The 144,179-nt window shown below is 46.9% G+C and overlaps 2 protein-coding genes across 3 annotated transcripts; both read left to right on the top strand.

The window, feature by feature from the left end:
• The first annotated feature begins 32,524 nt into the window (after window positions 1-32,524).
• LOC1280327 (uncharacterized) lies at window positions 32,525-34,558 on the top strand. 2 transcript variants are annotated; one of them, XM_061655128.1, is made up of 3 exons: window positions 32,624-33,368; window positions 33,433-34,071; window positions 34,148-34,558. In XM_061655128.1, the coding sequence occupies exons 1-3, from the start codon at window positions 32,784-32,786 to the stop codon at window positions 34,484-34,486; spliced, it is 1,563 nt and encodes a 520-aa protein (XP_061511112.1). In that variant the 5' UTR covers window positions 32,624-32,783; the 3' UTR covers window positions 34,487-34,558. The 2 variants fall into 2 exon arrangements, with proteins under 2 accessions (XP_061511113.1, XP_061511112.1); XM_061655129.1 differs by having other exon boundaries at window positions 32,525-33,368; window positions 33,433-34,558.
• A 5,313-nt stretch (window positions 34,559-39,871) lies between these two features.
• Window positions 39,872-88,825, top strand: LOC1280328 (toll-like receptor 6). Its single transcript, XM_320172.3, has 2 exons — window positions 39,872-41,247; window positions 80,602-88,825. Exon 2 carries the CDS (start codon window positions 81,880-81,882, stop codon window positions 86,257-86,259), a length of 4,380 nt encoding a protein of 1,459 aa, XP_320172.2. The 5' UTR covers window positions 39,872-41,247; window positions 80,602-81,879; the 3' UTR covers window positions 86,260-88,825.
• Window positions 88,826-144,179: the final 55,354 nt, after the last annotated feature.

The following is a 144,179-nucleotide window of genomic DNA, read 5'->3' as shown; positions in this document are numbered from 1 at the left end:
CGGGGCGAGGCTGTATGGGCGACGATGGGGAATCATCGCTTTTCCTCGCAAATGAAACTGAAGCCATCCACAAACACACACAAATGGGGAGTTTGAAATATTGTTTTGCACGTTGGCGGGGAAGCCTCAAAACAAAACAAACCAGAAAAAAACACACACACAAACACATACATTGTACGAAATTTGGTTCTAGAAAACTGCCCTATTTATTGATACAGTCTCAAAAAGGGTCGGAAAGAGAGCGGATAAAAGGATGCAGGAGGAAAAGATAAGGCGTCATGCTAAAATGTCATGCTAAGAAGTCAGCCTGAAGTGGATGAATTTTGAAGAAGCAACCGTATTATTGTTTATGTTACGGAATAATGTAGAATATGCTAACAGAAAGGAAGGTTCTGAAAATGGATGGCGATAAGATGGTGGGCGAGAACGAGTGGAAGGTGTAAGCAGCTCTTCAGCTTCAAGCAGAGTGTGTGTATCAAATTATGCGATTTTATTGTTTTCAATTTCGGGGATTTCTGCGTGCATGTCGCTTGTCAACGTGCATTAGCGTACGCTCAGGGCGTGTCGGTTTTCCTCCGCCAGCGATAAGAAATTGACATCCGAGGGAGAAAACTTTGGCTCGCGTGTGTAGCTGACTGCTGTGGAGGTTCCGTGCAGCACTATTCATCCCACCGAGATGTCCTGGCAAAGATTGATGCTCTTGTCAAAGTGACACTTTTAGCGCCAATCGCTAGATTCACTTTCACGGAACGGTCGGCCACCCGTTCAGTCTCGGTGGAATGTACGCCGGAATGGTGGCGCAAACAGCAAAAGGGTTGGCCCGTTTTTGGGTGGTGCGAAAGAAGCCAACCGGGAGACACACGGAGAGAAAAATGGGACCTGCTAGTCTGGCAGCGTGTGTCGCCGAGGAGCCGTATATCAATCGATGGGATGGGGTGGTTTGTGAGTGCGCGAGATAGAGACGGCGTAAAGGTGAGCTTGGGATAACCTTGCCTTGGTGACGGAGGTGCTTGGAACGGTTCCAAGCTCTAAGTTGAGGACGCTCGTTGTCAACCGAAAATCTGTCGTACGGAAGTGCTGCCAACATCGAGTATTGTTGATGCAGGGATTGCAGGGGGAGGGGGGGGGGGGGGTGGATACTCGTGGCACAATGCATCCTGATGCTGGGAAATCGTAGACGATGTAATAAAATAAGCGCAAAATTTTATCACGCTCCTGGGTTGGGTTGAATCGGAGCATAAATAATAAATCTTTGCAGTTCAGGGATCGGCGTCCAACTGCAGCGGGCGTGTTTCGTTATGGTTAATGTTACACTCAATGTCTCTTCATTACTCGTGCGCGCCGTGGATATATTGTGTTCGTGACGAGGCTACAGACACTCATACACACACACACACACACACACACACACATGCTGCATGAGTACTGGCGCATGGTCCTGCCAATTGTGTCTCATACGGGTCCGCGCTTGGTAGGCCGTAGCACAATGCTTGCCACCTCGAACACAGCAGCCACGGCAGCTTGACTGTTTAGCTAACGATGGCAAACAAAGGAGCAGAATACGACCCCCGTAATATGTTCCGTCTACGGCTCGTTCCACCTTTGCGTATTCACCAGCGCGGCGCTTACCCCGAGGAACAGACGAAGAGGGCCCATGCCTTTATTCTCCAGCTTATGCTCCGGCGGCGTCATCTTTCAACATCTTTCCAAAGCGCGCTTTTATTAGTTTCAGTACCCGTTCCAGCGGCTCCTCTTAAGGAACGCAGGGAAGGGACGGGGGCTTTTCCGTTTAGTGGAAAATAACTTTTTCCTGTTTCGTAGCCGTTTGCCATGGCGTTTCACCTGCTACTTTCACGGGGAAAATAAAAACCGTGCAAACCACAGGAACTGGCACGGGAAAAATCCCATCCCATGTGGAAATCGCCCCAATGCCAGAAGAGCCAGTCCTTGGCGGGGGAAAGGGAGGCCATGGCAGGGTTTTCAAGCATCGTATCGTTTTGCATTCTTCTGCAGGCGCACTCCCCACATTATGATTGGCGACAATGGCCAACGGTGAAAACGATGCTTCCTGTTGGGGACGCTGGCGCACGAGCATGGAACGGAATGGTACGGATATAAAAGTTGCTCTTTGCGCCTTGTTGTTGTTGTTGTGTGGCCGAGCCTTAATGTGAGGGGGAAAGCGCGCGCAGTGGTCACGGGGCTAAATCTTTAGGGAAACACCATGATCCTCAGGTGAGGATGATTTCTTTACCTTGCCTTTGTTGGGCGGTAATTCGAATAATAAATAACCTGCAACGTACTAAAATCTGTTACAGTCACGGTCGTAAAAAAGCTGTTTATTCGGAGAACAAATTATACACTTTTTTGCTGCAGATACATGTGGTTGGCGTCGCTTGGAGCTGGGCAGCAGGACGAGCAAAATAAGGAATGAAAAGCGAAAGGACCCTTTTCCAGTCCTATCAAGCGGATATTGATTAATTCATTGCTGAGCTTATCTGAGTCGGGTCTGATTGCTAGCTTGTGCTTTGGAGATGATAAAAGTACAGTGAGCGTGATTTCATCCATTCTCGGAAGACGCGTATTGCAGGGGGACACACTGTGTCAGACGGCAAATAATTTGTCAGCCATTGAACACAGCAATGCGCTGGGAAGTAACGAGAAGGATTAACTTGTCTTGAAATGAATACTTCTTCGTTATATTTATGAATTGGCCCGTCGTCGTCGGCTTGATAATAGCTGGGTGATTAAGTGGTATTAATTGGATTTCCCGATGTAAGATGCTACAAAATCAACTTAATAACTTTTAACCGTCGTGGACCGCCGATCCATGGAAAGCCGAGCGCTTTTGGGGCTGACTCGCGGACGCAGGAACGCTCTGAGGCCAAGAAGTCACAACGGGACGGGGATGAAAACCCATCAACTTCCCATTAAGACTTTGTTCTGCCGTTTTCGGCGAAAGCGGGCGAAAAAAGTAAGTTGTAGCAAACTTACCGACAAACCGGGGACGAGCGCCCACCTGCCCATCCAGGGAACCGATTGTGTCACAATACTTTCGCGGGCAGGTGCTTCAAAGGTTGATCATCCGCGCGCATCCGCTCCGTTACCTCCTGCCAGTGTGGGAGAAAGGTATTGAAAATGAAAAGTTTTCGGTCGCGATTTACGACTGTGCCGGAGCGTTCCGCTCGTCCTGAAGTCGTCCTGAAGTCGACGGTTTCCATGGGGAAGTCCTCGTGATTCGGTCGGTTTTTCGATGAGTGGTTGGGATTGCGAGCGCAGAAAGTTGCTGTTGCTGGTTGTGGGAAAGTTGCGAGTGCCAGTGGTAAAACTCGTGGAAATAATTCAATTACGCTGAATCAAAGTGACTTTTGCTCCATGGCTACCTTAAAAAAGGACTAGGCGGGGCGGCCTAGAACGATGGGGCGTACATCGGGGGAAAATCCATCATTTTCAAATATTTGTACTCGAAAAGTCGTTAGCCATTTGCGAGTGCTTATGTTGCTTTCTTTGGAGCTACAGTTTTTATGAGTTTCTGGGATGAGTGTTTTTTCTTCGCCGGAGCTTTTCGTATGGATGCGTGCGCGCGCGCCCGTGTGTGTAGGATGTACTTATTCAACCGTTAATCGTATTAAATCCTTTAAACTGAGTTTTGAGAAAGTTCAAAAGAAGTTAATTCCTTACACGAAAGTGCGAGCAACAGGAACACAGGTGTTTTCGCAGTGCAAGCGATAGACGGCAACGGTACTTTGGGGACAGCAGTGAGGGAAAAAGAAACATTTGTTTTTGAAGGCTTAAGTGTGTGCAAATAACACGAATGCTTTTAAGCTCGTAAATTGTGCCGAAACACGGCAATGGTAAGTGGCAGACAGTGAAAATATTTCTTAGCCAAATTATGCACAATTTCTAACTTTTCTCTTAGTGACAATTTGCGAAACAATGTGAGCAAGTGTGAGAAAGGCAGAGTAGCACCCATTTATCAGTCACAGGAGAACAGTCTCTGCTCAATCACACTTAAGCTTGTTTACTTTACAATGATTGCCATTGATCAAATCAAAGTCAAGCGAGCTTTCCACAAGATGACAGTTTTTCTTTTCGCACTTTTGCAGCGACCCATCCGCGACGTTGGCGCAGTTCTCGCCGCGCGGGTGATTGGATGCGATCGACGCGAGAAATGCTTTGAATATGTTTCGTTGCGGGCAAAACCCACGGACCTGGTTTCACCCAGTAATGGCACGCTCGATGGCATACAATTTACTCTGAATTTGTTAACATTTCAATTCGTTCTCGTACGTTTTCGAACGTCAGAGCCGTTTGATTGATCAGTTGATTGATGGAACGTGACAAGCCCGCTCGAGGGAAACCACGTGACATGCACTCTCACGGATGGGAACGGGCTGACGTGATTCACTGCCTGTCCCCGCAAGCTGAGGGGAGAGTGTAGGAGCGGAATCATAGATAAGGTAGGGGAAAACATCGCATATGGATGAAGAATGAAAAATGCAACGGATAGCAACGACAGTCTTAACAGTCGTTGGAATCCGCATCTGCACGAAGAAAAGCGCATTCAGATGTGGATGCCTGTAAGTGGGTGCTTATTTTAAAGAATATGTGCCACTGATTTCGTCACCATTGCTAATGACAAATGAATGTTCGTGGCAATGAACGGTGGCACTTTGGTGTAAAAAGAAAGTCGGTAGTGAGGTAAAGCAGTCCTTCTTCTGCGAAGAACAGATGGATCTGAGCATGTTTTGGAATATGTTTAAGCTTACACGAAAGAACACATCCACACACAGTTTACAGCTCGTCCTTTGGGAGTCCTTTTGGGGATGGTTGGGGATTTGATGGGCACACGGAACGGACATCGATCGGATGGATGTTATCTCGCTTGTACAACATAAACTCGCTGTTTGGAAGGATAGACTGGCTGGCAAGGAAGTTGGAGGTTGAAAGGTTTGGACAGCAGCATGGGTAACTTTATCCTTTGAACTGCATCACCTCTCGGCCCGACCTCTAGCCATGGCTGCTTGGCCGGCACTTCTGCTGGGGCCCTGATTACCCTAAACGGGTGGACGATGATTGACTGAGAACTTCCGGCTGCTGACGGTGTCTGGTGCGTTCTGTCGAGATGGATGGATAAGACGGATAAGACACACTGGATGTCAGATCAAATGGACGCCAAGAGGGAGAGCAGGAAGATGCGGGGGCCGTGCTACAAGGCGAAAGACAAACTTTACCGACGATGAAACTTTCAATGATGGGCTGAAAGGAAGGTAAAGTGCATTTACTGTTTACCATCTTGTGTGAGTGTGTATGTGCCATTACTGAATCGAAGAAAGAACGTTGTAGCTTTTGAAGGAAGTGCTGGAGGTGCTACTGGCGATGATGGAGACGACGTTGGCGATGATGTTGATGCTGCCGATGATGGTAGAGTGGCAGAGAAGAAGTTAGGGTTTGGTAATCTACTTTGATTTTATGCACGACTGGTCCGGGAGCCATCGGAAGGGATATCCGAGAGCGAGCAGGAGCGAGCAAATAATGAGAGCGTGTGTATGTGTGTACTGTGTAAGCCAAGGTACTGTGGTCGGTGTAGCTTAATCCAGGTTACAGGTAGGTGTGTCAATTCCGGGTGGAATATTTTGGGCGAAAGTTGCAATTTGCGGAGTCGTCAGCTCGTTCCAAGTCGTACGTAATATTAATGACATTAGCTTCTGCAGGATCATACATATTAGATGCGGCTATTAGATGCTCAATGTTGAGGGTTCAATTGAATAAAAGTGGATGCTGCTGGGACCATGCATCCTGTTGGTTGGTATGATATTTTGCATGCCGAGATGCTTTCCCAACCATACACCGCATATCGGTGTTGCACCTGTGTTTGTGTAGTGTGCTCCGACGAAGGGCATTTAATTTCCCAATGATAACAGATCCGCATCCATTTCATGCCGTCGCCCTGTTGTCGCCTTCGGTTCGGCCATAAACCGGTTCGGGGTGAGTATTTTAAGGGATTTCATAATTATACTATCGTTTGGTGTTTCGTGCCTGCGGTGGATGGTGTATGGCGGGTGCTTTATGGGCTCACGCCGTGCCGCGTGGCTGGGGTGCGCTGCCATCACGCACGGCCGTTTAAAGCGGTAGGGACTATTCAAAACGTGAGCAAAATGAGGGAAAACAGAAAAAAACTCTACAAGAGTGGCAAGAACATTCTTTTCAAGTGGCCCTCACCTTGAAAGCTAACCACGAGCAAAAGGAAGCCGCCCTACTTGTGTGTACCATCCTTCCATCTGGATGGCGCCTCCGAAGCGACGTAAAGGATATCACGAAGGGTTTGGCTATGCTGCTGCGCCGTTTGTCTCAAAAAAGGCAGTTGTTTTTGACGTGGGAGAAGAAAGTCATCAAAGACGGTGGCGAAACGAAACAGATATGAGCGAAAGAGAGAGAAAGAGAGTGAGAGAGATATGGGAAAGTCAGAGAGCGAGAACGAGAAAAGGGAGAAGTCAAGTTCGCAGGAATTGTTTATGGTTGTGTAACTCGTTAAGTGGCCGTAAAGAGAGCATCATTTCGTTCCGTTTTTCGGTGTCGTGGCAAAAGTGGCCACTTGAAAAATGTGATAATTATTCATATAATTTTACACCGGGCGACGATAAAGCCTCGGCTCGGGGCTGTCGGCTTTTGGGCAAACTCCCGTGCACGAGTACGAGCACTGTCGTTTAATGTAACGACCGCCGAGGGACAGCGCGGTGTGCAGATCTATTCCTTGGGCAAAGAACACAACCGTTTTCAATCAGACTTCAAGTGGGCCGGCAGCCGCTGTTTGATCGTGGGCTGGCATGTTTCTGGCATTGTTGAAGTGTGCGCGTTTGGCGCGTTTGATCCGATTTCGAGTTGACGAACGACAAACCGGCGTCAATTGAAGATAGATTGAATTTTAAATGATTTCGAATGTGTTACTTGGAATTGATTTGCGTTGGCAGTGTAGTAGATTTGTTTGACCAGTGAATAATAGATGTCTTAATTTAAATTTCCTTCCAGAGCCGAGCAAACTTACACATGATGTTGCGCACCAAATGCGCCGTACTTGGGCACAAGTGTAGATCAAAAACCTGGATGAAACCTGATGAGTTGTCGAGTGGGGCTTCACTGCTTAATTGTGCTAGCTGATGGGCAACTAATGATGGTGAAAATGGTTCCACAATCCGGCAAGGCATAGGCAGCTCAAAACTTTCTCAATTTTCCGAATCATTTGAACAGGCAAAGCTGGTGTTAGTGATTGATTGCTTTACTAATTAATAAAAATAACCAACAACATTAATCTGGGACTGGAAGCTGATAGAAAGTCATTCAGGAATTGATGAGACAATTCGATCAGGGAATCGGGAACCTGCGGGTTTATTGATAAATGAAAAGCTATTTCAAAAGTCTATTCGAATACGAGCTTTACAGAAGCAGTTGAGATTGAGTTTGAAATTGTTCTAAATGTTATTGTGTTAGTTACATGAATTGAGGGGATTTTTTTTAAGATTGAGGAGTAGTCGAAAGTTGCCCACAGCATGCAAGCGGATGAGAAAAGAACTATAAAAAATGGAAACAATTGGATGCAGTGTTTCCCTCCGTAATTTGTTGTCTTATTGTTTTCCATGCAATGTTGGCTGAGCAGTGGGCCAATGGTGAAGCAAACTGTTTCCATTTTCGAAGAAGTGCCGTCGTCTAAATATAAGACCAGTTGGGAAAATGGAAATTTCGCAGTAAAATGTATAACGTTTTTATATTCGCACCATTACTCGCTCGTCTTTCAGCCCGCCTTTTGGTAATCTTTCGGATGGCCCAATGTCTTCTGGTAGGATCAAACAGCAAAATTGCTTTCGCAATATTGGCCTTCCCTCCCTCGTGGATGCCGGATGACCAACGAGCAGTGGATGGTCAGATGTGGTAAACCGGGCATCAGGCAGCAGCCCGTGGGTGAAGCGTAGTAGTATTGCACAGGCTTTCATCCTTTTCATAAATTAAATATTAATTCAATTTTTGTGCTCACCGAGCTCATTTTATGCACAGCCAGAAAGGAAAAGCATGCGACAAGGACAACAATTCTTAATTGTTTCTAGAAAAGCTGTCTACATCTGTGTTTTGATTTGCAGTGGGGAGCAAAAATAAAAAAAATACCCAAACCACGGCGCTTGAAGCCGTGTCTAATTTGATGATATTAATTTTTGTCGTCTTTTTATGATAGCTGTTTATTGCTTTTCGGTGTGCTCGGCAGGACGAATGCGTTGATGGTTTAGTGTGAAAAAGTGCTTCCCTCATTAATTAACGATTAATTTATGGCATAAATACAAAGCCGGCACAGCGATGCGTGCAAATTGGTACACTTGGCAGCACAAGCAAGGCGCTTTGTTTATTTTGTTTTGTGCCTTTTTTGAAGTGCCCAACAGATGCTTGTAATGTTGAAAAAGCCAAATATTTTTTCTCTGTTTTATGTACAACATTGAATTAAATGTACCATTAAATGTCGATAAAAATCAATGAAATGTGGGAAAACAAAAACCTAAATGAGTTAACGTAACACTGTTTGTGTATGTAGGGAAATCACGCTTTCAGCATCAACATTCCAGCTAGTTTTGTCCTGTGTTGCTGTATCACAACGTCCACAGTGCGCACTGTTTACCATCTGCTGCATCGGGGGAAGAAGCATTGTCTTCGGCCGTATGGTTTGTTTTTACTTCAATTTATATGCACAAACTTGGGGAGCATGAGGAAATTTGTCACATAAATGTATAATTTATGATGTTTTTCTGGACACTAGCAATGGCAAGCGTGCATTCGGGCTGATAACCGGCCATGCGTCACTAAAGCGAACGGACGGTGGCGGGATCTTTATTTGCCGGCCCTGCTATGACGAATGTTCTCATTGTCACTCGGCCTTGTCTTCTGTAGAGCGACAATTTGTACACATGCCATTTTGGGATGCTGATTCAAGCGAGCGAGTCGTACATTTACAGCTGTGTGTGGTGGTTAAGAGGGCAAGAGTAATAGACAGTAGGGCTGGTCTGTGGTTCGTTTTTTTGCCCGTTTCATTCAAAGGCAGCAAAAATCTAATTTGGGGACACACGCCTGTGCCATGCACATCTCATTGCTTGTAGCAAGAAAGGGCGTTGTTTGTAGAGGACCACAGGAAAAAATCGATTTGTCGTAAAAAGAAAGCTTGCTGGGTATAATTGAATGCAGCATGCGTTGGAGTGGCTTTAGGCTTGCCCGACCCGCTCTGTGGTCAGTGTTCTGTTTATTTGTTTTTTTTTGTTGCTATTCTGGTTAGAACCGGTGAGAATGTATTATTAAATATCTCATTAGTTTTGTCATTTTATGGAACACCCAGCAGCTTGGTCTTGCCCGGGGCCAGTGTATTTCCGTAGTAAAGAATCCATTAAATATGGATCGTGTGCAGACTTTATGTGGGACTATAAATTTTGAACAAAGCTTCGCGCTGTTACGCGCTTTTCATTGGCGAAGGGCACTCGGTACAGTGTGGGCACGGACCAATTTTGAACTTTTTTTGCAGCCTTGCTCGTGAGAGAGCACCTTATCCCAAAGCAAACCTATCAACACGACAACAAAGGATCTGTTACGGTGATGGGAAATGAGTTGAGCTTAAGAGCAAGAGAAGAAAAAACAACCTTGAATTGTGTGGTCGTTTTATGCCACAAAATGCCTCAGTGCGTTGTCTTAGGATGAAGATGAAGGTAGATGTAGCGATAGTAGCGAAGAAGCGTAACGCTTTTTGTTGAGCATTTGGTGCAATCCTTGCGAAGCCATTGAAGCCACCTAAACCGTCCAATCGTAAACCATGTGGGGTAATAAACTAAAAATGAAAGCATTTCCTTCTCACTGACTTCTCAACCTGACGGCAGAGGCCGTCTTCTCTTCTTGCCGGGCTCTGTGGCAGCAATGAAAGGTTTTTCGGGTGTCGCATGATTACTTTTACAGCAGGGTTGCCGCGTGAGCCGGGAGAATGTTTTAATTTGAGCTCGTTTATTTCTGCTTTTTGTGGGGCCACGGAGTCGCTTGCGGAAAAACTCGCCCGTTCTTGCAGGCTGATGCAAGCTGAAAGAAATGGACTCAAAAACAGCATTGCGGAAATATTTTATTTATTCATGCATGACTGCCTTTGAGCTTGGTCATGACCGGTACGGCAAAACACTGGAAGTCATTTTTATTAGTTTCACTGCAAATAAAGCATACACGAAGAGCACCATGAGTGAGTCGGCTGCGGGAGTAGGCCCAACCGGCTGCACCTGAATTGCTTGCTTAAGCGACAAATTAAATGAACTAGCGTTGTGATTGATATGGACGATAAATAAGACGAAAAAGTGTATAGGACGTGGACATGTGGTGAAGCACAATTGATTGTACGTAAGTTAGTGGTGTGTCGTTTGTAATGTTTGAGATTTTCGGCCCATTGGACGGCATTGATGTAGAAGATTTAGATTTATATATTTTAATCAACATACACCTTCATCCGACATTTGTCGTTTTCGTTTAGTGAACGACCCTTATTTTTAATACAAGTTTTTTTAACTGTGTTCCGGCAATAAAACTGGTCGGGAAAAAGTTCCCCGCTGTGTTTTAAAATTCCACCCACCGTAGCTAGCGTAGGAATTGCCGCACGGAGGAAGTGTGAGTTCGCTCAGTCATCCCTGAAATAACTTCCTTCCCGTGAAGCATAAATCGCCCTCCAGCTCACGGGAACACACGGGGTTGTATGTGTGTGAGTGTGTGCGGTACGGCGGAAGAATTTAAATGGAAAATTTTCACTTTCATCCTTGCTAGCGCAAAGGCATTGGCGCACCCTTTTTACTGGTTGTGGGCCGACCATATTTGTATCTGATTAGTTACAGTGTGTTGTAGTTTTATTATCGACAGCTAAACGAATCGGATAAAAGTAATCTTTGCAACGTTTTTCATCACGCGTCTGTTTGGTGGCGATTTGTTCTTTTCCGGACGACCGGTTGCCGGATGGTTGATGGTTTGTTAAAATTAAAGCAGCCATTAATCACATAGCAGGGAGGCGACCGTTTGCCAGGGGCAAAAATGCAAAGTCGAGCCCGGGGCCAGGGGAACATGCAGGACGTGTGCAATGCAATTTTAAAAAGGTACATCCTGAAGGAAGATGGAAAACCAATTCAAACCAGGCTATTCCCGTAAGAGAAGAAATCTCAATTTGTCAAACAAGACCCGTGTTGACATTTTCGGTCAATTGAATACACTGTCAGAGGAGACGATTTATTCGGGCAGGAGAAAAGAGAAATGGGCGAACGGACGACCTGAAGGTGGTCTGAAGCTATCTACTTAGAGGTTACTGCGGAGGTCGGGCTTTGGTCGAGATGCAGCCAGTCACCTTTACGACATAAGGTGTAAAAGTGTCACATCATGACCATCGCAACCATCATCACCACCATCATCATCATCATCATCAACACTGTTCGGAGAGTGTTGGTAGAAGTGAAACCACTATTGAACAGTGTCGGACAATGGTTGTTGTGGTTCCGGTGAAATGAAATGTCATTCGATCCCGGAAGTGTCGTTTGGTTTTGTTCTCGCATTCCATCCAGCCGGGCAGTGCTGGATTTCTTTCTTTTACCGGAGCCTGAAGTGCAGAAATTATTGTTCCGGACAGATGTCGCCAGGCAAACAATTGAAAATTGTTCTTTACCGCTCGTTGGCTAGCTAGTGGCCGGGTTTTCTTCTTGTGCTTCTTCCCGCTGCCTCTTGGGGACTGTTGGTATTGAAGTGCCATTTTGTCTGCCTTGACATCGTCATCTCATCGCTTCGAAGTGAAAGCTGTTCGTGAAGGCGCGCTGGATTGGATATTGGTGCGGGGATCGTATTTGGACGATTGAGTGAAAAGACATAGCGCAGGATGAAATATTACTTGTGTTTACTTTGCTTTTACACAAATCAATACGAGCTGTTGTTCATCACTCATACACTCGAGATCGAATCAATATACAGACACAACTCTACACACACACATGCATTCGTACATTGTAGTGAGTGTTTGCGCTAGAGCAAAGTCCTGAAGCTGTGTGTGAAGGAACAGACTCTGACAAGCACATTGGAACCTATTTTGGACATTACCACGCTGGGCTGTGGAGTGGGCTGGGGAGTCTGGTAGAAAAATCTGGTCAACGCGCTCGTTTGTTTTGCAATTTCGATGCACCTTGTCTGTTTGGAGCCTGTGTCGTCTCGTAGTAAGAATGTTTGTGCTGTTTGCTGTGTTTTGTTGTTGTTTTTTTGCCATATTTGCTCTTGTGTGAGAAAGAAAGTCTGCTGTTTGCTTGCATAAACACACTTCCCCACACTTGCTTACGGTTGGTCCTGAAGCTTGCAGCTCGAAATGGAGCACAATGGTTGTGAGATACGTTGTGTAGAACAACAGCTTACGGACGTGAAAGTGCTTGTAAACATAAATGGTGGAAGCTGGAACGAGTAACTGGGAGGTCTGACATATCATTCATCAGCCCGGAAAGGATGGGGTACGAGCCGGGGCCCTGGTAACCGGAAATCATATTGTCCACCAATCGGTAAGGTTGACCTCCGGTGTACTATTCGAGGATCCGTTTTCTTGCGAACTCAATCTAAACATCTCTTTCTCGCCGATCGGATGAAGCTCAATCTTCCAAGCTCTAATTGAATGGATTGTTATATTTCCCGAGAGGTTTTTGGATTGATTTGAGACGGAGGAAGACCCCGGGTGTGGTCGGTGGTCGAGACCAAACCCAGACCAGCCGGGATGGCAGGAAGCATTCGAACGAAGGTAAACAAATAAGATTGTCTTTTTCCGGTCCATCCATCTTTGCTGCTTTCTTTTGCTGAAATGGAATCGGTCCGGAGATCCTTCATCCGTGGCTATCAGTAGGGAGAGGCGCATAAGGTTAGAGGACAAAAGTGAGGTTAATAAATTTACTCGCATACAGTTGAGCTGGCACAAAGGTTGCATGACTTTAGGAAAATGGATTGAAGAGCCAAATAATGGTTTGAGGTTTCCAAATCCCCACGACAGGAATGGAATTAATCATTTAAGGATGCTTGTTTATCAATTTAAGGAAAATAATCGTACTTTTAATGCCAGTAAACATTGAAGTAAGGCTATGGAATATTTCACTAAAGTATTAACAATCCACCCTGTAGGTTATATAAATGATTATAATTTGATTTCGGTAGCAAAAACTGTACTGGAAATAAAAAAAAACGGTCAAACTTGTTTCTTTCTTCAAAAAACCGGTGCAAAATGTCTTTCCGATAGCATCACGGTCGCCTGTAAGACCACACCTTGTCAATTCAATTGATCACTTTGGGCCGCACCCAATGTACCAAAACAAAACCGAACGAAGAACGGGAATGGCAAATCAATTGAAAAAGTTACCTCTGTCACCGTGTATGGACAACTTCCGTTTGGAATCTATTCTTTTGGACTCTTTTTGTTCAGCACAGCAATGAGCTCGAGAATGAAAAGAAAACTGTAACTAAATCTTAATTTAATAAATGAAGGATGTGAGAAATGTCAACTGAACCTATCGTGCTTCGTGAGCGAAGGGAACGGTGGTAAAGGTAATGTACAACAGAGTATAGGGCTTTTTTGTGGGTTTGGCGTTCATTATCCTTCAAAATCGTTTCCTCCCGTCCTCTTCCGGGACAACGCTTACCTGATGGGTTGAGCCCATAACCGGATCAAATTTCTGAAGGTGACAGAATTGTCCCAACTTTTCTTTCTCCCGCTGGGAAGTATTCTATCGTACGGTACAGGTTAGCGTAATGTTGATTGCTTTCAATTATGAAGTGATCGAGTGAAATAGCAAAAGGGAAACGAAATCCGGAAGTCCCTGTGAGCAAAGTTATATCGTTAGTATGTTTCAATTTGTTGATTTATAATCGTCTTATTTCACATCTGGACGAGATTAGCAAGGTGTGTTGAGTAATCATACAAGATGCAGTTAATACCAATAGGATTTGTGCTTAGGTTTAACGATCATTCGATTTAGATATGTGTATCACAGTGAAAGCTAATAGAATATTATTTGTTGATTTTCTTTATCTACAGAATGTCCACCTCGTTTCAAAGAAATATTTATGTTATTTTGTCTCTGAGGTTATAAAATATGAATGTTTAAGCTGAAGTAGTGTGCACTCTCTAGCAAGCAATTGAAAATCTAAAACAGAAATGGTCGATGGCTCGTGACAGTACAGTGTTTCACAGTGATTCAAGAATAATATTTTTCTTCAGAAATCGATTCAAAATGATGATCTCACTGGAGCAATGAAAAGGAGTAAGCTCGACCCCAGAATAAACGGTGCGCTGTTGCGAACATTCCATTTTCGAACCCAATTTACGTTGAGAGCGAATTTCATTGCGAGTTCGCACAATATCATTCCACTGTGAAACACAATTTCACCAAGTGCTCTTTGGGTTGGCATGGAAAATAATGGCACACCAAGATGACGTCGTTCTATGTTGTGCGTGATTCGCGGCTTGGTACGTTTTGTGTGTGTGTGTGTGTGTGTGTGTGTGTGCGCGTGGTACGCATGTTCACATTGTCCAGCATTCGTAGCAGAAATGGCATTCGGAATAATCATCGTTGAATTGACTGCCCTGATTCCAATGCCCCTGATAGGACTGTCAGTGGGACCGCTGTCGCTGCTGCTATGGGCACTGAGTGCTCAGCCGCACCGCCGAGCTTTTGACTCCAGTGACAGGTTGGAGGAGGGTCAGTCGCATGCTTTGTAACACCTTGCCACGGGTCGTTCAGGCGTGGCTTTCTATCGCCTGATTGGGAGTAAATCCTCGACAAATTTGTCTTTAACGTCGCTTCCCGGGTGAGGCGTCGGTGGACACGTTTCGGCTCGATGGGTTCAATTTCGAGGCGATTCATTTTCATCTACCGACCGAAATGGTGTGGCAAGCACCGTCCTGAAAGATATCAATTAAGATAAACCAGAAACGTGTCTAATCGATTGCGGTCTCCATGTTTTGTTACAAGAATGTAAGCGTCGGCCGAAGAAACGGCGAAGAAAAAAATGCGACTAGTGAGAGCACGCAGGACGTAACCGTTTGAATAGTCTAAGAATTCGGCGATGGGGAGCCACTGCCACGGCGCACGAATGTCTGTGAAGAGAAGCGAACGAACAGGCAGACGGATGGGGCAGAACGTTGCCGCGAGCAAATGAATAGAGAAAAAGAGCTGGAAGTCATTGAATGTGGGCTTTCGTTGGTTTGATGGATTGATCGGAGAAGATTTTCGAGGGATTAATTGAATTCTTATGTGTGATTGCGTCTCGGGTTTCAACGCGACGCATCGTGGGCGAACACAAACACACACAAACAGACACTCACACATACACACATACTAAATGGCGTATAGGCTGGCAAAGTGCCAACGTGCGAAAGACTGGCCTGTGCGTCGTCTTAAGTACAAATCTTGGGTGAAAATCTATCGTGTAATCAAGGATTGGTTGGGAGCCTTTCAGCTTGTCATAAGGAAAGGTAAGAAGTGCTGCTCTACACGGACAGTACATGAATAGGGTGAAGCTCACGAGCGGGCATAATCAGCGCCCGGTGGAGGGCATTTCGAGGCACTCAATTCCAATAAAGAACGTCTGATGTGAACCTAGAACCTTGTTCGACAATCGAACGCAGGCAGTGCACGGAATCGGGGGCTTATAATTATAATCCATCTTCGTCATCATCACACCTTGCGAATGATCTGGAAAGAAAGGGATCATGTCAGATTTGAACCCGTTGGGAGAGCTTCCTGACTCGGAGGGATTCCATGTATCGGTCTCTTTAATTTCGTTCGTTCACCTTTTGATAAGACTTTCAATCAATTAGAGACATACCAGGGAGCTGGAGCACACGCGAACGTACCTCCACCATCTCCGCCGATTGCTTCTACGCTACAAGCCGGAGTAGCTTTTACATGGTCATGTTCTTTCGGTCGATTTCCTCCCGGAGGAGTTTATTGGTGCCAGCATGTGGTACGGAGAGAGCCCGGCGCACGGATTCTGAGGGCGGACAGTGTCCAGCAGATTGACTGGCAGGTAGCTCGAGAGGATGACTAGGTGAATCATTTTCTATGGTCGCCGGGCTGATCGTTCCAGCGAGCCATTAAATTGAATATTTCAGCAGGGATTTTGGGGTGGCCGTGGTTGCTCTCCGGAGCAGCGCGCATCGGGGGTGTCAATATGCAAAGTGGGGTTCTAGATCAACCGGCGGGTGGGATCAACTAATTGACAGTAATTGCTCCGTGCACGGGTCCGCTAGCTGGCCCGGCCAAGAGCCCGCCTCGAGCTGTGCCTTTTAATCCCTTTAGTAATTAAATTCTATTGGTGGTCCGCTACAAAGAGCGGCATATTTGGTGAATTCCAGCGCTGAAAAATCTCGGCACATTCGAAGAAAGGATCGAAGAATGTGGGATACACAGGGTTCCTTTTTGGAAGGACACGAGATGGGACGCTGTAATTGATACTTTTGTTGATACGCGAAAGCAATAAGTTAACCTCGAGCTACAAAGGTGAACAACAAATAGGTCCAGATGAGTTCTTAAGTTGGTGGGACAGCGTGAAATAGAGCTTCCGGTCGATGGGGAAGAGACAGCTCGAAGGATGGCTAAATTAATTTCTCAAATTTGTTTAGAATAGTAGCAAACAAAGTGATGAACTTTCGTTTTTTGCATTGCAGCCTGCCTTCGTGCTAAGTGAGTATTGCCATCCTTTTCCTTGCTTCATCAGCAAACACACTACAGAGTGCCGGCAAATATTTGTTTAAGGCTTGGGCGGTAGGTTCCGTGGCAGACACGCGGACGGTGGTGGATTCGCACGGTTTGATGAATCTTCCACCCAAGGATAGTTGTTGCTTCGGGAGGTTCTGGAATGGCGGGAACATATTGATTATCCTTCTATCGACCTTCCACTCGGGCGAGCGAACAGTGGCAAAAGAATGGTGATACAGGGCCCACGACGACGTGGAAGATAATAACCCGTGACCATCCGGAGTATTTCCGCCCGAGCCTGCTAGGCAGGCTTGCACCACAGGCCCGATGTGCAAACAATTGCTTTCGAATTTAATTTCACGACAAATATCGCATCCACTGGAGCGTCTCGAGCAGCCTCGACCGTGGCCTGAAAGGAAATGGGCTTTGGTTGTGCTAGTTCCGAGATTGCTTGTAACACAGGAAGCGTTCGTCGGCAGCGCACGGCTGGCCGGTGTTTAGCTGTTTGCTTAGGAACGGAAAAGAGGTGTGTATTAATAAGCTTCGACGGAACGGTGCGGTGTACGTGTGGCAAACGGGTGCAGCGATGGAAGCCAGTCTGAAAGCTCTTCAGGCGACTGATATATGTTTACTTTGTCCGTTCGGCTGGTTACCTTCGCCGCTACTGCTTGCTGTTGGCTGTGTCTGCTCGTTTGTGTATTTTTTCATCTTGTTGTTGTTCTTGAAATGTTCAAGCTCAATCCAAAGACGGCCCTGGGCATGTGGTGCTTCAGCGAGGAAAGAATTCGTACTACGGTTGTTTGTTTGCCGGGCTCGTCTTCCGGCAGTGAAGGGATTTTGTTTGAGTTCTAAGAGTTCCAATCCCCCGAACGGAGGTCGGCCCGTTCTAGCCGCGTCGAGGTCCAGGTGTGCGGAGAGCCATCGGCACGCGGTAGCAGGTACTCGGATGCAGGAATGGTGAATAATTTGTTAAAGTAATAAGATCCTTGAAAATGCAACTGGTCGGTGCTCGGGTGGGCGAGAGAACAATTTGGAATTCCATTTCCACTCTGCCTTTCGTGGACTTTGTTGTGCTGCGAGGACAATCGTCTCGGTGGGCTCGGTGGGAAACCACCGTAAGAGGTGATAAGTGGATTGAGAACTGTTTCAGCAGTTTATTAAATTTCTCCTTGAAGGGTGGCATTCAAGGAGCTGTCCGTTGCCGGGGAATGGCACAACTACAGGCTGTCCATTTGCAGCCATTGAGCGTTGCAGTAGGTGACCAAGCGGTGGACAGTTCATAAAAGTGCCTCAAGATGTTTACTATTTAGAAAGGTTTCGGAAAACGGATGACGGGTCACTCGAGATGACAATTATCTTGTTCAACAAGCAGAACACGGGCTGGGTTTTGTCAGCAGAGGCGCAACTTCAAGCGAGCGGCGTTGTGCTGGAAGCAAAGCTTACTTTAGTGAGTGTATCAATTTACCGTAGGAATTTGTCTCGATGATAAATAAATTACTGAAGCGTCACATAAATTGTGACATTAAATAAGGGACATACAAGTCCTTCTTGTCAGCAATACGACTTCCGATCAGTTGGTGTACTATCCAATACTCGAGATGGTAGTGCTGAACGGATGAGTTATATTACTCTACGCGGCCATGATGTCAAAGGTCACATTTGGGTTATTATGGCTTCTTGCTGGTCATACCAAACCAAGTTGTGACTGTGTGTTCTTTCTTCACTTTTCTTTCAGGATTTCTTTCAGCTTCACTCGGTGCGTGTTGTCGATAAATCGGATTAATTACCCACCCTACCAGAGTGTCCGTTTGGGCATGACTGAACAGAACCGTTCAACCGGAACTAATGGAATTTCTATTGTCCTCCGGAAGATGTCAATCGAACCTTCTTCTCGGGTCTCGTGTGGCTTTGTGTGGACAACAAATAATCCTTCTTTCCTGTTTGAAAATTAAAACGTTACGACAGCAAAAACCGGAAAGACTATGACCGTCTTTAAACGGGCTGACATGTAGGTCCGAGCACTGTCAGTGGGCAAGAGCCCGTGCACCGGAAAGTTGAATCAGAGGCTTTAGCAGACAGTTTGCGTTGTGACGAACAAATTTCATTAAAATAGTTTTCGTGTTGGATATTAGCAGCTCGCCCGTCCAACACACGCAAAAGGCACACCGGCGATAATTCGAGGGAATTGCTTAATGTTTCTGCCGTTCCGAATGGAGCGCTTCGATTTACAAACAAATTACGCGCTGACGGGGTTGGATAATTTACCGTATCGAGTCGCAATCGAAAGATTGATCTTTCGTTCTAAAACAGTAGAGCGATCCGTTCCAGGTGATTCTTTTCTTTTTATTTTGAATTTCACGGTACGTGAGTACACACATAGCCTGGAGTGCCTGCCTGGAGAAATGTAGCCGACGACGGGTGTAGGTGTGTATGGATAGAACGATCTGTAATCATGACAAAGCGCTTTACAATGCGTAAGATCGAGCAGCTTTCTTGACGGCTACGGGGTCCATTTCATGCAGTGGTGGTTTTCCTCGAAATGACACATCACATAAAAGTATGTAAAAAATAGCTTCCTGCTCGGCATTTCACACGTTTGTTTCTGTTACATTATCATTTTATCACTTAATTAAATCGTCCGACGCCTAACAAGAGCAAAGCATAGTTAGATTAGGCTGTAGCTCGGTGTGAATAGTTTTAATTTTTTTCTGGGGGATGCAAAAAAGACAGACACCACATGAATGGCGAGCAAGAGAAGCAAGAGGTTAGACCAGTTGGTGATTATAGCGCCCGTGCTTCACTCTCGACCATAATATTAGCAGCAGCAGCAGTCACGAGTGGACTACAATTATACCCTCAAAGCAGCCAAAGCGAGATCGTTCGCCTTTTGCGCCAGCCAAAAACGATGCGGCGTTCGCCCGGCGGACGCAAGCAGGTGTGATATCGGGTTCGTGGTTTGCGGCCGCAGCAAGTCTTTTGTCTCGGTGGCGCGTAGGCTCTGTTTCGATCCTCGGGTTTTTGTTCCGTCATGTAGCTCTTCTGTGCCATCATTCGGCGGTAATTTAGATGCCACAAATTTGATTATGTTTCGGGCATGGTTTCAGTTGGATGTTTTTTTTCCTCGTTGTTAAACCATCTTGTGGAAGACGGGTGTGCCTAAGGTCAGGCAGGGAAAAGGCGTCTATATTCGTGCGCGATCGTTAAGGACCATTGTGGAGCAGAATGGCGCCGTTGTTTTCCGTATCGTGAACGTTAGGTGATGATGGGTGTAAATTATACCTTTTTTATTATTCGTAAGGGTATATTTTGCTGTCTTCGTTTGCGGTGAAAAATTTGTTATTTTGCTTTGTTCCGTTTTTGATATACTTCGTGGCAGGAATCCTAGCGTTCCTTCCCGAAAATTCGACCACAATGTGATCTCATTAATCAGGCCCAAACCGAACCGATGCTTTGCAGGTTAAAAATGCATCAACGAATGACCGGGCGGTAGCAGCTTCTGGCACGCCTAGTAAGGTCATTTTTCATTCGCATCCTTGCATATTTAACACCTTTTCGATAATGAGCACTCGTTACCTCGGCAGGGCCAGAGATCCTGTGATTTGCCAGCTGAAGTGAAACTGATGCATTCCAAAAATCGTTTTCAGCTGCCCGGTTCGCTGATGAAAAAAACCTGTGTTTGGACATGTGTGTGATACAAATGAGGATCGATGAAATATTGAGCAACAGAGCTACGTTGGAAAAAGGTTTCATGATGTGTAACATAGCCTGTCGGTTTTCGTTTCGGCAGCGTTGGCGCGTCGGTTGAATGCGATGGGGTAGTAAACGACGCTGATTTAAATGCGACAAGAGTGGCGTTATAGCACCATGTCACATCGAAGCGTAGTCAATTGCAGGATGAAAACAACGGTCGGTAACAAGGGTTTAATTTATTCATTAACTGGAACCGTATGCGTCGTTTTCCTTAGCTGTTGTCTAACAACAAGATAAAAAAGGTGGCCTTCGTCCCACTCTCGTCCGTAGAAAAATACCGCATCCAATTACGAATGCATCCGAATGCTAACTTTCCCGCTTGGAAAGTGTCTTCTAATTTTCAATGTTTCCATTTCGAGCAATCTGAGCCATGGCGGAGAGGATCGTACAAAAGACGCTTTTTTATGGCGTGCACGTTTTTCCCCGGGATGGTTGGTACGGCACAGCAGCGTCGCAAACCGTTGCCACTGAACGAACTTTTCATTATCTCTCAATTAACAACGTTTGACACATTCCTTCTTTCGTATTCATGAGTTTTTGTGAGTGTGCTTGTGTGTGCGAGTGAGTATGTGTCGGTATGTGTCGCAATGACACTTCGACGTTCTCCGGTGGGAAGATGCTCTGACCAGGCAATGCAGCGACAGAATAGAACGCAGGGCGAGAAAAGTCTTGTAGGAGTGTAATTGTTAACATATGTTCCCGTTCCTCCTTGCGCTCGCCTGTCGTCCGGGGAAAAGACGAATCGGCATCGGGATTCACTTGGAGAATGGCGTTTCAGGTTACACACCTTCATGAATAATTTGCCCCGGAGACGGTTCGGAGAAGGATGGAATTCCTTTGCACTGTTTTTTTTCCTGTGAAGTGAAAAAAGGATTAGAGCCCAACTGCAAGACACGAAAGGAGTCACAGATAAAGCATTAGTGTAGATGGGAAATTTGTAGCAGGCAAGTCCTAGATAAACACGGGCTAAAATTTACGGGACGGTCTCGGTACGCTTGCCGGACGCCGCTGTACGCAGCAGTACGGTACGGCCGCGCGGGTACAGTACGGGATCTCATTCAAATTCATGTAAACACGACGCCGAAACCATCGACATTAGATTTTAATTGGATGCCCACCCTGCACTACGTACGGCTAGCGCCATCACACGGCTTAATTTATTTTTCCTCGTCCTTTGAATTATTTATGAAGCACCGAGCGGTCATGGAACGCGGGGCGAGGTGTCCCCGAAAAAATAAAACTTGGGTTACCGAAATGTAGGAAAAAAATTGTACAGTTCCAGCTACAAAAAGTGTCCGTAAATATGCTACGTGTTTTCCCGAAAGAGCCACAGAAAGGGAAGAAAAAGAGAAGATCTAACCAAAGTGTGAGAGTGAAGGCCTTGCAGAGAGACAGAGGAAGCACCAAAAAAACGATGCCAGAATCAACTCTCCAGTGGACATTGGGACAGGGCCACCATGCTTCGCTCATCGAATCCTTTTTTTCGCTGGATCGTTGCGGATCGCCGTCCGCAGAAAACCAGAAACACAAAGGAAGAAGAAGAAGAGGAAAAAAGCCCAATTGCCCGACACTGCCCTTGTGTGTCCCCTTTTGTAGTGGAGATCATTTTCAGGGTAAATTTAATCCCTCCGTTTCGGTATCAAATTTCCACTTGGCATCCCAATCCGGCGAGGGCTAAAACCTGAGCCATGGGTCACGGTGTTTTGTGTATGGGGGTGTAGGTATAAATTTTTAAATTTCCAAAACCTTCCTGTGCCGGCTCGCAGGTACCGTTCGGCACCGAGAACGGATTGTCCTTGCCGGCGAGGAACCGCGGTCGGGAGGGATGAGCGTTTCGTTATCCATCCGGGAAGACAGCTTATCCACACGAAGATCCTTCAAACACTTGTTGTTGAGCCAGAATTTCAATCGAGCCTCTGTGCAATCGGGCGAACATCCAGTCGCTTATAGGATTCGTTCGACAAAGAGTTCCAATCGACGACGATGGCGACGACACCAACATGCCTGATCGGCTTCAGGAGATAGTGGTTTCGTGCAGCACCACCGCTGTTGCTGCTTCTGCTGCGCCTCTCTTTGGGCATAATTTGATACTTTTTTCCCGTCCGTTCGCGTTCTGAGGACACTTTAGATCGTCGAATGCCCTACCGTTGCTGGTGGAAGTTTGCTGCACCTTTTATTATGTTGTCACTTTTTTCTTCCATGAAGGTTTTCTGTTGCAAATGGTGATGCCAACCTGCTGGGAAGAGGTTTTCCAATCATGTTTACGACACACGGAAGCTGAGAAGAATGCCGAACAGGCCAGGGCAGCATCTCGAGTCATGTTCGTGGACGGTTTTGTCGGTGAAACATATTGACTAACTTTAAAAAATAATAATAATAAAAACGTATACACTACATGAGCAAACACGCTGTGAACTTGTGAAATGCAATCAGCGCTCCTAGTTGTGTACAGTACAGCTGTAGCGAAATGTAGAAAGTTTTGTAAATTTTTTGGCTTAAATAATAGAATATTGGATCTTTTCGTGAAATTGATAATCAATTAGAAATTCGGAGCCATTAAGAATTCTTTATACAAAACAACAAATATTTTACAAATCAAATTCGATGCAAAGCTACAACTGTGTTATCTCGCTTGAGAATAGATGTTTTTTGCGCATGGAAATGAAACAAGAAACGTGACTCGTCACACAGTCGCCAGTGTCGATGGCGCAGTCGGAGCGCTTCCCCGAAACACTCGGTAGTGCACCGACACCCGGAGTGGCTTCTAATTAAAACGGCAAATTGTTGTTTACGGTGTTAAATTATCAACGCAATTTGAATGCTAATTTAGCTCAACAACCCGAAAAGCGCAGTCCTGTTGCGGGTCGTCCTGTCGACACCGGGGGCCCCAGCACTGCCGGGGGTCTCTTCACCACTCGATGCCGATGGTCTTTTGTAACCCGAAAGCTGGTTGCTGGATGCTGGAGGGGTTTCCCAAACAGACAGGTTCCGAAACACAACCAAGAGAAGATGGTGCGCAGGTTACCCTTTTTACAGTAATATGTTCAGCGTAGCGAACACCTTGCCACGAGCATGTTATTTTGCATATTTTCATGTGCGCACTTTGAGGTCACGCTGAATTTCCATGCCAGACATGTTGGCTTGTGCTTGAGATGAAATGAAAGAGATTCGTTTGCTTGCGTCTAGAGTGGTTGCAGTAAAATCTTTGGCAGTACATCGAAAGGGTGAAAGAGAGATAAAGAGAGAGAGAGAGATAGAAGCTACCAAGCGATATGTTCATAAATTACGAGCAGGCCATGCGAACATCATTAAGTTCACCTCTAGCCAGAAGCGCCACGAGAAACCCCGCCGGCAGCAAAGAGCACAACCCGTACCGCTAAGATCCAGATGAGAAAGTGCAACGTTTTTAGTCCACAAACGTGGTTACCTCGTTTTCCTCCACTTTGCTTTGAGCGTGGTGTAATAAACTGTCGTGAAATGATTAAAAGAATAAGCTAGCTAGGAGACATGTTACCCATTACCCGAAAAGAGGTAGAGAGAGTGTATGAGTAAGGCGTCCAGAAGAGTGCATCCCGTTGTCGGTGGGACTGTTTCGAATGTCAGCTGTGATCACGGCTGGTCGACGGGTCGATGGTGTCAAGTTCACCATGGAAACGAGCGGAGGACTGCACCCGCTGCTGCTGGCTGTGTGATTGAGGCAACTGGATGGACGGAATATATGGTGGTAATCAGATACTTATCAGACTTTGTTTTACAGCGATAGGGAATGATGGTAAGGACTTGCTGGTGCAGTAAGGTAGCACCAAACACTAGCGTCGCAGCATATGGTGGGCGCCTGGGAAACACCACCGCACGGTGGGAATCGTTTACGTCAAGAATGTACCTCTAGCACGTTGACGTCGCAGCGTCGGAGAACATTTCTCTGCGAGCACAAAGAAATCAGTGAGACGGAATGTGCGGTGAAAAGGATTTAGTGTCCCAGCGTAATAACTCCATTGAAAAGCGTCACCAACCAAAGTGGAGGTTCCTTTGGCGGCTGGCAGAAAAGAATGTTGACCAAACTGGCTCGCGGTGCAGGTGGGTCGCGCGCGTTGTACGTAATCCCATCGCAGGGGATTATAAAGTCGATAAACAGTCAAAGAAGAATCTCGGCCCTGCATTTGACACCGGGTTTGGCAGGAAGGCTAGCAGGCAGGTCGTCAAGCCCGGCTAAAGCTCGCCCGGGTGAAGCCGATTATGGCTCTTAAGCGCTCTCGTGCACGCAGCGCAAGCAGCTTACCCAATTTTTAGTGCTGTTACCGAACGGAAACAGCTGATTCGAACAACGTACCTAATTTAGCGTAAAAGTTGTACATCTCACCCCGAAAAACCCCCTGGTCCGTAGCCGGCAGAGGCAGCGAGTTTGAAGCGGCTTGAGCGGCGATTTCAGCTCGTAATCTTTCAATTTCGTACGATGAGTCGGTTGCTCGTTCCGTTTGTGACCTACCTCAAGCACGACCGGGGCGGTCGAAAGGTTTCTTTCGATTTTCTTCGCTCTATGTTTCCGCCATTGTTGTAGGCGGCGGTCGGGCCACCGGTAGGGCGAATGCCATTATTCTTCGTTCAATTTCCCGACCGCTTTGCATATTGTTACAAATTTCACGCTCAAATTGGACTCCTTGCTGTCTGGTGCGGCAGCGGCGGTCACTGAGAAAAAAAGGTAAACCTTTTCTTTCTCGCAGCGGCAAGTCCGCTTTTCATGTTGCATCGGCCGCGTGCAGACGGGTCGGAACCTGCACAGTGGGTGTGCAATGAATGCATGTTGCAGCAATGCAGCAGCAGCAGCAGCAGAGGGAACGTAATTTGCTTTTTGTTCGAACGTATTGAAGCGTAGAGTGACCTCCGGTGGCTTCGAGGTGCGGAATGCGGTCTCAAGCTCAGTCGATCGATCACGATTCGTTCTCGCCCGGCAGCTGAGCCGCACAGGGACAAGTTTTGTTGAAAAAAGACCGACAAAAAAGAGAGTACTCTGTGGTCAAATACACCTACACCACCCATTCCCATTCTATCGCAGTAACGATACCCAAACGATACTTGAGTGTAACACAGCTAAGTGGAGGAGGGAAACTAGTGACATAAACTAAACGAAGCAAACTAGGTCTTGATGAAGAAGCATCGATGCGCAAGAGCGAAACAAAAAAGGCATTCTCTTGACACTTTAGCATAATGGATAAGATTACTTGTTTCGCCACCACGACGCGTTGTGGGTGATGAAAGCGAGAAGGGCCAAAGTTGCATCATCTTTCTCTTCTTGCAGTTGTTGTACGTCGGTTTCTTCTGAATCGCCGGAAACAGTTGCTAAACCCGGCACAGATGTGATATGCTGTTGCAATCTGTTTCTAATTGTATTAAAACTTGTACTCGAACTTGTCATCGCTGACGATGGTCTTGTTGTTGGGTGGTTTGGTTCGGTTCGGTGGGTGTGATGTGTTTCCATTTCCTCTCCAAGACTTCCGATATTGAATAAATCTGTCGGCAGAAGGTCGGTTTTGAAGCCGGCACTCTTGTGACGAGATCTCCTGCTGCTGCTGCTGCTGCTGCTAGCATCATCAGTTTCAGAAGTACCAGGAAGCATCTTCCCAGCCCCGCGGATATGTTTGATACCGATGGTGTAACATGCTGATACATATCCGCAACAGCAGGCCCATGATTGCAGCGGCAAAAGTGCAATTTTCAATTAAAACTACCCCGGCACTGGTCCCGCATACGTCACGTCAGTGACTGGGATATATGGCAACGGAGATGGATGGTAAATGCTTGGAGGTTGGTGCTCTTTGGAGTGGATATGAGATTCTGTCCCGTCCGGTAAGATGCTATCGCCGATTCCTACGACGACGACGACGACGACGACGACGACGACGACGGTGGTGATGATGGTAACATGTGGGTTAGGTTGGTTGTGACAAGCTGAGAGTATCCCTTACCCGTGTTGCGGAACGATGTCTCAAGATTGTGCATCAACAAAGCAAAGCTGAACCGTTGCTGCGTTCGCTGCGCTGCAAAAGTAAGTGCCCACACAACCACGCTGAGCTTTGATACATTTGACGGTTAAGATAATAGTGATGGCAAGCGCTTTTTAAAAGTGTACAATTTTAATGTACAAGTATCACATTCTGGCATGTGTGTTCATGGCTGTATCATCCTCCGGCCTGGGAAATGAGATACGGGAAACCAGTACGACGATGCTATGAAACCTTGTGACAGGAAGCAAACATATCAAAATAATTACATTTTCTGTCGATATCCAGAGTAGGGTAAAGAGCGTAAAAGGAAAAAAAGGAAGAAAGCACTTCACTAGCTGAGACAGGGAGCCAAGAGGACGGCTAAGTCCTCTTCATGTCCAGGCAATGACTGGATTTGATGAAGAGGATTAGTGCTTTGCTTGTGTCTTGGTGTCCCTGATTTAGCTCTTCTGGTCTGGGTGGTTTCCTCTTCCTTGGGCGGTGGTGATGGTTTACTTTTTCGTGTAACATTGTTACCGAACCTCATCTTCCCCACTCTCCCCATTATCAGATTCCGTTGGGCAACGGTCGAAAGGGAATAAAACTTAGCTCTCTTAACACCATGTAGGTAAATGCGTATGAGGGGTTGGCTGCACAAAGATAGCAGGTCGTAGGGGCGGCCCGGATAACTATGGGGAAAGCAGTGGACAAATTACACCCCATGTGGACGCCGATCTTGTCCGCTAGGTTTGAATTTAGTGTGCAACGCGTTCCCAACAAGCCGCATTTTGTTGTAGAGACCGAATTAAAGTACCATCTTTACGTACGGACGGCTGCAAATGGCATCACCCCACGGCCGCCCATGATAGATGCTTTGCTGGTGTTGGCCGTTTTCGCTCCCCTGGGTGTGTCTTTTACGGTGGCTGGTAAATACAAAAATTTACTATTGCCACGTGCCATCGATCCAGCAGGAGCTTATCTGCTGGTAGGACTGTAATCTGTGCCAGGATTCCACCAGCCGGCTGCAAAAGAAGGGTAACAAAATTAAGCTCCCCATTCGTAAATTACAAACATGAAAGGCGTTTGATGTTGGACCAGGGCATAGTGTGTGTGTGTGTGTGTGTTGGAAATTGTTGCAGCAAATGCCCGAAAAGCCGAGACATTTTGATTCACTGTACACAAAAATGGCGAGATACAGCAAACGATAAGATTATCTCCTTCGTTGTTGCTCATTGTTGCTGTGGTTGTTTTAAGAGCGTTAGGGCACGGTTTCTTCTTTCGCATTCTTTGCACGGTGTTGGTGTCGGTGTGGTACCGTGTGGGAGAGTGGAATGCAATAAATTCTCCAAATGGTAACAGCCAACCAGCCAGCAATTGCCTAATTGAAGATTTATTTGTTGGTTTTTCGGATTGTACTCCGTACGGTTTGTTTCTCCGCCCTCGCCACCGGGTCACAGCTTGATGGGTTGCACTAAATTATGCAACATTCGGTTCGACTGTCAGTCAGCAGCCGGCAGCACAGCTAGTCAAGTGTCCGCTCACTGGGTGCGCCCGTTCCCGATGCGTCGGTAGCAGCGTTTCACCGGAAAATGCAATCATGCGTAGAGCTTAATCGAATTTAAATTTACCTACATTTGTTTATCTTTGAGCCTGACTGGTTGAGCCGCTTTCGGAGTGTTTCGGGCTGCATGGTTGGCTGGTTGGTTGGGCGCCGTAAGTCAGATTTTCGGGAGAAGAGGAAACTCTAGTGCTCAGTTGCCGCATCCGCTGTGTCGGTTTGTTTGTTGGACCAAATGGATCCCGGCAACGGTGGCTGACGATAGGGGTGGGTGGGTTAGAGCTTGCAAAGCGGAAAGATGTGTTGAGTTTGGAACATCCTCCTGAGGTTTCAGTTTCTCTTCCGGAGTACCGATCCGGGGTGGCCGTTAGCACCATTTTCGACGCGGAAGCTCGGCAACGGGAAGGCGAGCGTCCGGGAATGGACGGATTGGGCTCGGAAAGCAGCAAACGCTACATCACTCTCTCTAATGGTAGGGTACGTGTTGTTGTTTTGCTGATTACTGAACCAAGGGTTTGCACAGACTTTCGCCCGGGCCGAGTCTTTACCAAAAACAGGGAAAGGGCAAGGTGTTTGGGAATTATTTTAGAATGCAGCTTCCGCTCTTTGGCGGGCAAGGATAGGCTAGATTTTCGTGGCAGATGGTGGGAGCACCTTTGGCCTCGGCCTCGGGTCCGCCGGAAACTGGGAGCTGACGAAAAATGTACCTACACGAGCAAAGATTTCCCGCAAAACGGGGCTTTGGATGTGTGTTGCAGCGACCCATACGGGAAAATCTGCAAACACTTTGAAACTGTGAAATTAAATAAGGACACCCTCCCGCCCGTCGAGAGTTTCAGTTGGCCGAAGGTGGGTCGAGGCGTCGGCGAAAGGGATGTTCCCTCAACTGCAGCGTACCGGCGGAGCGGATCAGGAAATTGGCCTCAGCCGCAGGCCTGTCCCGGGTGTTTGGCTTGCTGGAAAATGAAAGTTTTTCTTTCTAGTCTGTTTGAGGATGTCGGACGTAGGATGGCGCCTTCTTGCGAGGAGTGCAACCGTACTGACTGTTGTTTCTAGCGCACATGAGCATCGTCCGTCCATCCGTTCGTGCGCGTGTGTGTGTTTGTGTAGTCTTCGTGTACTTACGTGCAGCAGGCCACGAGTGTCCGCTCCTGTACGACCGTCAACTGAGGCCGGCGCGAGGTGGCCCGGGTGGCGAAGGGTGTGTACATATGGCGTACGTGCCTCTTTGAGTGTTCATAAACTGTGAAATTATCTTCCTTCGCTCGGAATGTCGGTAATGTTGGTGGTGAAAGAAAAGAAATCTCTCCACAAATCACCCTGGCACGGAAGCGCCGAGGCAGGACACCCAAGCACCACTGCAGCAAGGGTACTGGAGGTCAAAGGTACGGGGCTCGAGACTGAGATTGCTTGCTCGCATGGTTTTTGGTCAGGATTTCCGTTCGCACCGGGAATCAAATTAGCTGGTCCCAGGAACTTCTCCATCAAGCAGTCCGCTTGCCGTGTGCGGTGGGTTGACCTGAGCCGCTGGAGTCGTCTCGCCCGGCGGGAACTGGCCGGATATCCGAAGGATCAGTTCACTGGCTGCTTACAAAAACTCATATTGCTGCATACCCGCAGGCATTTAGAAAAGCTCAGTTTGAGCTGAGCTTAACTTTGAACTCGGACGGGGCTGCACGGCCATTGGCTCGTTTTTATTCTGGAATATTTTCGGAGCGGGTAAGTTTTGGGGAGATAGCCCGGCAAAAGGCATCCAGTTACGCTAATACCAGTGCCCCGCCGGAGCCATTGCAAAGCAGTGCAGAAACGTGGTTTCCGTGGTATGTGCATCGAGGTAGGAGTGGATCGTTGGTTTGTTTTATTTTATTTTTTTGTTTTCGTTTTCACCGGTACTAGCCTACTATCCCCAGCCGCTTTGGACAAGCTTTGGAATATTTTTGTGCATACCGAAGAAGCCTAGCACGCCTCAACTTGTACACCGCAACACTAAACCACGGGTCCAAGTAAGTAGATATCCGAAGCGTTAGCTTCCACACTTTCATTAGTTTGCACTGGTCAATATCTGATGGGACCGGGTCGGGCCTGGGAGCGACTTCTGACTGGCTCTGGCGTTCACAGTTGTGTCCAGCAGCAGAGCCGTGGTTGTCGGTTTGAAAGTCAACCGAATAAAGTAACTGGTGTTGGTTGGGGGTAGAGGTATTATCGTTTGGAGCAGGGGAGAAAAACACGTATAAAACGGAACGTTATGTAGCTGCAGGGCTGCAGGGTGTTGCTGTGACCAGTGCAATGTGGCCCAAACTTTTTGACTGCACCCATTCAGCGCGACGGCCTGCGGGGCTGTGTATGAATCGTGGCTACAGGAGTAGCTGCTGTTATTGCAGTGGACCGTGAGATAAATGCAGCAAACAACCTGTAATACATGCATTTAGCGGGCAGGTTTTAGGCCACGAAGCTATTGTTGGTGCGCATGAAATCGCTGGAACGGTTTTAGAGGATATTGTCGTTGTTCGGTGTGAACTATATATATATTTTTGTATAATGTAGACAGCTTGTATAACAACAAATGGTGTTAGATTTACATTAAATATTGTACGGAAACTTTGGAATAGTATGGCAGTCTAGAACTTTGCATTTACTGCAAGTATGTTCAGATAGTATAGTGTATAAAATAGGAAATTGAAAGTATGTACGGTTTCGGCTTGTATATGAAAACAGAGCCTGGTAACAGATCAGGCAAAAGTAATTAACACTATCACTTCTGCTTTGAAGAGCCCTCGTTGTTAGTAATACTTGCAAGGGGATAGCCAAAGAAGAAGCGTTCTAATAAATCATCCACATTCCACGTTCGGTGCACGGTATACATGTAAAAGCGATCCACTTCTTTCGGTACCGCTTTATGACTCTTATCTATTTTTATTAAACTCACATTCCATACAATGGCCCTAACAAGGTATATCTCGCATGGAGCACTTTGGGGGAAGACCTTTCCGAAAGATCCAACGGAGTCGGGCGAGAAGAAAGGACGGCCTCACCGAAATCTCCATCAGCAACAGACGCAGCGTGTGTCCGGCTCTGGCAGTGATAGGCTCACGGGAAGGTTGGGCTCACGACTAGGTCTGCGTTGTTGCGTAGGCCTTCCGGACCTCGATAAGTCCCAGGGTAGGCAAAGAGCTTTTGTGCACTTGAGAGTTTTACATATTTTTGCTTGAGTGGTATCGCTTGCTTTCTGGGTCTGGCCACACAAACACCACTGCATGCACAACACACGGACACTTACGTACGAAGGCGATGGAAATTGTTTGCTAGACCCAAACAGGGCTGCACTGGTAGGTATTACTGTCCCAGGTCAGTTATTTTGTAGGGGTTTTGCGAGTGTGTGTGTGTGTTCAGGCATAGGCTACAACCGGCCACCGTCCGACTGCTCGAAGTTTGCTGGTCGCAATCCGGTAGTCAAACGAAGGGATTCGTTTAATCTGGTTTTATTATATTTTTATTTTTCCCCCTTCACGCTCGATTAGCTTTCCTTTCATGGCACTTATTGCTTTTCGGATGGAGAGTATACCATGCCCTGGTTGCCTGTTTTTTGGTGAGTACGTGTGAGGGCAATATTTGGTCGAAGAAGAGAATCTTCCTGACCAAAGGATGAGAATGCAATGGCGCGTGATTCTTATCTGACCTGCAAAACCCATGCACCCATGGTTTTGGGTAGCTTAAGGGCAAAGTGGACAATTGCGATAAGCGAATGTTACGTTCAGTGGTAGAACGTAGCGTAAAACCACACAGAATTCGTGGTAGGCGGCAACTGTTTGGTTGTTGTTTTTCAAACACACAACGGTAGCATAAAAGAACTGTAGCTGTTCAAAAGGATACAAAATGATTGAATGTATTCATACAGTTAGAATTAAATATCCAGTCATTGGAGTCCTTTTTTCATTTTATTGTTTCGAAGAACAGAAAACCGCTTTACTCTATTATATTACTAAAGTCACAACATCATTCCACCACAAAGCGTTCTCTGTATCTTGGAACAAGACAGTTAGGCGATGCCGAAATGATTCTATGCTATTCTTTCTATACATGCCGCTTTCACGAGCAGATTTGCACTGCAACAATATAATGTTGCTGGTGGAGGTGGTGGTGTTGGTTGGTGTACCTTCCAGGAAATAATCAGCATGATTGGACAGAAATTATTGGAATGTGCTGCACAAAGGATGGAGCACAGCATGTCGTTAGAAAATGCTTTCATTTTGTGACAAATTCTACACACAATGGCACCACAATACCACGGTTTATGAAGCATCATTGTAGGCATTTGTTACTCTACGTAGTTGATGTATTTATTAGTTGTGAACAGTTTTAGCGTCACATCGCAAAAAGTGCTGATTTCTGTCAGTAAACCACTTCATCATTATCTGTCCCAGCAGAATGCTTCGTCATGCTAACTGGTATTTACTGCTCACCGTTTAATACGACACTTGGACAGAGCTGCATTCACCAACACCAAATGTTCGTTTGTGACCTGGCCTAACAAACACTTCCTAGTTGCACATCGTTATCTGCCGCATTTTACAGGGTATTTTTGGCGCATATAATGGAACTGTGATAAGAAGGTTGATTCCTCTGCTGGTTGTTGATAACGGAGCACGGGTTTTGGTTTAGCATTGCATCAGTCGTTTACAAGCGTCCTTTGAATGCAGACTGTAATTGATTAATTATTGACTAGCGGGAGTGGATTTGTGTACGATGAAACACTCTAAACGGATTGTTTCACTTTTGACGAACACAGTGCTGCTGGTTGGGATTATATTGGCTTTACCTGTGATAATAGCAATCTTGGTGTTGTTTCAAGTGCATCGACAAATAGTGGCGCAATTGCTGGCGATTAAATATGGCTCATCGTTCCGAGGGCTGCTGCAAGGATCGGATGTGGTGTGGGCAGGGCAGGAACGATCATCCAAGGCAGTGGCAAGCGTGTTGCTTCTGTTTGAGAAACCTGTGCATGTGTCAGACGACAGCGTGCATTTGCTGGAGCTGTTTCGTGATCGATTCAAACGTCTTCACACAGTTGATGCGTATCAGAAATTGTTCTGGCAAAGGCGCATTCAGTGGGGTTACTATTTTTGGATCAAACAGGAACTTCCGCTTTGGAGCGATCGTTACGTCAAACAGCTCGACGTGATTCCCTCCAGCAGCAGCTGCCTTTCCAAAAGGCAACTCTGTGCACTAATTGGCTCAATCAGCAATCGGGATTGCAATGGTACGAGCTGGGAGTTGCTCGTTGGAAGACAACCATTATGCCACGACGACAGCACTGTAATGCTGTACCCGGTGAGTGCGCAACAGTCTCGTTGTTTCGTTCGCAATTGTACTTGTGCTAATGTTTGCTTTAAAGGTCCTTTTCAGGTACCATCATTCAATCGCTGATGGAATTGCAATATTTCGAACGTTCTGCAAAGAATTCCTCGACAGTACGGCCACGGCGGAGGAACACGTGTGGAATCCAAATGCGGCCAATCAGACCTCGGTGAATGGTTTTTTCACTTGGCGCAATCTCTTCCGTATGGCTTACCGTGGGCCGAGATTTTTGGCACACGAAATATTACTCAAACGGGAATGCAATCCGTTCTACGGTCCGGAACCAAGCAATAATAAAATCGTCTGTTGGGCAGGCGACCATGCAGGGCGACCAGCAAATCACGCGACTCCTGTGATAAGCGCAATCAAGACAGTCAAGCATTTGGTAAATGATTGCAGCTTTACAGACATCTTGCTGACGGCATTTGCCACGAGTCTTGGGGCGTACTGCAGGCGGAAGAGCTTACCCGTGCCAACGGCCGTCACTATCGGTCAGATGCGACGGTTCCATCGCGAGTCCGAAGTAATTCAGCTGCGTAATCGCTCAACGGCTGTATTTAAAACGTTGCCAATAGGCAGTCTGCCATGCGGATCGAGCACAATCGACCAGCTCATATGCCAGATAAATGCTGTAAAAGGTCCAGACGACGCATTTCAGGCCAGTACAGATGCTTTAGTAAGTATTTATTGACCGTTACTTAACATTACAACCCTATTAAACGAAGGGAAATGGTGTTCTTGCTCTATTCTAGATTACTCACCTGAGCGTGTCGTACCTTCCAGAGCTACTGCCGGCTGCAGTTGTACGGGCATTATTTGCTAGAAGCAAGTTTTCGATTGCTCTGTCCAACATTCCTGCCTTCGTCGGCACTGTCTCTCTGGAAAGGTACATTCTCCGAGAGGCCACATTCTGGGTACCCAACATTGAGCGCAATCTGTTCGGGTTGACCTTACTGACAACGGACGGCCGCCTACAGATAGGTTCAATCGCTGATAGGACAATAATTAAGGATGAAGAAGAACTCGAACAAATACTTAACGAAACATTGCAGGAGCTAAGCAATATGGCGTGCATGATAAAATGCAACTAAATATCTTTTACGTGAAACAGACCTTATGTAAGTGTGAACTGACTGGGATAAAATACAATGAAACGAAAAACACTTCATACTTTACATTTGAGGTCTTGGTAAGGCGAAACCCCATTTGGATCATGATGTGAACGATTCGCGCTAGCAATAGCTGCAATCGCCACAGACTCACGTACGTGACAGTTTCCGTATTCGGCCAATTTGATTGTTCGTAGTTAAAAAGAAACCAGACACCATTTTTTCAGTCCCCAGTTGTCTGAACGTAAGGAGCATGTTTCTGGTGATAAACAAAAAAGAAGAACATATTTTTCAATTGCTCCTATTTGATGATTTGCTGTGCAGTTCCTATCTACACGTACTTACAGAGCCGTACAACACATACCATAAGCTTACCGGTTGTTATTGATCCGTACTGTACATGGTACCACTCTCCGCTGGAAATCAATGTGAAAGCTTTTGGAAACAGAATGCGAAAGAGACTGCCTGTGTCAGTTTCTGTCGAGCGGCGGCAGAAGGCTGTAAGCATCATCATAAAAAGCTTCTAAGTGGCCTAATGTGGAGAAGTGCACGATGATTGAACCCCCCTCCAAACAGGAGCAGCATATGTAAAGCTGGTTTCACGATTTCCCTACCACTTCGTGCGAGAGGGGCCACAGGGCTGCGGTAATCGGCAAGCGGGTGGACGGCTTTTCCTTGCGAGCAGGATCGCACACGCACATACTTACGCATTGTTAATGATGTCTTCGTCGGAAAACCTTTCAACCACTTTGCGCAAAGCGGAAGACAAAACGAGGGCCAGAGGGTGGTGCTGGCGGTGGCGATGTTTTTAGAATGATGGAAGAATTTCTTCTGTAAATGTTTTGCCTTTCCTGCAGCTCGCGCTTTCTTTGTCTCTTCCTCTCGTCCATCGCAGGCAGAAGGAAAGGAATCGCAATAAATTGTATATCATTTCGGAAATTTGCTCATCGTCACCCGTTGTGCTGCTCGCGCTTAGAAAGGGCACAAGCAGCGGAGAAGAGATGGTTTTTGTTTGGGCTTGGCTCAAAGAACCCGAGGCTTTCCATCATTAACGGCTGAGGCATGCGGGCGGTCGGTCGGTTGGGGTGCGCCTATGGAGGGGTAACTTTTTTTCGTCTTTTCTTTCACAGTACCATTGCTACCATTCCGATTTTTGTCGATTTCCTGTGTGATTCCCTCGGTACGGAACGAAGGGGAACGGGAGTGGTAGTAGCAGGATAAGCACTTTCTGTTTCCGAACACGCATTTTTTCGTTGGACAGCCGGGTGAGCGAGCGAGCGAGCGAGCAAGAGAAGTGAAATCTTTGAAAAGCGACTAAAGAAGATCTCTCAATTTAAGCACGGAATCGGAAAATAAACATTCCGCGCGCAAGAACGAGATTAAAGATAAACAGCAGCTGTGGCTGGGTGCGGCACTGTCAGCGGCAAAGGAATTGGCATGGGGAGGACGATGAGGCCGGGCGGACTCCATTTCCCATTCCGATGAGTGGCAGAAGCTCGTCAGCTTTTCCCTATCACGGTTCGTTTGGAGCCACTTTGGGAAGACAGTCGGATGTCCTACGTTTTCCGGATAAGATACTTGTGAACTTGTGGACATTTCTCGCTTTTCATTTAGTCCGTATTTAGGTATTACAATCTACGTTGGCCATACGTTTTTCGATGGTGCAATTGTGAGCGTTTCTTAAGCGTCTGCACAGAACAGCTTCCATTATTTTGTGGACGTGCGTCGGTGCTGAGTGAGGAAAATTAAAACCAGGCGAGATCATACACTGTGGTGGAAATCGTTCTGACACTTCGAGGAATTTTTGGGTCCGAGATTTCTTGGGTACTTTAGATTATGACACGACTTTAAGGAAACTAAAACGGCCGGATTATGCACAGATACATGCTTGGTAGGATAAGCATAACAAGCAATGAAAAGATTGTCTGCTCAATAATCCTGTCATTTTGCATGGAGCGGGTAAGCCGAAAAACGTTCGATTTCGCCAGCCTCTAACCGCTGGGAGGGGGAAATGTTTTGGGGGAAAATTGTCGTTTTTCCTCCATCAAACATTTGCCTGCAATGAAAGCTGGTGAAACGCAGAACCAGGGCCACATTCGGTTTATTTGTATTTGAAGCTTAGGATTTCCCACGAGGTTTTAGAAGGTAGCGTAACGAAAGCTCCAATGTACGTGGATGAATGAAGCGTTCACGGTACAAAGGGCAATCTCGTGTGAAAAGGAAAGTAAGCGCGTTGTGGCGCATGTTCGTGAATTAAAAAACCTCCACACACACATCTATTCGCATACAAACGCTCTTGATCTGTGCAGGAAATGTGAAAGTGAAAGCTGTGGTTTTCAGAATTTTCTGAGTCCTCCACAAGCTATGAAACATATAGAGCCTTTTCCCAGCGCCCAGACGAACTTTCTGGGGAAGCTGGCTTTGAGTCATCCGTTGGGTCGCTTTGTAGGTAATTTGTGCGAAGCGGAAAAAGAAAAAGCGATTTAAGGAATTATTTTACAATTTTTCATCCCGACGGTCGAATCTGCCAACAGCAAAAAGTTTCCCAAACACAACGTCAATGGGTATTAATTAAGAAAACGGCCTCTTAATCGGTGAGTGCCTGGAGAGCGCAGCACGGGTTCGAGCTTAAAAATCACCCACATTAGAGAGCAGCGCTCGTGTTGCAAAGGAAAGGTGCGAAAGGAAATTGTTCAATTAAATGAGAAAGTTAAAATTGCCCCGCCGGTACCGCACCGAGCCGGCGCCGGTGCTATCAGCACAGCGTCTGGGCGAGGAAGGAACCGCAGTCAAACGGGTGCACGCCAGCAAACGCGGGAACATCAATTAAATTGATGACCCACCAACATTCGGATCCTTGACCCGAAACTTTCGCTTTTTTCATTTGCGTCCCTTCCGTCCGCCGGTGTTGCCGGTTGGAAAGCTGTTTCCATGGCTTTCCCCCATGAGTGGTATGGCTGGTATGGGTCCCAGCTCCCCGTTGGATGATCAAACGCAGAACTACGCGAAAGTTTTCCATCGCTCGTCTCCTCTCCACCCTTGGACGATCCTCGAGGGAAACTCAAAGGCAAACCCGGCAAAGACAAGAGAGAACAAACGGCAAAAGGATGCAAAACAAGATGAATTTTGACGAATTAATTCACGGATCAATGGTTGCAATAAATTAGACAAACGGATGCAAGAAAATGAGAGCTTTCCAGTCGGGTGGGTTTTTCTTCTTTTGCATTATTATTTTTAGGGTCAGGCGCGGGGCAGTTGGGGACTCTTTTTTTTGTGTTCACCCATTTGCCAAACGAGCCCCAAACGTCCGTGCTTTCCATCCACCAAACTGCCCACCCGAATGCTTCGCAGCAACGCAACAAGACGCCTTCAGGAATGTAGGCCGCCGGTTGGGCGAGCCGCTGTTTGGCCTTAGCTTGGCGTTTGGGGTTTTGTTTTGGCGTTTTGGGCGCACGTTTCTTTTTGTCCGCAAGAAGTGTTTGTGTGTTGATGAACGACCTTAACCGGAACTTTTTCCGCTAGAATAAAATTCATAACGGTCAGCATGATGGGAGATATGTTAAAGGGAATTAATTGAACGGGTGGAGGAGCACAACGTCACGTGCAGAATGTGACAGATTTCAATTCAGCATCGCTGGCGGAGCGCAATGATGCTCGCTCAACCATCACGGAACGGACTGAACCGATCGGGCCGTCGAATGGTTCGATTGAAATCATATTTTGCAGAGAAATGAATAGTAGAACTGGGTGAAGGGGGTAGGGGGGTGATGAGAGGTCTGTCCGATTAGAAAGGGCGAGTGGGCGAGATCTGGAGAAAGCATCAATCGGATTGAAATTGAAGGGTCAATGAGTCGGAATGAACTGAAGGCATTCTGAATTGGCAGGCATATCAATGGTGGGAGTGTGATTAGCGATGCATGAGATTTGTATTATTCAAAGCGTGAAGAGTTGAAAGAGTTCGAAAGGGGAAATAAAGATTAATGATGAATGCGTAGAATGCTGTTATGCAAATAATTTGTACTTAAAAAATCGTTTCCCATTTCTTTGAATAGCGTCCGTTCCGAAATGACCCGAAAGTGGTTAGACAATTTAAATCGGTCGTTTATCATACAGTCGAGCCATGGGAAAGAATGCACTGTGCTGCCGTATCGTAGCAACGTAATACATCTGTTGAGTACACCCTGTTATATCTAGCCCCTTGCAGACTTTCGACTTTGGCTTAGCTTGGTCCGTCTTGCCTCGTATCTTGATGCGTCTTTTCCGATGTCGGAAAATGCTTCTCACATCGTTTTCTGGGTAGGTGGTTCATCCCCTTTACCCCTTTCACTGTATCAGCACAATTTCGCACGTCATTCTTGTGTTTCTTGCCGGGGAAAACGGCAGTGAAGATGAAATTCTTTACACTCCCGACCGGAGACCGAAGACGGATGGACAATAAATGCAAATTCTTTCGATACATTCACATTAGACGATCGTCGTCGCAACACCCTTCGTTGGCAGTTCGTTTTTATGCCATAAATAAGACACCATGTCGCCCCTCCGACCGGTGGCCTTGCCGATTTTGCATGGGCGTTTGTGACTGTATGTGTGCACTTGATATGGAGAAAGAAATGTGTCACATGTGAAAGAGTGTACAACTGGTTGTGTGTGTGTGTGTGTGTGTGTGTGTGTGTGTGAGTGTGTGTGTGTGCGTTTTTTGGCGTGTCCGTTACGAGCCAGCGCACGAACGAGCGACCGAACGAACGTTGTCATAATTGAATCACTGTTGGAAAATTGAAACTCAACATCAAAGACGCTTTTTGTATACGTGTGCTAACGCATGTGTGTACGTGTGTTGTGAGGGTAGAAAACAGTGCGATGGGGCGAACTGTTCGAGGCGAAAAGGCTGGAGGATGCTGCTGGGCGCACTATGGCGGAAAAGCGCTCGTCAGATGGTTTCACCGAGGTCGATGTCGACTGCAATGTCGACCAAGGGCAGTGTTCGATTGTGGTAAAAAAAAAACCCGTGCTTTGTGTTAGTGACACGAGCTGGCCGATTTTCGCCCGTGTTTGCAGATTTCGCTTTCTTCTAGTCGGCCGTAAATCGGTACCGGTAGTTTGCACACGATTGGGGCGGTATATTCATCCGCCCGAAGACGGACCATGTCGGAGAGCCATGCTGTTTTCGCGAGGCAAAATGAACAGTGTCACGTCGGGTTGTGTTTTGGTGGCGCTTGCGCCCTGCTCGCGTCACTCACTGATGAACGCTTTCCCATTGATCCGGCCGTAGCCATAGGAAACACGAAGCAAGGTTACAGCTGTAGCAGGGTCTGCTGAAGGACTGTATTCGTTGGAATGTATCGCGGTTCTTAAGCCAGAGAGTTCTCGTTTCCAGCCGTCAGTCGTTCACTGATGTCCGTTAGACAACTAGATCACGGTACACGGAAAGCTCGCTACTACCGCTCGAGGATGGGCGTCGAAACGTATGCAGATGAGCGTAGCAGAGGGTAGCAAAGTTGAATCGCGTTGAATTGAAACGGGCTGCAAAGTGTCCGTCACATGTCGCTGCATCTTTCAACCGAAGTGTGCGGGTGTGCGTGTGCTTGTGTGTGACACTGTGTCAAGTGAGGTGTTTGACGAGTTGTGCTGGGTGTAGAGATAAAAGTCGTCACGCCAAGATGAATGTTTTGCCTGGTCAGCTGCGTTGCCACTCAGGAGAGCGGGCTTGTTAAAAGTTTGCCCCAAAAAGTGCTGGGCGTAAAATCAGCTTCCTTAAGACACGTTCCGGAAAACTCACGAATGTAGCATCCAAGGAAGACTCGATGCGGTAACAACGAACGGTTGGGGCGTACGTTTCATACTCTAGGCCTGCGTTGGTCATATAATTTGTAATTCAACTGCGCTACGCAAGTACGTGTTCGTGTGTTCTGTGCGCGTGTTTTCGATTCCGCTGTCGGTTGTGCTATCTGTTGGTGGGTATAGTGAACGATGTTTCGTTTTCACGCTTGGCAGCCAAAGCTACAATGGTGTGATTAATCGAAGAAATGCTGTCAAGTGCAGACAAGCAACGCAACGGAAACGAAAACATTTATCTGCAACGCTGAAGAAAAGAAAATTTCCACCGAAGGTTAAGGTAAACCACGGTACGGTATTTCGTTTCGTGTAAGAAAACCGTGTGTCAGTACCGACCGAAGGACTGAAGGACTCGTTCCGTTAAAGCTTCCAGAAGAGTTGGCTTGTTATCATCTTATCGCAACCGACCCAGCAGTGGGATATAACGAGTTCCATCAATTGAACAGATTGTTTACCAATCGCTGTGAAGAAGTGAAGCGCCATGCTTGAAAGCGACCATGCGTCTCCATGAAGGCATGAAGAGTGCTTGATTGTTATTGCAGTTGAGTGAAAATCTAAAAATAACTTCACTCCTTGATTTGGCGTAGCCTTGTGTAGATTATCAGTGCGTTTAAAGTGTGGTTATAACAGCATCAAATTTGTTCTTTAGTTTGTCTCCCGGTGCATGTGTGTTGCGATTGTTGAACAAGGTGAGTGTGAAGTGGATAAAAGCAAACTAAAGCATCAGGAATAAAGTGAAAAATATGACGCACTAGCCCTATACGGTGTACCCACCAGTGGAAGTGGTATCTGCAGTGTTAAGACGAAAAATAAAAGCAGAGAAGGATTGTGAATGCCTGCGGCGCTACACGAAAATATTTAGCCGCAAAAGCTGTCCGCACTACTCGGCTAGGCGGTTCGCTGCTGAAAAGGTACTTGGTTCGTTTCCCCCAGCTGAACACTTTGATGATATCTCTTTTATAGCGCCTCGTTTTTGCCTGCCTTAGTTTCGCTGAAATTGGATGTAGGGAACGGCACAGCAGCCAAAACGATGAGGTCGTTCCCGGTTGATGGTCTCTCGAGTTTCGATGGAAAATCGAACGATTATCGGACAGGGCTGGCAGCAGTGAAAAATGTTTATGTACGAATGGCTGGTTTGATGTTGCATTCCACGGCGTAAAAGTTGCCCCTTGAAAGCCCGTTTTATGTGTCCACATCACTGGAAATGAGAAACAAATGCTATAAAACAGCCCGATACGACTAACGGGGCTAAAGAGCTTTAAAGTAGCCACATTGTTGGGTATCGGTCCGGTTGGTCTGGTGGGTGGTGGTGGTGTTGGTGGTGAAGAAAAGCAAAATGCCGTCGGCCGTCAGTGTTGTGGAGAAAAGAAAAATGTGAAATTCGGTGCGACATGCTGGCATGCTTTTTGGTAGTTTTCTCTGAAACTTAAGCCGAGGCCATATTTTGCGCGGTTGTTGTTTTTTCTTCGCCTCTTCTTTCCCTCTTTCGTGTTTCAGAATTCAACGCAAGCGGCCGCGAAGCATCTTTTCACAAAATCCGTGCGTCACGGTGACAGCTTTCATCTATTCGTTTAGAGGGCTCTGAGCATGGGGACGGTTTTTTTATTCGTTTTTCCGAACTTTATACCACGTCCACAAACGCGAGAGCGAAGCTGCACAGCAGCGAGCACATACACACACACACACACACACACACACAAACATACACATGCTGTTATGCTGCAGCGAAAAGCTCTTAATCCCTTTTTTTGGAATCTGTTTTGCGGACGGTCGTAGCTTATCGAGCGGTCACGATTTTGCAGCCCCACTTCTAAGCGTGGGCTTCCGAGCGGGCTCGTAACAGATCCGCGCACTGCTTTTGACAGTTTGCTGTGTAAATATGTGCACCCGTGTGTGTGTGTGTGTGTATGTGCACGTGCGTAAGGGAGTGTAAAAACGACTCAAACAAGAACGGCGACGACGACGAGCTGGCATCAGCCTTCGCATCGCATTTGGATGTGACTGCCAGAGGTGTGCGTGGTAAGAATTTTTGGGATAAGGCCGGAAATTGGGATCCGACGAAGAACAGACACATTTCCGGACGTACAGATCTGGTGGCAGACGGAGAAAAATAGCCTTCTCGAAGGAAGATTGGCTCGAAATGGGACGAGCTTGGTTATCTTTCCATTTCTTGGGCTCTGGCTCTGGTTGCGATTTTAATGATTATTCTACTACTCCGACACGGGACCCAAAGCGAGCCGGTGGGTGGGCTATAGATGGTGAGAGTAGATACTGGAGACGGAAGTGGATAAGAAATATGAAAGTATCAGGAGTTGTCGAGACATGGGTTTGCCCGGAAGATGGTAACTGGAATCCGGAATCTGAAACGTAGCTTCCAAACGACGGTGAAAGAGGTAGGAAGGAGTGCGGGCAAAGGCTGTACCGTTTGGTGGTGCGTTGGTTTATTGTAGGTCCTTTCTTGCGAAATCCGGTCAGCAAAGAACGCAAATGCCTGTTTGGCAATTCCAGTTGCCACAAGCAGCAAGCTTAGGCACCACGTGTCTGAAGGGATTAAAGTTGGTTCTTTGTTTCGTACGACCGAACGGGGAGCGGGAGGAAAACTTTAACCACTCAACTCGCTGGAGTACGGTCCAAGGTGGTAATTTTTTTCCTGCTTCCTCATTACCACGCTTCGAGCGAAGTGCCCAGCTAAATGATGGGGACCACAATTTCCAACCATCCGGGCAAGCGGACGGTTTGCTGGTTGGGTTAATTAACCCGATTGCGAAATGTGACCGTTGGGAAAATGAGAAGTGTTTGTTCTGCGGCGGTAGTGTCGGCCAGGGACCATGGGATTCGCTTTTTTCGCCTGACTTGATGCGTAATGATCGAAAAAGAAATACGGTTGAGCAGGATCGTACAGCTCGGGTTCGTGGCAAACTGGGTGCCGTGTGTCCGTGTGCTTTTGTGGGTGTGTGTGTATGTGCGTCAAGGGGCTGGAATCGACCTACACAACCACAAAACAAATGCCACCGATGTTGTGTTTCCGTCGATTCTGTGGCTGTGGTTTTCCACAGTTGGGTTCTGTGCCACAAGTGGCACCGGCTGCTGCGGCTGAGTCCCGTGGGAGGAGCGGAGCGCACATCTCGTGCTGTCTTGGCACTTTCCCCAAGGAGCGTGAGGTTTCTTTGATGTTTTTCGATTACAAAGCTTTTGCGGCACGCTGACTACACTAGTCCAGCTTCCTCCCAGTAGCCCCACTACTCCCGCAGGAGGACGCACGAAGGAAATGGTGCTTGCGGTGCGGCTTTTTTGTGCTCGCTTCACTAAACGGATTGTTTTGTCGGATCGAAAAGGATAACGAAGGTAGCGACAAAATAGCGCCAGAAAATTATCCTTTCTTAGGCAAGAAGTGTGCTCGTGGGAATGGATACATGGGTGAAGAATGTATGTGCGCTGTATTGGTGTGCGTGTGTGTCTTTATTGGATTAACGGACTAACCTTTGTCAAGGGCGGTAGCATCGACCCCCGCCGGAGAGTTTGAAGCAGTGACTCTTCAAAGGAAATGCTCCTAAGCTTCGGTGGAGTTTTTCTTGGGACTAATGCCTGCAAGCCTGTACAGTGGGAGGTTGTTCCTTTTTTCGTGCTGCTCTGCACAATAATCAACAATGTGCTGCCGTGGTGGAATGGTTTGCGCTCTAAAAAAGCCGCCTAAAATGATACAAAAGCAGACATTAGAGAGTTTTGTCACCCGCATGGAGCATGGAAAGCTAGGATCGAATATGTCGTGAAAGCGCACGCTAACGACTAACGAGACTATAAAGCAGTCACGTTCCAATCGCAATTTTGGCCAATAGGCTTTACGGGCTTCATTTGACAGTGCCGCCTGTGCCGCAGACAACCGTGGGCCGATTCTCGAATGCAAGTGAGCACGTAAACGAATGCATCGACAACAGATGATATGGGACGTGTTCTGTTTGCGTCCGGCGTATGTGCATTCCGTGACTGGTGATCGTTCGAGCCTCACTTGCCGAGAGGTTTTTCCCGAATGGCACACTTTGGCTCAGCATGGATGGCAATCGAAGAGACTCTCCAGTGGACTGCCACAGCAACAGCAACGACAAAAAAGAGAGAAAGAAACTAACACGCAACCTAAAACGAAAGGACAATATGAAGCCACCTCGAACAAAACCCCCAACGCTGTGGCGTTGACCATGGACGGATAGTCTGTCGTTTGTCGGTGGCCTAGTTTTGAGCGAAAGCGATTTCACAAAGCTCAAGTGTGCTCCACATACGGTAAGCGTTTGTGTGTTCTGCACATCTTCTTTCCATGCTCGCCCCATCGCACCCGTGTCGGGCTTCTCTTAAAGCACGCGGTGCGGTACGATGGACGAGAGTAGGCAGAAGTTTGGCCATAGCCGTAGAATCGAAGTGAGCGACCACAACACGCTTCGCTACTTCAAACTCATGTTGCCGCCGCCGCTAATAGCGTTGACAGTTTTATGTTAAAGTGGATTTAGCAAAGGAGATTAGGGCCACGGGGCCGCCCGGACGCATTGTGCGAAGAGTTCAAGGTAATGTTCGCGTCACCCGGTGCCGTGTGGCTGTTGTTATGCCGAGACGGGTGGGTCTCCTCTTTGCAGCTACCGCATTTCGACACGAGTGCTACACGAGTGTGTGTTTGGTAAGCTGAGCGAGGTGGCACTGGTATGTGTCGTGTCCTTCAGATTCCTAATTTGGGGAATCAGTTGACCATGTCCGGTGGAAAGAGTCTGACAATGAGGACACGCCGGGGACACTTATGGCCCCGGAGTTGTCCCTCGTTGACGATTCCATTGAAGATCGAGATTCATTATCATTCACTCGGTCGCAGAACGGTGGTGGCCATGTCTCCATACCGATCCGGCGCAATAACAATTGCAAACATGGGTGAGTTTAATTTGAACACGAACGCTAATTAAACTTAATTACCGCTTGAATTTTTAGCACCGGTGCCATCACCTTTGGGGGCTGAAATTGGCGTCAGGTTCTGCAAACTGTCGTTTATTCGGGCCGCCCGTTCGTGCTCGTGCCCATGTTCTCGGCACCGTAACCGCCGTAGCACGGGAGCTAAATGAGCACCATAAAACGTCATAACACGCCATTTGCCGGGGCGGTTTGTTCCCACCTAGTCGTGACGGATGTTACGATTTGGATTCGGTTAATTTTCTGGTACCTCGTAATGCCACATCAAATGGTGTATCTCAAGAAAATGGCGCTCCCCGGTACGGGATGGAACCGTGTATTCGCTTTTCATTTGAAGCATTAACGAGCCAGGATATCGCTCTCCGCATAACGTGGCGGGCGAACGCGCGATGCTTCCTGATGGTCAGCCATAAAACATCGTTACGCGGCGGCGAAACCGCGTCGAAATGCTTAGCAATAATCCGAAACCGACACGGCTACACGCGGGACCGTCGCGGGTGTGAGCTGTTTAAGTTGCCTTCGGGGAGAATGAACGTAGCTTAAAGTTAACGTGTCGCTTCGTTGATGGCGCGTTTATCGATTCGCCCAGTGAGTGTGAAAATGCGAGCCCTTACCGGGCTTAGACTTTCCACCTCCGGGAAACTGCTCAGACACTTTCATAATTCAATCATTTACATAACAACTCGGAGGCAAAGTTGTGCGAGTTGATAAACATTTTTATGGAAGAATGTTTGTCACCCACTGGTCCTGCTGCCTTTGGTGCGTTGAGAGCGTTTGGGTCTTTAATTGAATGAAAGCTTTAAAGAAAATGTGACGAAACGAGCTTCGGAAGTCATCAGAAGATTTTTGATTTCTATCAAATTGAGAGGACCTTCGAAAGTCGCGGTTTAGATTATCTCCTGTTGTCCACGCTGTAACAGTGCAGGTGCAAGAATTAGTCATCAATGTGTTCGATGGAAACGATAAACGTCTTTTGCATTTCGTTTGTAACTAATTTCAAACAAAAGTTCAAAAGAATGGATCAGGTATCGGAATTACCTGAGCGAAATATATGTCGTCTAAATATGTCATCTTTAAACGGCAAAACGTCAAAAACGGTCTTATGCACCAGTGAACCGGCGGATGTCCGGTCGTAAATTATTCCAATTAAAGTTGTCCCATCTCGAAGGCCGAAGGCTATTTGGTCAAGCCAAATAACGTCCTAGCTGGGTGCTGGGAAAAGTGATTACATTAAACCTATCAATGCATGGATCTGAAAAACGTGTACGAGCGAGAGAGACAGAGTCATAGTTACGAAACTATCATAACCAGTGCCTAATCACTTTGAGGGGGTGTCAAATTTGTGATGGTACATGCGAGGGGGAGAGGTTAACGCGAGAGAAAGTTTAGATTTGGCAGATTTGTTTATTTATTGCCGTTGGTCAGTTGGAAACCGGAAATTTATCGATGTATCCTAATGTCACCTTCCGGATGTGCTCTGACCGACACAGACACAGAGAGGGAAAGGAAATTGGCCGATGAGCTAGTGGTCAAAAGTTTATGGCTTTAGTTTTGTGGGGTTTATGAGCCGGCAAACGGGTCATCCAGGCAAATGTGGAGCTTGGGCTTTTAATGGACTGGAAGTTAAGGCACATTAGGGAATACATTGTGGCCCCTTTTTGAATGTGGGCCCTGTCTGATTCTTGGTAGCCGGCGGAATCGGGTTTCATTACATAACTCGTAATTTGTAAGGACCGGCGATTCATTTTTTGGTCGGCAAGTTTGAAAGATGTGTCCACAAAGAAACCATGCAATGTACCATTGGATGGTATGTAGCCATCGGGCTTAACGGTTCACTGGTGTGACCGAGTTTTAGCTGTGGCTTAATCCAATTTCGGCCAAGCGTAGGGATACCACACAGGGCAAGGTTTTCCAGTGCGTCAATTTACAAGACCGTCCATTTTGATGAAATATTTCTACAAAAAGAAAAATGCAGTGTTCCATCGATACAAAAGCATTTCATAGTGGAGAGAAATTGGAAATAGCAATCGAGTTGGCAAATAGAGAACTAAATGACATTCCGAATAGTGGTCCAGTTCGACTGGTATACGATACGATGTGTGTAGCGAGGGGTGAAAGCCCATGTCCACAACACGTGCTCAACATTCACGTGGATCACTCGGGCACTATAATCAACTCTTCCGGCCAATGATCGACCACGCATTGTGGGTTTGTCGGATTTGGTTGTGCAATGGTTGTCGTTTCCCGTTCCGGAGATGAATTGGGTCACATTTCCCACCCGGGCCGTCCAGCAGCAGGATATCATTGTAGCGTGCGAATGGGAAGGTAAAAGAACGAGCGTTCGTTCGACCGCCGCCCTGTTTGTCCAGCCTGGTCGGTCAGTCGATAATTCAATATTAATTTTTGCTCTCCGTCCAAATCGGTCGAAGACACCACGAAATCGATGCGCACATTTCCGGACACGGCACTCTCGTCCGGCCACCATCATCGTCCTTGCTTTCCATTCGCATCGCGAGGATAAGTGATGGGCGTAGGAGGGGGTGGTACCAAAGGTGTTCGGAGTCCCGTGCAGTCGTTGACTGCAGCGTTGTGGTGGATGGCCACGTAATCACACTCACGTTCCGTCATCTGTCGGGCGCAGTTTGATGGTGCGAGGAGCATCCTAGACACGGCTGACAAGCCTTCCTTTCGTGTTGTCCCTTCCACACCGCCCGAGTGAGCTAGTGAACGTGACTGAAACGCTCCAATTTCTCTGGCAAAACTCAACCATAATCAGCCGAACGCGATGCGGCCGTCATGATGATTGTTTAATTTTCGCTCGATCGTGCTGTGGCCGATTGACCACCATGCTCCGATGGGTTGCGTTTCGTCGCGGATGCTGGACGGGTGGACGAGCGGGAAAATATCGAACAAGATAACCGATTTTCCGCAGAACTTGTCACGTTCGTGGTCTCCCGTACTTGGAAGCCGCTGGTGGCGGCACCGATAACGATGATGGAGAGATCGTTTGTGGTTTGTGGGCAGGATGGTCAAAGCGGGTGGCGCTGTAGCACTCGTAACTCGTAACACGGTCGAAGCTGATGTGCACGTGTAAGAAACCCGGCGCGCAGTAAACGTCATCCGCAATAAGATGGCATTTAGGCGGTTATGTTTCACTTCTCCCTAGGTTTAGAAGTCGGTCGATTGTAGTGAAATCAAACAATCGGCAGCAAATTGAATGGCCACAAGAGGACTCGAATAGAAGCCGCGGCAGGAATGCGGTTCCGAGTGCCGGAACAACCGAAGGTTCGTCTAATTTGTATATTCAAAAGCGCTTCCACCGAAAATATAAAAAATAAGAACGCAACAACAAAGCGCCAGGATAACGAATGCGTAAAAAGTTGCAAAGCGAAATGTAAAGCGGCGTGCTGAATGCGGCTGGTCCGAGAGCAGCGAGGAAGCAATGTAACAACAAAGAACGGTCCCGGTGGTTTTTGGTTGGATGGTGAAAGAAAGCAGAAATCTTTTCACCAAAAGTCGAGGAAAAAGGAAGCCGAGCCAAAAGATGAAGAAATAATTGAATTTCACCGGGAGCATCTTGGGATATAAATTATTTATTCGGTTCATTTTTCGACTGGCTTTCGGCGGGGCGAAAGTTAGAATACTTCAGCTCCAGTGCTTTCACCTACGATCCCACTCGCTGTTTCTCTCTATGAGGGGATGGATGGAGGGACACACGCAGGCCTGGGCCTGTGCGGGAAGCGACAGGAAGGGCTGGCAAAGTTTACTGAAGGCCGCCAAATTTCGCCGACCTTACTATCGGGTGAGGATTTTTAAAGCTTTCGAGCTGTGCCAGTGTGTACCCGTGCATACCAAGCATTTGCACAGGGGTCTTGTGAGGTTGGGCGAGCAGTAAAACCCCGAAAGCCCGCCCCGGTAGCTGCGCCGGGCTGGGCTGCTCCGCGAATCCGCTTTGGATGAGCTCCGAGCGAGACTCTTGAGTTATGAGTTTCGGTGCAAGCTTTTCCAATCTTTTCCACCATCGAAGCAGGCGGGGTGTGCTGCGGCATAGCTGATTGTTTCCTCACAATACTCCAGAGGACTACACAGACTCACAAACACACAAAGAGAGAAAGAGTGAGAGAGTGAGTAAGTAAGCAAACTCACCGGGATGGGCAGGCGAAGTGGTAAGGGCTTTTTTGGCAGCTTGAGTTAAACATTAACAGAGGGATCATCGTGAGTTACTTTAATCTTTCCGCCTTGGGCTGAAAAATGACGCTAATAAACGTGGGGTCGATGTGAATAAATCTGTTCGATGGATGCGAGACGCGGGAGCGTTCAAGATGGCGGAAGTGTAGGAATTTGTGAGTAAAGAAAGCTATCTTATCTGCGAGTGAGCTAAGTTTTAGCACGGTTGGCGCGATTTTGTAGCCGTTTTTATGTTCGACTATGGAAACAAGGGTTTGATTCGCAGGGTCCTTTCACTTTCGATATCGATCCTTCGTTCCCTTCGTTCTGTTTACGCTCCTTCGTTTGGAAAGAACATCCTTGGAGGAGTTTCGAGAAAGCATTACAAAAAGAGCAACATAACCAGCATACTGATCAGTGTGGTAATTGGGGTTTTTTTTTATAGAACACAAATACCCCATTCTAAGAAAACACTCAATCAGATTCGTTGTAAATTAAAAGAAAGGAAACAATCGCTCGGCAACGGTGTTCGGCGGTACGCCTGCACAGTCATGCTGTGTGTGTGCGTTTAGCATAGAAACATAATTGCAATAATATGGATGGTTTCATGCAGTCAAGGCCATTCTAGCGAGCGGTACACCACTGGGATGTAGGGCCAGCAGCCATCATGCCATCAATTAACGTGGAGTGTTTTTGGGAGCTTCAAATTAATCTTCTTTTTATTCAATATTTCATCAACATCCTCCTTCGGCCGGTGGGCTCTTGTTAGCAGGACGTGGAAGCGTCGTTTCTTTAATGCTTCTGCAGTAAAGTGCGTTTGATGGAGTTTTCAAACCGTCTGGGTACCTATCATTATCGGTAATTTTGTTGTTTATTTATGGAAAGGGTATGACGGAAGAAGTTGTGCTTCGAGCCTAGGATCATGATGAGATAATTTCGTTGCTATGAGCGAACGAACGAAGCTTCTTTTTTGGTAGCTTTCGGGGCAACCGTTGCGTTGTAGTTTGATTGTGGGCGCAATTCTCCGATCCCCGGTATTGGGTGTGCATTATTTTATGTGCCTCTGTAACCCATTCTCTGTTTCTCGCAAACTGCTTCAGTAAAAGTAATGATTAATGTTATAGTTATGACAACAGCAAACAGGAGCCCTGAACAAATGCTCTGCCGTGGGTCTAGTTTTGGAATGAACAAATTTAATGTGTGCCCCAAACGGAACTTAATATGGAGCGGACGGTTTTATGTTCTACCATTGTCAATGCTCCGCTCCGCGATGGTGCGAAATCATTTGACCCATTTATTTCCGTTTTTTTGTCCTTTCTCTCGTGGCATCATCAGCGCGCCAAGTTGATGCATTTCACTGTACACTGGCGCACACTCGGTCGCCGGCCCAGAAAGTATTCCAATTTTTATGCTCTTGAAGTGACAATAAAGTTCATTGCTCAGCCGGTGCTCGGGATGGGTGGGAATGCCACCTCCAACACTCGCCCAGAAAGAGCGCCCGTCAATCCATTTGATGTTTCGTGACCCTTTTTCCCTTTCAGCCCCCTCGGTCTGGCGGTGGGGGAAGGGGATGAAAATTTATGCACTGCCGATGATAAATGGTGTTCATTTTCATCGTTTTCCTCACCATTGAAACAAGGATTGGGGGTCATTTTTTGTGTAATGCCATTGGGTATTTCGCCCGGCGCTCGGTTGTCTTCGCCGTCGTCGACAGTGGCTCTCATATCGTTATCGGTAGCACCGGCGTGCGGATCCCTTGTCGCCCGCTTTGCTCCTCCAGCTCGGCACTTGAGCAAATTTTCCGTCCAGTGAGCACAATGTTCGTATCGTGCTTGCAACTGGCAGCCGTACCCGATGACAGTACCCGTGAGAAAATGTGTTACGGTTGCTGTACGACACATCGCCTCGACACTCATGAACGGTATCGTTTCGCTTTTAAGTCACAGGGAAGAGCGTGGCCTGCGTGAGGAGACGGGGCAAAGGAAGCCTTTTCCCCTAGCATAACTGCCGGCTGAATGTAACCACTTTCGAATGATCAACTTTACACAAAAGGCCTCAAATGACCATTGTAGACAGGGCGGATACGCTCCCATCTGATTCCACGTTAATTATGCCTGAAGAGAAAATTCATTCTAGCACACCACCCAGTACGTGAATGTCGAATGTGATATGATAGCTGCTTCCAAACATTTTCGTTTGCAACCACAGCCGCTTTTCTTTCTGATTGAATCCTGTGTCTAGTGGATGTGTGATGGTTTAAAAAAAAAGGAAAAAGAAATAATTGCAAACGATTGTACGAGTGTTGGATTCAATGCCGTATCACTCGGGATAAGTTATGGTCGATGGAATTCCTATATTGCATGATCGATTTTCCTGCGCACCCTTGCCCCTCTAAACTGGCCATGCTTAACAACCGTGACAGCATTCCGGCATGAATGTCACATTCTGGTGTTGGAGGACCACAAACGAACATGGCAAAACGACAAAAACAATAGAAGAATCAAAAAGTTTATCCTGCTCAGCCTGCTCCACCGTTCAAGCTATCACCACCGGTCGACTTACAAGCTCCATCGTCGTCCAAGTCGCATAAAGTGTCCTTTCGGATATGTTACCCGGGGTGCCTCGGGCTCGCTATGCTACCCAAAACCTGTCCAAAGCAGATACTCGTTCGCACTTTTCACTTTGATTAACACCCAGAGACATAAGGTCACACATCTTTCGTGGCCGGTGGGTGAGTGCGGGAGAAAATGGAAAAAGGGAGAAGAAAAAAAGGGAATGAAAGCGTTTTCCACATCCGTTTTCCATCATGCGATGCGGAAAGGAAATTTACACTCGCCGAAAGGTCCGATGTGACCGGTGTGCTTGAGTATCGAAGCCTTTACGCCTCTTGATTTTTTGTGTGTCCCAAACACGTTATGAAAAGGAAGAACAGTCTGGTGTTCTCCGGGAGTTTAGGCCATCGATCCCTGCCCAGTCAGGGATTGCGTTGGGGGGTGTATTTGTAATTCTACATTTCATCATAAAAAAATGTAGTCCACAGGGACAAAATACCGACTGTTCGAATCGGCCCAAGGCACTCGAGACTTGCCTCGAGGACTATTTTTAGCAGGGATAAAATCGAAATACCATAGCACAGGATTGTTAGAGAGCGCACAGGAGTGGATGGGTCATGCTGGGGGACTGATTTAAGAATAACGTTACCATAGTTTTCTGCTTGATGGTTCATTCTATAATGGGTCGTTTGGATAGATTGAAAAGCGATGCTCAAAAATGCAATATCTGGACGATGTCAAAATATGTATCAACATAATTTATTGCATGGAAAAATGCTGATGTCGACTTCGTTTCACTGCAGAGTGATGTTGGTGGCAGGTTTTTTTTTAATATCTGCCGAAATACATCCTTTTAATTAAATCAACAATTTGCAATGCTAGGGAGAGAATAAATTTAAGCGATTCCCAGTTAGAAGCAAGTTTTTCATGCGAACAGCATCGTTTATAAATGCACAAAAACAACAGCCCGGATGGCCAGAATATGTTCTATTCCATTTTCTACTCATGCTACTGCTTGAATAAATTGATGTGATGATAGAATCATCACTCTCGTAGAATATTTACGATCACGTGCATTATCCCAACGCGATGCGGTGCCGATTTCGTTTCGCGGGGGTTAGAGCGGGCGAGTGATGAAGCTAGTTGAGATTTAATTCAGCCAGATTTACTGTTTCTTGCTGCTGGAAATAAAATAAATAAAAAAGGCATGCTGTGCGAGGCGTGGTGAAAATCAAAATGATTCCTTTTGCACTCGCTTTTCAACGGAGTACGGTCCGGTCGGGTTTCTTTGTTCACTTCGGCTGGAAGGGAATGCTTGTGAACAAATGGTGCTTGCAGCTCGGTACTCCCTATTTTTCATATCGCAAGCTGCGATCTAACACAAGCAATTCTTTTTCATTATTGCCCCAACACAGAAAGGCGGCGTAGAGAGTTAGCGAACTATTATGCACTGTGAAGTTGTACTTCTATAAGCCGGCGGAGGAAACTGTGCCATAATGAAAAGGCACTCCAGTGGTATCGCAAGGAATGTGACTTTTTAAATGTCTTTCAGTTTCGTACACTAACGAGTCCAAGTGGTGCAAGTGCGCTCATGCAAACTGATGGTGAGAGTGTTTAGTACGGAGCTACTGGAGCAGTAAAACGCGTGGAAATAAACAATGCAGATGACGAGTGTGATGGGGAGATGTTTTTGTTTCGAGCAAGACAGATAAAAGAGAGCATCAAAATCTTCTTTTTTTATGAGTGAGTGTCGAGTTTGACGAGTTACAAATTTGCGACAATAATGTTCCGAATACAAAAAATGCCACACTGATTAAAACTCACTTCACTGAATGCATTTGAAGCAGTTTTTACAAGAGATTCTACAAAGTATAGCATTCTGTAAAAAGCCGAACAAGCAGATGTTCAGCACACATTTCCGAACTTTTACACGACCTCACAGAGAGACTGGAAAAAAGACAACCAACCAAGCAAGCAAAAAAATGTCAAATTCATTAAAGTCAGGATCGCGTGAATAATCGCGGATACAGCTCAATAGAAGTCATTTCTTTTCTGTACGGCTTGTGTCTTTCTTTCACACTTAATTCACTCCGAGCGGAACAGAGTATCCTTAAAAGGATCCTGGACTCATCTGCCACCCAAGTCCATGCTGATGGGTCTATTCATCGCGGATCCATGGCGGATTCGTTCGCCGTTCGAGAAATCAATTCGTTCCGAATTATCGCCGTGTCGGTCCGTAAGGCTCTTGCTCTTCGTCTTCAGCCGCTCCTAGACACTTGGCCACCTTGGAAGATCGGGCGACGGGCGGAGCAGTTGCTCAAAAAACACTGCCAAAGCTATTCAGCTTCTTCTACCTGATCGGAGGAATCCGTTTCACTGTCAGTTTCCGGCCGCTCGCTGTTGGGCCATGTGGCCCGAGGAGGTCGAAAACGAGCTGGATGATTTTTTGTTCGTTTACGTTTTCAACACTGTTTCTCTTTTCTCGTGGGATGAAGAGCAGCGGTATCAGTCAGTCGTCGATCAGTGTGGCAGTGTGTCGAAAAACGATATTCATCCCTTTGCAGTACTGCTGCAGAGGTTTCGTTTGGGTCGAGAAAAAGGACTAAGCATGCATGGGTCGTCCTGCTGTGTAAAAGCATGCTGCCGATGTGTCGATGTGCAGGCGAGCTGTGAAAAATGTAGGACACTTTCTAAGAAAGGGAACGGAAGGGAACGCCGCAGAGTGGCTCATTTGGAAACGACGTGTCAAGCGACACATCCACGCGGGAGTGTGGAGGAAGCGTGCGGCTGTGGACTGTGTACGTCCGATGAACTCCCTTTAAGGCGTCCCGTCGAGTCTCTTTATAGTTTATTTTCTATCCCTCGATTTGCTTCTTGAGGACGCTATAATCGAACAACTTAGAAGAAACACGACCGAATGAGGTTGTAAAAAATGGTTGGGTTTTTGGAAGGAAAATTTAGTTGCTACGATGCGTTTTTTGGGTCTGCACAGATGCGTCTGTGTTTAAGTCTGACTCGCTGAATCTAAGGATTGCGCGAAGGACTGGAGTCACGGTGAGAACTCGTTAAAGTTGTAGCAGACGATTGGACTCATAAAAAAAGGATCTCCTAGATCGTTCGGTAGATGCATCGATGCTGGTGCGTCTTGTATTACACCCCCGGGGGACGACTTTGGCCAGCACGGGACAATATAACCACCCTACCAGCGCCACACTTCACCCAGTCTGCACTGGCGGAGGTTAACAAACGCATAATGGTTTGAATTTTTGCGACGAAATTCAGCGCCCAAACCGTCAACGGAACGTCCGCTCGTCGGCACCGTTCACTGTGTTGGATGTCCCCGAAAGGCGCAAAATTAATGAAGTGTGAATCGAAGACGGTACACGGTTGCGTTACGCTTGTGCGCTGGTAGCTGGAGTTGTCGCACTCCTGCCGGGCATTTGGGAGATTGACTTCTCATGTAATTTACCACCATTTGCTACAGTTCCTTCCATTCCCTTCCCTGCTGCTGCTGTCGAATGATGGGTTGTGCGCCTCGACTCGTGTTACGCTGCAAGCTGCCTGGTTTGCTTCCGGGCAAAAACTCCAAGGCATCGTCGGCCTCTGCAGGCATGCAGAGTGAGCTCGTGTTGTACCACCCGCTGGGTAAAGGGAAGTGACACTCAACCGAAATCGATCGACAATTGCTTCATGATTCTTTCACGCCGTTGGATGCAAAAAAAACCCCGAGCCTATCCCAGGGGAGTAACTTTAACTCAAAAACACACATTTTGGGCCCTAGTTTTTCGGTCGAGGCAAAGCTGCGAGATTACACTTTATGCATATGGTTGGCATGAATGGTGACGGGTTTTCATTACCATAACGTCAGTCAGATGGTAGTAGTTTTCCCAGTCATGAAGGAATTAACTTTACAACACTCATGGTAAGCATTGAGAACGACATAATCCAATTGATACGATTCACTTGCAAACTATGTCCGTACATTTACATAATAAACAAAGCGAATAGTCAGATGTGCCTCAATTCAGACTCTATTATCGATATCATTTGATGGATTGTTTGATCCAGCATGACGGCTGATGAAACTGCCGATTTCAATAGTGTTTTATTCACTCGCTTCTATTCACTCTTTGACCTGCGAGATATCAATCATGGTCAATATAGCCGCTAATCAGTCCTCATGCAGTGGACTGATTTTGCTGGCGGTGGTGGGAATTATGCCGAATTGGATCACTTCGGAATCATTTTACCCCGATACCGTTGCTGAATCGCACTTTGACTAGGATTCGGGGAACCGCGCCCGGTCCAAGGGCGATCCGATGTGTGGCGTATTTGTGGTAAGTAAATCCATTGAACGATTCAAAGATATTATATGGACAGACAACCTCCATACCACATTACCGGCCCCGTTCGAAAAATGCTGAAGTCATGCCAAACCGATCAGCATGCGGACGGCTGACGGTGGGGAGCCGGCCCGTGTAATGAAGCAGAAACGAAACGTGCATGATTGGGATGTGTGTAGGTCTGTTTCGGAACGAGAAATCAATCCACCGAAGAAGGTATCACCACACTCCTCACGACCAGACCAAGAACCAAGCCTATAAGAACCAATTCTGAGGCTTTCCTGCCTTCGCAAGCCTATTTGAATGGTGGATTACTTTTGATTCGCTTCTCGTTCGTTATCCGTAGTCGGCGAGCCCCTCGTTCGACCGCCCGGTACGGCCGGTCTATCGTAAAAATGATGTTCAGCATCATTTAAATCGTAAACATTATGCAGCATGTTAATAAATCATATTTTCAACCCCCTCGGCCCATCTCCGGCGTGCGCGAGCTATTCGCTACAATTGGATTATATGTAAATCGAGCCTGTTACGGTGAAGATTCTCCCTTGCCGCTTGTTCTCCTGCCTGCCTGCCACCGCGGATGTGTAAGGGTTTGACGCGCAATTTAGACACTAGGAGCGAATCCTACTAAATCACAGTAATGCTGTCTGGTCTAGTTACTGCGTGTCTGTGTCTGTTGGTGCGCACTCGTACGCGTATGCTTATGGGTAAGCTACCGTTTACTGTGCCACAAAATGGACCTATTAAACGGAACGACCCAGCATAACCCTTTCTATCCCCCCTCGGGACCGGAACCGGTATCACCCAGGGTGCACTGAACCACTCCAATCTCGAGCTATTCCATCTATTGGCAAGGGGCAGGCGACGAACGGGCAAAACATAAAGCGCGAAAATAAAAATCATACCGAAACCTCTTTGCGCCACGAATCGACCCAACTACGAGACTGGAATGAGTGTGTTTGGGAGGGAGCGTTGTTTCGAGAGACGGGCATGGATTTGAATGTTGTTGAAAGCGCGAATTTGCAATGCCTGCTGCCGTAACATAAAAACAACATCCGTCATGGTTGCACACAGCACTCGCACTCGACTCGGGTTGTGATTTGCCCAGTTCTACCAGCCTGTGCTGAGTGGGGGCGTAGATGGATCATAAAAATAATAAAACTGACATTGAAATGAATTTTTATAGTTAATAAATCAATCAATTTTATAAATAATTCAGCGCCACTAGCAGCCCATCGGTGAGTGACTGTTGAGTTGTTGTTTTTGTTGTTTCGGGATAATGGTGCGTCTCTTCCTCTCTCTCTCTCTCTTACCATTTTATCATGCGCATCAGCTGCGAAGATACGTGAGGAATGGAATGGAATGGGAGGCAGTGAATGAATTTTGTGCCATTTTTTGAAAGCTGATAAGGCAGGATAACACCTTTTGCTTCGCTTTTTCTTGCGGCAACTGGGTGTTCCAGCGTCGCCGGATGCAAGGACAGCGGACTCCTTCGTTTCGGCCGTCAGATCAGATAACAGGTACGTGACGTGGCAACAGACCGGTGCCTCCGGACACCGACGGACGGACTGGGTGCAGTGAAATGTAATTTAATTTGTTAGAATACTTCATCGCAGCTCGCAGGAAGCCACCGCGAAAAGGGTTGACCAATGAGTTTCAGTTCGTTTCATTTTTTTCACGCCGGCGCCTTTTTTCGGCGCCCCGCGGGACAGCATATTTTATGAAAGTGTGGTGCGGTAACACTCCGGTGGGTTTATTTTTTGTTGATGCTGCTTCAGTCGGTCGTCCTAGCGACAGCGGTCTGTGCGTCTTTTCTTTCTACAGCATTCGTGTGGCTCTACGGGGCCCGATTTACCAACGGATTCTGTCGCACATTCCTCTGACAGGAGCAGTGGCAGCCTGTCCGTTGTTTTTCTATCTCTCTTTCTTGCATTCATGTCCCTTAATGGTCAGCAATGCGAAAGAAGAGTGAAGATTAAATTGTAAGGCTTGCACAGCGACACAGGGTGGGAGTGGCATGCCTGTTTGAGGGCACGCTTTCCCCCCAGGGGCTCCCAGCGCGAAGTGGATGTTGCTTGCCTGGGCACGATTTGCCGGTTAGTGGGCTCTCGAGGACTAGCGACGCGTTAATGCTCCCGCGACTGCATGCGCCGAAGGGGGTTGACTAATAAAACGTCATGTCGTAAAATGGCCAGCACATCCTGCAGCACAGCATCGTTTCATCAACACGACAAAACACGGCTTTCGGAGCACTCGGTGACAGTTTGCGCTTAATAGTGGCAGTGGACAAGGAAACGGCGGCGAGTGAGAAAATTTATGGATTTTTCGCTTCTACTGTGGCGGTCAGTAGGTCCTGCGCTTGTGCTGTGCCCCGTCAGATGGATCACTCGCGTAACTCGGTTAGGTAAAGTGGAACAAATGCTCATCTGCATTAGGGAAAGGGTTTCTTCTGACAGACTGGCAAAGGGAACTAATCGGTTTTTAAGACTAATTTGCTGGCTTTATCATGACATGTGTTTAACAGAACAAGGCGAACGTATTGTTCTTTGCCAAATAATCGCCCCCTTTCATCGGGTAAGCCCGTACATCATTAATCAATCGAGCAAAAAGGGGTCAGACCGGTAGTAAATAAAATGGGAGCTCCAGCTCCCGGGCCTGGACGATTGTCTCTAGACATGTAGCTACCGACAGCTGACTTTTCAATTATCGAATTTTCTCCCCCGTGGTCAGAGTGAAATGCCAACAAAATGAGAACTAAAATATTTTTATTGCATTTTTTCGTCCCAAGCCTGTCCCGTCCCGTTTAACTTTTGCTCCCCGCGCTGCCTGATGATTGAGCGGAGCGTTTGGAAACGGACGTTCTGCTAGCGAAAGCGAACGTCGATGAAAAGCTTTGTTCACGCTTTACTGATTTAGCTGTCGACGATGTTTGACTTGGCCCTGCAAACTTCTGGCGAACCGGTCCTCATGCATCCTTCTGCCCGCGAATGGCATTTCGATCCATCATCCGGTTTTAGCGACCGGCGGGCCTGGTTACGCCAACGGGGTAGCAAAGTGAGCTCGTGTTTATTTTGGCAGTTGCTCAAATCACTCGTTAAAATCAATAGGTTTATTCGTTCATTCCTTTAGTTTAGTTAGTGAAACGAAATCGAACGGTGGGGGATGTAGTCTGCAGTGGTCATGTGAAACCAGCGGGAGTTTGGGTGGTGGGATGCAACGCTACGGCAGGATAGGACAAAATGCACATAGCAACGCCGCTGGCACGGACTGCTGTTCCGATGCTGTTCCGTTTGCCTGTATGGTCGGAGTGTGTGCATTTGAACATTTCCTATTTCACGTGCAGCTTCCACAGCAGCTTCCGCTGCAGCTTCACCATTCGCGATATTTTTATAGGGCTGGCGGTATTTGAGTTTCGCTTCGTTTTGTTTTACTTTCTGTACATAAAAATAGCGTTGCTCAACAAAATGAAAGCGTTCCTTCGGCTGAAAGCTTTTAATTGAAGCTTGTTCAACGAAGGGGTTTAATTTGTAAATAGATTTTAATGGAGCTGGTCATTTAAAGCCTTCTTTAAATCCCTTTCCCAGTTGAAAAGGGCTGATAGGGCATCGGGTGCATCCTAATCGTGCTGTGTAAATTGATTCCATAAATTATTTACTTTTGACAGCAATGCACGATTGAAACTCTGTACTGTGTGAGAGATGAAAGCGGTCCTTTGCCACCCGTGGGCAATGCCGAACTACTGACACACGGTGATCCCGCGGAAAGCTAATAAATCGCCGGAAGAAAATATATTAGCCATCGGATAGTGAAAAAGTGCATGACTCGAAACCGGTAGCAAAATTTCGGTGCACATCCGTGGGCTCAAAAATGGCCCACCATCGAATGTTGTCCAAGCGGAAATGGCATCTGACCGAGGTTGACCAGCAATATATTCGTTTTCGCCAAAGCGCCCAAACAGTCGGGCGTTGTTTGTCGTTTGGCAGCGAACACACAGGGCCGATCAATGCACAATGGGCATTTGCCGGGATGAAATTCAAAAAATCAACTTTGTAATAACGCAATTCCAAATAATAGGTTTTAATACTTAGGGTTGAACTAAGAAAAATACCAAATTTGAGCTCTTTATCTTTTCTGGTTCTCTAGAAAAGACCTCTCAAAGTCGAGACTTGATAAAAAAACGCAGAAAAATTTTCACTTTTTTGGAAAACTTTGAACCTTTGTAACTTTTTCAAATATGAACCGATTTTGATAAATTTAGACATTTTAAAAAGGATATTTAGTCAGCTTTATAAATACATTTTAGATTTTGAGTTAAATAAATTTTGTGCAAAAATATACGATAATAACTGAAAACACTTCCTTAAAATTTTCATCATTTTAATTTTTGACTTGATGCCATTATGGAAGTGGCGTAGAGTGGCGTTGTCTCATATATGTCACATAATAGTGTAATATATATACTATCAATTTGTGAAGAAATATTCTGCGAAAGTTTGCGAACGCGGATTTTATTGAAGTTTTTTTACATCAACTTTTTCTAAAAACAGACACATGCGTAACTAGGCGGCTCCATAGGTGCCTAGTGTAGCGTATTTAGTGAATTCTACAAAAATATATTCTACGTGCTTTTGATCACTTTTAATTTCCATTACGAAGCTGTGTATCTTGGTTTCAGCTCATGTACTTATCTAATTTGTAAATTTCTATTCTAACCTAACTTTATTATTAGATATAATGAAGCAAATCACAAAATACCTTTCGGTCCTACTCCAGATTATAGACGGATGTAAGGAAAGTAATTCTAAAATTATACGCATAACAGGAAAACGTTATGAATGTGGGAAAAGGAAATCCCAAAAGTCATGACAAACTAAATATAAGGATAGAGGGGAGTATGCTACAAAGAATATTTTGCAAGAAAGAAAATGCATCCAGAAGGACATTTTCTATAATGAGCTGTATTCCTCTGATTCGTTAACCAGTTCAATATCAGTAGGTACACGCACTAAAACAAAGACAGCGTTCAACTTTACAAATGAAGTAAATACTTTGTTTGTAGCTATCGTTGAATTTTGATTTTTTCGGATAGTTGTAAAACCAAGAACATCAGATTTTTATTTTTATTACCCCTTCTGAAGGCAGTACAGGACTTGGAAAAGTATTGGATGCATATTCAAAGACAAACAATATGGGCTGCTTTTCATTACAAATTTGAGAACTACTTTATTTCAATGTACCTGCTCTATCTAATTATTTTAATGCATTTATTCATGTCTTTAGAAATGTGAACTAGACATCAGAAGCTTGTAATAGCATCCACCTAAGTTATGTATGTAAATTTTTAATATTCGTACTACCTGTGAGTAAAACTGATGAGAATTAGCTACAATTGTCCTATACAAAGCAGAAAATATTATCTTATTCAAAATTATTATGTTTTGTTCATATATTATGGAACATTATAGTATATTTTAAAATAGTTTATACTATTAGAAACAACAAATTCTTGTATTTGTTCTTGTAAATTCTTGTAAAACACACAAAATTCAAATACAAAAGCAAAGATCCCTTAAAACACTATTTTATGAAGCGCCACCTGGTGGTATGGATGCGAACTACATATAAAATGTTATTTACTATCATAACACTTTACTACAAACGATAAAAACAAAAAAATTCTGCAAAAATAATTTTATCCCGAAATTTGTTCTAAACTGCCCATTGTGCAATGGGCCAGGTTGCATAGTAGGGTGGTAAAAGGTGCAAGCCCGCGAACAGAGCATTCTTTGCCAGCTTCTGTTCACCTCCCTGCGACACAGTGGACACGAGGATAAATACACGTCAACAAACAATTGAAACTCAGCGGATGGCGTTTTTGCACCGGACCGGGACTTTGCCTCTGGTTGTCTTCGAACCGACATCGCCCTTCTCTCTCTCCCTCTCAACCCTCTCTCTCTCTCTCTCTCTGCACCTATATCACAAGCAAGGGTTTGTTTTGCGATATTATTAGTTTTTGTTTCCGCCCGAATGAAGATATCGACCTGGAAAACATGAAACACTGCCACTGCTGCTGCTGCTGCTGCTGTTAAAGTGTGTCGCTTTTGCGTACACGTATCGACTGTTTCCAAGCCAAACGAGTATCGAGAACACTGGAGGAAAGGAAACCCCCACCGTGCTGCCAATACCTACACTGTCCTCCCAGCGAACTCCGCTTGACCGTGCGGAATAGTTGCGAATTAAATTTGCACAATTCACAGTCATTTGACGAAACGTTCGACTGTGTGCGCAGTGGGTTCCTGCTATGATTGCTGCAAGGACTAGGCCAGCTAGGAAAGGAACTAGCTTTTCCACTGGCTATCATGTTGCAGCATGCCAGCGGCTACCGGACCGTTTGCAACGTTTGTTGCAAAACACTCGAGCGAACTTTATTGGTCGTTTTTGTTTGGGAGTTTTTCAGGCTGCGGCGGACGCAGGGTAGTTTAATTGAATCAAAGTGGTTGATTAATTATTACTAACTAAATGAACTCGGCCACCCGCCCGGGTGCCACGGATACAACACTTGAAGGGGGATAGTATGATGCGGTTGGATTTATGAAGGGAAAAGTTGTAACACAAATTGTGTTTTAGACAAGAATGTGATTAGGAAAGCATGCAAAGGTGAAATGGTAATAAGAGACGGGGATGGATAATAGTTTTGTAATTTAGCTAAATGAAGCATTTGCCAGAAAAGTGTGCTTAAAAATGTATGAGAACCTAGTGCTTTCTGTTCGTTTCTCCTTTTGATCAAATCCCTTTAGCTACTTAAATCTCTTCAGCAAACCCGGGACATATCATTGGTTTAAGCACTGATGAAAAGAATGACCCTTCCTTAAAGTGGCTACTGCAATGTAGAACGCTTCTTGCGCTAAATAGTGATAATAACTTATTCTCTTTTACCATCCCTACCCGTGTCCGTGTTCAAAAAGGTTTCAGTATAATCCACTTCATTTATTGCAGTTGAATGCTGAGGAACTGAACTGAAAGGAGGCCTCTCATCATTAACGGATTTAATATTCCCTGTCAGGCCACTCGGCGGCGGTGGGAGTATCTCCCGTTCTTTTTTTTCTGCAAATTCTTTCCCGCTGCATCACACGGCGCTAAACTCTGCCGGCAATCAGTGGAATTAAATCCTTGTCCTCGTAGCTCCTGCATCGCTGCTTTTGCTTCCTTCCACCCAGAATACCCCATCCCCTCCCCCCTATCTTGCGGTTCCAGATTCCAGGGTGACTTATTTTCTCCTTGCCATGGCCGATGATGCTGCGAGCGGCTTGATCTCATTCTACATTAACGTTGCCGTCCTGTCTCTGTGCATGGATGTGTGTGTGTGTGTGTGTGTGTGTGTGTGTGTGTGTGAGTGACTTTTTTCCGTCCACTGGCCCGCCACATCCTGTGCCACAGAGATTGACCGTACGAACGTATCTGTGTGCTTCATCCGTGCCTGTGCGCCCCAATGAGGAGGGGTCATTTGCGGCCAACTATTGCATCCATCGCCATCCACTCGGGTCGTCATGCGGAAGCGCAGAAAGTTGGATCGCTTTATTTATTAGGTCGACCGGCGCAATTTATAGGACAGGCAGATTAACGGAAAATCATGTCAACAGAGCACGCGGCCAACGGCTATCTCTATCTAGCTTTCTCTCTCCATCTCTCTCTCTCTCTATCGCACTTTCCTTTTGAAAGGAAAATGTAGGATATGTGACGGAGACGGCAGCGAGCTTGTGCATAAAGTATATCAAATATTTGCACTATCACTTTTTTCTCGCACTCCACTACCGTCGGCTTAAAGCGAAACCTTTGACAGTCGCTAGGAACTACAGCGATGGGGCTGCATCCTCGCGCGAGGACGATACGGCCCGGTGACGTTATTTATCTTTGCTATTTTTCCTTCTTTCAAGTCGCCCGATGCACATAGGCGATGCTGCCGTCATGCTGCAGCAGCTTTCGACTGATCTCGAGGAATGTCCTGCTCGTTGATACTGCTACGTTACGGCCGATGGCGGGAAGAACTATCCCGGGCTTAGAGAGCTGTGTAGTCGTTTGAGCGTGTCAGCGTGTTGCCGCTAGGGGTCGTATCATGCCGGCAGGATTCGCTATGCATTAGAGTGTCGGAGCAAATCTTGTTATGAATTGGGTTAAATTATGTGAATGAAGTGTGGAATCGATCCGGAACGAGGACGAGAGTGCTTATTATCGATGCGCTTACCATGTATAGCTGCTCTTTTCGATTCAGAACTTATGTAAACATACATTTGCGTTTATTAATTTTATGGTTAAGGGGAAACTTTGGATCAATTTTATCATCACTCTCCCTTTCTCTCCAATCGCTCACTCTCTCTTTCTCTTTCTTTCTCTCTTTCTCTTTCTCGATTTTCGTTGTTAGAGGGACTTTTTTGAAGGACGATCAAGCAAATTGCCAAGTGCCAAAACTAAGCCAATTGAACGCAAAACAAAATTTGCAAAATATCTCGCTTCATTTCCGCTGGGACTTGGCCCGGGAGTCAGGATGGTTGAGCGCACTGATTGTGCGAAAAATGTTTTTCCATTCCCATCGCGAATCACGCCAATAGGCGACAGCATGGCGAACGGTGGTATGCCGCTGTTCAAGGAGCTACTTACTTACACCTCAGACGCCCCATTGGTGCACGCTCAATAAGCTTACTTTGACGACCGCGAAAAGCGACACATTCCGTGGATCAGGTTTGGCGAGAGTTTGCTGAGCCGCGCGGATCGAAATCGATTTATCGTCAAAGTCAACAAAAACAACCGCACCGTCGACGGTGCCTGTGTGAGTCAAAAGTTGTCCTGGCTGTGCCTGGCTGTGCATTGTGTGTGTTTGTGTGTTTTCGAGTGGGGAAGGGCGGATGGAAATCTTTCACTCCCATCGTGCACAAAGCGTTAGCGATGCCTCATTTTTCGGATTTTCTTTCTGCGGCAGTATTCAATCTTTCATCGAGACCTCTCGAATCGCGCAAATCTTGTGGGCGATGCATAAGATGACGACACCTTGCAGGTCGCGCGTCAAGGCTGCCGGGGGAGCGTAAGCAATGAATCGTAACGCGTACGACAGTACGCTATTCGGCGCCGGCATTGGGCGGTCACGATGGGTGAAAATTGAATCTGAATTGACAGAGTTTTTATGTCGCGAATTTTTTCTTCTCCTTCGTTTGTGGCTGAATTTGTGGTGATGCTGTAGATTAGCTATTTCTACCTCTTGTTACATTTGAGCGCTCGAGCGGCATGATGCTGGAAGAATTTTTCCACCACCAAACGTGCGTGTGTCGCGGTTTTCTGCAATTTTCCCGATACGTAAAGAGAGCAACCTTATTCAGCTTTCCCTGTATCTCATTTCCTAGATTTCGCAAGAATGTGTTGTAGCATAGTTGGAGTTTGAATTGCTGCGTAATTTCCCGCAGTGACGGCCGAGGGGTGTCCGTGTGGATTTGTGCACGGATTTCGCGGATTCAATTTATGGGACGCTATTTAGAGATTGAAATTTATGTTGATGTTTATTAAATTCAAACCCGGCTTTCCTTCGTTAGACGAGAGCGATGCAAACCGATATCGATCGATCGCTTCAATCGATCGTCGCTCGTGCGTATTTTTGCGCAAAGAGTGTTGCAGTGCCAGAGGTATCTCTCTTAAGCGCAACAAAATTCAGACGAACGTTGTAAGCGAATCTGGATGGTGTGAAGAATTCGATTCGATTAGACCGTGCTATAATTGTATTTGCTGCGCGTTGCAGCATGCACGGTGGATAAAAAAGGAGGAAAACACATGTACCACTCGCCGCTGGAAAGTCCCATTCAGTACCGTCGCTCAGTGTTGTTTGGTTAGAAAATAGAGGCAAAACACAACTCTACCACTCCGACTGTGGGCGATAAACGGAATCGGGCTAACCTTCAGCGCAGGCACAAATCAGCATAAATCAAATATTAATTTTTATCGATAAATCGCAATCAAATAATAACAGTCGGTGTTCGGTTGGTGTTTGCGGCACATTGGATTTGCGCCGAGTTTAGCTAGCAGTAGGGTGAGGGACACTGGAGTGCGCACACAAGCAGAGAGTGCGAACACATTAACGGAGGGTCCGCCCGGAGGGAACGTGTCGGATGCTGTCCTGCCTATTATGACACCCCTCGATGGCGCGCTTGGTGCGGTGTGTGCGGAATGGCGATCGCATTGATTGGCACTAATTATGTGTCCGGTATGGGCAGGGACCGAGTTTTTGCATCTGGGTGGTGCAGTCCACGTGTGCCGAGCTGGTAATGACAGTTGTTCAAACAAGAGCGGTTGTCAGACGGGTCACAGACCGATGGCGGGCCGGTGCGCGAGGAAGCGGGCGAAAGTGATTGAGAGCTTGTAAATTGTTTGTGCAACGGTGCACAAAAACTGTTCTAGGCGTCATGTGACGAGGGAAAGGGGAACGGGCGATGCGTTTTGCCATGATTGAGGCAGGAGTCTTTTTTTGCTCTCCGCTTGCTTGACTTGCTATTGAAAACTCATCATCATCGGCGAAGCGGGAGTGTAATGTGCATGCATCATGCTGCCTGACAAAGGGTGTGACATTATTCTGACCATCGTTAATCAATATGTTGACTGCACTTGTGCACGGTGCAGTGCGCTGAGTGCTGCGGAGTACACGAAATCATGGAATGGAAGCGAAATTTAATGTTACTTTTTTGCACCACATCACACGCCTATCGGTACGGGCCTTTCATTCCCTTTAAGATGGTCCGGCTAATTAGCCATTTTACAGCATTGCGTGACCTTCTCAAACCCCACACTAATGACTATTGGTGGAAAATTAAGGCCGAAAGCCACACGGTGCCATTCGGTGCCCTTGCCCACTCCGCCAGCTCTACGATGTGAAATTTCCTGACATTTCCTTTTTTGTTTCCTCCTCTGCCTGATTTGCTGACCATCTGGTGCGTTGACCCTCGGTGCTATCTCGCTGCTATTATTCGCTGCCCCGACACCCACACACACACACACGGTCCGGGCTGGCGGTACATATTTATCTTACCGCTGACGCCGAAAAGAGCCGCAGTTGAGAGGAAATTTTTATCTCATACGGCAACTGGAGTGCCATTAAGTTGTCATCCCGCTGCAAAGCATAAATTCCCTACCAGCAGCGGCGGCAGCCTGGACTGTGCCAGTGCCAGTGGACGCAGTTTTCCAAGTGCGGCATTGCAATGGTGGTCTGCAGGGTCACATACACACACACTGTGTGCCATGGCATGCAGACGGCAGGTCGCGGTGGCAAAAATTTATCGCAAGTTTGGGAAATCCGAGAGTCATCCACAACCACCAGCAGCCAGGCCCTCGTTGCGTCACCAATTGCTTCCCGCTCACTCCGACACGATACCGATCCGATGATTTCGCTGGCCTGAGCTCGGTGAAAGTTTTATCGCCACAATGAATTTTCATTTGGTTTGAATATTGATTTTGCCTTGAATTTCGGGCGACACGCTGAACGGGCGGCGGAACGTGCCATGACGGAAGGATGAAAATAATGTTGAAAAGGAATGAATGAGCCGAACCAGAAGAGAAGCAAAAAAAAAACACGAAGCAAACTCAAAAGCTTCTTCTTAATTCGCTTGGAAAATTATCCTCCACCATTTGCTCCCGCAAAGGGGGAAGGGCAGGCAGAAAAGTTCACAATTTTCTCAACAGGAGCAGCAGTTTGCTCGATTTTGCTTTTTTATCGCTCGGTGCTTTGCGGCGGGAGTAAAGTTTCGAATCGTATCATTTCGAGTTGAAAAGAGATGAAACGGTCTCATGATGACGATGGTGATGATGGTGGTGGTTCGCAATGAGAAGTGTGGGTCGTACGCGACCTGATCGCCTTGATCGTCTCTCGCGTGCCCGAAGCAAATGATACAAATAAGGATGGCTTCAATAAAGAGCCCATGATAATAATAATAACAATAATAATTTTTGGCATCTTTATAATTTTATCAAACTTTTGCTCGCTGCTGGTTGCGCTCGGCCGAAGTGTCTTGTAGCGAAACGGTAAAGGTAAAGTTTGGCCCTTTTCCCCCATACGTCTTCGCGTACGAGTGCGCGACATTCAGTTCACATACGCAAGGGCGTGTGATGCGCAAAAGTGCAGGGTGGAAAGTTGGACCGAGTCAAACAGGGACAGACAGAGAGAGAGAGATACATAAAAGAACAGGGCAGAAAGCAAGAAAGACTTTTGACTTTTTGACGGCACCGAGTCGAAGCCAGCGACAGGCACAAACCGTCAAAAGTGCTGTGTATGTCTGTGTGTGTGTGTGTGTGTGTGTGTGTGTGTATGTGAGAGAGAGAAAAAGAGATAGGAAGAGAGAGTAAGAGAGTAGAACAGGGAAAACAAACGGGACGAGTTGGATGGGATTCTTATCAGCGGCACGTTGTCAAAGATACGAATTTTCCAGACACCGCCACTGGGTGGTTCGCGTTTCTAGAGGGTGTGTGCGCTTGCAAGCGATGGAGTGGAACGCGGAGAGGGAGAGTGGCAAGTGCGGCGATGCTGCGAGTGTCGGAAAAGTGAGATAACTTTCCCAAGCATCGGCGTCCAATGTGTAGGCGGCGCATGCTGGGTAGCCGGGAGCGTGGCGTCACCCCGGCTGGTCGTTGTTTGAAAACATGCTGACTAACAATAATAACACTCGAGATGAGATGAAATGTTTGGCCTGCTCGCTAGTATTTTGCCAACCACTGCCACATACCTTCACACACAAAGGCACAGCGTACAAACACGCAAAAATGGTTCGTTTCATGTGACAGCGCGTGTGGGGGCAATTCGGAGAAAAGAGAGAAGGCCGGAGCAAGCGAGGGTACTGCCAGTGCAAGATCGTACACGAAACTCTGGCAATTTGTTCGGAAGTTTACTAACAAACTGCCAGTGCACATATTTTCGGTAAAACAAGCCGTCGTTGGTCAGGAGTTGCCCGTGCCGAGGGCCGTGGACCGTACCGTACCCAGAAAGAAATGAACATTCCACAGCACTTCATTTCCGTGGGCCAATAGGGACGTAGTAGTTGAGCTGGTGCTGAGTCGTTGGGATCGCGTTTGCACTACCATTTGCGAGTGGAAATAATGCAAACTGTCGGAACAAACTAGTATCTGTGTACAAAGTGCATTTCAAACGGGTTGCCTTGGTGGTGGAATTGTATGTGCGAAGTGTACAGTAAGTTACACAAACTCAGGATATCTTTAAAATTTCTTCTGAAATCATTGCCCCCGAACGTCCTCGGTACCGCGGAGCGAGAGCGGCACATTTGCAGCAGCGATATTTGCACTCATGAATATGATGTGTAAAACTTGAGGCAATAATTTCTAAGCATATTAGACCCTCTAATTGTGCGACAGTGCACGACCCGTTGCCGAAAACTTTTCCTGCCCTGAAAGTAGACAGTTTTTCGGATGTTGTGGCTTTTGCATAACATGCTGCACGTTTGGCGGCGCAGCAACTGTGGGCCCACCGTTGAGGTGAGTTCTTGCATGCCTGCTGCTCCCTTCGACTCGGTCGCCCTTCACCACGGTTTGTTTGTTGTGCAGAAGAGCAAATTTTATGACATCCTAAGGTGTCGTTGAGTGTACTAAGTTTGTTGGTTTGGCTACCAAAACCTCCGGCGAGGCTCTCCGGCAGCTCTCTGGCAACGGTGGCTCCTAATTCGGTTAGGCTATTAGTCCACGCCCGTCCCGCTCAGTACGCCGAGCAGAGGGAAGCGGGAAAAGCTACACACTGCCAAGGATGGCGGGAAACGTGCAGTGGGCACGTGTGGGTGCGTGAAGAGCTGTGTGTGGGTGTGTGTGTCTTAATTGGAACACTTTTGACTCAACATCAATGACGTGTCTGAAATTCTAATATCTGCTGGGAGACGGAAAACTTTCGACATTAAAATATTCAGCCACTGCTCTCGAGAGCCTAGCGAGAAATGCCTGGGACATTGGCAGTATGTGTGTGTGTGTGCATGTGTGTACGTGTGTGTATTTTGCTTCTGCCAACGCCAGGAGACGCGCCTTCGTTTTTTTTTTGGTTTTCGGCGGAATGTCGGCATGGAGTCAGTATATTTGCGAAGAATTTCGCCTGTCGGTTGCTCCATGCGGCTCGCTCACTCTCTCGCACCGTTGTTGTTTTTTTACTTTCTCTCTGTTGATTCTGGCAGCGAAGAAACCGAGCATGACACAATTTCTGACACGCCGTGCCATGCCCAAGCGCGCGCGGTGGAAGCGCATCAATGCCAGCATTATGCTAAACACGCTAAGCTGGTTATGCAATCGCTTGTACGCCGACCGACCGGCAAGTGGCGCGTTGCTCTCGGGTAAGAACGTTGCGAGCGTTCGTAAACAACGGCCAGCATACGGCCTCGGCAGGCCCCGTCGTTTATGCTGCCTCTGCCACACACTGTTGCTGGCAGTGTGTGTGTGTGTGTTGTCAGCAATCAAATGTCATGTTTTCACCACCACACTGACAGGCGCTGTGGTGAGCATGTGAGTAGTGAGCAATGAACATAAAATTCACCACTGGTGAGCATGAGGGTGAGCAGCAATGTCTTTCACAGTACGGGGCAGGGATCGTCAACTTGCCAGCGGGCTCATCAGGCAGCACTTTAATTTAGCACAAGAACGGTTTGTAGCAAATTACGTTGCCTAGCCTACTGTGGTGTTAAATATAAAAATGCACGATTCTCCTCTTTTAAGCCAAGGAAACCATCGATACGCAGTAGCGTTTAAAGATGTATGTAATGCTGCGAGCACTCAACCCTTTTGCAAAGTTGAGATAAAAAAAAAACATAGAACCCAAAAATAATCAACCTCATCAAATAGCTGCTTTAATTTGAAAGCACCGAGGAGAAGCTCCCCCCGATAAGAACTTCACGGAAGCCAAGAAGTAAGCGCAAAAGTCGGGTGGCGTTGGTTTTTCTCCGTTGTTTGCTTGCTCGTTCGCTCGTTCGGCCGTACGGTCGTTCGTTTTATGGGCGCATACACACAGAGAGTGAAGAGGGTTCGGTTAGACTAAATGTAGGACAAACAAGTACAACACCGCCTCGACTGCTGCTGGAATTGGTTTTCGTGCCATCAGACATAGCCGCACGCTATACCGGTTGCTTCGCAGCGCTGTCTTCGTTCGTTCATCCTTTGGGTCCAACCCCCAACCGCTTGGGCTCCACGGCAAGCGTGGAAAGCGTGCTAGCACCGACGCCTGCGTGACTTCTCTGGCAAATGCTTACGTCGTTCTCAGTACACCCTAGTCCCCCTTTCCCTCAGTGTGATTACTCGCTTTCGTTGTCTTTCGTGCCCTTTCCCCCAAAAGCCCCCCCCCCCCCCCCCGAAGCAAGCATTCCTCCTCCGGGACGACGGTCTGTGTCCTGCGAACGGCCTTCGCCAATACCCATATAAGCCCATCAGCGAGCGAGGAGCCAGCGAGAATAGGTCGGTTGGAAAACAATAAACATAATGAAATATTCGGTCAACTTTCCTTTTTCGATGGGCAGGCTTCGCCGGTCAGCAGCGAGGGAAAGGCGTAAGCGGGCACGTTTCGGTTTGGGAAAATCGTTTTCCCTCTGTTCTGCATCCCGGACTGCGTGGGTTCGAGCAAGGGCACCAAGGACAGTAAGGGCACGCAACGCGAGATCGGTCGAGGCAATAGAACTCCCCCCCCCCTCCCTCCTCAACCCCATTGTTCTTCCTCGCCGCAGCTAGTACAACGATGTCACCCACAACTAAGCGCGCTGGCCCTGTACTGGATGGAGCTCAAGCGCATAACTCGCTTGGTGGCGTATTTCGGTGAAATTATTTTTCACTGTCCATAAATTCCTACACTTCCGGCACACCAACGCGTACGTGTGTGGGTGTGGGCGAGTCTGAGCGGTTCTGTTTCTCCTGTTTTTCTCTGCGGAAAAGCCCGAGCCGAGCGAGCGAGGCAGACGACTTCGATGTGAATTCGCCAAGTTTTTGGAGTGGTTAGTAGTAAATCATGCCACATTGCAACTTTTAGCCAGCTAGTCAGCTTGAGGGAGCATGCAACGGGCGTGGACGTGACGGAGGTGGATGGATAAACTTTTATGCTCCACAAAGCGCTCCAGAACGGCTGCGGCTACAAATTCCATTCCATCGATTCTTCTCATTGCAATCTCCCTTTCTTCCGTTTGCACTCCCGGGTGCAGATGCATGCGCGTCGTCTGCCAGCCCCTGCTAACTATGCCAGATCCGGTAAAGTGGTTCACAAATAAGCATATGCAATTTAGGGTGCATTACTGGTTGCAGCTGCTTACATCGTATCGTACCGGGGCGGTGGGTTGGTAAAGCGGCTTACGAAATTCTACAGCACACCCCGCAGGCACTACTCCGGCTGTGGTTTGTCTTTCGACTGTTGGGTCTAGGTTGGGAGCATCATGAACATTTGGGGAAATTTGTAAGTTAAATTTACTGAAGCACAAGCTCAAATGCAAGTGCTGGAAGTTCTGCCGCCTGCCGCTTGGACCATTCGGTAAACCCTACAACCCAAGCCGGTAGAAGAATCCGTTCCCGTTCCATCCCACCCTACCAGCAGCGCTATCATATTTCGGTTTCGGCACTTGGCGCACTGATAATGCTTTTGGGAAATCTTTAACGAAGTCTCGAATTATTTTACCCCATTTTTCGTAGGAACTTTAATTAAGGACCCAATTAACACGCACCACACTTGGTTGGTGTAATCAGTAGTTTTTAACCGTGCGTCCTTCGGTTCTAGCACATCCACACGCCAGCGAAGTGGGTCGTGTGTGGGCTATCACCATTGGCCTTACTTAATTACAGCGGGGTATTAATATTTTAAAGTGCCTATGATTGCTTTAACACCTGTACCAGTGGGCCTGTGTACTGTGAATCGCAGTCAGCATCGCCGTACTCAACGCCGCTATAAAACCGGCTATTAAAGGTTGATTTCCCGGCGAACCCTCGAGGGCGTCGTCCCGTGTTCCCGGGTTTGTTTGACAAGTCCTACCGAGACCTGTCGGGTTGCGGTCCGCATAGTATCGCAATTCGTGGCCCCGTACCACCGATTACAAACCAATCCATGCCTTGCGGGCGGCATTCAGCGGCAAGCGAGTTGATGAGAATTCCATGAAGCCTTCCGTTGCCGCAAAATATTGCCGATGTCAACAATCGACAAACTTTAATCGATGTCGTTCGCTCTCTTACACCGCCCGATATCAAGTTTCCCATACGCCTGCGGGAGTGGGAGCTGAAGAGAACGGAAACTTTTCCGCACGATGTATCGTTAGGCAAAGAAGGGAGGCTTGCTGTCGGTTTGCTCGCAGCACAAACCACAGAACGTGGAAAACGATTGTATAGTTGCCGGTTGGTTTCCACCCACTGCAATTCGTGCTGGTGCGGCTCTGCTCCGACGCAGATCTGGTCTTGGATAATTAACTCAATTACAGGTAGGGAAATTAATTAAATGGAAAGTGTAGTTTTCACATCAATGTTAAACTGATAACGATGCAAAGACATTCTCTCTTGCTGGCTTGAGATGGGCACGTCGATACGTGATGAATGTAGGTGAGGGGAAGCGAAAGATCACATGCCAAGGAAGTTATTTCTTTAGTATTTGTTTCTAAGCGTTCTAGTTCAATCCAGCATAATTTGGTTTTCCAAACATAAAATCAACTGTTTGTGAAATTCAGAGAAAAAAGCTCTTTTATTTTATATTCTTGTCCAAGATTTAATATTTTCCCTTCTTGACCGGTGTAATTTATACATCCGTACCATGAAGGAGCAAAAGCATGTAAAAAACCCCTGCGAGAGAATGAAAGTGTCTCCCAGTGTCCCCGAGATGGAGTTGATTTATGATTAATGTTGGCCAAATTTTGCATTCCAACACGGTACGGGCACTTAAGGAGCCTTTTCGGATGCCGACTATCCTTACCTCGGAACTGGTTCACTAAACAACCCAGCATCGTCACGCCGCCGATGTAACAGGAGACAAATAAATTTGACTTATCGTTCTTTGATTATGAGTTATTGTCATTACCGTAGCGAAGCGAAAGATGCGAAAAGAGAAGACATCAAACAGGAACGACAACGACAAGGACGATGGGCGGAAGAGTCGGGACACTGTTTTTAAGAATGAGCAAAATGATTCGCCCACCCCAGGGGCTCCTTCTATGCCGGTGGCAGAAGCTTCACGTCAAAAGCTCCAATTTCGTCAGCCGAAGGGATGGTTTCGGATTTCAGTTTTGTTTTGTTTTGTCATCCCCATTTTTTTTTGGCCGAAGCCTCCCAATGGAAAAAGGCCCGCAACGGTCACGGATTTTCGCAGAAGATGGAACGTAACGGTGCGGCGCCGCGCATCGCACACAAAAATTGTCGTTGTTGTCGTTTGGAATCAAAAATTTATCGTTTAATTGCTTTAACATTGATTGAATGTACGCGCCGGCACAAGGAGAGAGCTGCGCGTGTCGTGGAGATGGTGGAAAATAAATTGATTTTCCCACCGCCAACACTGTCCCACTCGCTTCGCGGTACCTTGCGAATGTTTTATTGCGCTTTCCGGACGACAAACGAGGCTGTGGTCATTAATTTTTAAAACGGAACATTTTCCAACATGCCCCGCACGGCGCGATGGCGAATGTGGTGAGGGCGCGGACAGTTGCATGCTCGGGCAGGAGATATAAACGGTACATGACAGTGTGATTTCGTGAAATTTTACAAAATATTTTACATGCAAAATTAATACGAACCATTTTGACAGTTTACGCGGGGTCGAGAGAATGGGAGAATTCGGCCACAGTTGCAACATGCTGCGCGCCATAAAGGGCACAAAAGATAGGATAGCGCATCTACCGGTGGTGGGTGGTGAAGCCATAGCGGAGGAGGGGACTGGAGCACGCTAGGTTCGTGATTGTTACCGAGCTTTGTGCTGGGCAGTGCAGAAGTGCATTTAAGCGTCTATGTATTGTTTTTGCAAGCGTCGCTCCATTTGTGTGTTGTTCACTATCTAGAGCCCGCCGGCACGGAGAGGGGGGACAGGGCGGGCAGTCATGTAGATTGGCCCGCGGGTCCGCAGCGTTGCTTTTATTTCTTTGGCACCAGCACATTTTTTGTGTTGTTGCACGCTCCCGTTTCGTTTGCACTGTTTTATCAGTGAATTTTTATTTCATTTTCCGCGGTCATTATCCAATGCAATGTGTGCTGTATGTGTGTGTGTGTGTGTAAGCGCGCGCGACCGGGTAGCTAGAGGTTGAGGTCACGCGAACGGGGATAGCGGCGTCCCTTGTGCACGCCTGGGAAGAGATGAATGCTGGCCAACGTGAGCCAGTTTGTTGCTTTCGCTGTTCGGTGGTGTGTTTTGCAGCGTTTCATTTAACACTGAGTTTCAATTTTATTCGCATTCTGTACAGCATCCCAAGGCAGGGGACACAGGAGCCAACTCGGCGGTCCGGTGCCGGTCCTCTTTTGCACATTTAAAATTGAACGTAATGCAAATGAATTTGGCGTTTGGCGGTGTTGGCAACATACCCGTGCCCGGGATTGTTGGGCTGGCGCGAATGGAGCGAAAACGAAAAAAAAAGTACATCACGTGTAGCAGGGAACACAATGGAGTTAAACATAAATTAAATAAAATGCCCGAACAGGCACAAGCAAAGATAGTGGTGAATAATGGAATATGACGCGGGAGAGCCGATGGCAAACTGGGGGAGGCGCACGGGCTAAAATAGTGAAACATGCTGATGCGAAAGCAAACATCGACGCGCAATGCAATCTCATAAGTAACCTTATCATGCTTTCTTTGTGCGCTATGGTCCAAAAATGTGCAATCCACCGATAAATGAATGTGCGAGGCGCGGCGAATGCCTTTCAAAGACCGTCCCGGCGTGCGGCATCAATCAGGTTGCGGCGGTGTGCATTAAATCTGTTTCGGGATGGGTTCACCTTTCAGCGTTTATGGAGTGAGAATTGATCTATGAATTTAATGAACGAAAGCGCGTGCCCGGGGATTCCTCTAACCGTATCACCATATCAAAGAGATTCCAGCGAATTGCTGAAGCCGTTCTGCTGGTGCCGTAGCTGCATCGTCGTCGTCACGCCGGCAATCGAGAAGTGCTCTCGATTATGATTCCTCATGAGCTGGCAGGAGCGAGGAAAGAGAAAACCGCTCCTTCTCGTGAAGCAATAAGCGATTGATAGTAATGTCTTCATTAAATCACCTACTCATCGGTTATGGCACTCTGGTTATCTGGCAATGGCATTAGGGACTGCTACACTCAAGACGAGAGGGCTCAAGAGAGGACTCGAGAGAAACGAGACGCGCGTCGGAATCGTGGGATGAAAATGGAATCGTCCAAAAATAAATTCCACGCGCTAGGTGAACGCTGCCGCATGCCGAAGGTAAACGCTGGCAGAAGGTAATTTATGCAAATTGCAGATAAATATGATATTTTCGAACACATTTCGAGGAAATGTACAATTTTTTGTTGGTGCACATGGGACGGGGTTTTCTCCAAACGCGGCACACCATTCGTACGCACGCGTCCGGCGAAGCGCCAGCGCCTGGTCGAGAAAGAAGTACAACATACGGGGTAGCAACAAAAAATGGTCCAAATTATGATTATGAAAGAAATCTCTGTGACACACCGCAAGCACACGCCCGCTCACGCTGACGCTAGTGTGACACGATTCCATCCGCTGCAAATGATGCATGAGCTGGAGGAGGTTCTCGGGCAAGTAATGGGCACCACCGCTAGCACGAGGTCGGAAAATGGTAAAGCATTCCTGGTGATAAATGGCAGCAAATAACGATAAAACACCAACAAGCGTGTCGTTACCGTATCGTGCCAGACACCCGGGCAGGACAGCGACAGTATCGCAAGGAGGCGAAATCATGCGTGTGCTCATTACGCTTAATGGCAACGACAAACGTCCGTGGCGCTGTGCATGATCGTGCAATCTTTGACCGCTTGATTATGCTTTTAATGATGGCACTGCAGTGCTGCTCTCGTGTGGGGGGAAAAAAACATACACACTGACTGTTACCTTTTTGTGACGTAATCTTCGCCTACTTGTCCCGGTTCGGTTTCCGTTTCCGATAAACTGGTAATCCGCACTCCGCGCTCTGATTAATTGCCATAACCTTCCGCAGCACGAAAGGGTTGGGCAATCGGGGTGGCCAGTAAATTTACATGCTCATTCAGTTGCGGGTCAGTAACCATAATGGAGTTTGTTTGCTTTTTTGATTTGCTCTCTTTAGCACACACAAACACACACATACGTTCACTTTGTCTAACACCACGATCTGCTTCCAGTTGATTGAGCTTAACAAGGTTAGAATGAAACTATGCGGGTAGCTGTCGGTTATTAAATTAGTTACAGCAACGGTGATCCCCGGGACCCTTGAACGGCAACCGAAATGTATGTTGGTTGAGCTAGGGTGTCAAAATCTCATCTTTAAGAGTGCAAATTTCCTCCAATCATGGCCACAAACGATGGGCCGCTGGCAGTGGTAGTGCGGTTTGAAAATCGTCCCCATAATGTATGACTCCGAGGGGTAAAGGGTCCTAGGGTTTCGTCCCGTCCCGTCCCGTCCAGCTCGGAGTAGCCGAACGAAAACAAAACTAAATCCCAAGTGATTGACACTTTACGTGATCGCTCGGGTCGGGGACCACTTTCGGGGCAGTTTGCTTTCCCTCTCACTGTTGCTGGTGGTGATGGTGGATTCTACACTGCTCATAAATGGATGATTTAACGTCCACAAAGCGATACGGCAAACTCAAACCGTTCTCGGGCATTATGTTCTGGTTTGACGCAAAAACAAAACTTAACGGGAGGATGAAGGAAGAAGGAGCAGCAGCAACAACAGACAGACAGAAAAAAAAACTCCCCGTGATGTTCTATTAAGCTTTCCAATCTGTTAGATGAAGTTTTTCCTGCTTGATGCCACACTGGGAGAATCTTTCGACGACATGACGCAAGGTGGGCGGACGAAGGTTTGTACAGAATGGCTGATTGATTTGGGGTATTTGAGTGTCAATCACCGGGAGGACCCTTTTTCCACGAGAATTTGTTCGGAGTAATGTGGAGAAAGTTTTTACAATCTAGCCGAAGGTTGCGCACCATGACTCAACCGTGGTATGTCGGTGCGAGTTTTCGGGCGTTTCCCACATGTTTTGTGATAATCGTTCAAATTAAATCGCATATGTGTTGGGTAGAGCTCCTAGCCTAGAGTATCTTTCACATATTTCCACACCATGTGTTTCGATAGAAATTCAAACCAAAAATTTAAAATATTCATAGGATGAGTAGATTTTTTTTTGTAGTAGCTAAAATTAGGAAGTGGAAATGAATTATGCAAAAAGTGATTGATTCTCTCGACCCTCTCGTGCTGTTAGCAATGTATAATAGATCGATCAAATTCAAAAGCCTCTTCAATAATGCGACACGAACGGTCTAGCTACGCCTCACAACAGGTCATACTGACTGGCTGCTGTGCTAAAGCTTTCAAAAAAGGACATTCAAGCTCGTCTATCTACCGCCACACACGCTCCAACTCGGGACGGCCGGATTGTATTGAATCGTTTTCGGCGACCAATTGAATCGAGCCAGCAAGGGCTCTTTGGGGAGCAAATGCCCGTACTCCCTAACAATCGTGTCACGCAACAACGTACCGCCGATGTGACCCAGACCGACACCGGTGGGGAATGGGAATGGCTAGCTGGGGCTGGGTCGGGCTGGGTCTCCCTTTATGATTATGATGATGTTTATTATGGCCGGGGGGCAAATTGTTTGTGATGCGTAAAATTTGAGCGTCATCGGCGTGTGGGTCAACGCGTTTCTAGACACGTTTTTGTTTTCCCTCCCAAACAACGTTCGCGGTCCGGTGTACGCGACGCGGCTTGACTGCAGTGAGTTGGTCGTATTTATTTTACTCATCAAACATTACGACCACCCCTAGACCCCCCTAGAGAGGCCGTAGAGGACAATGTCAAAGTTGCCGACTGAAAATCAATTGATTGCAATGGTCCACCGGGTCGGCCGTACCAGATGCGACGAAAGCGACGGATCGCTCGTCATTTCAGGGCGAGTCGGCGAATTACATCGATTTGAGGTTATGTTTTTCGCATGATGATGAGGATGGCAAGGAGCATCCGGAAATCCGGATGCTGAGTGCGCTGTGCAGCTGGTCAGTTTGCGAATGCGATTGGACAATTAATGTAATTTTAATGAGATTTTGATTTAAGTGCACTTTATCGGTGGAAAAGCGAACACACACCCGTCGCTTATTTCGGTTTCGATCTGATCCGGATTCAGGTGACGCAAACAGAGTGCAGGGGCCGGATTATGGGCACCAGGTATGCAACCTGGGTGATGAATTGTCCGCCGATACGCCGGGACAATCGGGTGGTGAGCTGATTAAGAATTTTAAATTACACTCGCTTCGCCACTATCGCCCTATCGCCCTATCGCCGGTGCCCCGGTGGTACGGCGAATGCATCGAACCGAACGGTCATCGGTCTGGTGTGACCAAGCGACAGGATAAGCCGTGCTTCCCTGTTCCGCGGTCGTATGCGTTGCAGGTGAATTAATTCGAGATGCTCACGTGTAACGTTCATTTCACAAATGATTGTGGCGTGGAACAGCGCCGAATGTGGTCTCTTTATGCGGATGGTGTGTCACCGTTCACTGGAATGAATGCAAATTTGCATTCGATGCTGGGATATTTCTGCTGTTTTTTTTCTCTCCATCGCCTCATCGCCGATCGCAACGGAAGGAACCCTTTTGCAAAATAGGAAAGCAGCAAAAGCAAACGGAGGGAAGAGACAGAGAGCAAACTCAAACGGAAATCATTTGACTGCAAAAGTATGCTCGATTTAAGATGCAGTTTCTACCACAATACCTTTCGGTACGCTCGTTCAAGTGCCCTCGGGGACGGAAAGCAGTATCAATCGGCACCGGATAATTTAAAAACCGTTTCTCTTTCGTTTGTGTGAAATGAGTATGAATGGTGATGGTTGTTGTTTTTTTTTCTGCTGCGCACGTACACTTGTGTGCTACAGGAAAAAAAATCCCCCATCCGCAATACTTTCAGGCAGTTTTCGTCTCGCTAGAATGGAAACTATAGTTAAGCCCATCCCCGGCAATCGTTCCCGAGTGATTCCCCCGTACCGATGAAAACACAAAAAAAAAACAAAATATTCCCAGTGTTGCGTTCTGATGCGTTGGATTTACCTTTTCCCTTACTTTTCATTCCTTGCAGGACTTCTTCCGTTGCAGTAATTAAAATTAGAGCGCAAGGAGCGTGTGCCCCAGATGAGGATTATTGCGAGGAGCGGAAAGCAATAGGACCTTGAAAAAAAAGCCATTTCAACCGTCCGGCAACTGATGCTGCTACTGCAGAGCAGTGGTGGGATTCCTATGACCGAAACACTCCCATAGGACATCATTAGAAGCGGTGTAAACGGTGGCGGAAAATATTGCACTTCTCTTTCACACGACCCGCAAAGTGCGCACAAGTTGAAGCGAGAAGACACCAGTGGATGGCTGTGTGCTGGTGTGCGAGTGTGGTGAATATGCTACGACCCAAGAGCAGCATAACAGCAAAAGCATAACCATCTGAGGTGAGCTGGAGCGTTCGGAACCGTTCGGGTGCCGGTCGGCTCTGCAGGCGTTCACAGCCGAATGGTACGCGCGTACGGCGTGGCCAGCATAGTCGGTGAGAAAACGGTGAGCATAGCCGCAACCGCTGTGAACATAGTTCGTCAGTACAAACAGAGCAAGCAACGCGTGCGGACGTACGACTAGAACCGCGAGTACGCGCGCTCGAACACGCAAGAATTGAATCAATATCGAGAACACGGAGCTAGAGGACTGTCGAGCGAGCGAGAGTGTTTGTGGCGTGAATTGAAACGAATCGGCCAGTTCCACAGATTGACGTGCACGGTGTGAAAAGTTAGGCGCATTATCGAAAGTTCCACCCGAAGTGAGTGCAGATGAGGCTGGAAAGGATGTAGATAGAGTTTCGAACAAGAAGTGATTGCCGTGTGCGCGTGTGTGTTTGAGAGTTTGTGAGTGTATGCTCGATGTAAACGAAGAGCGTTGTTATGAATTTTAAGTTTCCCCAGCAGTGCTCGTTTGGCGATGGTTAGCGTTTCGGTGTGCGTTTATGTTACCACGGTTTAGTAGCGAGGAGGAATTGTTGTTGATTCGTGCTTAGCTTTACCCTCCGCATTCATCGGCAAATCCGCACCTAAGGCTGCTGAGAAGATTTCCCGCGGGCAAGTTGGCCGACGACGGTAGCTGAGCTGTGCGCCAGCCAATGTGTTCAACAGTGTGTGCCGAATAGAAAAAAAAGAAGAAAAAAATCCTTTTGCGGATTACAGTTGCAAAGAAGCGAACGGTGTGTGTGTGAGTGTCCGTGTGTGTGAGTGCGCGCGCGTTTGGAAGAGAAAAATTGCGTTTTTATGTGTACAAAAGTACGTGGCAGCTTGTGCGAGCGTTGTATTGCGTGACGACCAGCAGCAACGAAAGCGGCAGCATGAGTCGTTGCGAGCTACTGCTGCCGGCCCTGCTACTGCTGGTGTCGGTGCAGGTGAACTACAGTTTGCAGTACGATTCGGCCGAGTCGTCCCGGTACTACCATCCGGCGGGTGCGGGCAGCGAACCCGGCAGCAACCTGCGCTACGATGCGCCGGACGACTGCAAGTACCGCATCCTGCCCGGCAACGAGGTCGACCTGGCGTGCAATCTGCGCACGGTGAATAGTGAATTTGACAACACGAACTTCAGTGTGATTCCGGCCGAGCATACGGCCGCCCTCTCGATCCTCTGCAATGAGGCGATCATGGCGCGGAGTAAGCTGCTGCCCAACTCGTTCGTCCATCTGGCGCGGCTAAAGGCGCTCTCGCTCGAGTTTTGTAAGATCGCCAAGTTCTCTAGCACGGTGCTGGCCGGGTTGGGCGATCTGCGCAACTTTACGCTGCGCACGCACAACATCGCCTGGCCCGAGCTGAACCTGGAGATTGAGGCGGACGCTTTCGGGCAAACGCGCAACCTGGAGGTGCTCGATCTGAGCACGAACAACATTTGGTCGCTTCCGGATCATTTGTTCTGCTCGCTCAGTGGTTTGCGATCGCTGAACATCAGCTCGAACCGGTTGCAGGACGTGAACGATCTGGGCTTCCGTGAAAAGGGAGTGAAGGACGAGGTGGAGTCGGAGGGGCACAAAACGAACAGCTCCGGCTCGGTTGCTCCTCCGGTGAGTTGTGCCCTCGACTTGGAGGATCTGGATGTGTCACGAAACCATTTTGTGCTGCTTCCGGCCGCCGGTTTCGGGATGCTGAAGCGGCTAAAGATGCTAAAAATCCACGACAACGAGATCTCTATGGTAGGCGACAAGGCGCTGAGTGGCTTGAAGGAGCTGCAGATCCTTGATTTGAGCTCAAACAAGCTCGTGGCGCTTCCAACGGATCTATTCCGCGATCCAGCTCAGTCGATACAGGAGATTTACCTGCAAAACAACTCGATCAGTGTGCTTTCGCCAGGACTTTTCTCCAAACTAGAGCAGCTGCAAGCGCTGGATCTGTCACAGAACCAGCTGACATCGGCCTGGGTGAACCGCGATACATTTGCGGGTCTCATCCGGCTGGTGCTGCTCAATCTGGCTAGCAACAAGATTACCAAGCTCGAGTCGGAAATCTTTTCCGATCTGTACACGCTGCAGATTTTGAACCTGCGCCACAATCAGTTGGAAATCATAGCGGCAGACACTTTCTCCCCGATGAACAACCTTCATACGCTACTGCTATCCCACAACAAGCTAAAGTACCTGGACGCCTACTCTCTGAACGGTTTGTATGCTCTGTCGCTGCTCTCGCTGGACAACAACGCCCTCACCGGCGTACATCCAGAGGCGTTCCGTAACTGCAGCTCGCTGCAGGATCTCAACCTCAATGGTAACGAACTGACGCAGGTTCCACTCGCGCTGAAAGACATGCGATTGCTGCGGACCGTCGATTTGGGCGAAAACTCCATCAGCGTCATTGAGGAGCCGGGCTTCCGTGGTATGAACAATCTGTACGGTCTGCGGCTGATAAGCAACAACATTGAAAATATTACACGTAAAGCATTCAAAGATCTGCCGAGCCTGCAGATTCTGAACGTGGCACGCAACAAAATTTCGTACATCGAGAAGGGAGCGTTCGAACCGGCGGTCAGTGTGCAGGCCATTCGACTGGACGGCAATTTGCTGTCCGACATTGATGGGCTGTTCACTAGCATGCCCAACCTGGTGTGGCTTAACATCTCCGACAACAAGCTGGAACACTTTGACTACTCCCATATCCCACCCCACCTACAGTGGTTGGATCTGCACCGCAACGAGCTTACCGAGCTGACCAACCGATACGGCTTGGACAACCAGCTCCACCTGCAAACGCTCGATGCAAGCTTCAATCGGTTGACGCGCGTAACTCCGGCCACCATTCCGAACAGTATCGAGTTCCTGTTCCTGAACGACAACCTGATCGTGCACGTGGAGCCGCACTGCTTCACGCACAAGACAAACCTGACGCGGGTCGATCTGTACGCGAATCAGCTGACCAGTCTAGACATTAAGGCGCTTCGACTGCAGCCCGTACCGGAGGACAAGCAAATTCCGGAGTTTTACATCGGTGGCAATCCGTTCGTGTGCGATTGTAACATCGACTGGCTGCAGAAGATCAACCACGTGACGTCTCGCCAGTACCCGACGATCAACGACATCGAGACGGTGTACTGCAAGCTGATGTACAACCGAGAGCGCTCCTACATTCCGCTGATCGAGGCCGAACCGAAGCATTTCCTGTGCAGCTACAACACGCACTGCTTCGCCCTGTGCCACTGTTGCGAGTTTGATGCGTGCGATTGCGAGATGACGTGCCCGAACAACTGCGCCTGCTACCACGATAACAGCTGGTCGACGAACATTGTCGAGTGTTCGGCAGCGGGCTACACCGACATTCCCAACAACATCCCAATGGACACGACCGAGGTGTACATCGACGGCAACAATCTGGTCGAGCTGTCCGGGCACAGCTTTATCGGGCGGAAGAATTTGCGTGTGCTGTACGCCAATCATTCCAACATCGAGGCCATCTACAACACGACCTTCATCGGGTTGCGGCGGCTGACGATTCTGCACCTGGAAAACAACGCCATCCGCAAGCTGTACGGGCACGAGTTTTCCGCTCTGGAAAGTCTGCGCGAACTGTATCTGCAAGGTAACCGCATTGCGTACATCGAGGATCACACGTTTGCCGAGCTGCGCAAGCTGGAAGTGCTGCGGTTGGATGGCAATCGCATCACCAGCTTCGAGGTGTGGCAGCTGTCCGCAAATCCGTATCTGGTGGAAATTGCCCTCGCCAACAACCTGTGGACGTGTGACTGTGGGTTCGTGAACAAGCTGCGCAGCTACCTGCAATCGAACGCGGATAAGATTGTGGACGCTAACGAGATCTCGTGCAGCTACAACAACGCCACCAGCATTCTGCGTGACAACGGAACCAAGTGCACCTTCCGCGAGGGAATGTCCTCGATCGTGCATCGGCAGGAAATAGAGGACATGTTGCCGCTACTCCTGGTCGCGACGTGCGCATTTGTGGGCTTTTTCGGGCTAATCTTTGGCATTTTCTGCTATCGCAAGGAGCTGAAGGTGTGGGTCCACTCGGGCCTGTGCTACAAATCGGGCACGTTCGTGAACGAGTACGATAAGGATCGGCTGTACGATGCGTACATCACCTACTCACTGCAAGACGAACACTTTGTGAGTCAAATTTTGACCTCGACGCTCGAAAACGATATCGGCTTCCGGCTGTGTCTGCATTATCGCGATCTGAACGCGAACGCGTATCTGGCGGACACGATCGTCGAAGCGGTCGAGAGCTCGAAGCGCGCCATCCTTGTCCTATCGAAGAGCTTCCTGTACAACGAGTGGACGCGGTTCGAGTTCAAGGGAGCGATCCACGAGGTGCTGAAGCGGCGCCGGAAGCTGATCATCATCCTGTACGGCGATCTGCCGCAGCGCGACCTGGACGCCGACATGCGGCTGTACCTGCGCACCAACACCTGCATCGAGTGGGACGACAAGAAGTTCTGGCAGAAGCTGCGCATCGCGCTGCCGCACGTGAAGAAGAGCAACTGTCTGAACAAGCGGTCGGCGATCAACATCTACGCGACGGCCGGCAACGACTACAACACGCCCGGCCGGCCGTCCACGCTGGGTCCGTCGGTGGCCAGCACGCGGCTCGATGGGCCCCAGCACCACAGTTACGCCACGATCGGTCCTAACTGTCCCAGAAACTGTGATAACTACGATACGGTTAGCAATTGTAAATACAACACCACCCAGCACCACCAGACCCACCACGAGCGGCGCACGACGGCGGACTTCGGGCGGAAGGCGACAGACGGCCGGCAGCACGAGTACGCCGTGCCGTCCAACTGTCTGCTGGACACGACGCACGAAACGTACAACACGACGGCGACGAGCTGCGAGCGCATCGCCGGCGAAACGTTCGAGTGCACCTCGACCAGCTCCAAGTTTTCCACGTCGTCGCGCGGTTCCGGCAGCGATTCGGGCAGCCACTCGATCTCCTCCGCCGCGCAGCACGACTTCCAGGGCAGCCACCGGTCGCCCAATGGCTGCGCGCCAAACCTGCTGTCCAGCACTACCAGCACCACCAACTTCTCGTACCAGCATCCGCATCCGCACCATCATCACAACGGCAGCGGCCGGAGCAAGCCGCCCGGTCCGGAGGGCGTGGGAGGCGGTGGCGGTAAGAGCCCTAGCGATAAGCACAACTCGGGCACGCTCGGGACGGACAGTCGGGGGGGCAACAGTTTTAACGATAGAAGACTGCCACAGGCCATGTGGGCATAACGATTACTTAAGAGCAGCAGGTTAGTTAATTATTTTTATCGCTAGATGTAAGGACGGGTGGTGAATCGCGAGATCGATCGAAAGGGATCGCGCGACATCGAGTGTGAGTGAGTGAGAAAGTCTGTGAGGGATGAAAGGCCCGGGGAAGATGGGTGGGGAATAAGACTGCCAGTATCGTGGCGACGTTGTTGAGAAGGACAATTCTGCCCGACTTGTCTTTGAGTTGTTAGGTTTTAGTAATTCCTTTTTTTGGGAATCCTTCCTCTTGTTCCCTAGCCAAGCCCGAACCAGGGCTGGACAATGCACGCACGAAAGATAGTTACTAATTAGCGATTATAGGGCCTCCCGCAGATAATATTCCAATGTAGAAGATACTCCACAGTACAGTAATGAACAAAAAAGAAAACCAGGGATAAAACCAAAACTCCCATCAAGGGAAACACGTTTCCGTAGCAACTATGTGGCCGTCTGGGAGAGAAAGAGAGCGAACGAGTGTGAAGAAACCAAAACAAAGGATGCCTGCGAGACGCTCACACGCAACTCCTGCTATTTCGAACGGTTCTTGTGCGCTGGTGCTGAGTCCACGCAGTGCCTTTTGGGAGATAGAAGGAAAGCCGGGCAGGAAGGGCGACAAAAGGGACATAAAAATGCAACGAAAACGAAACGCTGCTTGTCGGACGAACATATAAAACCAGTGAAATATGACGATTTTCCCTAAAGCGACGGGATGCCCAAGGAACGAAGCAGCGAGGTAATCGTGGTCGTAAAAGGAAGAGAGAAGGGCAGAAGTATTCTAGTCAGAAGCGGGAAGGTGCCCGGGGTTCTAATCTTCTAGAGAATCTATCGTTTCTTGAACAGGCGCTGGGGTTGAGCGGGGTCGCGCATAGAAACGGGCACAGTAGGCCAGCGAGCAGAGGGCACACCGAGGGGCACACCAGTCGGGATGGGCGAGCTCTCTAATCTGATTTTTCACGCTTCACCAGCCTCGAAATGGAACGAGCCTTCGCGTAACGCATTTAGCTGCAGTGCGCGAGTAAAAGGATTTCAAAAATACCCCCCATGAAACTGGGAAAATTGAATGTAAAATTATTCTCCGTCGTGGCTGGATTGCGTGACACGCAGGAACCGGGTGATGCGCACTCAGATTAATTACCCGCGGGCTGCGGGCTTGCGCGAGTCCGTTGGTGAGCCGCTTGAAGCGGAAAACGCTCACGATCATCCTATCCGTTCCAGACCGACTGCAATTGATCGAGTTGAATGGAATTTTAATCCTTGTATTTAATTTGCTTTTTCCTTCTGCGAGAAATTGATTATGCTCGAACGTTTTCATGAAGGGAAGGGCTGGTGGACATCGAACCGAATAGAGTGAATACAGAGAAGCTAAGCTAAGAAAGCTAAGACAAAGCGAGATTTTCCAGGTTTCCAGATTTTGGTGGACTTTCGGGTGAGCGAGTGTGTGTGAGTGAGTGAGTGAACGAGAGTGGGTAAGCCTCCGCGCCATTACATCCGATGGCCCCAGCGCCATCGATGCAAACGTTTGTTGTGTTTCTGTTTTCCATTTTGATACCTCACTGGGGCGGAATGAATGAATGAGTATGTTGCCACAGCGGATTGAGAGCGTAGAGTATTACAGAGACTGGGTGTACATAGCGAAGAAGTCAGACGACAAAGAGGCATAGGATATTATTAAGAGAGTTAAGAAGACAAAACCAACGATTACACGAAAAGGGCTTTGAAGGGGGTTCGAAGTTTGGTTATTTAACGAGCGGTGTACATATTTTATGGGGAGATGGCGTCCCCCACTCTTCTTTAGGCAAGTAAGACTCTTCTGACAGTGAACAGGAAGCTAAACGATTAAAACCAACTTGAAAATACTAAAACCACAACTAAACCTAAACTAAGTCAGCTGGCCGAATGGTAGGAATATGCAAGAAATCGATAGACAAAATTATCACCGATACTCGCTGCAAAACAAAAATATCTCCATCACAAACAGCTTACATAGGCGAACGATCGATCGATCGATCGATCGATGTACATAGCAAGGGAAAGTAAAAACACGAGCACACGCATCAACACCCCGGATCGTCAGATCGTTTTTCACTAGCAAAAACAACCAGAAACGCATTGTACACTATTAATTCGATACTACTAGTTAGCGATGGTGGAACCCGCGAGGTCGCCGCCGACACCTTGTCTCGGTTTAAAGTAAATTGATCAAAAAAATAATATTCCCTTAAACCGTTGCGATGGTTTTAGTCGATATTTTGGGTTTTTTTTCTGCAAATCATACAAAAGACAAAGGAAACAGCATACGTAGTGCCAGCATACAAATCTGGAAGCATAAATTCAACTCGGAAAAGTCGCAACCATTACAGTGAAAAGGTTAGCTGAGAAGAACGAATTGCACTGAAGTAGCATTGCATCTGGTAACAAAGCACTGGCGCAGAGAGGGGGGCGCAGGAAATATTCAAAAGAAAACTTAAACAACGCATAGATTCACAACCACAAAAAACGTAAGAAATAAAAACAAAACTATAATTTATTTATGAAAATTGAAATTGAATCGTATCTGGAGTTGGTTTATCTTGTATTTTGTGGTGAAAGAAAGGACATGTTGATGAGTTTGATCATTCATTAAATGGTAAGTGTGTTTTACAGAAATGGTAAGTAGTAAAAGATCTGGTAAGTATTGAAACACAAATCTACAATTGATGACAAGAATATGTGGTTTTACACAATGTTGGGTGGCTTTCGTTTGTGCAGAAATTAAACACTGATAAACCGATAAGCTCTGATTTCTGTTTTTGTATCTTCACCCATAGAAAGTGTGGACTTTACATCGCGTACAGCAATTTTTCGGCAGCAGACAGCAGTTCCATCAGCGTTCGAAGCCAAACGCACCCAAACAATGGTACGCACTATCGTGACCAGTGAACGCCCAGCGAATGGTGTGCAATCAAGAGGAATACAGCAACAAAAAACTTCATCATCCCGTGATGCCGGGAACGGGAAGCTGTTGGAAAAATTTCAACTTTTTTCATTCGTTTGTTGGTTCTGGTTGTGAACTTTGTGAACTTTCGCCGGACCCAACGCTGCTGCGACGCATTTCGAGCGTGTCCACGCCGTGTGTGTGTTTGTGTGTGTGTGTGTGTGGGGAGGAGGTAAGATGAGTGAGTATGTGGCCTAATCCGCGGAATCAATCAACTGGAGCCACTCCTACACGCATCCAGAGGCCCAATTGTTCGCGATGTCATGGTCGGTTGAATGGTCGGTCCCAAGTTCAATCGCTGGGCTCCGGCCCGGGCACTGCCACATGATTGCGCAGTTTTCCGCGGCTCAGCTTCCGCCCTCCGAGTTATCGGACCATTTGGTCCAACGTCACGGCTACAATGTGGAGACCGCGGCATGTGGGGCAAACCGCACGCGGATGCGGACGCTGCGTCATCTAACGTCAGCGAGCGATCGCAATCGCGTATGAATGAAAACACCTTCATTTTAATTGTCCGGCCACGGCTGGGTCGCGACTTTTTCTTCGTGTCTTGATTGACAAGCCCCCTAGTGCGGCTGGCGGAGGTAGAGATGAATAGGATTAAGAGAGCAGAGCGATGGACGCGGACTAAGCTACCCCATTCCGGTCCGGAGTGGATACGCGCAATTAGTCACTATCTTGAGAACGGCTCCAAGAAAGCCACCGGGGGAGCTGCGACTGCTGCTGCTGCTGCTGGATGCTGCCGTCGCGGAAGTTCTGCCAGTGGATTATCTGCCCAGGAAGGCATGCTTCTTGTACGGACTGCGTTGGGCCTGTCGGGTGTTTTTTCATACCCCTCGGAAGAAGCGCATGACTATCAAGAAGAGTGACTGATGAAGCTTATTTGGAACGGATGATTTATGAGTTCTGATCGGAGATTTTGTTGTTATTTTGGCTGGCGGGCGGGCCTCACCCCGTTCACATCGCTTCCATCGGGCATGGGCATGGGTTTGGCTCATTTGCTGCCGTTTTGTTGTCTGATCTGATTTGACGCTGACCTGGTTGGGGGCCTCTTCATCTTTTCCCTTATCGTGCCTTCGAGAACGGGAGGCAAGTTCGTAGATTTGTGTTGCTGCTTCGGCGTGTTTTTATGGTAATCGATAGAATGTTTAGTAGATGGGGCGAGAGTGAAGCTGGAGCTCGGGAGAGTGGAGGGGAACCGAGTTGTTTGGAAAAGTTTTACGCTCGAACGGAAGAGCCCTATCAGCGAAAAATGTACTTCAAAAGGGTATTCAAATAGCAGAGGAAGTTTTTTTCCCTCCGTTGGGTAAGTTTCATTGTGTTATCTACGCTAAATAAAATCATGCTTCCCCTAATAATGCTAATGTTAAATCGAACGTTAAGTTCCTCTAGTTCCATGTTGGCTCGGTCTAGCTCGGTTCGGTTTTCTGCAGCTTGTGCAGCGGTGTAAAATTGAAATCACAGTTTTCGTCCAATGAAGCTCGAACCGGCGGTCGCTTCAAACGGTTTCGCCCGCTACTTTGGCACTCTTCTCACGAACTTCATTTACATACACTGATCACAGTGCTGCATGCGGCGATACTGAAGACCTCCGAACTGAACCTGACGGGCATTGCCGCATACTGGAACGTAACATTGAACGGAACGGACGAAACATTCCTGGCATTTACCAAAAAAAAAAAGTCAGAGCTTTGGCGATCATGTTGTAGTTGTTGGCTTACAACGATCAAAGCGCTCGAATGGCTCAATGGCCGGTAACAACCTGTGAAGCAATTTCGTAAAATAGACTCTGGACCCGAACAGCACAGACGGGGCGAGGAGTGGGATAATCGTGGTCCCGATATGTTTCTTTTTCCCTTTGTTTTGGCACGGGGCCGGGTGGCGGGATGCGATTTTGGAACCACTTCCGCAGTGCGGTGTGGATCTCTCGTTTTGGGTGGTGGTGTTGTTTCGTTTCGTTTTGTGTCTGCCATTTGTTTCTCGCCTTTCCCTCTCGCGCGCACCGATAGATGGGTCCATAATCTGGCCAAATTATGAGCCCACTCGGTTGGTCCCACGACGGAGTACGCGCCCCACCATCGCCAAGTCCAGCCACTCAGCAGCGAGATCTCCCACGGCTCTGAAGTGGCCATCGAAGAAGCGTGTGACGTGACGATGAAGATCCAACGGCGATGGTTGGGAAGGGAAATAAAACAAATCAGCGGGATACTCTCCGGGCGTGCTCCGGGGTCGGGATGTTGCTCTCGGTTTCCTTTAGTTCCCCCTCGCCACCGTTACTCTCTCTCTCTCTTCCCCATGCTCTCCTTAACAACGTGGCCTCTACGACTCGTGACTACCGACAAGCGCTATGCAACTCGAGCTCCCCAGCTCCACCAGAGGACCGACAGCGGGTAAAAACACACAACCGAAACCGAACCGTACAATGGCAAGGGAACGAAGAAAATCCAATCCAAAGTGGAGGAAAAACAGAAGAGAGAAAAGCAAAACGGGGCAATAAAAATCTATTCCGAGTTCTTTCGCTCCGACACCCTTGGGACACCTTTGCATTGTACACACTTTCACCCTTGTTGGGCGGTTGGAAGATTGATCGAAGCGGATGGTGAGGAAGCCGTCGCCGTTGCACCCCGATATCGATATCGAGAACGGAGATGACACACACACACACACACGCACACAGCATCGAAGCCCCTAGAAGGAAAGGGAACTCGAAAGATGATAGAGACTTACGTGGGGTGGTATCGGTACAGGGCGCACACCCAAACATCGGCCGATAAGCCCTTGGAGATGGTGGCGATAGCGACGGCATGGATCCCAACGAACGCGCGGCGCGTATCGCATCATCCTGCAAAGGGTCGTTAGCTGGTAAGAGGAAGTTGGAATACGATGGACAAGAAGGTGTGTGTGTGTGTGTGTTGCGATTGGATTTTCCCGCCCATCTCCACTCCATCCCATCTCCCAGGCAGAAAGCGAGTTCCTAACGGGTCCACCAGCACGCGGGAGGCAAGTTGTGTTTGGTGTTTGGTGAAACAAATAAGGCATTCCGGTCGCGCAGGGCCGGCTTGCACGCTGAGAACGTCGAATCGAGTCGATGCCGATGGACCTAGGGCAGGCGTACGGGCGGCTGTGTTTTTCGGGACAAGACCATCGTTTGGGTATAACAAGCTGAGAAGCTGTTAACGATTAGCTGTGAGCGGTGAGTTTATGTGCCGTCCGCTGGCTGGCATTTGTCGCGTCACCAACGCGATTGCAAAACGCGCGAGGGGTTGCAGAAGAACAATAAAACCGTACGGCCAACAGTGGTGGGTGGTGGGAGGTGAGTGAGTCGTTCGAGCGCTTGAAGTGGTTTAATTATCAAACCAGCGCCAACAAAACGACCCTGTTGTAGATGATGACTCAAAGGAATCCATCCTACTCCCGGTAGCAGAACGCCTGGTTCGTCCTTGGCTGTGATGGTTCTGAATGGGTTGCGGGACGAGAGACAAAGTGCCACCCCTGTTTTACCCCATCACCAACTCCCTCCTCCGATGGATGTTCCCAAAGTGTGGTAAACGAGAGGATTTCCATCGCGGTCGTGGGAGAATTTTCGCGCGAAAGAATTCACTTCACCAGCCGCACTCTCACACACAGACACACAAAAACACACACACACATTCACATTAACAGCTCTTACTTCTTCGGCACTGCGAGTTGCGGAGTCGTGACGTGCAGAAAACGATGCAAAGGGGCCCGCACACAATTGGCTTCTCCCGTTTGAAGTGCGGGATCGGGATAAAAAGCGAGCAACACCCCGTTCCATGTTTTCCGCGCAGGTTTTTGATGGCTTTTCTGTTCAGTCATTCAAATTTACAAATGATCAACTTATTAGCATAATTTTTCAGCAATTTGATGAAGGAGCCCGCGCGACTGGAGATGCCCCGCTGGGAGATGTTTATCCTTTTGTTTTGTGAGCTGCGGGAGTCGTGGCGCGTCGCGGTGCTGTGCTGTTGTGACACTAGGCTGGCCTTTGATGCGGGGGAGCCTTTTTCTTAAGAGCGGTGAAGTGGGTTCGGAAAAGAAAAGCCATTTTTTGCAGCGCGAACAGCCATTGAAGGAGGGTGGTGAAGGTGAAGAATTGACAAACGATGGTGTGAATGTGAGTATTGCTTGTACATTCTAACGACCGCATTCATGGCGCATTTCCTGATGGGTTGAATAGCTAGGTGGGGAAGAGTAGAGTCATTATACTGATCTATTTGTATCACAACATTCATACTTTTGTCAGGGTGTGAAGTGAAGTTAAAGCATATTCAACATTAGTTCCGATGGCTTTAACAGGCGTTCCTTGCATCGGTGCTTTGTTTAGCATTGTTGTGCTGTGTTTGTTATTCATCATAAACGGGCAAGTGGGCTAGTAAAAGGGCTTTAAATATCGCTTAAATAGCAACAGCTTGTTTCTAGTTACTCGGAATTTATTGAACTTAAAGTAAATAGAAAATTATAAACATGGTTCATTAGTGTACATTCCTTCAAAATTAAAAGGAATCATCCATGTTGTTCTCTTTTGGGAAAAACCAATCCAAACAGAACGAATTTTGCGGTTGGCGATTGTTACACCAGCACACTTTCCCTATCAGGTTCGAGTACGCAAGGCAGCGGAAAAAACGTTTTACTGCAGGGGCGTAAAGATGAAATAAATCGCAACACGCAAGTACTTTGCGCCCCGTTTTCGCGTGTTCGGGGTGCGCTGCACTGCACGTGAAACCCAACCGCCCACAAGCTTAAGCTTAATGCCTGTAAACCGATAACATAAACAAGCGGGCCGGCACTCGCCGGCAGAGTGAAGTGATAGGTTTCGCTGTGGCTGAGATTCTCGCCCAGCCAGCCAGCCAGCCAGCCAGCCAGCGTGTTGCATTTCCCGCCGCCCTTGCTCATTAACGCGCGCGTCCCGATCGAAGTGGTTCGGTTGGAATGAAATCTAACGCCACTCTCTCTCTCTCTCTTTCACTGGTCGTTCTTTACATCGATTACTACAAGTGTTTTCCCTTAGCTCGTGTTTCCGCGTGGTGGTGGTCGTCGCAGGCATCGTCGTCAGGGGTCGTGAAGGTGGGTCGCCCATAATGGACACCCATCCGGCCAATGGCGCGTCGATGGGATGGGGATATCGGGTCTGCCGCCGGACCGGGGGTATCGATTGCGGGCGCTTCGGTTGAACGTCGTGGTGCCGCTTAACACGGCCGCCCTCGGGGCCTGAACTTGTGCTGTCGTCAATCTTGGCAGAAGTAGTTTTGCTTGCAAAGCACGATTCCTTCATTTAGCCAACGAGCTCTGCGCTTCGGGGTGTTGTTGTCGAATGGTTCAGCACTTGGTTCGTCCACCGATCGCCGCTGAGCCATCGGACGGGGAGGAGTGAAGCTCACAACACTGGTGGGCAATCGTTGTGTCCGATGCCATCGTGCAAAGTTGCGAAAGCACAGTCCGCTTATTAGCGGCAGAAGCTTTAAGCAGCATTAAAACTGCACCTTCAATTCGTTTGCACCGTTTTTTTTCGTGTCAAATCTCTTCCCCGGGCGCACACATACACCTACTACGGCAGCACACACTGTAGCACGACGATTGTGGCCGCCGGAGGTCGGCTCGGTACTTTATCATCTCCTTAAAGGTGAGAACGAGAAAATGTGGCAAGAAAAATGGGAGAACAGCCCGTTAAAAGGGAACGACGAAAATACGACGACGGCACACAACCCGCTCCGTGTTTCTTTTCGCGGCTTTCGAACTAATCTTTAATTGTCTCGAAAAGCCGCGAAGTAACGCCAGAACCCATGATTTTCTCGGGGAGGTTTTTGTTTTCTACCTCCTCCGCTCCTCCTCTCGTTTGCTGTTGTGTTGTTCTGCACCACGGTCGCGCAAGGTTTTCGGTTACGAGATTGGGGCCCGCCAGCAAAAGTGTGGATGGTGATTTGTTTTCTCCTCGTTTGCACTGTCGCTCGCAGGATAGCAAGCAGCGTTGCGCATGGAATGCAACGGCCACAGCCCCGCTTTCGTGGCCACTCACGCGCGCCATAACAATAAATGGGCGCGATATATTGCCCTCCAGCCCCACCAGCACCGGTCGATCGGGCGGTATTCGGACCCCGCCAGTGCCCTCTGCGCCCATCGACCCGCGCCCAATCGATTGAAAGCCGCGGGGTGGCCAGCAACGAGCTTCTCGCAACAAGCGGCAAGGCGGCAAGCACGCTCTGGAATGGGTCGTGGGGACCAAGGGGATAATAAGCAGGCGGTAATGATACGATAGTGGATCGAGAAAGGAACCACATGAAAACGCGTTCCCTCGGGAAGCGCTGACCGGGGTATAAGGGTGGCCCAGAATCGGAAGCGATGAAGAAGTGTGTTCGTGTGTGCAGTTCTGCCGGCTGATGGCTGTTGGTCTGTGCATTCGCCTCGCTGGCAGTGGCGAATCGATGAATCGACAGCGAATGGTCCCGGTGCTCCTTTCGGCCCGTCGCGTTCGTCGTGCAGCCGCGGGGCCGTCGACCGCGCACACACACAAACACACATACACACACTGAGGCGGATATCGAGGAAAGGTCCTGATGCTCCCGGGGCATCATAAATTCTAATTACATCTGCTCGAGAGTTATTGCAATATTTATGCGTCATGACTTTGTGCCAGTTTGTGTGCGGGTCTCCCTCGGCAGATAAAGCACGCGCAATCTGCCCTGCCCGGGCCGGCGCCTCCCTTTTCACACGCGCGCCCACCGTGAAGAATTCGTGAGGAAACCGTTTAGATCCCTTGGGTGTGAAAACTGCCTACCGGTGAGGCGGGAAGAGACGGACGGAGCAGCAGCGAGCAGTGAGGTGAGTTCCATTTTGTTTCCGGGTCGTGGCACCGGCGGGATTGTTTCCCCGCGCCCGGAAAAGGTTAAGCAGTTATCACAGGTTGACGCAGGTATTCAAGCACGCAGGAATTTGTTTGATGCCGGAGGTCGGCATTCGAAGATTTAGGTGAATTTTGCATTCGTGAAATATTCAAACGCAGCCTCTGTCGAACCTGCCACGGGCCCGGATGAGGGAGCGCGCAAGATTCCTCCCGAGGATTCGTTCGGCGAGGACGCAGGAGGGATAAAATATCTCGTTAGAATGCTATTTGATGTGCCGTGTAGTACCACCATGCGTCGGCTGGAGCGGTCGGTTCGCAGTGCCGTGGTTTCGATTAGGGACGTTTTGGGGCAAAACGTTGGGCAAAAGATTTCACTAAACCGGTCAAACGTATGCAATGAGAAACATATGGTCGGTCCCCGGGCCGGCCCAAGGAGCGCTTCCTTCCTTGTTTTCTCGGTGGACGTGACGAGCGATCCACATGACCCAGAAAAGCGGGGACACGGTACAGCGGGGGCCGGTCGAGGCATATCGAGCGGTTGTCGCGATATGCCTGGTCGACGCTCGGGACGACACTAATTTGTTTAAAAGCAAACGATCACCGAACGCTCTGCATATTTTGGTGGTGTATCTTCTTTGTGAATGGATTCCTCCCTCGGAACCAGATTACTTCCACCGTGCTGCGACGGTACCGTATCTTGGGACGGCATTTTTACCATTTGAATAGAGCCCTCCTATGATGGGAGCCCGAGAACCGACTACGAAAAACCAGTTCGAAGCGAACGCACGGGCTTTCGGCTTTATCGGTTATGTATTTTATTTCCCCCGAAAACTGGGCACACATGTTGCTCGGGCTAGAGATGACATGACTGGAAATGTGTTGGTTTAAGCAACTGGAGGTTGGTGCCATTCAAATCATATATTAAAACACTTCTTCTTTTATTTCATTTTTTTTTTTTGGTTCGGTGTCCACGGAAGCATCCGTTTGCGAGCGCGCCTAGCTCGCACGGTTACGTTCGAAACTCCCGAGCGCGCTTCACATTCCGCCGGGCGCACGGGCTTTGGGTTCTTTATGGTACATGACATTTATGATGCTGGAGTCAATGTAAAGGCTGAAGATAAATGCCATAATAGCGTGCATGTGTTTTTGTCGTGCGGGTGAACCGCATTGCTCGTGAAAAAGCGAAACCCATTTTTAGATCACACTGAGCGGTTTGCAAACAGATACCACACCGAATGACTTCGATATGGGAACTGGCCTGCTGGAATGGCCTCCAAATCGGCCAGCACACGCACTAAATTTCTCTCGCGCTTCGTTTCAAAACGCTGGTCAACTGGGAAAGAGCGAAGGCTCATCAGATAAAGCCCCGAAACGATTGCAGCTGGGCGTCGTTTTGCTGCCCATGGGCGCATTTGGCGCGTTATTCCCCGCATAAAGCTATTACAAATCTTGATTCAATCTAATCGTCGAGAAAATTACGATCTCACCTTTCCGCACGCTCGGGCTCGTTTCCCATTTCGATTGGAGGAAAGAACCGCATTCCGCCTCGAAAAGTACGTGGGCCGAATGAGATGCCCCGCACGGCCGTGACCGTGATGCCATTGTCTCTCAGTCCTGGGGTGAAGAATGGCCATCAGCAGCACAATAGTTACGCGTGGAGTCGCCCGTTGACGCGATCGCGAAGGCGCGCGCGCGCGCTCGCTCGCTTGGGAAGATTAATGGATGCCGCGCCGTGGTGAGTGTGTGTTATCGGCAGAATTAGATCTATCACCGATCGTATTATCTGCGGGAAGCTGTCATTTGACAAAATCACGTCAATCTCCGTGCCTTTTTCAGGTCAGTAGGAACAAATAGAGATTGAGGGGGCAAGGGAGCGGGAGCCACAAGACGGCCCCAAGAAAAGGTGGGCGATTCCACACGGAAATGGCCAGCGTCCGTTCGATTTTAGTCGATGAAAGTTGCTGGTCGGTGGCATTGATGCTGATGAAAAATGAAGCTCGATTGTGCGCCGGTGACAAATGGCTGCCCATCATCCACAGCGGGGGGAGAGTTGAAGTGGAGGGAAATTATCATAGCCCGTTGTGACGGTGAGTGACGGTGTTGATCTTTCGATAGGCCGATGACTTTCGCTCGCGGCGGGTCGACCGGACGGAGACGGTGGTTCGTCGTCGATCGTCAGCGACAAACGTTTTCGAGCAACTCCCAACCGCAGCCGTTGTGGGATTGAATGCGAGTCATGCGGCCGGTCGCTGGCATGAAGGTGTCCGATTTCAACGCTGTCAGCTCGTTTGGTGCGCAGCAAGCGGTAGTCGCTACAACGTCGTAACATGAATCTACCAACACCTGGAACTACCTGACCCGACTGGCTGACTGGCTGGCTGGATGGTTGGCTTGCTGCCTGCGGGCCGAATGATGCTTTTGTTTTTATTAATTTAAATTTCTGTTAATTTTCGACCATTGCGGGAAGACCTGCCCCGGTGAGATCGAACGGTGGGAGACCGATACCGTGTGCCGGCAGTAGAATGGATCCGCAGAAGTTTCAACTGGAGCCGTTATAAATTAGCATACTGAAAAGGGACAGGGAGTGGGAGAAAGATAGCAGAGTGCGAGAAACGTGTGTGCCCCAGCGCCTGAATACCCCGCCATAGTCTGTTATGATGCCTACCGCAGGCATCCCTCCCAAAAGGAATGTTTTCACTGGCAACACCACAAACGATACAGTGGTTTCGTTTGTTGGAGGAAACGATATCACAAACCTCAATAGATACCATCCAGAAGTGGATTGCATAAAAATTAATTGCCTCCCTAAAATATGAATCCGAGCCAGACAATCGGAAGTCAGGTTTTTGAATGTACGATGCTACAAAATGGACAGCATCGACTGGGAGAGTAAATGGATGTGGACGAATTCTTCGACGCTGGAAGAGGTAGGAGAGAATCGTTTCGTATGCTTTGGTCGTAAATAGCTCATTTTAAATAATAGTGACAGTTAGTGTAAATCTATACACTGGACATGGTTATATATGCGTTATCCATAAACAAGGCTTATCTCGATTCTAATTAAGTACATCTTGGTAGGAAAATATGAACTCTTTCACACGCGTGAGCATGGGTATCATCTTTCAAAAGCTGAAGCCCAAAGTTCTCGTTCTTTGAGAACATTTGGAAATCGAAAGCAAGCAGACACTACGTTTAGTTTAGAACGCATCAAAGCGACCAATCGTTTGAAGTTTACTTCACGTTTTTAGCTAGACCGGAGTTAATGTACAGGTTTGTAAATTGTGTCATTTGAAGAAACTTAGATTTAACTCTCGTACTCTCACACACAAACACTCCAGTGAAACCCGCTACACATTTGATGGGCAGACGGAATGTGCAATCAAACTAAGAGGCTAATTATTTTGCTAATTTGGGTCTTCTTTAACCAGCAAATCGACACTAACGCCAGCTCGTTTCGGGTTTTATGGCGCACCATCAAACATAACGAGTGCTGGTGGCGACTCAACTGTGTGAAATGTATCTTTTTGTTGCAATCTTTACACTGTAAGAGGAAAACAAGAACGACGATTCCAGGGCAGCAAGGTAGGAGTCCGTGTACGTACTGCCACTTAAAAGTCTCTACCAAACCTGCATGCTACTTCAGATACGTACACACACACACACTAGTTTGAGAAGAGCGAGAGAGTCAAACATTCCTTAATCAGCCGAATGTAAAATAATGTTTGTCTAAGGTTTTGTCGGAACGCTCTTCACAATCACCAAATCACCCCACCGGCAGCTGCCGGAAGAGAGACAAACGAACATCGTAACTGACTCTGCGCCAAGCTGCAAATTATATGGGGAGCAAACATTTTACGACCCAATTAAAAATAATAAATTCTAATGCCCATTCCTTGTCCATCATAAGACCGGGCTGCGGCATCATATGCTCGCACAAACGGCGAAAGCGCACCAAATGGCAGGAAATTGATGGGAGGAATCAGTTGTGAGAGCGATTAGCAAAACCGTACGATGAAGCTGCTGCAGTAACCAAAATAAGTATGTAGAAAAGTTTTAATCTCCCGGCGTGTTTGGTGAAACGCCGGAACCTTTCACCAGACCTTTCGAAGAACACGGCTCGCAATCTAATTGCTCTGCCAGAAAGCATGTTAGAATAAGCGGGAAAGGCAGAAAAGACACATAGCCGAATTGGAAGCAGCAGCGAAACCGTGCTGGGCTAGCTTTCCGAAACGAAATCGAAACTTTGCGAGCGCGAACAGCTCTCTCGCGTACTGGCGAACAATGCGTAATAAAAATAAAAATTCATAACGATAATTTCATGAATCATTAATTCTTTTGTATATACAGATTTGGCTTCTGAGCCGTTCTCTTCTGTTTCCTCTTCTTCGTGTGTGTGTGTGTGTGTAAGCGCCTTCTTAGGCGGGTATTTGGAGCAGTTTCTTCTGCGCCACGGCCTGGCGAGCTTTCTGCAACGGAAGACGATGTTCTGCAGAATCAATTTTCCTTTTAGTACACGCAGAAGCAATCGGGCGCAGCTGAATGACCGCACTCCGGCGCGTAATGGCATACGTAGGCTCTTCGATCTTTACGCGCCAACCCAAACCGTTGGCCATGTTCTAGGAGGCACTTCAGAAAACAGAGGGAGCAATATAAAAAAGCTTCCCTCCCGGGTTCACGCTTCTACCCTCCAGTGCATGGTGGGGTGGTTTAGGTGGTCCCATGGTGGGTGGGACGTGGGCTAGGAGACGAAAAACAAATTGGAAACTCTGGAAGCTTTCTTGGATGTGGGTTATAAAAGTTTATAGTCATGGTTTTGTTTCTCTCGGGCGAAACGACTATTTCCTGTCTATAAACATGTTTGTTCGCTTGTTTCCCGTGCAGCGTTATGATTGCTATTAATTGTTTAAAAGCCTCGTACAAGAATGTGCATGGCCGGAGTGGAAGCGATAGATGGTACTGCCCAGCCTGCTCAGGGCGATAGATTACAAGCGAAACACATTCACTGTTTGTTAAGGTTAGACTTGATGCTTAGAGAAATTAAAAAACAATTCCCGGCCTGCCCGTAGCATCTGATTTCGAGTGTCGATGCTCAAGAGTGAAGATGTTGCTCTTATCGTTTAAATGTCGTGCTTTGTATCAAACCTGTTTTCCGGGCCGAGTGTGTGTATCTGGTGCGTCTGATGTATCTTTATTACATGCTGCAACACGGCGTATGGAGACCCTCTGCCAGGGTTCTACGGACCTCGTAGTGGGTAGTTGACTTGTTCCGACACATCAGCACCGACGAGCACATGGTGGAATCAAAAAAGAAAGTCGTAAAAGATAAAGGCCCATAAATAAGCTGACAATTGTTGTTGTTGTTGCTGTTGCTGTGGAACCAAAGCTGACCAGGAATAAAAGAGCCTAAAACTGACAGACAGAGCCCTATGGAGAAAGAATTTTTTTGAAGGCAGAGAAAAATTATCTCTATTACCACGCGGGCAGGCTGGTATGCGGTCCTCCGGACGCCGACAACGCAGCAACCGCGATAATTCTGAGTGGAAGGAAAAACACATTACAAGTTACTTTTCCTGCTACGACTTTTCTCAAAATCTACATCGCCTACGGATGACACTTAGGGCAGTGTAGCCGTCGCCTTTGCCGCCGCCTAGACAAGACGCCGCACAGCACCGTGTCTTAATTTATATCAACCGATGCGCTTACGTTCCTCCCGCTGGCAGGCTGACTGACTGGAGAAAGTGGTCAGAGAAGGAAGAGCGTTAAGCTAGAAGTGTTGGAAAAAAGGGTCACCGCAGGAGTGAGTGTCGTTAGGACGCGGCATTGTTTGTTTGTTTGTCTTGTCGTACCTTCACGCCAGCCCCGTTAACATTGGCCGACGACGACGTACCACGATAATGTTTTTGAAGTCAACGGGGACCCATTGGATAATGTCGTATTTGCTGTTAGTGATCATACGGGACGATCGAATCACACGTAGGCACTACAACACACAGACACATACACACACACAACGGTCGCATCTTGCCAGGTTGAGATAAATGAAGCGGGAAATGGAGAGATTAATTAAAACTTTATGAATTCCGGCGATGTTCCTTTCGGGACGAGAACATGTAAGGCCCGGGGCGCAGGCAGCGACAATTTCAAAGCGGCTCTATCGAGAACACGTTCTAGACGACAATGAGATCGGTGGGTGGTTGATTAGAAAATATTGGAAACAGTTGGTTTGAAGCAAGGGCCAGACTGTGTGTGTGTGAAACGATAACAATGTGTGAAGCCTTTAGCACCTCGCCGCGCGGGAGACAAAGAATCAAGCAATAAGCGTTCGGTGGGCATACGGACGACGACCACAAGTTATAAAAGCAAGCCCTCCCTCGCTCAAGGGTCGTTAAAAATAGACAAAAAATATGCTTCAAGCGACTACGAAAGTGTTGTTCGGTTGAATGTGGGGGTGGGGGAAATGGGACATTAGAATTATGTGTCACCATTGCGTCAGCTGTCATCGGACCGCTGGACGGTTCAATTAAACCGACACAGAGAGTAAACTATCAACCGAAAGGAAGCGCAAAGCAAGAATAAAACACATAAAAATGAACGTTTTATTTAACTGATCCCTTCGCCGTTCACGCAAGGCATCACTGCATCGAGGCTTTGTAATATTCAACCAGCATTTGGTGTTGTATGAAACAAATGAATGTTGTATAAGTATAAATGACAATGGTGCCAAATATCAACTGTGAAGACTTGTGCATTACTGGCACTACCGTCCAAAAGTTAGGCAATTGATTAAACGTATTGTCAGCATTGAAAACTGATGAGAAATCGATAGACACTCCCCTTTGATGCTGCTTTTTGCTTCTCCATCCTGGTTTCTCCATTTTGGTTTTCTCCATCCCCATCACGGTATTTTGGAACACTCAGAACCCGTCTGCACCCACACCGTGCTGCATCATCAGAAAACAGATCGTTCCTGACGGTTTGAAGACGGAGCGAGAGCACCGAAAGACCACATTATGCTTGCCAGCCAGCTTAAAACTTGCTAATTGTTCGCCTGCTCCAAAAACCCATCGCCAGGACGCGTCCCGAGAGATGCTCCCGGGGTTAACTTCGTCTGCGAACTTTAAATGGAGGCAAATCAAAGGGAAAACGGGCGAGGGGGGGGGCGCATCAGCATCACGCCATCACGCCAAACGACGAGCGGTATCGGGCTCAGCCTTTTGAGTTGCGGGAACCGACATCCTGGCTATCCTGCCGCCCCGGGCTCCCTTGGGTGATTGGGCGAAAGTGCTTATTGACACATGATTTATGCTTTCAAGAAAACCACTAAACTTTTCCACTTTTTCATCCAACATCCATCGGGGGCCGATCGGGATCGGGCTGCCACGGGCGGACTGAATTACGTTAGGTGAGTGGTTGGTGTACCATCGCAGGACTTCAATCGCATGCTGTCGGGAATGCCTTCCAATTTTGACCTCCCTCGGCCCGGCCACTGTTTGGGCAGGTAGTGGGATATCGACAAGTAAATTCCATCGCACCCATGTTACACGCTCACCGCACCGGAACTTGTATGCCCACGGCACCAGCATCCCAGTGTGTGCGTGTGCGTAGTTTGGTGGTCGGAGAGACGTATAATTTTGGGAGCCAAAAACGAGCAAATAAAATATTGCAATTCGATAAAAGTTTGATAGATAATATTTCTCCAGCGCTCGTACTACATGGGGCCTTGTTGGATTTCGACACCAGACCGACCGACCGATGGTAGTAGGCGATGATGAAGGGTCTCTTTCGTTTGCTCTCCGCTATTGGTACAACGTGTCGGAAGTGGTTTCGGGCTAGGGGAAGGTTTTTTGTGTGCTCGCTCAGTTCGCCTCAAACTTGTCGGTATGTTCATTATTAAGATCGTAAACATTATGATATGTGCGCTTTAAAACCACCTTCGGGGTGGTTTTGGGAATGAGCCCGAAGGCCAAAATGCAAAACCATGGTTACGAAGCGCGCTGTCATACTCGGGACGGAGCATGGAGCATTATACCGCTTACACATGCTATTACAAATCGGTTAATGAACAGCTGGCAACTAATCCGGGCCTAAAGGATGCTGCCGTTACGCATGGACGAAAGTTTGTGTTGAAATTTGATGCAGCATCTTTAATTTATGATACACATAATCTGAGACACCGGATGCGTACGTGTACGCGGGAGTGGGTTATTATTTCATTAGCGGTTTACCACATCCATGCGGCCGGCAGGTTATGCGGCAGGTCAGGTGGGAAAGCTCACCTTGCACTTTTACTTTCTTTTAATGAATACTAGCATCAGCGCCGACTAATAAGACTCGCAGTGGGGTAAGAACGATGTAGAACCCCCTGGACCGTGTGTCTGTTTGTGGGGCAGTGTGGGCAGCGCGGTTGGACGGGAGCCGTTATTGAAAAAAGTTTCACCACTCCGCACGCAGGGAACGAACGCAGAAAGTTGTGCACGCACGATTCGCTCGCGTCGCACGTGGCGGACTAATCTGTTGACGAAATCCATGCCGTGCTGGGAAAGTTTTCACACACACACACGCCCGGTCTTCCCGGTGGCACATTTTTCCCAATTTCATTCGCGAGGCGGTGTAGCTACACCGGGTGATGCTTTTCATTATTCAGCGCGTGAAATCCTTCGTACGTGGGAGCGATCCGCCTGCGTGTCGCTCGGTTTGTTGTGCTTTCGTGGAAGATATGAGATGTAGCGAAAGCTGGCGGAAAAGTTTGCTGCCGCATGTCATTAACTGGAAAGGAATATAATCAAATTAAGACTTTGGTTTAAGAAACTATTGCGCAGGATGCGTGCTTCTCGCGTTACCGTTCCACGGAGCTGGGGAATGGATTCTCCAAAAACCCCCGAAAGCAAACGTTCGATTAAGGTAGCATGGTAAAAGGGGTAGTATGTAGTATGAAATTATGCTCAAATCATAGAATACAGCAGACAGCAAACTAACAGTTTTCGGTTTCATGCACTTAATTCTAGTAGTTTGCACGTGTTAATGTAGTGAATCAAATTAACGTGTAGTGATGACTCAAAATAACCGCTTTACAAACAGATAGCGGACAGAAGAAACCCTGTCTGCAAAGTGATGGCCCTTGTAGCATAATAGCTAATATTCCGTCATATCGTAGACAGTGAGGCAACAAGTTTAAATTGGAGAGGAAAAAACGAAAAGTAAGACGTAACTATTTTAGCGAGATGGATTTGTGTTTCGTCATACAATGCTGTTTGCAGGTCGTTTCATCACCACACCATAGCATCAGTTTCGAATCACAATTCTTGTCGTTGTCATCTGGTTGGTGAACACTCTTGGACCGAGTTCTTACAGAACGCGCACATGCACTGGTGCTAAATTTGTACCGAAACAAACTGGAAAAGAGAAAGCGAGAGTGGAAGTAAGAGAGACAAAACAGTGACCAAAGTAGCAGCAAATATAAGTGCTTCCATTCTGTTCCCCGTTCTCATCTGCTGTCCCATAGCATATCTGGCGCGTTTTATTGCTCCAGAAAGTTTTTAATTAAAAACCGCAACAGAATTAATTGAGTGACACTTAACGCGCACAGCACAGCACACAGGGCCGAGCTTCAATGTGCTGAAAAAGACTGGTTTCGTTCACGCCAGAAGTGCAGCGTCGCGTTCAAACCCGCAGCAGAGGGTTGATGACGAGATGACGCAGTGAAGTGTGGAAAATTCATCAGCGCCAGCACCGTACCCGGCGTCAGGACGTCGAAAGGCGTGAAGAAAGGCCACAACCTTGGCATGACAATTGGAAAGTGGTGAGCATGAACGATCTTCCTCTTGTGCTGTTTTGGTGTGTGCATCCTCTGCGGCATGTGTCTGCCGGTTTTCGACGCCGTGTCTATTGCATTGTTTTCCTTGCCTACCGCATGCTGCAGTCACTTATCCCCCACAGCCCTTCAAATGGCGAGTCGCTCGATGTCACTCGAAGGGATGGCAATGCGATGGAACTGGAAATTGATCAGCACCGAGCGATCAACGGGGAAATGTGAGCAAAATGGCAATTGAAGCGAAAATTTACATTGCTGATTAAAAGGCGTTGCCGGCGTTGCAGCACTCGCGAGGGAGTTGAAGTGATAAGTGATGTATGAATTTGCTTAATTACAGACTAGACACATTCCCCAAGGTCTACACATCGTCTGGGCGTGGTAGCGCTGCGCTTCAAATTCGCACCCAGACGCTTGCACCGGGAGCACCGAGAAATGGGACACCACCATAAGTCATTCCGTGCGTTTCTGGTTGGTGGTTTTATATAATCAATTTGATTGCTGCCATATGCTTGCTTCTAGCTCGCATCCGCACCGAGCACACAGCGAAATGGTCCACATTTACTTGCACACAGCGTTCCTCACACGACACAGAACGCATCGAAGGCTGATTGCGATAAAGAGAGGGCGGTTGGTTGCCTCATAAAAGGTGAGCAAGTCAAGTGATTCTCATGCGAGCAATTGCTTTGAAGGCTCGATTCACACAAAACTCCCTTACCCCCCGCACCACGTGCGACTTGCTTTGGCAATAAGGTCGATATTTGTCTCCAAAGACCAGTGAATGAAACCATTCCGAGCGAGATGCCAACAGCAAGTACGTCGTCTTCGTCGTCTGCGCTACAGAGTGATGCGAAATAAATGAAAAGCAATAAAAATATAATACTCAGCTCTCGCTACCATCCTTTGCGAATGTTTATCGCAGGCAAACATTGATGAAGCAAATGAGATGACATCTCGTATCGACAATGAAGTAATTGAGAGCAAACGAGTGAACAACCGAGCAAAAGGTTCAACAAAACGTTTGCTCAAAGTGGTTAGACGTTTAATCTTTTTGCTTTATTCCGTAAAAAGATCCTTCAATTATAACGCTAATTTATAAAACATAATAACAACAAAAACACTCAGTCGTAGCATGTATTATTGTTCGTCCTGTTGAAGCCCACTCTAATGGCAGAAAAATCATTTACATACTCAATAATCGTACCAAGGTCGGCGAACTGCTCAAGGGTGTCGCTCGGTCACCCTTCCCAGCAAGCAGCAGTAGTTAAATGGCGTTGATTTAGTGTCAGCAAATCAAAATATGTCATTTCCAAATTTCTCTCCCAAATAGCTCCCCGGGAGGCCAAGGGAAGTTAACGAGACGAATAACGCGCATATTTTTCTACTTTCATTATTATGGCAACTGCCGACCGGCTCAGGCCCATTCGCACCTTCTTAGCTGTCAGTCCGTCCGTAAAGGCGCTAGTCGTTTCAATTATAAATGGCACGCAGCAGCAGCAGCAACAGCAGAACCGTCCTACGAATTGAGAGGCTACAGTGAGTGGCCGTGGCAAACGGGGCAGTAACTGGATGTAGAGGAGCAGCACCTCAATTCAAATGCCGACGTGGGGCGTATTTTTTGCGTTCATCCAGTCTAGGACCCGCGTCGTCGTGGGCCCTCTCCCCAAATGCCACCGGAAAATGTGCTCCCCGGATGGAGAGGCTCGCCGGCCGTTCCTGCAAGGGCATTTGATGAAATTGATTAAGCTCTGGTAACGAGTATGACGCAGATGGCGAGACCCGATCGTGCCGATGAATAATGAATTCTGATTTTCACTTCGATAAGCCGTCGCCCCTGGACCGGGTCCTACGCGGCAAACGGTCAGCGGTAATGGTCGCAGGATTGATGACCAACCACTTCTTGGAAGATTTAACCGATTCGAGCGGAAATGGATAATTATTTAATCTTTTTTGTTATGAATTTCGTTTCCTTTGCCTGCCCGGGCAGTGTGTCACGCGGCAGCTGTTTGCACCGGTGTAACCGGTGGCAGGATATAGTCCTGGAAATTGTCCAGCAGCAGCCGTGGTGTGAAGTCAAATTAATAAATTATTGGCACCGGATGGCACACACACACCCGTTCGAGCCGCACGGATGACACTATCTGTCTGCAGTGTAGTGATATCACTTTATCTTGGTGCAATGTGTTGTACTATCGGGGGTTCATTTTTTCAAACCACCTCCGAATGGTGTCCTTAAAAAAAGGTCAAAATAAATCCAGAAGCATTGACGGGTTCATGGCTTTTGGGATTTTTTAGTTTCTTAACAACATCCTTTCAACATAAATCGGAATCGGAACATCGGGGAGGGGAGAACAAAGAAGGAAAATACGCGCATTTCCTGCTCTGGCCTGACACTCCCTGGCGCTGGCCGGAAGCAGTGGCGAAGGAGTAGAACCTGGTATTTACGCTGCTGGGAATGCCTTAAATAGAAGAAGTTTATCGGAATCATTTGACAGCATCCACTGGCCACCGAATGCCGGTTTGTTGTCGCCAAAGATGGGTTCAAAGATTACGAGAAAGGTCTACGAGTGTGAGGGCAATGAGGAGTGTTTAGTTAGGACAGGAAAATCTGTATCTGATCCCGGCCGGGTGCCGACGGCCAAGAAAGGATAGGGCTGATAGGGCTTGCGGTGTTTGGACATCCTCAAAGCACTTTGCACAACGTTTAATAGGGGGTTTAAGCAGGGGAGGGATAGTGGGAGGGATAGAGAGCAAAAAAAAGGTGCGATCTGGGCTGGCTCGGGGTGGGTGGCTTCTTGGGAAAAGGTTTTGTTGGTGAGATTTGCTGATCCTTTCGATTTGAAATCATGTCATTTGCAATGATGCCACGGGACGGTCACTGCTTGCTTTCGCCTACAGGAGCCGTTGCATACTTATCCTCATTTTGTGGACATATCATTTTCAAAGACCGCCTCTCATTATGCTTCATTCTTGCGTGATAACACGGGGTCGGCAGGGACTTGAGCTCAATCGTATCGTGCGGAGCTTATAATGAAGCTTCTACTTAATGCGATGGGACGGTACAAGGACCTGTGAAAGGTGATATGTTTGTTAAAACTTCAATCCTTCACTATCATCATCACAAGAGGTTGATTGAATATTTGAACCATTTTCTCGCTCGTGCTACTGTTGGAATGGTTTCATATTTTAACTATTCAAGCGAATAAAATGGTAGGAAGTGGTAAGATACATGTACATGCAACAAACATTTTGCACGATAAATGGTTCCACCTAATGCTCCCTGAGGAGGGTGACGTTTGCTATCGCTACGTAGTGTACTCGTTGTTCGCGTAGTGTTTGTCCACCTAGAAGGGAGGTTTATTGTATGACATTTATATGACAATTGATAGACTGGAGCCACCCAGGGCCCAATGACAGTACACCAGGATACGATTTTCCTTTCACTTCCAGCGTGAGTGCACATGAAACCTAGTTGTGAGGTTATTTTATTTGTCACTTTTCCCCATTTCTTTCCCGTTCATACACCAAACGCCATATCGGGAAAGAAAAGGATCTAATTAAAAGTACAACAAAACAAAGCATCAAAAATGTGTGAGAGAGTGTACCAAGATGCTGGTGCGTTTTCAAGCAAGACCGACATAAAAGAAACTATTTCAATTACACGCATATTTACGATCTTTTGTCTGGTGCAAGTGCAAACCGTGCAGGATGGTAGTAAACTACATTACGCTTGTTTTCCCTTTTCCTTCGGGTTTCGCTCACGCTTCTACCACAAACCGATTCAGTGGCGCGTGCATTCGCCTCGTCTAAGAACGTCGCATTCTTTTTGGGTAGCAGCGGTGGGAGTAGTAGTTAGCAGCAGTACAAGTAGAAGTAGTACTTCATTTTCAGTCATGTTACTTGCTTGCTGTCGACCTCTACGTATCGACCGGTTTGCTACTTATGCGCGATGCTGACGACGAAGAGTTTCGCACAACGTGCGATGCCGAAACTGAAGTGGAAATTTTCTTTGATGGAATAATAAGGACCGCTAACGAGCTGAAGCAAGCCGGGGCAGATCCGTTTCGTGCGGCAGGGTCTTGCACTCAGAAAGGGCCTGGCGCACGGGGCTTGATGAAGGGTGGCAGGATCTTAAAAACTTCACTACGCACCCAGCGACTCAGACGCAACCTTCAGGCGATGATGGAACGTGGGTGGCCAGTTTCGGTAGTTTCGCTGGATCAAATCGAGAGTGCCGCGAAGCGCTTGAAGCCAATGCTGTCGGGTGAAAAAGTTTGTTAATTAATTTTACGCTCAGATGAAACCATCATTTGCGATCGTTCGAATGAGTGTGCCGTGCGGCATCAAGATGTGCGGTAAGCGCGGGACATTCTTCGTTAAATCGACTGCGAACGAAAACGGTTTCACACTTTCATTCGAAAGCTTGTTCGTTTGCGGCGTGAAGCAGGGGAAGTTCTTGGGAATGAAAAGAACAAAAAAAAAAAAAGAATAGTCAAAACAATCCAGCAGAGCAACAGTGAGCAGCCAGAACACTGCAAGAAACGATTTGCTTTGATTGCACGATAGCCCTCAAGCAAATTAAAATACAAAAAATAATTATCTGTTTTAAAGCGTTTTCTTGAGTGGTTTCCGGTAAATCGATACAACCAATCGCTCAGAAAGTGTTTTTCAATTATATGTAATATTCAATAGCTGAGCATCATTTCATAATGATTTCTTTCGGTATGTTTTTGTGTGAAAGAAATTCAACGCACATGTGGTGCGTTTGTCGCTCGTTCCCGTGCCCACATTCCGTTCTATTCTTGCAAGTTTAATAATGGCAGATTCTTCAATTTGAACACACAACCATTCCTCGCTGGATGCCGAATCCTTAGAGCCACCGAATGTGCCGAATGTACTCGTGCTATTGCTGTCTTGCGGGTGTGCTTGGATGAATATTTCAAGCGAAATAAATGTCCTATTTCCTAACTGCTCGGTGTGTTTTGTTTGTCTGCCAATCTGTCTCCAACACTGGCTTAAGTACTTTCGAGCCCAGGGTTTGTGTGCGCCCAAGTCACGCTTTCATCAGCCGGATGAATAATTGAAGTATCATCAAATAAGCCTCTAAATAGAGTAAGTCATTAGAGATAATTTGTTTGCTTCGGCTCGACCGTATGGCTGTGCGGCTGTGCTACACAGTTTTGTGGTAATGAATTCGCGTCGCCGTTGTGTTGTTTCGCGAAACGGCGCTGCTGGGTACTCGTCATGACCTCGCCCTGCAGGAGGAAACTCTCGATTAGTGTGAGCGGAGGGAATGGTAAGCTGGCGTTTACGGCCAAGCGCCTCCAAAGGAACAGACGCTGTTCTTGCGAATGTGTTGCTGTTGCTTCTCATTATAAATGGAACAAAATGTAAGGTATGAATAAAAAAGGGAAACACACAGACGGCACAAAAACATCAGTCGACCTTACCGTGCCCACCACACCTGAGCCATCGAAAGGATGTGAAAGTTTTATTATGAACCCCTAGACGATCCAACGTATTTTTGGTCACACGCATTGGGACTTGTTTGAAAGAGAGTATTTATGAAAAAATAAGTTGTTCCTCACGATAACATAAGTTTCTTTTACGTAAGATAAAATAAAAGTAACGTAGCAAGAATACATTACGTTTCCAATTATAAGTTACAATAAGACATCAGAGTGGTGTTTTCAATTACTTGCCACACTTCTTGCATAAACTCACGCGGGCTTGCACAGATTGGCAGGTTTCCTTTATGCGCTAGTTAAATCGCACGCAATGCTCGCTTCCGCTTTCCTTCACAGCTTGACGTTACAATATAACATAATTTCTGAAAGCTCGACGCCTTGGCCTGCCCGTTGCAGTGTGCTACATTTCTTATTATTTCTTAACAAATCAATCTGGCAACGCTACACCTGTCGGAAGTACGTCAGTCAACGTGAGTGATTGCCGTTCAAGCGTACTCGTAAGACCGGTAAGATGCTAACAAGCGAAATTGGGTTTGCTTGGGATAGCCTAAAGTTGCACAATGTTAAGCAAGTCTTGCACTAGGATTTTAAAACAACAGCAACATGAAAGAAGCAATTCCTTTCCGTAACTATTTACAGTTTATAATCGATCGTTTGTTGCTTAAGGAATCGCATCAACCTCGTACAGTATATCGATTAGAATTCTGCTGTGATTCTTCCCGTGGATCGTTCTCGTGGATAGTAGTCAAGGGCAAGTTTCGCAGAGAGAGTCACAACCACCCACTCGAACCCACCTTCGACTACAGAATCGTCTCTTCAGCACCATAACAAGATGGTACTTTTAAGCATTGCTTACAACCGTCAATGCAGCACTTCGGTCCCGATGTTTGCATATAGTTATGACTATCAAACATTCCTTTTCCCGATGGCTTTGTGCAACTTCACAGCCCATCGGCACCGTGTCCGTCAAGTTTGCGAGAATGAGCGCAACCCCGCACACCGTGGCCTAGTTGAAATGGGGAAAGTGGCGAGGGTATTTGTGTTCCATCACAAGTGTGCACACATATATACAGGCACATAGCCAATGCGTGAGTTGCTTCAGGTTCGTCCTGCACTGCACGGAGCAAGCTTCCGAATCATGCACTTCCTCGGAAGTTTATTGAATAAACTTTTCGTCTTATTTACAACGCATGAAGCAATGCATTTAGCCCACGGACTGCCACGCCACTTTCTAATGCGTCCCGAACCACGGCTCAAACAGACTGGTTATGGTGTGGATTGCGGAAACGGAAATTCAACCGCTTTATGCTAACCCTCAAAGGCAAGCACCGTAAGTAAAGGATACGCCTTCCACAGGACGATTTATGCATGCGCTAGCAAACGGGGCTACGTGTACAATATTTTAGAGCCGTGCTCGATATGGGACCGTTTCTTACCGTTCCAAATGGAGGCGAGTTCGCTTATCGTCGATGGTACTAAACGAACGTATTCCTGTACTTACCGTACCCTGACCGACGCTGACGGTGAACTTGACTTCGTATCCCTGAATCTCTCGGGGTCTTTTGAAGATGTAGAGCGAGATATGTGATGAGCAGGATTTCAAAAGTTTGATTCATTGTGAGTATTATCTGATGTGTCAAGTGCTTTACTGAAATACTTGATAAACTATCCCGCATATCTTCTTTGTTCTACAATCAGTCTTTGATCATTAAATTAACAAATCCAATCAGAGTAGATTCAAATATGTTTCATTCACTTCAACATCAAATTAGTTATGGTTTAGTTATTATGGTATTCTTAGTTACTAAAAGGCATATTTTATCAGAATTATTCATACACTAGAATCACGAGAAACAAGACAGTAACTGGCAAATGATAAAACCTACAAGACTGACCATACCTTTTGAACAGAATAGCAACCAGCATAGCATTCCAGCAGTACATGCCAAAAGTTGATCCACAAAACCCGAAGCTTTGACCAACAATGTTGTTTGATGTACGGTAGGCTTCAACAAGGATTTCATAATTAACCACTGGTTCACCACAATAGTGTAGAGCTTTGCTGGAGTAAGGAGTAAGAGTATGGCACGGATTGACCAAGGCCACAACCGTGGCGCATCACAAACGGAGAAACCATTTTCGCAAGCATGGTCGATCCTTGGGAATACGGCGAGTTGAAATTTAATCATTGCGCTCATGAAGACCAACCCATAGCCGCCCAGCCATGCTCATGCGAGTGTCTTTTTCATCCGCAAAACCCGCGATCTTTCCAAATAAGCAGCCCTAAAATGCAAACACACGTTTCGGTGATTTGGTTTCCAAGTGCGAGTTTTATAACATTTTCCCGTTTGCGCCAAAACCCCTAATGTGGTCGACATGGGAGTTTTTCCCGTTTGTTGGGCGGATGCGGTGGATGTGTTTCTAGAGCAGCGTGCGCAAAATCTTGTGGAAGCAACCCAACAAAAAGGGGATATTAATGGAATGAGTTCCGGCCCTCCGGTATGGATATGGGTCCACAAAATACCTGCCAAAGCCAAATCGGGGAGAGAAAGAGTGACGAGATCGAATGAAAAGGAATGCACAGATATTCCTTCGGTACCTCAAGTACACCATTTTCAACATTAAACCCCATGTTTGCAGGTTCTCGGTAGCTAAAGCATTTCAACACTTTCGTTTTTCCGAAAACAGGATGATGATTCGGAACGGTCTGCAGCAGTGTGGGTAATTTAAACCATTACTGGACAGAGCGGAAAATCCGCAAACAAAACCCGTTTTTCAGTTGCGAATGATCGGTATAAAATCACGTTCCGCTACCACAACGAACCATTTCCTAGTTCGTTATGATTGGAGGGTTGGCTGATTGTCGGAGTTCAATGAAGGACTCGCACAAACACACACAAACTCAAACACAAAGCATGGTAGTGTGAATCTTCAGCAAATGAAGAGGGATTTCACTTCTTCCTGAATGATATTTACACTTTTACAAGCGAAAAATAATCATGAAGAGAATGATATGATAGCTGGTTTTTTATTGTTGTGCATTAAAATGTGTTCTCCCCTGGTTGTGCGTATTTCAAAAGGGTATGCGCTTTTCCTTAAAGCTACTAAAGTGTGTTAAGAGCGCTCACATTTTACAGCTGCCGTGCGAAGGGTGGTTAAAGCGACAAAGCCCAAGCAAACATCACAAATTTATTCCGTTCACGTTTTCGCTGATGGAAAACTACCGAAGATGGGGCAAAAGGTTTGGGGGAAAAGAGGCCAATGCAATGGAAGGAGTTGAAAAGAAGGTAACGTTATGGAATTATACAGCAAACTTTTGCGTTTTGAAGAGAACATATAACGATTGCCATCAAAGTTATTGAATATGTTCCTTACAATCAATAAATACCGGTACAGCGTCATCTATCAATTACGTAAAATTTGCTAATTTTAGAACCCTTTCTTTTCTAGTGTAACAAACTGTAAGGTTGTTAGAACCCCCGTAACGTTTCACGATATCCCCTCCCCACCCCCTAAAAGCGTTACGTAAGTGATGGATGACGCCTAAATTCTTTGAAAATATTATTGCAATCTGATCATAATTGTGTCTTTGAGTGAAGTGTTAATCGTTTCATTGCACATGGAAGAAAAGGACGAAAAAAACAGACTCTGTAATTACAGAAGCATTGTAATAGCTGATTAACTTTACCGCAACACTGCCCATGTTGCATAAACTTTAAAGTAGAACTGAAATGGATGTTACTCGATATACTTTAAAACAACCATATTTCCTGGTACGGATACAGCACACAACCACAAATGGCTTCCGTCCGGACAGAGGGTAAAGGGTAGCCAGGATATTTCAGCGGCCATGGAAGGTGATTTAAAACCGTTCGCGTGAAAACACTAAACTCGATCTCGAATTCCACCGACAGAGTTAATTTCTCTCTTTCACCCTACACCACACCGAACCACCACGGCTTCAGCAAAGTAGGAAATAAATAGTTTCAGTTTAGTATTGCGTCTCTACCCGGTAATGTTGTGCCATTGCGCATTGGTCCATTGGACGAGTTAGTGGTTTTTTTTTTCGCCCTACGTCTGACTTGTTGTTGTTTTATGGGTTACCGCACGGTGTGCCCACCAACGCACCGTTTGATTGGATGCGGGAACGAATTATGAAACAAGTGGGAAAGAATCGAAAGAATGTTTGGGAAGTAAACTGAGCGGGTTGTGGGAAAAACGTGGTAACTGAATCAGACCGTTTTATTTCTGGTAAGGTAAGCAATAAAACTTTTCTAATTTGTTAAAACAGTTTTCCCGTCTGGCACGGCTGATCCAAGAGGGCAGGAGGGTGGTATGGTACAACAATAATAACTGTGTGGGTGTGAAGTTTACTAGTTATTTTGATCACATTAGTTTTGTCAGCGCATTCACTGCAGAAACAATAAAATCCGTGCAAGTGATAATGTAAGTTTGTGACAAAATCCAATTCGTCAACGTTTACTTTTCCCAAAACTCAGCTCTGTTGATTCATGTTAATGGATAATTGCAATCAGAATTTACTTTTACTTGTTCATACAAACTCAGAACGAGTGACTACAACGAAAAAACCCGGAAGCACTGAGTGTGCTGTAAAACAAAGTAAAGTTCAGTATTTTATGCGGAATTCTGTGATCTGTTAAGTAGCATCACCGCACAACACCGTGCGGAAAATGGCAAAGTTCACCATCTTCTTGAAGAAAGCATATGCATACATTGCTAGCCGATAACTCCCTTGCACTTTACGGTGCCGCGTTTTTGTTCTCGATTCGCCTCTTGTAAGCGAGTGAGCGGGAAAGTGTTAACGTTTGAAGAAAGTTCTTTCGAGCACGACTAGAGCATGTGGTTCGTCGTTTCCTGTTCGTTCCTTGTTTGCTCTAGAAGCAAAGTTGAAGTGCTTGCCTTAACTTTCACACATTCGCTACGCAAAACGAGTATAGCATAGTTGCGTGCTGAAATGCTGACAACATGGCAGATAATTTGGATGGTTTCCCTTTTATGACCATCGTTACCAATAACAATCAACCAACTTTTACGCTACTTTCATAGAACAAAACGTGTGCTCTTAACTATACAACTGTACAATTGAAGGTAACATTACACATTGCTGTTTCAAGTTAGGATTTGTGTTCCTTGTTTTAAATATTTCCATCCTCAAGCTTACAGCGGAAATCGACGCTCAAGATATCAAGCAGCGGGAACCTTGTTTCGCTGTCACAGACTATGTTAATCTGATATCCGCAGGATCACGGCGCAAATCGAATCTCTGTTATATAAACAAAGAAAATGTAATCCTGCCTTCTGGTGGCACTTGCCAATAAGACTGAATCGCATCGCCATCGGCTCTGTCAAGAATGTGGGATGTAAATTAGATACGCCGGTAGTGCAGAACGTGTTAGTAAATAACATTTGCCTGCAGTCAGTACACACACGCACGCACACAAAGAGCCAGATCGCCTTCCTAGTAGTGGCGTCTGTTTCCTGGCCTATACCTTCACTCCAGAGCCAGGAGCAGCAACACGACTCACGTCTTCGTCGTCGTACACGGCATTTGCATAGTGGCACAGCATTGTCTGTTATGGTTCGCCATTCGCCAAGGGTTTCCGTTAATATGTTTCTTCTACGGCAGCGGCAGGGAACGTGCTGGCAAAGTTTGCTGATTTGATGGTATCATCTGGAGCACAATTGAATTTAAGAAGTACACCGATACACGTAGGAAAGGGACGTTTGAGTTAATCCTACGCAACCTCCATTGCCACATGCACTATTTGTAATGCTACAGCAGTATCTTTTGGTAACAGTTTTTCTTGTGACTCGAAAACATATGCTTTAAAACATACTATTTTTTCTCCGTATACGGCTTTAAATAAAGCATTTCTTCGGTTTTGATTGATCAAAATCCAATCCCAACTGTGCACGTACATCTATAATTCTGTATGATTTCTCTAGAGACATGCGCTAACATACGCTAGGAGGAAGTGAAATTGTGAAGGATGTTCAAGCTGCCACGGCTCACCACATAATACATCACTAATAAGACTCTAGAGAGTAGGAAAGTAAGGAAAAATATGTATTGAATTGAATCTAAATAACAACGTTTCATCGCTCTTCAACAGCATGCACAGAACATGATAGTGGATTTGTTTGTTTTTTTCCGATTTTAATACCCCTCAAACCACCAAGTCCATTTTATTTGTCTGTTGCTTTAAAACGACACTGACCAAAAGCTCTGATCGGTTCGCTTAGGTCAGGACTGCTCAGGTGACTGGAATGAATATTCCCCCCAATTAGATTGGGAAGCAAATTTTTACCCAGAACAGCAGCCTCACTGTTCCACTGGAGACTGGTGGACTGGGGCGCAAGTTGCGATAGACTTGGTGCATAATCACAATCAAATTAGTGCCCGAAAACCACCCGAAAGATCGAACATTTCTGGCAGCGCGGTAGCACCAAATGTACTACTGAAAATGCTTGATTAAATTACTGGAAACACGCAAAACAAGAAAAGAACGGCGGCACCGGCGCACATCCCGGGATAAACCCCGCCGATGGCCTTGGCATTCACAGTGCCCGCGTGAAATGGTGTGCTCCTCCCGAACAAGGAAAGTTTTATTCAATTTTCGGGCTGATCGATTTTCACCGGAACGCTGCCATTTCGTCCCAAATTGCACAAATTTCATTCCGACTGATCTAATAAGCGTTAGTGCGAAGAGGGAGCGAAATGGTGAAACAGTTTCACATGCATCCCAAACCGGGTCAGATGAGCTGTGTGTATGTGTGTGAGTGCAGGGGCATGACTATTTTGGTCAGTGTCGTTTTAAAGCAACAGACAAAAAAAATGACTTGGTGGTTTTCAATTCACTCACCTATCCGTTAGTTCTCTGTGTTGAGTTTTTTGCCATAAAACATTCCATGACGATTTGTACATACCTTGACATAATGTGCATTTGGAGCAAACCAAAGAAGAAAAAAAACGATCCTTCATATATTTTTAATCTGCTCACCATAACACTGTCCATTTGTAGTCACCATAGTAGATGATTGCTCGTAAAAAAAATCGTTTCCTAGTTTCATTTCCACCAGTTATCTCCCAATCACGACACCCATCAATCGGTATTACAGTGAAATGTCTTCATCGTCGATTTCAACAACAAAAGGAAACCGGTCCTTCAAACGTTCTCCCGTCCGCCACCGTCACGCCAGCGACTAATTTGTCTGCCGACTGTCCACTGTCCAATCGACTGGGGAACGGAACGGGCACGCTGTCAGAGGTGGTTATGCTATTGCCACTCCGTGGAATATTTCTATGCTAATTCCGTTAATACCATATTAACCCAAATCGTCAGTAACAGCACTTCTGGAAGCGTTTTCGATGATAGTAGTAGTCGCACGCGTGGCATTCCTGTTTCGCTGGTCGCTGGAAAGGTGCAGACACAAAAGGGTGTCTCAACGCTGATGGTGTGATCATCAGCCTCTTAGAAGCTCAAAAGCCGACGGCTATTTTAAGAGAAAGACTTATCTGCTTACGGACCGGATTCCCGTTTCTTAACGTCTCAATCATGTGTATTGATTCGTAAACGGGACCGTGATACTGGGATTATTGGGCAGTGATCCCGATCCGCAATATCTCACAAAGTTTTCGTTTTACTTACCCACGAATAAGAACAGCAGCATAGCATAGTGGAGAATCGATTCTGAATGCAGCCAAGTCGGTATGATTTGATTATAGCAGGTCCCTTCGATTAGTGCGCGATGCTCTTTGACTTTATCCCGAAGCCAACCAGGTATGGAGGTTCCAGCATTTCAGCAATGGCTGTGGCAGGAATTGTTGTTCTAGGCTTACCGTATGCACCCCGTGTGGGTTGTTCGTTCAAGCTTCATAGTTGTGCTTTTCCCTTCGGTTCGATCTGGCATACATGCTGACGCTCTCACATTTTCCTTTATTTGCCGTAAATTGATGAAAGAATGGCGATTGAAGCACAAAAGGAAATCGAATTTCTTCTTCTACGACTCACCTCCAGCCGGCGTGGCTTGTCTACCCTTCCGGCTTTCAGCCAGCCTATGGCTTGCAAATTGAGCTCCGTTCCTTGAGTTTTCATCCGATGCAAGGAAAAGCTTTTCTGTCTCTTACAAAGCGTGACGGCTCCGTGAGGCACCGGTCCGAACCGAGGGAAAACGAATAAATTTCTTTTAACGAAGGGGTTTTCCCGTGCCCCGTGTGTCTGGTCTCGGTGGTATCGGAAATCCGAGGGTCGAAAGTTTGTGTCAAGTTCATGGCTCAGCTTTTCTTTATTTTATTCATGGATTTTTTGCATCTGCTGCTTTTCTTGTACCGTGTTTGTGTGTTTGTGCTGCTGGGGTTATCCGTTGGGGTTATGTACGCTACCGATTCAACCTTTGCCACTCATTTCCACGATACGACCTTCCATTTTGAGCATGTGTACCGTACACGTTGAGCTGGAACGAGCGCCTGCCTCACACAGCAGAGCCATTTCCCCAGCAAGAGGTTTATATTTGTTGGATTAAATTTGACATTATGGCTGAAATTGATAGTGAGTGGAGCTATTTCCTGTTTCTACCCGTGACCTTTCTTCCTCGCTGAAGCACACTATTGCTGAGTATGGTGTACAGGCGTATGCACACTCTTTGAAACATTTCATTTTAAGGTAAGGCAGTCGATCGACGGGTGTTACTCGGGTTTGCATTGACTCATTTCGTAATTCCAATCGCGTAGCATTCTATTTCCGCATGCCATTTGAAGCAATAGTCAGCTATTTAGCTACTCGTTCAATCAATCTGTTTTCATCAGCTGGTTCACAGGTAAAATGCTCAACGAGGACCTTAAAAACCGCCATAAGCATGATATCTTTATAGAAAATGTGGGGCTGCTCAGAAGTCATGTGCATAATTACGTGCAAGTTTTCCCTCCAATTATTTAGATCATCTTTGTGTGTGGCAAAGCGTGAAGGAAAACGTGTCATAAGTGAAACTCTTATCAATACATTCTGAAGCGTAAATCCACTTCCGTGGCAGCTGTTAAATAACTTCAAACGAACTTTACACGTGTAAAGCGTAATTACTATCCTGATGATATCCCAACTCTTGCGGGGTGACTGCAAGAGACGCCATTGGAAATGGAAAGAGTGAATGCCCGACTGCAACTAATTACATCATGCACCCTAGCAAGACATCAAACATTTCTAGAGAGGGTAAATTGTGTGTGATAAAATTTAACAGCGAGTAAGCTTCTGCAGAAATGTGACACCGTAATAACCTAGTTTCGTGTAGCAAGAGCATCAAATACTAGAGTATGCACTCGGTTGGAAAATCATCAAGATGCAAAACGGTTGCGTAAAGTTGTGATTGCATCAAAGCGGGCAAAATTACATTTCAAAATAAACCGAACGTAATATCAATTATAGTTCTTCCGTGCAGTTTATTCTCATATGATTGCTACCAAGGGATCAACATGTATCTGTTGGATCGGAATGTATTTTGCAATTAATATCTAATTACATTCTACTCGGAAAACATACTCCGTAAAACCCCTTCCTTCACATGCTCATGAATAAAACCAATCGGTTCGGTGTCGGTGCCTTCATCGTGAGTGGGCTACAGACGGGACTACAATAACTATTAACACATCTAACCCTCACGATGGACGGTGGAAATAAAAATCAAATTTTCGTATGTCTGTGGTGAGACTCTTTCCAATCATGCTACCACTCGGGTTGGAACCCTGTAGTGGAGTGAGCTGTATATGATCGTGACACATACACAGCACAACAAACACACATAAACACACACACACCGAAACCCAATCGCACTGAAAAGCATGCTCAGCATGTTAGCATTCCTGTCACGTGTCTTAATTTCACTTAGCGACCAAAGGGTAGCCCCGAACTGAAGACCTGAAGACGGTGACCGTCACGTGCGAAAAGAAAAATTAGTAAGGTTGGCCATATTTTACACCGAATGTGTGCACACCGTCCTTGTTGGAGCTTAGCGCCCGAGCGGTTTTGGCACTGCCAGTTCGCTACCGGGGAAAACCGCTTTCGTATAAGTGGTCTTCTGCAGGTAGCCGAATATTGACTGCTAGTCACAGAAGGATAAAAGCTTACCCGTGTGTGAAAACGATGTTCGAACGACCGTTTCCAACCGGGGCGGTGGGCCCTGAGACACTCGAAAGCGAAACGGATGGAAAATTAAGTCTCAATTTTATTTCAATAAATATTTGGCGTAAAAAGCAGACGCAAGCGGTTTTATTTATTTTGCTCGCGGCTCGTATCGTTATGTTTGGTTCTGTAAGCGGCTGGATGATCTTAGGTGTGGTCGAGAGTAATACGTCTTGTCTACTTGTTCGTGCGCAACGAGTCACGCAACGAGAGCTGCTTACCAAATGGGATCGATTCAATGCAAGGGATTTTTATCGTGTGCAATAGTTTCGTTTGATATCAACACTGTTATTATTTTCAAGTTTTTCGAGTATTTTGACACACCATTATGGTTAATTGGGATATTCCAATGCTGCTGGGCGATAAAACGACGTTTCTCGAAACCACCGATGGAGTTCAAGTAAGAAACACACAATATTGACTTTTACGGTTTTAAGGGCAGGACGGACAAAAAAACAACAGTTCGATTCACGAAACTATGTCACGCCATGAACATTTTCCTACACTCCTCTAGCACGCACACATACACCCACTTACACAGAAACCAATTGGGTTCGTCTCTTTAATGCATGCACAAACAATGACATAAGAAGCGATGGCATTTTTCCATCGTCCTCCTGCAAAAGCCACCGAAGCAGACAACCGTCCAATGTTTGAGGTCAGGAAAAGCGCTGTAGAAAAGAGCTAAGAATGTGCTATTTCATCTCGCAAAGCACCCGCCGCACCCTGTCGCCGCTGCTGCTGGCTTTCCCTCACCGTGCACCGTGTCCCAGGATCAATAGGGCTACAATGGCGTCGCAAATGTGCTTTCGTTATCCCACAGCCACTCACTAAGCGCTTATTTTGACGTTGGCTTTTCTTGGCACTCCCTCCTCCCTGCTTACACTGACACACTCTCATGGCGCACGTTTTTCAGCAAACGAGCAAAGCCTAGATTCCCCGCCTACCCGCCCGCGCTCCCATTGTTCCAGCCCAAGCTCTGTTTTGATTCGATGCTTTTTATCTTTTAATATATTTATTGCTCTCCTCGGCTGGCGTTCATTTTCGGGGATTCAAAAGAAGCCAAACGGCACACGGCGCTCTGAAGCGGCAGCCTGGCCGGTTTGAATAGTTGACTGCTCGGACTTGTTTGCGGCCGATGGTGTTTTGTTTTTGCCTCGATTGTGTGTGTGTGTTTTCCCCCTTGTTTCCTGCCCTATCCCGGGACGGTTTCGGGCTGGTAGAAGTTGAACTGGCCGGACCGGGTCGGGCAAGCTTCCCATGAAACTTTTACATCGAACAATAGCGGAAAAAAAAATCGATCGAAAGAAAAGTCCCCCTGCTTCGGGTGGAAAAAGGCTTCGGTGAACTTCTGCGAGAAGGAAACTCGACCAAAAAAGCGGAAAAGGAACGAAGAAAACAAAACAAGTAACGGCGCCCCATTCCGGGGTGGCGCTCAATGACGAGGCTGTTTGATTTTATGCTTTCGGGAAAAACAAATGAACGTGACAGTTTTTGCCTGGTGCCGGCGGTTCCTAACTCCTTCGGGAAAACGGAAAACTGGGGGCTGGGCTGCACCGTCGTCGGTTGACACCCCGCGGGCCGCACGCTCCCGAGAGAGGGTGGTCAATTAATGGGCTTTTAATATCGATTGGAAGGAGAAAGTTTGCGCCGTAATGAGGTTTCCTGGGATTTTCCCGCTCTGCCTCCTTTCATTATAATTTGGCGACGGATGGTTTCTGCTGCCGTTGCCGCTGCTGCTGCTGCTGCTGCAGTGAATTGTTCACGAACATTGATAGGAAATGAAGTGCGGTTCGATATAGCGGGGCACGGTGAAGGGTGCGGTGGGTGTGCTGTGGTGCGCGTGAGGCGTGGTATATTCACCCTGCCAAAGCCTAATGAAGCCTAACTGTGAGAGATTAATTTTTGCACCAACAAAGATGTCTCTTGTTGATCGGGAAGCGACCGAAGACAAAACAGCGCCGACAACATCATTAACTTTCGAGATAAGTCTACTGTTGTGCCTTCGGTACAAACAAACGCGCAATTTGAGCACTTTGTACTTCCTTTCACGGCTTTTGACGAGGGTGACGACCGGCAGGGAAGGCGGGTGGAATGTTAATAAGATACTGTTATACGATAAGCCCTTCCTCTGGTTTTTGGAGCATATTGCAAATAGCGAATGTCTCGCTCTCGCTCGTATGACTGTCACAGAGAGATTTTACCCCAAAAAACCATTAATTTAATAAAATGAACTACACGCGTTTTCCTACTGCCACAGCGCAAAAGGGAGCGTTACTTGGGGTGGGCTTATTTGACGAATAATTTGATGAATGGTAAATAATCCGTTGCGTGGAAAAGCTTAACACATTCCCTCTCGACATCGGTTCGCCATCCGTCGGGCCAGTTTCTTTCGGCTTGTGCCATTCACGACGGATGTTTTTCCATCTCATGTGTGAGTGATTGTGTGTGTGCAAATGAAAATTTCAATAGCACTTCGGAGAATACTCCAAGCCAATCCCGAACAACATTTGGCCTCCAAAACGGCCACTGTTGCGAATGATGATGATGATGAATTTATTGCATATTAATTAATTTGCCATTTAACATGCGCGAAATATATCAACTCGATCGGATTTCGTTGATTGTATCGCAGATAATCAGCATTGAAGATGGGCACCAGTGCCGAGCAATATGGAGAAAGGGCCGTAGCAAGCAGCAAAAAACCAAAAAAAAGGACACCAATCGAACACGCCAGTGTATTCAACAACTGGATTTTCGTTTTGAAGCACATTCCAATTTCGGGGCGCAGTAAGGCGCGCAGCACTTCCCACCCATTCGCAGTACTTACCGTGCGTGCACGCGGTAAAGCCGCCCTTTCCGGCGTATAAATCCATCGATTTAGCACAAATTGAAAGTGAGGCCACCCGTTTCGCCATTGGCCACCGGGAAGGGGTATCGATTATTCAGTGTGCATGCAATGATTACCAGCTGGAAAATCTAGGTTCAACACGGCGGATTGCAGAAATGGGCAGCCTGCATCCAATAACCCATTGCGTACGATGATACGGTGTTTCATTAATTAAGCGATTTCACGATATTGCGCTTGATAGTGGAATATTGCAATCGAGGTGTATTAAACAGTGTCGTGATGGTATTGAAATATGCACGTCGCTATTGTTAGCCCGAGTTCGGTGAGGCGTAGTGTTTCGGATTTTCGCCAGCCCGGTGATGCATACTTTGCGACGATTTTCCCCAAAATTCTCCTGCAACTGTCGTTATTTACTACGCCCTGCATCAAAAATTTCAACTAGAACCAACCGTTCCCAACAAAATTGTTTAACATTTCCCATTTCTAATTAAGATTCCCGGGGCAAGGGTGCTTTGCAGTACCTTTACGCATCGAAAACGCTTACTCTACCGAAGAATATTCAAATGCAATGGCCATTGCACTTCGCCCAGCGCATAATGCTGGCGCTGGTGGTGGTGGTGGTGGTGCACATGGTGCGCAGTCAAGCGAAACCCCCGGTGACAAATGAAGGGTTGGTTATTGGAACATAATGTTCACTTTACAACAAATTGTACTTCAACCCGTCAACTTGAGCGCATGCAAACTACCGGCATGAAAGCGAAGCGTGCAGCGTGCTTCCCATGCAGAGGGCCACGTACTGGAGTGCACGTAAACCGACCACATGCGATGCGTTTACATTGAGATTTCTTCCATTCGTTTCGGTTTAGTCTACCACCATCACCATCGTTGCCTTCTACTTACACACACGTTTCGGCCCGTCCGGCCGGGCCCGTATCAGTAAACAGGCTCGACGTACGTGAATGGAGTGTTTAATTTGTGCGTTTGCATACGCATTGCATCGATGGAAATTAATACTATGTCCACAGGAACTCCGAGTCCGAGTGCCAGCTGGGCTGGGACTGCACGATGAGGGTATCGATGGCTAACGACGAGCGTTTCCCGGGCAAGGGGTTATAAAACAAATGAAGGCTTCAACAAACACACACGCTGCTACCAAGTTTCTCAGAGTCAAATGGTGCTGTCGTGCTGCTGCGGGAGGCTTCTGGAAGAGCAACTGCTTTTTTGACTGTTTGCTGAGACAATATAGAGGAGCGGTACTTCCGTGCCGTAATGTCACCCCAGTAAAATGTCTGATTCAGATAGATAAACTTGAAATAATGCACATTTTCTGGAAAAAAGAAAGTCTTTTTTTTCTTTGTCTTACTATACGTAGAGATGATTGAACGATATTCAAGAAGGCTTAGCTCACACTTTAAGGCCTAGATATTGAATTTTCTTTTGTTAGACCACTTCCCATCGGCTTCTACGAGCACAAGCATCTGTAGCACAAGGCTATACAGCTACCATATCATCCATCCTCTCGAGAAACAAGTCAATCGCTGTACGCTTCGGGGCGTGAAGGTGAGAAAACGGCTTGACTTCCACATAACCTTGCCCCAGTATCGAACTTTCTAACGCTCATTTCTTTCTCTAACCCACGCAACTGCCGCTCGCTTGTTTCCCTGCGGGGCCTTTCGCTTTCCCGCTGCCCTATTGCCACTTGCGTCCTGCAGTGCAAAGCTTGACTGTGCACCTTTACAAGGATCTCTTGAGCCGCTCGGCAACGCCGATGTTACCCGGCGCTCATCCTTTTTGCCATCGGTCGTGCTGGTGCACCCCGTTCGGCCTGGCTATCGATCGGTGAGAGAATATGTAATTGAAAACATCTGTATGATAGATACGTTGGGCGTGTTTGGCTCCGGCAGTCGACACACGGCTTCCCCTTGGGCACCGAAAAGGGACGAGCACTCTCGAGCGCAGGTTGCCACACGGCGGGCACCGGAAGATGATTAAAGAGGGAAGCTGTAATTTGATTCGGTGAGCAACCGGAGCAAAAATGTGACCACAACCTCATCGAGTCTCAGCTGAGTGGTTCGACACTGGTCACCCGGTGCGGCGGGCGACCGAGCGTCGTTGCCATTTGGAAAAGATGTGAAAGTGTTTAATGTGATTAGACCAACCCGATCCGTCCTCCGTCCGATGTGCAATTGTTGGCAAAGCGATGCATTCAGCAAGGGCAGCGCCATACTCACAGACACGCATCCGATGGGGAAATGGCACAGTGCACAGTGCTCTACTTTTCTCCGATTTGGCTCTAATGATTTGGAATCGGACCATATGACAACGCGTGATCAACGCGACGGGACTGTTCCAGCGACGTGCGGCGCAGGGGTAAAGCGACACACAACCGAACGACATCATTCGGTTGAAGGGTGTAATGCAATAGAAAGGAAAAACTTGTTTGTTTTGAGGATGAAGACAGATAATCGCCTTCGTCCGGAGAGCTCAACTCTAACACAAACAACTCTACACGACCCCCGTTGATGAAGTTCGTGTTCGGGGCGGACTAAACGGGGACACTATTGGCAAATCAATGCGAATTCGGACTCTAATCGAGACAAATGATGACAAATGCGATGGTAAGCCTCTTTTATTTTCGAAGCGCGGTTAAATTGATGCATCACACGAAAGGATACAGATTGAGTTTTCGACCTTTTCGGCTACACAACAGCTGACAACGGTTTAACCGTTCCGAATATCCTTTAGTTGGCCGCTTTACATCGCTGTTACCAAGGGGGAGAAAGGCTGGAGCATGATTATTAACGTTGCGCTGCCTCGGTATCTCGGAGGGCTTTCAACTTGGTCGCTCGCTGCGAGACTGCTAGCCAGACGTAGCCAAACCAAATCTAGCCCGGCAGCACGATCCGATGGAACGGATGGTGCAGAATGGAACGCATATCTGAGTAGGTAATATTAATTTTGCCCCCAATTCTCATTCTACACACACACACACACACATCATCCGACCATCGAATTGGAGATAGATGATTGTTTCTGTATGAGCTCTACCGAACCGAACCGACGGCGTACGGTTCCATATTATTCCACCCAATGTGTGCTCAGCCAGGTGCAGCATTACGCTGTGGAAACTGCTACATCAGCTTATAAATAATATCCTAACCACACTTTTCTAGCTCCAGCTCTGCCCCCTTGCCCGCAAGGATGGGCTCACGGGATTGGCTTCGATCGGCGAAAGCATCGGGGTGGTACTCCCAATGATTCTCGTGCAATGATATGAAATTGCACCACATGGGAGAAGATTAATTTCGATACCTGGTTGCATCCATTTTTCCTCCCACAATATACCCCCTTTTGCGACCCACGAAACACCACGACACTCTACACTCGGTCATGCAATCACAATAGTAAGCACGGGCTGGGATGCAATATCTATTCCATTATTGGTTGGAATCAATAAATCGTTCGCTTAGAGGACGACACAAAGGCACAGTTTGTTCTTTTTTGTTTTGCCTATATTTTCCAACTACAATCCCTACACCATTTTCCTGCAGTGACAGGTGAATTTGAATATCACACAAGCGTTAGAATCGCAATGAACTGTGGACTGTGTTTCGTTTTTTGCTGCACCGAACGATAATAGAACGATCAAATTAAAAGTGAAATTATACAAATGCATTCTCTGCTACGATGCGGCGACGGTAACTTAATGAGCTAACGCCCGTTTTTGCCGAGGGAAGGTATTTGTGTAATTAACTTTTTACAGCGTAATTAACTACAGCGCCGTAATAGAACAATGTTGTATTATTCGATAATTGGCATGCGGTGTTCCGGCCGCAGAGCATATTGACAGCGGTGCCACTTTGTGGGCAACCGAAATGTAATATTTTATACTAAAGTAAAGCACACCTACGACTGTTTGTGGATGGCTAGCAAGCGTCCAAACCCTATTCAAACAATTCCCCCGCACATACCACCGAAAGGTGTCTGGTGAAACTCGTGCCTGTGGTTGGGATCGTATGGTGGAGTACTTTAAATTCCGGATGCGTTGGGAGGGGATATCTACAAAATGTATGTGTTTGTGAGTGTGTGTTTGTTCGAGAGCATCGTCCAAACAAGGCACAAGCGGACGAAAACCTTCCCGCAAAAGGGAAACATGCTGCCAAAAGTGACAAAAAAGGAGAATATAGGAGGCGGCTTAGAATGATTGATTGGTAAACATACTAATTTTCAAAGAAGCACCCATGCACAAAACAGTGCTCAACCACCGAAAATCGTCCGCAAGCTCAATAACATCCAATCAATCTTTTTCCCGCTCGGCATCGTCTTGGTCTGACACTTTCAAACTCGGCGCGCGCGTACGCTTTGGAAATTTGTCCGCTGGGAATCTAGGCATCTTGTGGGTATCGTCATTTCTTGCGGTTTTCTGGGTTGGAAGAAGAAAAAAAAGGTTGGGAGGGGGGTGGGGGGGGGGAACAAGCAAAGCGATCGGGTGCCGGGCCGGCAAAAGTGTTCAGCTTGACGCAAACGGCACCCAAAACAAACGGACGGAAAGATGGAGCACACGGCTGCTTGTGGCAGGCATCCACGGCAACAACGGCAGCAGTAGAAGCAGCACCAAAGCCCGGGGAAGCCCGGGAGATAACTCCCTGGATCCACAATCCCAACCGAATGGCGCGAATCACTTTCAATGAGGTACGCTGATGAAGAGTAATGATTAAAAATCACCAAAAACTCCTCGTCCTCCGGCACGCTGGATTGACAAACGGCAAGGGAGTATGTGAGTGGGTGGGTGGGTGTGTGTGTGTGTGTGTACAGAGGGAACGAAATCCAAGATCGGCCGACACGCCCGACCACAATACGGCGGAGACACTCGGTGTCCGTTTCGGCGGTTCATATATCACCCATAAAACACCGATCACGCACCCGAAAACCCATTTATAATCTGTACCGTGCGTCCGGGGTGGCCCGGGAGTGGGCAGACCGGGATGGACCAAAGGGTAGCGTTGTGCTGGGAGGATAAAATGAAAACCTGCAGGATAACGCTGGCTGAAATTGGACAGTTGCAAGACCAGAACGAACATCCGATAACAACTCGCAGCCGAGATAATCTTCCAGCCCATCGGAGCGTTGGCATGCGCGGTCACGGGGATGGCCGCGGGGTCGGATGCCAAATGGACCGCTGGCTGAACCTCGCCTATCGTGGCTTTGTCCGACCCGTGGCTTTGAACCATCAACGGTCATTCGGGAAATGAACCGGCGGGCCAAACCGGCTTGATGTCTCGATGGTCATAAATAATAAATCGATTTATGGCTTTCGACATTTCTATCTCCGCGTGACGACAATGGCGCTCGACGGAAATTTCGGGACGGTGGTGGCGGTATTGCCCCCGGACCGCGTACCGGAATGAACCGGAAAAAAGCCCTCCTCGATGGATTGTAAAGGCTGACCAATTATGTGATGGCAAAGCTGTGTCAGCATCAGCACTGGACCGATGATGGGTGGGAAGCTATTTTTAAGCGAAAGCGCTGCCTTTTTTATGTTTCCTCAATATGGTTTTGGAAAGTGTGTGAGGCTAGTGTGGTGCGACAACGATTACCCTATTTAGAATCGTGTGCCAAGCAAGCTGATTTGTTTATGCACGAGGCATGGTTTGACATTAAAAATAATCTTATCCAATAGAATGCTTACTAAAATTATAGCCAATGTTCGGTGACACGTGACGATGGAAAAACGTCAATATTCTTCGCTAAATCATAGCCAATTTCTAGAGCCTCATCAACCTATGTCACGCAGATACACCCATTTGTCATATGTTTAATACACGCAACGAATCATATGACCTAATTTCAACCTACCCTACTCGTAACTGTGTCAATTTGCACTGACATGGAAAAGCGGATCCCGCCATTACCCATCATCTGTGCTGCGGTCCGTTCGTCAATAAATTCCGCCAGTGATTTGAAGGACTTCGTGTCGTCTTTACCTAAATACTGCCAACGGTACACGATCTACCCAATTCCTTGGTACGGTGTGTGATTGCCACTGGTTTGAGCCGTCCCGACGTGACGATGAATTGGGGGGAGAAAAGCATTCGGTCGTTCTAAGTACTGCCGGGTGCTTGGTTCGCTAGGTTTGCATGGATCGCTGGCGCTGCGAGGCAGGCTGACTGGCGACGGTGCGGTATAAGGTTACAGACTAAATTGAGTGGAAAAGAAACGACCGTGTTTATGGTATTTAATGTGTTTCTGCCCTGCCTTCCGACATTTTGATTCCGACTACCAATCGCCGAAACAACAACATACCTGACAGCGGAACATGAAAACTTTTCTCTCCAATGTTGGGCAGGATTTTTCCCCGAAGCGCTTGTCCGCCGCTTGCTGCGGTGTGCGGTGTTTGTGTTTTGCTTTCCGGTTCCGGTTCAAGGCTCGATTGGCTGGCTGGAGCGAACCGTTTGCGCCACTGCCAGAGACAACAGATTGTGCCATATCACCTAAACAAACGACTGATTTTCTCATTTCCAGAGCTACGAGGCGGAGCGTAACGGCACGAGACGAACCAAAAAAAAAAAAAGGAACAAAGGACCCCGCTCGCTGTTTGTCTTTTGCGACTGGTTGCGACACCGTCTTTTCGAAGCCAACATTGGCGGATATTTTGTGCAGAAGTTTGGCCGTGTTTTAAAATGGCAAACATGGGCATCAATCTGTAGTGAGGCTGCAGTTTTCCTGGTAAATGTTTTTCCTATACAACATCGACTATCGGTAATACGGGAGGCCATCCGGTTGGAGCCAGCCAGCCTAGCGGAACTCAAATCAGGTCTCCAAGTTTGCGACCAAATTTTAAACCATTCCGCACTGGTTATGCCAAACATAGCTAATATGCCAAAAAACTTTACACGAGCCCATCTCCCAAATCACTTCATCCGTATCTTTTTTATCATTCATTGAACCTACGCTTGTTAGTTGGTAGCTAGGAGACATAATGATACCCATGTCCCATTTGTATGGAAAATATGCCTATTACCGCAATTTTTATTGCCAACTTATGCCTTGGAGCACATAAATTGCTAGGCATGTGCTCGAAAGCGAAGCGTTCTCCTTCCGCTCGTGATTATGCGGACACAAGTTGTACGACCATCGACTCATTGAGCAATGTAAATTGGTAGAAATTTGCCAATTCTAGAGCAGCTAGATTATCATATCACAACCCATCGGTCGATGAATCCCGTTTTCAATCAAACCCACCTCTAAAATGAACAGTTCTCTTCATTCCATCCGGCAACCACTTTTTCATTACGGCAAAAAGAGAATTCCCATTGATCGTCCGTACCCTTAAAGAACACTCGTTATCGATTACTCTTATCCTTTCCTGATAGCTGAGCTGTAAGAAAAACAGAACGGCTTGAGAGCGTATTGCAACTAGCTGCAAATTAAATTGAATCCTTGTTGGATTGAAATTGAATCGTCCGATGCAAAGCACCTCATCGTAGAACCTCATATGTAGGCAGACACTTCTGATCATCAGTAATCGGTTGAACACATCTTGCTGCAAAAAGAGAGCAGTTCTCGATATCGTTTGAACTTTTACGCAGGCACAGACACGTACACGTATAAGCGTGTTATAGCTGTGTGTTCTTATCTGTAGCAAAAGCTTATGTAGCAAACCAATACTATAACAAAGCAGATCCATTTAAAGAGAGCTTTGTATAAGATGCTCAAAAATATATGTTTTTCATTGACCTTTCTTGTTTGCACGTAACCACAAGGTGTAGTGCCTTGAGAAGAGTTTTATGTTTTACTCTATCAGTAGCGAAATAGGTACATGGAAGGGGATTTCATTGATAAGATTAGTTTTACTCCTCTTCAAAGAATCACGTGGACATTCCCAAATATTTAAATATCATCATATTTCAACTGTGATCACTCTACTTCTATTTGGCGTAACGTCCTACGTGAAACTGCCTGCCTATACAGACTTTCGAGACATATTACTTCATTACCACGCAACAGAGGCACGGTCCATTTCAGGCTTGAACCCATCACGGGTATGTTATTGAGTCGTGCGAGTTGACGACTGTACCACGGGACCGCTCCACTCGTTCTTACTAATAAGCTTAGCGTCCGAACGAAATATGTCTCATACTAATTGGCCTAAATAGCAATGAAATTTTAAATGATAAACATTTCTGCCACATAAACATAAACCCTCATTGGATTAACCCTTCCCAGCGCTAACCAATGCGGGCAGGCGATTATCGTATAACAACAATTGTCAGCCGATTGAAACGGAAAGCTGCCGAATTATGCGACAGGACAGGCCACTTCAGACTCGTACCTCGGCTCACGAATTATGAACAATGGACCCGACATTATTGTACAATAAGATTTTAAAGTTAATCGACAGCTCCCTAATCCGAGGGGATTCCATGACCTAAATAACGCCGGCTTTTGACTAAACGATACTCTGTGCAGTGCTGGAGTGTATTAATGGAGCAACTGCGAAGCAAATTTCCTAGCTGAGTATTCAAATCAATGCACGAAATGATCATGATGCATTTCTGTGTATGCGCTGCTCGATGCTGAATGTTCAGTATGATTTTGAATGTGTTCCAAATCACAGAAATGGAGTTTTAATCAATGGTTTGTAAAATTGTGAACACTTGCCATCGCCATACAGCTTAAAGCTTCGTTATGAAATGTTTGTTGATCGTAATGAATTGTAAACACATTCATTACGTGCACTGTTCATCCGATACGATGTCCCACAGGCATATTCGACGAATGAGGCCAACCCATGAGCCCACGATAAAGTGCCGCGGTGTGAAATAATATCATTTTAATTTCGGGTTATTAATTCGCTGCAAAGAGTTAAGACGATATTAAGAAATGGCTTCGGCTCGGCTCGGTGGTTAATGACAGAGAATTAGACAGACTTCACGCCTTGCTGCCCCGGCACAGGGGTGAAGGAAGCAATGATAGAGCACTAGAACGACATTAATGTCTAGTTCTCGGGAAAGGCTCTTCTCAATCTCTCTCTGTCTCTCTCTCTGTCTCCTTCTCACGGCCTTCAAGTTACGACACGGAGGCGACACGATTGAAACAGGTTAAGGAAGTGGATCGTCATCAATCATGCTTACGGAAGGATTACACATGTTGGTATTGTCCGTTCCGAAAGCCTCCTTCGTTGCAATCCGTCGGGTTTTTGGGCAGGCCTGTATATACGGAAGACTCCTGCCCTCCCCTTCGCCGGTACTCGACACGTCTGGACGTGGGTATTTTACACTGACTTCTAGTCGATTAAGGTTTACATCGACTTCGGAATTCCAACACATTAACTTCTTTTAAAGCGACGCAACCTGCGAGAACGTTTGTTCGTTGACGAAAGGGTACCTCCATACCTTGGGCCATACGGCCGGAAACTATCAAATAACTATCCGAACTCGTACCCCTATCGCCCCGGCCTTGGTTGGTGGTCCTTTGGGACTTGGGCGTAGAAAATACCAAAGAGTCATGACTCCCAACGGCTTTTCCACCGTCCGTTCGAATGATGACCCTAACTTCCGATACGAAAGAAATGGGTTTAGCGGAAGTTGCTCGAAACCTCTGTTGTGCTGCGTCCCATCCAACAATGCCACTAATGTTAAGGATATTCCAAGGGTGGCGGACTATCCCCCGAGTAGCAGTCTTATTTTCTTCGGTTTCTTCCGGTACTTTCCGCCTGGTGCACTTCCCCCCTGGTGGACGCTCGTGCCATTGCGTAGAAAAATAAATTCTTGCAGGAAATCGATAGAAACTAACAAGTGAGTCTGGGGCAATGTTCGTACATGGTTTCTTCGCACATAAAAGATTCATTTTTCGCACATTCTGCCTCCGCCAAACGCCGGGTCTCATCTCTCTCCCTCTCTTTCTTTCGACACAGTTTCCAAAGTTTCCGCAAGTAAGTGTATGCGCGTGTGTATGTGTATTTACTGGTGGCCGTGTGTATCAGGCGGATCAAGCAAGGCCGATCTAATGCCAAACACTGGCAAAAGAAGTCCTGAATAGTCTTCATTCACATCCGTTTCGGTACAATTTCATAATGCTTCTTTATTTATGGTGCAGCCAATTCGATGGGTGTGGAAAATCATGGCCACTGATTTCCGTTTTCAGGACGTTTTCCCACACTTTTACGTTTCCTTTGCCGGAAGTTTTTCTCCGGATTCTTTTTCTCCCGATATGGATGTGTGTTACTGTTCGTTGCGTTCGTACTGGCCTTTGGTACACACATTCGGAATTCCACTGATACGTTCAACCATCTGAGCCGTGACCCTAGCACATTTCGATTACTGTTTGATGTTTGTAGCTGTGGTCAGACGCAGCAGTTCAATTGGAAACTATCATTGGGGTGAATATATAACTTGCTTTCTTCTGTTAGCCTTTCAAGCAGAACCAAAAAGAGAAGTAACTATGGGAAAAAATTATGGTCGACCCATGCATTGTTTCTGAAATAGGCTATTCTATTTTGAGTCGTACGCTATTCTACGCAATGCTAAAAAACGAAAGAAAGAGTTGAAATAAAGAAAGCCATGCCACACCATGTCTCTGTAAAAATATGTTCAATATTGAAGGCTAAGCTCACAACATGAAATGCTTTGTATTGTCAAGCGCGCTATCGTAGATGGAGGAAGACCAGAATTGGATTAACCATTAAAAAGAAAGACGATAATAAAACATTCAAAGAATGTCCTCAGGGGATGGGTGCGTCTGTTTTCTTCTAAACGGTTTCTGCTGTACACGGGCGCTTGGGATCGGATTGAGGTTGAAGAAAATGTCAACGAAATAATTGTCCCTTTTTCCGCATGAAAAATTACACAACAGCTTCTGAAGGGATCTAGCTGGAAGGATAGCACGGAGCGACATTTTTCAATCGAAACTCAAAGGCGACGGCACTAGACAGACTTACCTGAAAGTCCTTTGAGCGTCGCATGCGCTTGTATTTGGCAAACAAAAGCCCAACCCAACACAGCAATCATTTGGAGGGGTTTGAACAGCTTCTTCTTCACACCCTTATCTGGTAAGGCCCTTCAATGGTTCTGCAATTGTCTCCCACTGTGCACGACACGACGGCCCGTTGGGCTCATGCGTCCCAGCGCCCAACATGTCCGATGGATGTTGGCCAAATTTTTCGGGAGGTCATAAATCACCACACGCATGCGCATTGTTGCAAAAGTGGGCATCGATTTCTAATGACGATAGAATGAACTGAAACCATGCCATGATATCTTCCTTTAGGTGCAGTAGGTTCCTATACTGCTACGGGCTGTAGCTAGCTCTGCCTTCGGTCAGTTACTAGGAAATAGAGACAAATCAATGTTGAGTGCTATTAGCACACCCGTACCTTGGCTGATTGTAGGGTTCGTACGAGTTGATTAGCTCACGGGTCACACGGTTGGTATGCGGTATGTCCCTTTCTGACCTGCATAAAGTGCTACTCGTGCTATCTTAAATAATGCAACGATCTATAGAAACCATGTAGGCATGTTGGTGCAGCACGGTGAAAAGGTTTGAGCAGAATACAATTAAAAATTATCGACCCAAGCTATTGTTGAAAATGCATGCATGTATCGTGGCACTTCAAATGAAAGAAACAGAACACGAAAGGGACAAACACCTATCGGGTACAACTGATCAACTCGAACGTATGTTGGCGGACCTGGGTTGAGTATCAACAATGCACACGTAAGGGATTTTGCTTTGACAATCTGTTGAAACACCCGGTTCAAAAAGGGATCAAGGATCATCGAAACTGTTCGACAATTCGCTCGGAACGATCTAAAAATAATCACGATAATTGTTCCCACTATACCCGGAGAGGGTTGGATGCTGCTGCTGCTGCTGCCGAAGGTCACAGAAACGAATAACAGATGACGCAGTAGGGCAGGAAACGCTAGTCCCGGTTGAGCGACTACTTTTGATGTGCCGCTTGTTCTCTCCTTAAACTGTCAACTGAAATTATAGGGTTTCCACAGCAGACTTTCCACAATGCTCCGCACGCAAACGCCTGCGGCACCCTCGCGCATGTTGGTAGGCTAGAGGAAGAGTTAGAATGGATGAGGGGCTGGACCGAAAAGTTCGGTGAAATGATGCACCCTTCAGGTGAATTCAAGCGATGTAACACGCCTTACACAATCTTCCAAAAATTAAATCAAACCGTTTTGATGCTGCTCAATTCATCAAACTGAAAACCATCACCTCATCCGATACTACCCTTCGGGCACCGTGTGCCACGGCTGACTTTTCTTTGTATGAAAATAAATTCATCAACAACACTATGATTGCTTGTGCAATGATTGTACATAATTGTAATTGCTGCCAAGCCCTTTCAGTTCGAACATGAAAGCAGCGCTTAGCACAGAACTGAATTATTGCACTACTATCCTCAGAGTCAGCAGTCTCGATCGATTCGCAGTGAGTCACTGCCGCGGGCATCGGCTGAAGCATTTGATGTATTTCCGCCAAATATTTTAATCATCCGACGTGTATAAATCACTAAGCACTGCTCCACCTTCAGTGGTATTAGATTTATCACCCGTTGCCAGCGACGCCCGTTTCGGGACCGCTGCCGCTCATTAACGGTCAAGGAGGGGAGTGAACCGAACCGGTCCTGATGGTCCTAATAAGTCATATAGCAAACGACCACCACCGCTGCGGCTCAGGTAGAATTGTATAAATCAATTTGCTATCTCAGCACTGGTTTCTACTGGATGCGGTGCCTGTTTTAGAGACGGCCAACACCATTGGCAGACACATCGGGCCTAAAGACGCGGATAGGAACTGCCGTGAAAAAAGGGAAATCAAAATGGTCAAGGCAGTAAATTGCCCTGATTGTAAAAGTGTTAACCCGAGACAAATCCCAAGCTCTAGCATAATTGAGTGAAAGATTGCTGCGTGGACTTTGTGTGGAGGAGGGTTTCACAAGCATGATTTCATCATCGAGCAACAAAGAAGCTCACCTTAAAATGGAAGCATCATTTATGGCGCGACGAGCTTTATGGCATTTTTTTTTGGTTGAAAAGATGGTTGAACAAAGCAAACATTTTGAAAATGTTTAATACATAAAATAAATATAGGCTCTTAAATATTTGTACAGATTCACTCCAAAATTCATCTGTTATTTCAAAATTACATTCCTTTCACCAATGGAAATGGTTCGATTTTCGTGATCGAAACTGATAAATGACGATTGTGAAATTCTTCGAAAAACTGAAAATAATATGAATCAACTTACGGCGATAGATTTATGCTCGAATGTAACGCACTCTCATCTCGCTCCCAGAATCATGCAACGAATGAATCTGGTAACTGAGAACGCAGCGCTAGAAGGTGATGGTTATCACAACACATAAATCAATTTATCTGTTTTGTTTTTTCGTGGCTTGTCGAATGCCCGTCCCCGGTTTTCTGTTATTCATATCGACTTAAGCAACAGTGATCGTGATCTTACAATATACCTTCACGTTCGCGCACGTAAAACATTTGGAAGCCATCTCGAATGACACTATGGACAGAAGTTGCGCTCACCGATTACGATCAGATCTGCACCGAGCACAGATGGTGGAGTGTTGGAGTGTTTTTTCGCACCATTTCTCGATCGTGTCGGTATCAGGCAAACGCACAGAACGCACTCCATAGAATGGGAGAACAGCAAGAAAAAAAGACACCTCACCAACGATGGTGGGTCGTTGCGTTGATTTATGATTCAATTTAGCATGAAACATACGACTATTTTGGTTCACGGAAAGCGGTACCACCTTCATCCTGTGCGCTACTCACTGGCCATGAGCCCGCTAATAGTTGAATCGTGATTTATGGAATGCTCCAACATGTGACACATTCCGCAACAATGATGTCCGGTCAATGATTAAAGTAAATTGTGTGTCCCGCTCAGAAGTGTTTGTAGCTTTCTCATTTTAAATTAGAGCCATGCTGAAAGCTCAACTTAAAGATTTATTTTAAACGGATCCACGATTTACCAAACCACTAAACCGATTGTTCAATAAACTAGGGTATTTCTATTTGAGTCGTTATCGTGACAAGCGATTCGATCACAACAAAAGAAGCAACTGCCAAGCCCAACCGTCCGGCACTCCACAATCATATTCGATTTTCATCGAAAGGACAATTTGTCAACAAAAGAATTTTGGGATACAGGGTGATGCCTCCATGAAAACATCGTTTCTATGTCGCTTTTGTCATCGATCTAGCACCACACTTCTCGGTAAGACGAAGAATAAAACAATCTTTACCATCGCTTGCAGTTACTTATAATTCCAGACCACTGCTAGGCGCTCCTCGTGCGTTAATAGAGACGGAGCATAATTTTCAATGCAGGACATAAATCGATGCCCGGTTGTCCCAAACGTGTCCTCAGCGAAGGGGTGGTTTGTTATCCAAAGGTGAGGTATTTTTATTCTTTTCACACCGACCGGTAACCAGCAGAAATCGATGGCAGCAAAAAGGTTCACGGTTTAGAAGGACCAGAAAGGGCGCAGGACCCGATAGGCTTCGTGCACAACCGTTGCGCCAACGTGACCGCGTTCCGGAATCATAACACACAACAACAACAACCCATTCCCAACAGCTAGTCCCAAGGCTTCGGGCCCACCGATTCAGGGACAGATTTCCAGGTGAGTTTAACCATTCCCGCGGCATCGATTCGGGTTCCAGTGGGAAACAAACAGGAAAGTAATTTATTTCGACGGGCCATGGCAAGGGTGCTGGGAAAATCGTCTAAAACAGAGTCCAAAAAGTGACACAACAACCTTCTCGGGCGATGGTTTGATGACGCAGTGACAAAAAGTATCGATCACGGCAGAAACAGGTGGTTTCGATTGGGCTTGAGAATGGACGATGGCACACCAGAAAAAGGGCTGTATTCAGGTAGCACGTAGACTGATTCGGACAAATTTTCTACAAAAAAATAGAAACTCGAAATGTACGTTGCCATGGGTGCCGGTTTCAAAAGATCAATGTGATATAATTCAAACCTTATTTTATGAGTCTCATGGGTCGTTTATTTACAAACGTAGCCTGACAAATTTTCCATCCCAGCTCGACAAAAGCCATGGCGTGGAGCTCTGCACTGATAGTGGAAACGACGCGACCGAGTTGAAATACAGTGTGGGTTTGTTGAATTTATTGATTTTATTATGGAAATTAGTTTATTGTTCGAGCATTTTCTTCACAAGAGCTGGGAGAAGTGTAATCGAGCAGGCCCCCGGTGACCGGTGATGCGTTTTATTGTTGACCACGTGAGGAAGTTCGAATGGCACTCCTTCACAATTTATTAGTTCAAAGAGGAATATATGAAGAAATGGAATGAGCGCTGGAGCGTTTCATAGACAGCCAAGAATTTATGTTTAATTCATCATACCGAAACTATTTCTGGCAGAATACAAGTCAACCGGGAATAGAGGAAGAAATAAGAGATTGTTTACTGCTCTTACTTACACTTATGGTATGTTTAAAGTTAATATTCAAATTCATATTTTCAGCTTTAATAGACGTTTTGAAATCAGCATGTCATAGTTAGAATGAAACCAAAATCCCCGAGACAGAGAACAGACATGAACTCTCTTGCCAACATTCAGTAAACTTTTTGGTCACAAATATGCTTAGCACAGTACATACAAATGTTTTAGGATGCAATCTACACTCTTTCTGTTTCACTCTACTTATCTATCTCTCTATCTATCACAACTTTACCCAAATGCACGCATGGAAATAGAAAAAAAAAAGAATATTCAAGAGTCGCCAGTCCCTTGTTTATTCAAATTGACTTGCCAGTATTAAACATTCATGAGAAGCGATATGTGACAGTGTGTCCAATTCTAATGCTTCGATTACATTCACACACTTCATTGCGCCAGAATTTTGCTTCAGCTGTTTTGAAATTGTTGTGTAGCAAGAGTGACTACAGTATAGCATTGGTTCTTGACAAATGGTCGGAGTCTAGCGCTTTCTAGATCAGTGTGGTGAACCACAAATATAACCTTTCTGCACAAACTGTACAATCTTGCAGCATTATTATCAACCACTCTTCTTCGCTTTTTTTAAGCAATGATGCAACACATAAGATCATTATAATCATATTTACTTAACAATAGACACAAGCAATAATTCGGTATGCCCGTTCTTACTTCAGACAGTAAAAAGACAGTAACACAAAAACGTGCATCAGCTACGCTTGATCAAGCGTAATAAAGAACACTGGTGAAAAGAGAATGCCAAAGAAGAACCGCGTTCAGGAAAACAAAAGTGAGCTTGACCGGACGGACACTCAGTAGCCCAGCTGTCAGATCGGACAAACGGATATGAGTTTGACTCCTGCGCCGACTTTTGATGGCGTCATAAATTTCCGTTTCAGTCGCTCGTTCAGCAAACCAATCCAACCATTAACTGCGCATCTGAGACCTGCACCGGGACGCACAGTTTTCCTCGATTTTCCGTACCGAAACGAGCTGCATGCTGAGTGGTAGTGTGCTGGTTGGGTGAACAATTGTTTGCCGATTGTTATTCTTATGATGAATTAATGGGCAAGTATCAATGGCGCAACAGCACCACGACCGCATGAAATGATTCCTCACACTTTGGATACTGGAGGACGGAGTAGGAAGCCAGCACAATGGTTGCTCCGTTCCTTGCGCTGGACAGTACGTAATGCGTAACACTGTGCTGCTGTGGAATAATAACACGTGCAAACTGACTGCTTGCTGACAGGCAAACGACATCAATACGCTTGACGAAGTGAAACGACAGCTAAGGATTTATTCATTTGTCTTTGTTTGAGCAGCACAGCAACTCCGTAATCGCCCTACGGAAGTGATTTCCAGTTAAATAGAATATACTATCATCGGAATTAGATCGTTGGAAGAGATGAGAAATGCTTGAATTTCGGCTGGAGATGAGATATGCTTAAAATAGCGCTACCCAAAAGTTGAACGATCTTTAAAGCAGCCACAGGTATGCACATTCAACTCTCGACAGGAACATGGCTGTTCAAACTAATGGTTATTTTGTTTCTATCGACGTAGGCTCAACAGCGTGGACTTTTTTCTGATGCATTTTGGGTGTATGCTAAGCAGGCGATGATTAATTGTTTTACAGTCATTACCATAAGAACGAAAACTTCTGACTAACCTAAACGCTGACTCTTGTCCGTGATGACTGTAGCGATGTTAGCGTTTTTTGACGTCCCGCGATGTTATCTAAACGCTTCTCTGTTTTTGTTCCTAACTCCGAATAAAGAACCATCTTGAAGCAAAGTATGCAAGGGTGTTAGTGAGCTACAATTATACCAAATACTTTGAGAACTATTCCCAAACCCATGCAGTACAACTTCTAAACATTTATCAATCCAACAGCTAAAGCCCTGGCGGCTGAGCGATTCTTTCTTTCTTTTTTAAATAGTAAAACACACGCGTTGCGTAACTAAAACGTCTTACGATTCGCCATCGGCGTAACTAATGATAGCCTTCAGACTTAAGCAGCACGCTTTCGCTTGATATCATTTAAAATCCCTTCATTCGGTAGGCTTAAAACTAATTTTCAATTTGAAACCACCAGGGGGAAAAGACGCAAACTGTGTGACGCTCGTCGTAATCGTACCGCTATCGTTTCGTTCGTGGTTTCCTACTGCAGCCGTATCTAGCAGTTGGGAGCCAATTTGGAGAATTAGGGATTCTTTAGAATTATGGAAGAATTATTCGCCAAAGTGAAAGACACAGGGCGACAAAGGGCAATGGAAACGCCCAAGGAAGGTATGTATGAATATTCCCTGGGCAAATCAAATCGCCTTAAAGTCGTCAGTCTAGAATTATGTTTTCCCGGCATTTTCCCCGTTGCCAGCTTGACCTGCCCGTCGGGTGAGCGATTGAACCACGTTCTTGTGTTTGACGTTGATATTGAAGTTAATATATTATCATTGACAACGTTGTTGTCCCGAGCGAGGGGAGAATTTTGTTACTGCCATGCCATGCCGTTCAGCTGACGGTTGACAGGTCACGAAAGTCAAGTAAATACGGAACAGACAGAAATTGCAATCTTCTCGTTGGAGGTTTTTAAGTACCAATTCGATAACCATACGATGCGAGCGCTTGAGTCACCCTTACCGCTTCCAAAATAAAGCCATTCGAAGGGAAAAGCGCAAGGAAGTGAGAATAAGTTCGTACCACACTTCCGTCGCAGAATCATTTTTCATCTTTTACATCATCAAAAGATGAAAGAACGAAGGGCTCGTGCAAGAAGGGGAAAATGTTTTACAAAAATTTATCCTTCAATTACACACAATCATTCACTGTATGGAGAATGCTGAGTGAAAGTAAGAATAATCGTACATTTTGTAGGCAATTGTTGTCTTATGGCATACCAAAAATGATGTAATGACTCTTTCAATTCATAGCATACATTGCAGGTTATTTTACATTTATTAACGAAAAGGTAAACATTTCTTGATTGAATCTCAAGCCACTATCAAAAGTACAACGCACATCTAACCACAGGTTTATAATCAAATAAAAAGGTTTATGCGTCGACTGTTTTGTGCCTTGTACATAATTTTCCTCTTACAAAGTCTCCCCTTAAGGGATAAGCGAAATGCTGCGGGCAATAAATATCAATCGTACCTTTTGTAGGTTTACAGACCCTTCTTACTAGGTGTCGAGTACTGAGTGTGGATATTTTGTGAAAAATCTCCCCAAAACCCGTCCCATCTTAGGCATACTTTTAACTTACCACGCAAATTTCCTTCTTACTGTAGTCTGCGGGCACCGAGATAAAGTTAAGAATGTGTCTTCTGGGAAGAATTGATGTAATAACGATTCAACAGAGGGAATGTGTGTTTAAGATACTGTTCCGTTCATGATAGCACTATTAAGTGGCTAGAAAATGCAAAATACACTTAATAATGATGCTAAGAATTGTGCAATAAAATCATCCTAAAATAGATACACGAGAAATGTTCTTATTTATGATATTGTACCTTCCACCCGACGTCTTGAGCTATATGGATGCATTTTAATCATGTTGGTTGTCTAATATCTGTCTCATATATTCAAACGGATTTGGATTTATTGTAATTATAAGTGGACAAGCGCTAACATTCAAAGATGAATGGGTCTCTAGCCACTGACCTAGCCAACTGTTTCAGCTGGAGCAGCGGTACGAATGCATCTTTTTTTAAAAAATAAACACTATAAATAAGAAGAGATCAGCGTGAAATATGGTCCAATGTAAAACGGGGTCCAACATGTTACCGTTGCCCGAACAGCAGCAGCAACAACAAACAACAAAAAACGAATGATAGCTAACTCATGGATGAGCGCCATTCAAATGGCAATTTCAGCAACAATGCTTCACACACAAACAAACGCTGCCCGCTTCGAAATGGCCGATTATCAACGGGTTGTAGAAAAAAGAGTAACGAATGGATAGCAGACAGCCGCCCAGCGTCGAACGCCAATAAACATAAAATGTGCATAACATTTGTTTGCATGCCTGATTCGCGGTGGACACGAATCGGTGCCGCGTGTTGCACACCGTGTTTGGTCGATTTTTAATGTTCGGGGTCATCGAAACATGCGCTTTTTACATGTCCGATCGCGTCCGGCTCGAGCGAAATGCATAAGTTGCCATTTAGTCTAATTGAACGCAAACAGCCCAAACATTGTTTTGACAGCGAATGGTGTGTTAATTGGCAGCGCAATAGGGATGATTGGT

The sequence above is a fragment of the Anopheles gambiae genome, chromosome 3, assembly GCF_943734735.2.
Source record: "Anopheles gambiae chromosome 3, idAnoGambNW_F1_1, whole genome shotgun sequence".
NCBI classification, from domain to species: domain Eukaryota; kingdom Metazoa; phylum Arthropoda; class Insecta; order Diptera; family Culicidae; genus Anopheles; species Anopheles gambiae.
This window is presented reverse-complemented; position numbering and strand designations above follow the sequence as displayed.

Coding starts and splice junctions, on each gene's coding strand:
- LOC1280328 (XM_320172.3), top strand. CDS start 81,880: ATGAGTCGTTGCGAGCTACTGCTGCCGGCCCTGCTACTGCTGGTGTCG.
- LOC1280327 (XM_061655128.1), top strand. CDS start 32,784: ATGAAACACTCTAAACGGATTGTTTCACTTTTGACGAACACAGTGCTG. Junction 33,369..33,432: donor GCACTGTAATGCTGTACCCG/GTGAGTGCGCAA, acceptor TTTGCTTTAAAG/GTCCTTTTCAGGTACCATCA. Junction 34,072..34,147: donor AGGCCAGTACAGATGCTTTA/GTAAGTATTTAT, acceptor GCTCTATTCTAG/ATTACTCACCTGAGCGTGTC.